General features: G+C 42.0%; 1 protein-coding gene across 7 annotated transcripts; it reads left to right on the forward strand.

Annotated features, from left to right (window-relative positions):
• Positions 1 to 13,925: 13,925 nt before the first annotated feature.
• PTPN3 (protein tyrosine phosphatase non-receptor type 3) lies at positions 13,926 to 105,496 on the forward strand. Of its 7 annotated transcripts, none has more exons than XM_033171278.1 (27): positions 13,926 to 13,947; positions 52,329 to 52,483; positions 56,196 to 56,303; positions 56,391 to 56,433; positions 59,110 to 59,188; positions 60,222 to 60,266; positions 61,185 to 61,237; positions 67,484 to 67,604; positions 68,320 to 68,407; positions 69,388 to 69,476; positions 72,840 to 72,903; positions 75,211 to 75,380; positions 77,053 to 77,187; positions 78,123 to 78,299; positions 80,067 to 80,093; positions 80,906 to 81,080; positions 81,627 to 81,704; positions 85,085 to 85,141; positions 85,902 to 86,058; positions 86,926 to 87,089; positions 91,727 to 91,817; positions 96,775 to 96,836; positions 97,167 to 97,313; positions 97,779 to 97,907; positions 99,915 to 100,060; positions 102,845 to 102,980; positions 103,627 to 105,496. In XM_033171278.1, the coding sequence occupies exons 2-27, from the start codon at positions 52,346 to 52,348 to the stop codon at positions 103,702 to 103,704; spliced, it is 2,757 nt and encodes a 918-aa protein (XP_033027169.1). In that variant the 5' UTR covers positions 13,926 to 13,947; positions 52,329 to 52,345; the 3' UTR covers positions 103,705 to 105,496. The 7 variants fall into 7 exon arrangements, with proteins under 7 accessions (XP_033027169.1, XP_033027170.1, XP_033027174.1 ...); XM_033171279.1 differs by having other exon boundaries at positions 80,070 to 80,093; XM_033171283.1 differs by lacking the exon at positions 13,926 to 13,947 and adding an exon at positions 43,250 to 43,344.
• Positions 105,497 to 120,592: the final 15,096 nt, after the last annotated feature.

Raw genomic sequence — 120,592 nt, forward strand, 5'->3', positions numbered from 1 at the left:
ACCAGCTCTAGCCTGCTGTTCTAACAATAGAATTTCTTTAGTGGTTTGGCCAGATGCACAATATTGCGGACTCTCCACCTGATATTTCCATGAATCTTTGTGATTCTGCCAGGCTACTGTTTCTTACACCTTTTCTTTCATCTCTTTCCCAATTTGAAGCTTGAAGAATCACTGTTCCGGGAACCTACAATATTTTGGGGAGTGGCTTCTCACTGGAAATACCCAAAGTACATGACACAAACATTTCTATTGGTATGATCTGGGTTGCACCAAGGCCTTGGATTGCTCTAGAGGATGTGAGAGAGACAAATATTTCACAGAGGATGACCTGAGAGATAAGAGTGTGGGTTTGACATTTTGAAATATTTAAATGTTAGCCTCTGTGAAGGAAATGTTTTCATTTTTGTGTGTGCCCCCCCCCCCTTATATTCAGGTGCAGCTTATATTTGGGCCAATACGGTAGATATATATATGATAAAGCTCTTGATTTTGAGATGGGATATTTTTTGGTACCAGCTGCTATTGATATCTTGGAATAAAAAAATGCTCCATTTTTTCCAAGCAAAATTGATCCAGAGAAGCAGACTTCTGACACCACATTCTTGGTTTGGTTTAGGGACATTTTTTTAGTTCCAGGTTTATGTAGGATAGGAAAAAACCACCCCTAGAGACACTTCCACCCCTAGGGACAATTTGGTTCATTTTTAAACTAAGTGTGGTTTTAATAAGGTATTATCCTGATTCTTTTTAGATTATGAATTTTTATTCCAAGAGTTAAATGAAGACAAAACATTAAAGTCTCACACTGAATATAATTTATCCGCATAAAGGACTTATATTAATTTTTATTAAGTATTTGTTTGGGTTACGAAGGGACTTTATAATTGGAAAATGGAGACCATGTATTTACTTTGTAATCCAATAAAGTATTTAATAAAAACAATTTTTCCTCATTTTGCCACTAGATGGCAAACTTCTTACTGATCTATCTCCCTGTGTTCAAAAGGAAATGTAATCTCATCTGGCACTGGAAAACAAGCAAACACACCTTTGGATAGGTTAGGCTACTTTAATAATAATAATAATAATAATAATAATAATAATAATAATTTTTTTATTTATACCCCGCCCTTTCCAGCCACAAACCGGGCTCAGGGCGGCTAACACTAATTAAAATCACAGCAAAAACATAAAAACAATCAATTTAAAATACAGATTTAAAATACAAATTCAAAATTAAAACTGCAGTCTCATTTTCAAATAGCCCACCAATAAAATAAGTAACTTAAAGGTGCCCAGCACAAAAAGCCCCTAGTCCTATTGTAATTTGACAAGTTATGGGGCTTTTCTCTTATTATGCCTGCCATTTTCAGACCATGAATTCCCCACAAAACAAATCCTCGGGGCAATAGTATGCAAACTTCATCCGCCTCCGTCAAAAGGAAAGGCGAGTTATGAGGGGTTTGATTTCCTAAGGGCAGTGAAAGACAGGAGGAGGAATCGCCCTCCAAGTCCACTCCGGCTTCTCCCGCCATTTCTGCTCCAAAAAGCTGCTTTTTCCTGCTGAATTATCCGAGCAAATACCAAACTGCAGAAAGCCCAAGTGACGTTGGCTCAGTTCACTGGTAAGCGGGGGGTTTCCGCGGGGGGGAAGCGATCATGGGAACACGAAAAGAACCTCTCGGACCCGTGACCAGAAATCACGGAACAAGCTTGGAACTGAGAGGGGGAGCCCTTTGTTTTTTTGACGAAGCCGACTCGGGACTCGGGGCGACATTCGTTTCTTCCAAAAAGCAGCGTTTTGAATGCGTCATAATAACACCGTGGCACCAGGTGGCGCTGTTTCGGCAACGTGATTTCCCCCACTATGAGGTTTCCCCGATGTGTATTGATCCAGCCTTGGACTTTGCGCAGCCTCCCCTCCAAAGCACTTTGGACCAAAGGAGGCTGTTTTTCCAAAGCACCAAAAAGGGGGTCGAAACCAAATCCTGTGGCCGCCCCTGATGTCTGACACTGTCAGTTCCATTCTCGTGTTATTTTAAGATCTTGTTGTCATTCTGCTAGTTAATTAAAGCTAATTAAAGATACTCATCCATTACATTCATGTTTTGTCGCAAAGGATTAGCATGTTGCATATACCAATAAAATACAGTAAAAACAAATGGAGCCTTTGACAGGCATCCCAGCTGAATCCTGCACAGTGTTTACTTTTGCCAGGGAATTTCCCTATGACCATCTCTCTCCCCGCCCCCCCCCTGACATTTCGGTTTATTGTTGCCAGGTATTTCTCTAATACTAACACAGAAAGGTGGAACTGGGAACTGCTCAAATGGGGAAACCCAGCCAGATCGGTGGGGTATAAATTATAAAACTATTATAATTAATTAATTAATTAATTAACTGTGATGTTGCTTCTACTCTCTCTCAGAAGGGGAACTGTGTGTAACCACACATATGTAGTTTAAGTTGTGAAGGGTGAGGATTGTCGTTAAGGATTAATGAGGTGTTGGTCAGGCACTCCCTATCTACACTAAAGGAATTCAGAATTTCATGACCGGAAGAGTTGCATCATAGGATACTGAAGTAACTTGACAGTATTCTTGGAGACTCTGGTCTATCTATCACCTTTGAGGAATCCTGGAGAGCCAGTGTGGTGCCACTGTGTGGAGATGTCACAAAAACAACATCATGGTGAAGTTGTGGAGGTGCCCATGGCGTCTGGACAGAGGAGGAGCCCATTCACTCCTGCTGACATGGAGCTGAGGCATAGCCAGCCTCATATAACCAACAGGCTTAAATCTATTTAATGCATGAAGGGAAGGAAGGAACTAAGTAATCAAGATTTGTTGTCCCTCAGTCTGCCTCTGGATCTAGATCCAGCCTACAGGTGTATGCCAATAATTTGGTATGTTATTTACCTATATATACCAATAATTTAGGAACTTTCAGCACAGAACTAAGCTTTTTTTTCGCCTGTGCAACACATGAAACCAAACCTTTAGGGAGTTTCTAACTAAACCATTCTTAACTTACCGAACATGTAAGTTTCTATGCTAAGGGAACTGGGGAATTTTGGAAGGAATGTAGAAGGGCAATTTTAAAGAGAACAGCCTATATTTCCATGTTTTGCTGCATATGTGTGATTTTAAATCTCTGCTAAGGTTCTCTCACCAGAGTAATTGCCCCAGGAACTCTCCTTTATACTTGTTTTTTCCTCAGGACTCAGATATAGTAATGCCACAGGACTGCCAAAGTGCGAGCCACGGGGACACAGGCTGGAACAGACCAGCAACCCAGAGGCAAGACCAGGACCCAGGATTCCGGCCCCTGATGCCACATTCTGCTCGTCAGTCTCTACAACGATCAACACAGCTCCCAGGGTGGTGGTGCCTGCTTCGCAACCCTCCAAGTGCTGTGTCGGCTGGCTGAGGCTCCCCCCTGCATAGGTGGCGCAGCATGCTCCTGCTGGGCAGGATTGCTCCCGTGGTGTCACCCTCCGTGCCCTGCCCCCTCCCCCCAGTGCACAAGCCCATGCGCCCCTCAACATGTGTGCACCCCCCCGGGCATCATTTGGTCACTCGACGCTGCTGGACCAGTCCTGCTGGGCAGTTTCTCCACTGTCACTACTCCTCTTCCTCTCCCAGTGGTAGCAGGAGCTGAGCCCCCTGGCAACGGTGGAGAGGCAGTCGGAGTGATGAGGAATGTCTTCTCAGAGATCAAGAAGAGGGTGTAGACCCTGCAGCAGGCACGGCATTGCAGCCAGTGAAATTTTCCGGAAGGGAAACAGGGTCAGAGGTGCCATCACTGAGGGGGGTGACAAAAATGACAAAAAGATTAGGTTTTTTTTTTTTTTTTTTTTTAATTGGGCTCATGAAACTTTTTAGTTCAGTCAACAAACATAAGAAAACACGTGCTGGCACTGGCGGCACACGCGGGGGCTGGCACTTACCCCGCGGGGCCTGCAGTGTGCCCGAGCCATGTGTCCTCTCCTGGGAGTGACATGGTGGCTTTGGCACCTGCAGGCTCCGCGCTGCCTCAAACGGCAGTGTGGGGCTTGCTCTGCCCTCCGCTCTCCCTCGCCGCCCCGCCCCCAGCTGCAGGACGCGCTCGCCACCACCAGGCAACCCGAGCGGCTAGTTACACCACTGATTGCTCCTCCATCCATTAGTCTTGCAAAAGCTTCCCTGGGTCTTTGGGAAGAGGCACCAGGAGAACATTAAGAGGACTAGTGTAGTCCCCTAGTCCACTGACCACCCACCACTGAGCCTGGGCAAGCACCTTTGGGTGGTGGGAAGCTTACACTTTGATGAGGTAACTGGGTGATGGTCTTTCTCTCCCCCCCCCCCCCCGGTGCCGCTTTGCAACTTTAACCAAGGCAAGCTACTCTACTCACTTTAGAAATCTCTTAAGAAGGTCCTGGCAAATATTGTAGGTGGTGGTTTTGAGGTGCCCAGTGGACACTGCTGTGGGGGAAAGATTTTAACTGGCATTTTTGTTAAGCAGGAAAATGTTTCCTGGGGGGGGGGACACTTTCTTGCATTTCTTTGGGGGCACCTGATTTTTTTTTTTTAATAAGATTTTTATTATTTTCCGTTTAAACAAAAGAAAAACAAGACATAAGCACTAACATTAACACTATAGAAACACAATACATAAACACAATCAAACAATAACAATAAAAAGAGAAAAAACACATACAAACCTTAAACTAACACTTATCTTCTTACTTTCCTTGTTACTATCTTCTCTGTTTTGGGGACTTCCCCCGTTCCCTCCACTGTCTTCAAAATCAAATATATCATTCTAGGTAGCTTTAATCTTATTCCATTAACATTTGCCCACATTTTTAAAATGCTTAACTTTACTTAATCAATTACTTAGTCACTTGTAATCTTATCTTAACCTCAAATCTTAGCACATTTCTAACAAATAATCATTTGCACAAAAACTATCATCTTAACAATATTATCTAACTCAAATCTACCAAAGCCGATCATCTATTTAATTCTGCTCAAATATTCAATTTAACTGATTTAACTAATAGTCTTTAAATTTTTTCCAATCCTGTGACGCCTTCTCCTCCCTCTGGTCCCGGACTCTGACGGTCAGTTCTGCGAGTTCCATGTATTCCATCATCTTCATCTGCCATTCTTCCACCGTTGGTATCTCTTCACCTTTCCATGTTCTTTGCCAGTAAGATTCTAGCTGCTGTTGTGGCATACATAAAAAAACACTCTATCCTGACTGGGTATCTCTTCGTTGGTTATGCTCAGAAGAAATGCCTCTGGTTTCTTACAAAGGTAACTTTCATTACCTTCTTAAGTTCATTATAAATCTTGTCCCAGAAGCATTTACCGCTGGACACACCCACCACATATGAAAAAAGGTACCTTTCGCATGTTTGCATTTCCAACATACATCTGACATTTTGGTATTCATCTTAGCTATCTTAACTGGTGTCAAATACCATCTATATACCATTTTCATTATATTTTCTCTTAAACTATGACAAGCAGTAAATTTGATTACCTTTCTGCCACAATCTCTCCCAGTCATCCATCATAATATTGTGTCCTACATCCTTTGCCCAATCTATCATTGACGATTTAACCAGTTCATCTTTCGTATGCCACTCTAGCAGAAGATTATACATTTTGGAAAGGCTCTTAAAGTTCGATTCTATCAATTCTGTTTCCAGTTTGATTTTTCTACTTGAAAACCAACCTTTTTGTCCATTTTAAATGTTTCGTACACTTGATAGTAGTGCAGCCAGTCGGGGACCTGATTTTTTACTTGATCATAGCCTTTAGCTTAAAAGAGTCCCCTTCCTGCTGCAATATGTCCATATATCTTAACCAGTTAGCAGACATGTTCGGTCTCTTATAGGCCTTAGCCTCCACTGGAGATATCCATCTAGGAGTCTTTCTCTCTAACAAGTCTTTATATCTAATCCAAACCTGATACAAGGATTTCTAACTATATGAGTCTTAAAAGTTCTGTGGATCTTAACCTTGTCATACCAAAGGTATGCATGCCAGCCAAACATATTATCATATCCTTCCAAGTCCACACGTCAACATTCTCTAGTTTAAAACCAATCCTTTAGCCAGCAAAAGGCCGCTGCTTCAAAATAAAGTCTTAAATCCGGCAGGGCAAAGCCTCCTCTCTCTTTTGAGTCTGTTAGAATCTTGAACTTAATTCTAGGCTTTTTGCCCTGCCATATAAACTTTGATAAGTCCTTTTGCCATTTCTTAAAGCAGTCCAGTTTGTCCAAAATTGGTATGGCTTGGAATAAAAACAGCATCCTTGGTAGGACATTCATTTTTATCACAGCTATTCTTCCCATTAACGACAGTTTTAATCTTGTCCATATTTCCATGTCTTTCTTTATCTCCATCCACAGTTTTTCGTAATTGTCCTTGTACAGGTTCAAATTCTTGGTTGTGAGATTGATACCTAGATATTTTACTGTTTTAACAAAATTGAGGCCGGTGCCTTCTTGTATCTTTGGATTTGTTCTGCACTCAAATTTTTACCTAAAACTTTGGTTTTCTGCTTATTTAATTTGAAACCAGCTACAAGTCCAAATTGTTCAATTAATTCCAAGGCTCTGGGGACACTGCTTTCCGGTTCCTGCAGGGATAACATCAGATCGTCTGCGAAGGCGCGTAGTTTGTATTCTTTCTCTCCCACTCTAATTCCTTTTATCTGTTTGTCCTTTCGTATCATATTTAGGAGGACTTCCAGGACCGTAATGAAAAGTAAAGGGGAGATAGGGCACCCTTGTCTTGTTCCCTCTCAACTTCAAACTCCTCCGATATCACACTGTTTACTATTACTTTGCTCTTTGTTCTGTGTAAATGGCCTTAATGCCATTCAAGAATTTTTCTCCAACTCCCATCTTTTCCAAATTCTTTTTCATAAATATCCAAGATACTTTATCAAATGCTTTCTCTGCATCCACAATAGTAGTGCTGCATCTGTGTTTATGTCTCTCTCCAGTTTTTCTAAAATATCCACAATAATTCTCGTGTTATTGCTAATTTGTCTTCCTGGCAAGAAACCTGCTTGGTCTCTATGTATATAATCTTTCAACACTCTTTTCAACCTTGTAGCCAAAACATTTGCGAAGATTTTATAATCCACGTTCAAAAGGGATATTGGACGATAATTTTTCATTTGAGTCTTGTCAGTATCTGGTTTTGGAATCAGTGTGATAAAGGCTTCTTTCCACGTCTCTGGTGCCCTATCTCCTTCTAGTATTTTATTACAGATTTCTCTTAACGGCTGCGATAGCCAATCTTTCAGTGTCTTATAATATTTTGCTGTTAATCCATCCGGTCCTGGGGCCTTCCCTAATTGCATATTGTTTATAGCATCTTCTATCTCTTGTGTCGATATTGGGTGGTTGAGAGTAACTAGTTTTTCCTCTGGACTTTTTGCAATCCGTTCTTTTCCAGAAATCGGTCTATCTCTACTTCCTCTATCTTCTCCTCCTTGTACAGCTGCTTGTAGAATCTTTGGAAACACCATCTGATTCCTCCGGTTTCTCCACATTTTTTCCATTACTACCAAATTAGTGATGACATTGCCTTTTGTCTTTTCTTTAATTGCCAAGCTAGTAGTTTTCCACACTTATTAGCAGATTCGAATGTTCTTTGTTTCATCATTTCACTTTCCATTCAATATCATGGTTCATTATATTCGCATATTGGGATTGCAAGTATTTAATTTCTTTTTGGATTTTAACGCATCTAGGGTGTCCTCTTAATTCTTTTTCCTTTCTTTGATTAATTTCAACAGTCTCTCCATTTCTGCATTTTGTTGTTTCTTCTTTTTTGCTTTTTCGCTGATGAGGAATCCTCTCATTACCGCTTTACTTGCATCCCAGGCAATTCTTTTCTCCACTTCGGAACTCCAATTTATTTGAAAATATTCTCTCATCTTTTTCGCCGCTCTTTCTACTAGCTTGGTGTCTCTCATCAAAGCGTCATCCATTCTCCATCTGAAAGAATCCTTGGAAATCATTTTTAAATTTAACTGTACCGGATTGTGGTCTGAAAGTGTTTTAGGACCAATTTCTGCCTTTTGTATTTTTGGGAGCCAATTCATTCGAGATCCAGATGTAGTCTATCCTCGACCATGACTGCTGAGATTCACTAAAATACGTTGCCTCTGTGTCTGTAGGGTTTTTTAACCTCCAAGAATCCACCAAATTCAAATTATCCACCATTTCAAAAAAAGTCTTTGGGAGTTTCCCATCATTCGTTAATTTTGTTCTTTGAGATCTGTCCATTAATGTGGAAACTGCACCATTAAAATCTCCAAGGCAAACTACTTTGAAATCCAAATAGTCCATCAGCAAGTCATGTATTTTTTTGTAGAAAATCGACTTTCCATCATTTGGTGCATAAAGTCCCAGAATTAAAAATTTTTCGCCTTGTACATTAATTTCAATTGCGATGTATCTCCCTTCTTCATCTTTAAAAAGCTGTCTTGGGCTATATTTCTCCTTTGCATATATCACTACTCCTCTCTTCTTGACCTTGTCCGATGATATAAACTCTTGGCCCAATTTTTTGTTCTGTAGTAATCTTCTGTGACGTCGGGCTATGTGGGTTTCCTGTAGACATATTATATCCAAATTCTTCTTTTCTATGCTGTAAAACACTCTGCGTCTCTTTGGTCTCTGATTCAATCCCCGGACATTCCAAGTCATTAGCTTGAGCGCCATTTTCCTTTCTTTATTCTTCTCCTCCAGTTGCTTCTCCTTTCTTATCTTTCTCTGGATCCTGGCTTGGTCCTGGTAGTCCTGGCGGTGGTGGAGGTATTTCTGAAAACCTATAGAGTTGTGCTGGATCAAGTGGAGTACCTTTAAATTGTTCCAGATGTTTATCCAAAACTTTTGCTTTTCCGCCAAGGACCTTATTCTTATCTTTTTCCCTTCGAACGTAAATGCTAGGCCTTCTGGAAATTCCCAACTGAAGGGAATTTTTCTTCTTCTAAGCTCAGTCACCAAATCGTTGTAGGGAACTCTTTTGTCCAGGAAAAATATGGGGATATCCTTATAAAAAATTACTTTGTTCTGCTGTACCACCAGGTTGTTTCTGTAATGCAAGTCCAGAAAGAAATCCCTGTCGTGTCGGTCGTGTAGTACAATCAAACAGTCACTGACTGTTTTATTACTTTCTTTCCTCTGGAGCCTCTTGGTCCGAATCTGAAGGCCTTCACTATGCGCGCTGAGACGTTTACCTCTTCTAACTCCCAGTAAGTTGAAAATTGTTCCACAATATACGCTTTTAGATCTTCCCCTTCCAATTCTGGAAGACCCCTTAGACGGATGTTTCCCTCTCTTTGATGGAGTTGCAGAAATGCGAGAGACTCTTCAACAGTTCTCTGTCGTGTTCCAATATTCTCTATCTGCTCCAAGTCTAAATTGTCCAATTTTTCCTCCACTTTTTTTATTTTTTCTCTAAACACTTTAATTTCCTCAGAGTCCTTTTTCAGAGTGGTCACCTCCTGCCCAATTCTATTAATTTCTTCTCTGTTCTTCCTTACGTTCTCGATTTGCCCAATTGATTTTTCCAGGGTCTGCGTGGAATTTTTAATATCAGCTTTTATATCAACTTGGAGTTTTTCTATTGCAGAGTTCACTGCTGTATTTCCTGATGAAACTTGATCTTGTGTTTGCTTCAACCCTTCAGTAACACTTTTCAATCCTGCTGCAATTTCTGCCACACTAGCAACCAATTTCTCCATTTGTTCCTGAAGAGTTAGGGAGACAGAGCCTCTTTTTTGTGCAGAGCTAGAGCCAGCTGTTTTAGATCTAGTGTCCATCTCCTGTGGGCTCTGCAATTGTAATCTCAAGGTCACTCCAGTTGCTGTGGTAACAATCTCAGACATTCACAGCAGAAGACCAACAGTCCCAAAAGTAAACACCAGGTGGCCAGCAGCTCAGTTCTGAGAACAAAGAGCCTGCTGAGCCAGGAGCCCACACCAGTCCCAAAAGTCCAACTTTTAGGCAAAGAGTTTAAATCTTCTAAAATAGTAAATTCCTTAAAGCCAAGAAGGGTTTGTTTTATATAGCCCAAGTCAGTAGCAGTTTCTAACTTGCAGTGTTACCACCAAATCCGTAAAGTAGCTTGTATCTGGTTACAAAAAAGTCAGAATGTCTCCACTGGTAAACAGTCACTGAAGCACCAACAAAGAAAAAATGGCAACAATGTATTGCAGCCCGCTACTGACCCGGAATCCTAATCCAGAGGGTGGAGGGGCGTCTTCTTTTGCCATATCAACTGTTTTAAGTCTTTAAACATCCTTTAAACAACTTTTAATCAACTTTTAAAAAGTTTGGCAGAGTTCGCAAAACTTTCCCGTTAGTCGCGGCTTTGATCTTTTAGCGCTACCAAGCTCGCGCAAACAGTTCAAAGGGAACAGGCTTCCTTTTAAAATTTCCTCTGCAAGCAGTGTTCTCCAAACTTGTCAAACCATCCAAAACTTTTACTTACAGAGTCTCTTTGGAGATTTCTATGTCGGAAGTGCCGGGTGCTCGAGTCTGGCGGGATCGCTGCTTTGATCCTCCGAAGGCAGTCGCTTCTTCAGTCCCGTGCCGGGGCTTCGCTCACCTGATTTTCCCCCTTACGAGGGTCGATCAGGAGCGGAGACGGCACGTCTGGGACCCACGAAGCCGGCAGTCCACGGGACGCTCTTCCCGTGGCTTTAAGGGACCCCTGGCGCAGGCAGGGTAATCCCTATAGCCTACCGGAGGACGGAGCCGTCAGACCCCCGTCCGCCATTGACCGGCACCAAACCAGAAGTCCTGATTTTGAAAGTGGAGTGGCTTAAGCAGGGTTTATTTCCAGCCAGAACTCACCGGAACTCAGTTCTGGCACCTCTCAGGCAGGTGCCATTAAGTATTTAAGGGCACACCTCAAGTTTCTTGGCTTGAGGGAGAGATTTATAACCTCCCTTTTCAGATGTTTCCAGGAATTGAGGTGTCTTGGGATACAAATTTACCACACTTTCTTCTTTTCTTGCTTTAACCACTTGGGGATCCCCATTTGAGGAGAGAATGGCCAGGTTGTGGGACTCCCCCTCCCCCTTGAGGCATGTCTGACCCCCATCATTGTATGCATTTTGTTGGTGAGCTGCCGAGGCACATCTTTTTGCGCATGGCTTGGGGTGGAATGTGAGTCCAATGTACCACTCCCTCTGCAGGGTTGCCTGTTGGTTTTGCTTGCTGTTTGACACAGTTTAATGGATAGTTTGGTGTTGCTACACACTATGTGATTTGCTTGTTGTTTTAAACTGTATGTAACCTGCCTATGTGGTAAAGAGCAGACTACGAATGCATATAAATAAACATCCTGCTTTTAGACACTTCTAGTAATATGGCTGCCTTGGATTCCATGTGGGCACCAAATTTCAAGATTTCATAGAGAAGAGCACCCTAGCAATTTTGATAGCCCACTGTTGCCATGCTCTGCACACACGTGTGCACCCATCCAGCGTGGCACCCATCCAGGAGGCTTAGTGTGGGCAGCAGGAGGACCCTCCCCTCAATTCTCCGTACTGCTGTTACTGTTATTTACATCACTCTTATTTCAAGGAACTCATGGTGGCATACAGGGGTCTCTTTTCCCCACGTAACATCCTTATGAAATAAACAAGGCTGAGAGAGAGAGAGACCCCTGATTGGGCTTCATGACTGAATGAGGATTTGAGCCTGCGTCTGCCCACTCCTAGCCCTACCATCCAACCCAGTGGTTCTCAGAGGGTGTGATGGTCCACACTGTAGGGCAGGAGAGGGTGGCAAATGAGGAACGAAGATTCATGGACAATCAAAGTAACAAACATTTCAGTGTAGTATAGTATCATATCGTATAAGGGGAGCAGGTGGCGCTGTGGTCTAAACCACTGAGCCTCTTCAGCTAGCTGATCACAAGATTGGCGGTTTGAATCCCCGCGACGGGGTGAGCTCCCTTTGCTCTTTCCCAGCTTCTGCCAACCTAGCATTTCAAAAGCACACCAGTGCAAGTGGATAAATAGGTACCACTGTGGCAGGAAGGTAAACGGCGTTAGTTTCTGTCATGGTGTCCCACTGCAACAGAAGTGGTTTAATCCTGCTGGCCACATGATCCAGAAAGCTGTCTGTGGACAAATGCCTGCTCCCTTGGCCTGAAGCGAGATGAGTGCCACAACCTCATAGTCACCTTTGACTGGATTTAACTGTACAGGGCTCCTTTACTTTTACCCAGTACAGTACAGTATAGTATCAAAATATTTTTTTAAATTTGCAGAATATGGATAAATACATTTTCAAAATGAGACCTAGGGCAGCAAGGGATACTTAGGAATAGGACAATCGTAGCTGTGATCAAGAATCACTGCTCAGAGTGCTGGAGAAGACTCATTTAATTCAACACCAATAGCAGGCCCAAGCAAACCTCCAAAAAGAGAATCATAGAATCCTAGAGTTGGAAGAGACCACAAGGGCCATCCATCCAACCCCCTGCCAAGCAGGAAACACCATCAAAGCATTCCTGACAGATGGCTGTCAAGCCTCTGCTTAAAGACCTCCAAAGAAGGAGACTCCACCACACTCCTTGGCAGCAAATTCCACTGTCAAACAGCTCCTACTGTCAGGAAGTTCTTCCTAATGTTTAGGTGGAATCTTCTTTCTTGTAGTTTGAATCCATTGCTCCGTGTCCGCTTCTCTGGAGCAGCAGAAAACAACCTTTCACCCTCCTCCATATGACATCCTTTTATATATTTGAACATGGCTATCATATCACCCCTTAACCTTCTCTTCTCCAGGCTAAACATACCCAGTTCCCTAAGCCGTTCCTCATAAGGCATTGTTTCCAGGCCTTTGACCATTTTGGTTGCCCTCTTCTGGACACGTTCCAGCTTGTCAGTATCCTTCTTGAACTGTGGTGCCCAGAACTGGAAAGTTTGTTTATATATGGAATGTGGATAGCTATATGAGTCTCAGTTTCACATGGACTGGAAATGAAAATATCCCTCAGCCTATGGGCTTGATCTGTGGTGAGAACCTTTCTAATTCCAATATGGCCCCAAACAATATGAAAAGACACCTGTTGTGAAAACATGGGCATCTGGCAAACAAGAAAGTTCAGTATTTTGAAAGGCTTTTGGTACAGCAGAAATGCCAACAAACATATTTCAAAAAATGTGTAGAAATTTCGGATAAGATGCAGATTATATTTTACCAAGTGGCTGAACTGATTACTCAACAGCAAAAATCAGGCAAAATAACTGAAGAATTGATTGATGATGCTGAGCTGCATTGTTTTATACTTTCTGGTTTGTCCCGTGATCATATTATAAAGTAGTTCTATTCTATGTTATAAATTAAGCACTGCTAGGAGTTCTTTCCTTTTGTTTTCCAATGTATTTGTTATCAATAAAAAGTTCTGTGTGGTGCAAGCAACCGCCCCCCCAAAAAAGCGTGGCCCAGAGAAAAAAGTTTGAGAACCACTATTCTAACCATTTACATCTGGATATGCTGTGGTGAGGAAAGCTTTGCCTCCTCCATTTCTGCCTGCTGTGAAGTTGATAAAGCTGCAGAAATCCCACCAGGAAAAAAAGCCTCTAAAAGATGGCAATGCTGAGGGAGGAATTATCTGCGTCCTCCTTTCCAAGCTGTGCGAAGGGTGGATGTAAGTGGCCACGAATCAATTAAAGCCTCTTCTGACAGATGAAGCGCAAGAGTTGCTGGGCCTGTTTTACAGGTTTGTCTGCAGGGGAAACAATATGAACTTGTAGCTATTGTAACTAGGACAAGGCAGATTCGCAGTCTGTGAGACTCTGGGTTCTTCCATGTACAGAACTGACCGTCTTGGAAGGGAGCACAGGAACGAGCAGCAGGGGGAACAATGGTGGAACAAGATCTATGGCTAGAATGTGCCCCGACTCAAGAAAAATGTAAGTTTGTCTTCATAAAAGTCAGGAGGGCAACAGCCTCATTCAGAAGATGGGGAAGTCCAGGAAGTGGGAACCCGGGAAGTCAGCATTAATTACAAGCTTCTGGGCATCTAATGGGATTGTTGCATTTGAAATGAAAAGGTGAAAGGCACTGATGTGAAACATGGGGAAAAGTTGTTATAAAAAAAAAAAAAAACAGTTGTTGGAGGGGGACAGATAAGGAAAATGAGTTTCTGGTACATTGAAATGAAGGGGAAAGATGTTTGGAAGTGCCTTTTGATACACTAGGTTGTTTGCTACAGAAGTAGGTTCTTTTTCCAGTAATATCAGCTGAGATTCAGAGCTCTGTGTGTGTGTGTGTGTGTGTGTGTGAGAGAGAGAGAGAGAGAGAGAGAGAGAGAGAGAGAGAGAGAGGTTACAGAAAACCTTTCCAAACATTATTTTATTATATACTTTGAATATTTACAGCCTACCTTTCTGCTAAGTTAAATACTTGATTGCGACCTGCATCCTGAATTCTTTGATTTGTACTTTACGTATGTTTGTAAACACACTTTTTGGCACATTTTAAGATGTGTACTTAAAACACCTTGCAATCTATGTATTGGGCCTGAGCTTCCAGAGAGAGCATCAATAGTTCTTAGGCCATTTTCCCCAGCCACTCTGGGCGGCTTACAGAAAAATATTAAAATACAATAATCTGTCAAATACTAAAAGCTTCCCTAAACAGGACTGCCTTCAGGTGTCTTCTAAAAGTCAGATAGTTGTTTATTTCCTTGACATCTGATGGGAGGGCATTCAACAGGGCGGGCACCACTACCAAGAAGGCACTCTACCTGGTTCCCTGTAACCTCACTTCTTGCAGTAAGGGAACCGCCAGAAGGTCCTTGGCTCTGAATGATGGGGGTGGAGACGCTCTTTCAGGTATACTGCGCCAAGGCCATTTAGGCAGTGGCGGGGCTTCATGCTCCAGCACCAGGGGGCAGAGTGCTGGCAGGGGTGGGGCTGGCACATGTCTGTGTGGGCAGGGGGGCAGCCGCGATAGCACCCCACCAGGATCGTGCTGCCAGGGGCAGTGCGTTCCCCCTACACTCCTCTTCCTCTGCCAGTGCATTTAGGGCTTTCAAGGTCAGCACCAACGCTTTGAATTGTGCTTGGAAACGTATTGGGAGCCAATGTAGGTCTTTCAGGACCGGTGCAATATGGTCTCAGTGGCCACATACAATTCTCATTGGTGAGAGCCAGTGTGGTGTAGTGGTTAAGAGTGTTAGACTCGTAATCTGGGGAACCGGGTTCGTGTCTCCGCTCCTCCACATGCATCTGCTGGGTGACCTTGGGCTAGTCACACTTCTCTGAAGTCTCTCAGTCCCACTCACCTCACAGAGTGTTTGTTGTGGGGGAGGAAGGAAAAGGAGAATGTTAGCCGCTTGGAGACTCCTTCGGGTAGTGAAAAGCGGGATATCAAATCCAAACTCTTCTTCTCTTCTTCTTCTCATCAGCCACAGCCAGCAAGGCTGGCTTGTCTAAAAGTTCAGTTACACATTGCATACCCAAGTGTGTAAGAAAACCCTGACTGGCCTCTTCTTCATCACAGAAGAGGAAAGGCCCTTCCACTTGTGGGATTGCATGAGAACCCCATCCCTGGAAGAGGCAACGTTCCACTTTCGATCATATGATGAGAACAGTAAATATGCTTAGCTGTGTATGATCTAGAATTTAAAATAGCATAATAGTTAATGCAGTAGAAACTGCCATATTCTTTCATTTTGTTTCAATTTCTGTTCCACTTCTTTACTCAGCATTGACAATGACAGAGACAATAAAAGCAGAAAATTATTAGTATATAAATGAAATAGGCAAAACAAAAACAAAAACAAAATCCTTCCAGTAGCACCTTAGAGACCAACTAAGTTTGTTCTTGGTATGAGCTTTCGTGTGCATGCACACTTCTTCAGATACCTGCACACGAAAGTTCATACCAAGAACAATCTTAGTTGGTCTCTAAAGTGCTACTGGAAGGAATTTTGTTTTGTTTTGTTTTGACTATGGCAGACCAACACGGCTACCTACCTATAAATGAAATAGGAACTGAAATGAAATTCTGTGCTGTTGTATTACAGGCATACACAGCAGTGACTAAAAACATTGAGCATGAGGTTTGCCTGTCAGGATCAGAGCAGAGGTGTGTCCCCAACAGCAGCCAGGCAGAGGCAGTTGGTGCTCACAAGCACCATCTTGTCCCCAGCATCTGGTATTTAGAAGCATGTACTGCCTCTGGACATGGAGGCTCTACCAAGGTGTCTCATGGCTACTAGCTGCTGATTTTTTTCTTGCCCTCCATGAATTTGTCCAAACTTCTTTTTTTAAAGCTACCTGAAGTCCTGGTCATCACGATGAAGCCTTGCACAGATACCTCACCAGTTCAGAGGGTGGAGGCTCCATAAGGCAGGGATGGAGCGATGCTCCTCCAGATGTTGTTCAACTCCAATCAGCCTCAGCCAGCATGGCCAGAGGTCAGCGATGGTGAGCATTGGAGTCCAACAACATCTGGAAGACCACAGTTCCCCCGCCCCGCCTTAAGGGGTGCATTTCCCGAAATGCTTAGCGAGTTGCACCTATTTATTTATGCATTTTTACAACTGCTGTACATACACCATACATTGTCTGTCAGTTATCCATTTCCTAAGTACTTCCAAGTCTTCCTCTCCGTGGCATTCTATGCAAACCCTGAACAGCTGCATACAGTATCCTGATCTTCCACACATTTTTGTCTGGAGTCTTTATTTGATATTTTCTGGAGATTTGATTGAACATTATACCCTCTAAAATATTCTCCCAAGCACTTCCACTCTTTTAAAAACTGTGTCTCATCTTTATTTCTTATTTATGCGGTCATAGATGCTAATTCTGTACATTCTATCAATTTATTCTGCCAGATATCTTTCATAGGTTACTCCTTTTCTTTCCATTTTTTTCGTAGACAACTCTAGCAGCAGAAGTCATGTATAAATATAGGTTGAGAGCCTTCTTTGGTAAATCATCACTTATTATCCCTAGTAGGAAGGCCTCAGGTCTTTTAGGAAATGTAAGTTATGTATAGATAATTTCCCAGAATTCTCTAGTGTATTTACACAACCACCACATGTGTATGTATCAAGGTTGCAAGTTGCACCTTAGCATTGCATGTTTGCACACCTTGCAGTTGGACAGTGTTCTCGAAGCTACTAACATGAGTTTGGCCGAACTGCGAGAGGCAGTGGAGGATAGGCGTGCCTGGCGTGCTCTGGTCCATGGGGTGACGAAGAGTCGGACACGACTGAACGACTGAACAACAACACCTTGCAGTGAAGAGCATTCACACATCGCCTCTCCAGGTGACAATCTCAACCAACACAAAGGTCAAAAGAGCCTGGGAAGCATTGTTCCACTTTCACCTCTGTACAAAAATTTCCCAGATTAGTCATTTTTCTGTAGTTCAGCATTAGTGGGATCAAATGTTTTCTTCAGATGAGATGACTGTAAAAAGGCTTCTGGGAGGAAATGTTCTGGTCATATCAGATTTTGGCCTTTATCATGGGCATGAATCAGCCCACAAGGCACTTTGAAGACCCAGCCATTTTCCCCATGAGTCTATATAAGAGGCTGGGTCTACATGCATGATGCGTTGTCAGCTGTGAATTTCTTCTATTCAAACACAAAACATAAACAAAACTTCCCTGCAACTAGAAAACTAACATACCAGGTATCAGGTTGAACTTGAACCAGATGATGCCCTAAGCCAGGCTGGAGAACTCTCAGGTCCAGGGGCCCATACACCTGGCCCCTCAACTCTCCTCAGGCCACATACCTCCCTGGCCCTCCAGCACATCCCCAGAGTTTTTGCCTGGATGGACTGTGTCCTTAATTCTCACCATTCCTCTGCTTGCCTGGATGGAGGATAGAGGGGACAGTGAGTGTGCACAGAGACCAGACAATTGTATAAAGGTAAAAATTATAGTTAGGAATGGATTCCTCAGCCCACCTCCTGAATTGGCACAGTCAGCCCAGTGACCCCAGTCTAATACATTTTGCTGCCTGAGGCAAAGAACGAGAAGACAGTGTCCTCCTCTCCTTCTATGTACAAAAGCGAACTGAACTGAGAGCTGTGCCTAAAAGTAGCCCATCAAGTCTGGCAACCTGTTCTCATCATGGCCAACCAGATGCCTGGGAGAAGCCTGCCACTCACTCCAATGCTGTCACTGGACCAGGGCACCTGAGGGCACCTGGCTAAGTGAAGAGATGCAGGGTTGGCACACACACCTCTGTGTGTTCTGCAACACCACTTGACTCCCTACGCCTCAACACCTTGGGCACAGTCTACTCTCCCATCACAGCAGTCTACTGTTGTTGAAAAATACAGTGGTGTTACGAACTTACCGGTAATTTGTTCCGGAGGTCCGTTCTTAACCTGAAACTGTTCTTAACTAGAGGCGTGCTTTCGCTAATGGGGCCTCTTGCTGCCACTGCAGTGCCGGCACACGATTTCCGTTCTCATTCTGGGGCAAAGTTCTCAACTCAAGGTAACTCTTCCAGGTTAGCAGAGTTTGTAACCTGAAGCGTTTGTAACCTGAGGCGTTTGTAACTCGAAGTACTAGGTATTAGGGTCCAATGCCCAATGCACTGTGGGTAAAAGGTACTTAACCATCCAGGGGCCCTTTACCTTTTACCTTTACCTACACTGTGGGTTCAGCCTGGCCCAGGCATAGGCAACCTTCGGCTCTCCAGATGTTTTGGACTACAATTCCCACCATCCCTGACCACTGGTCCTGTTAGCTAGGGATCATGGGAGTTGTAGGCCAAAAAACATCTGGAGAGCCGAAGGTTGCCTATGCCTGGCCCTGGCCAGTAAGATCCAGATTCCAAATTGTCAGTGAAACAGGACATTCATTATTACAGCACTGCAATACGCTCCAACCGCTGAGACACACTTCTATTTCTAGATAGAAGAGATACACATGGCAAGAGAAAGAATTTCCCACTTCACAATAGCAAGGCTGAAAAACAGGGTCTTCTGGTCTTCTTTTTCGCACCTCCCTCCTGCTCACTGTTTGCACAACAGCCTTCCTTAGGAGATAAGCATATCTTGAGATAGCGTGCAGGAGACTAAATCTTGTCAAGGATGATTGTGGTTATAGCTTGTGCAGATCTTATATTCCACCCAGCCCCTGCCTTGCTCACAAACACATATCTAGGTCTTGAATTCATTAATAACTTTGATCTGTCAATTCTTCCTGCAACAACCTCATTATTCTGGAAGAGTGATGGTATGCAGAGAAACCTGCAGCCTCCAGTTCCAATCTCTCTCTCTCTCTCTCTCTCTCTCTCTCTCTCTGTGTGTGTGTGTGTGTGGCATTTTATCAACACAAAGACTCGTGCACCTGCCCATAGGCGCTGCAGCAGGTGAATGCTTGACACCAAGATCGGACTGGAAGCCAGCAACAGATACCGTAATTTTTGGATAATGACATTTATGTGCTTGTGCAGTTTGCAGGAAAAGCAGGTGTGTATCAACTCCTGCCAAGTTCAGTAGAGCCATATTCAGTCATTTCAGATATTGATCTTGGCACCTCTCAGAGTGAGTGAGTCACTTATTTGGATCACTGAGGATAGAAGCAGTCTCGGCATGCATAGCTCCACCTTTGGGCACTTTAGAATGGTCAATTTATTGTCATTTTAAATTGACTGTGATGCTAGAGGCACAGGAACTATTATGCATAAACAAAAGTCCTTTATTAAATATTGTCTATTGAATTGCATTTTCACTGCTTGCCTTATTCTGCATACAGGTTGCAGTACCACTTTGATTAAGCAACACTGAAATCCTTTCATTTGTTGCCTAAATGTTTAGTAGTTGATAAAATCCATTAATTGGACCATTTCTGAAGCCTTGTGTGAGCGCAAGGAAGCCAGCAAGAAATACTATGGGGGGAAATGAATGTCCTTCCAATATTAATAGGTTCTATTTCTAGTAAGCCTGCCTTCCTGTCTTTTTTACAGCCACATAAAGAGGACAAGAGGCTTTATAGGTTGATGTGACGCCTAGTACTCTTCTTTCCTAGGCAGTGACTCATCCCTTTGCATGCACTAATATTGAAAGCAAAGCAACTTTCTGTGGGCTAATCATTGCCATGAGTAAGAGAGGCAGCAGGGGGATCGCCCTGAGCTTGTCCGTAGCAGTGAAGGTTGCAGAATTAAGCATGTACAGCATCTTCAGCCCCAGTAATCTCAATTAGGGAAAAATCAGAACACACTCCCATATTTCAGGTCTGCTGGCTGAGGGGCTCTGGGTTCTAGAAGCTGATGGAGCTTGAGCTTGAGTTATTGCCCCTGCTTTAGTTGAGATCCCTGCATTGCAGCGAGTTGGACTGGATGACCCTCGGGGTCCCTTCCAACTCTACAGTTCTATGATTCTACGTATTCAAAATGGTTCAAATGAGTTTAAAAGCCTGTGTTGAAATAATCATTTTCTACTATCTGTATTTTGCTTCAGATAGTAACTATTTAAAAGCATTTTTTTTCATCATGGTTGTGCTATAAAGCTCTGTTTAGATTCAAACCACACCTGCAAATGTACATTTCCCCTCTGCAGATGGCATCAGTGAGTTCCGCTTGCAAAGGAACAGTTGGGACCTCACACATATGACATCAGCTGTGAAGCAGGTGTGTGGTTTGGGCCAAATTAGGCCCATAGGGTCCACACCCCTGCATTTGGGAGGAGGCAGCGAGTAAATAGTTTACTTTTTTTTTTTTGCATTCTCACAGTCCTTTGCGTGGTAAGTTATATCCTAAATCACTTGCCCAGTGTATCATCACAGATTTTACTGTTCTTCTTTCTCCCATTCTTATAACAATTTGTACATTTGGGGAAATACTTTAACAGTATTTTCTAGTAGGTCTCTTTCAAACTGTGAGATTTGATTTGAGAAACCATTCTTTTTATCCATTTTAAATGTTTTGTTAAGTTGATGATATTGTAGCCAATCAGTTACTTTTTGATCTAACTCTGGTTTCTCTTCAGATCATATCAATCTTTCACCTTTAACTAAACAATAGCTTTTCATTTACTTTCCCAGACAAAACTACAGCCATGTTGGCTGGTGGCTACTATTTACTGCATACATCTGTTACCATATAGCCTTGTGCATATGCATACACTGACGGAACGCATGAGGGAATTTTTAACCTAGAGTCAGCGTGCACAAAACTGGTATTTCCAGAAAAGGGAATGAGCAACAAGACAAGACAAAGTTCAAAGCACTCGTATATGCAGGGTTTTGTGTTTTTTAAAAACAAAAACAGAGTGGGCAGCATTCAGATTGGATTAACTATTATTCGGTTATTATCTTTAGAGGGGAGAGGAGATGGGGAACAGCAAGCAAGATGGAGCAGCATAGGTGTGATATGCGAAGGGAGAAGCGAGGGGGTGACTAATGACTCAAATAAAGAGATAGGAGCATATTAGAAGATAGGAAGACATAGAAGATTAGTGAAAAGGTGACAAAATATAAATAGCACCTTGTTTGTAGGCAACACATCAAAAGTCTTGGAGAATTAGAGTGGCCAGGGAGGAAACAGAATTAGAGAGTGAAGGGTGAACGTTACTTCTTCCAAGACACAGTGGGTATGTAAGGAGTCTTCTTCAAGGGGTCTGCTATTAACCAGGAGACCAACTCTTGCACCAGTGCACTGGGCTCACGGGGTGCTGTTCACTATGATTTGTGATGGCTAGGACACCATGGCCTTAGCAGTTTATTACCTAGGAACATCCAGGAGAAAGGCAGTGATGGAGAAATGCAGGCACAGTTAACCTCTTTGGTTCTTCCTAACCAAATCTAGTTGGGGTTATTCTTAAAGGCTTGGTCCTTCAAGGAAGGGCTTCACTAACAAAGGAAGGGAAGGGCATGAGTGGTGGTGGTGGTTATAAAAGGGTGTGGAAGGTTGCAAATGGGATTCATGTGTACCTTTAGGGTGTGATTTCCTAATCTGAATGGATGCTGATTCATTTGTGGTGTTGTTCTAACAGTGGGTTTTACTCTGTGTTCCTGTGCAGTGCTCTTTACTTCTCTGGGGGTTCTCCAAAGCCCATAAATAGAAGTGGAGCGGGGTTTGATTAGACTGGAGCCAGATTGGTGTTTACTCAAAGTGAAATGGGCCACTTTGGAGAGGTCTCTTGAAGCTTAAGGCCTACGGGTACTTTGAAGATTGAGAGGGACAGAGACGCTTACTGTAGATGGTATCTGAAAGAAAGGTTTTCCCCTGAAGCTCTCCATAAAAGGGAAATTCTATGCAGGGGAGAGGTGGGTGTCTGGTGGTGTGACTGTCAGGCAGCCTGAGCTTCTAACCAGGATTGACTTTACCAGGACTCTCCAGTCATTGATTGGGGGAGGGCAAATAAAGTAATATATCAGAACTTGTTCCAGTGTGTTCTGTGCTCTTTTGCAAGTTCTTTGTCCTAGGATCAGCAACATATAAACCACATGTGTCAATGTTGCTGTTGCTTTCACTTGGGCGCCCTAAACCTTTTATTATTCTAATGCAGTCAAACCCTTTCTATTCTGAAAATCCTCCTGTAAAAAAATATGGATCCCTTATTTGAGTCCATTTCTCCCCCCGCCCCGCACTTCAAGCCCTAGTTGCATCAGTGAGTTTGATAGGTGTGTGCTTGTGGATAATAGTGTATGTTTTAAAGTAAGGTAGTAGTTTTTTCTTGATTTTACTGTTTTAACGGCTTTGAGGGTTTGTTTGTTTTTAAAAAAATCAAGCAGTAGATGTGGCGATGACCACCAATTTGAGTGACTCCAAAAGGGGATTAGACAAGCCCATGGAGGATATCACTGGCTAGTAGCCATGATGGCTATGTTCTGCTTTTACTGTATGAGGAAGGGTGTCAATGAATACCATGGGGGGGGGTGCTGTTGTGCTCATTTCCTGTGTGTGGTCTTCCCATAAGCATCTGGTTTGCCACTGTGAGAACAGGATGCTGGACTAGATTCAGCAGTCTCTCCTTATGTTCTTAAGCATGGTCAAGACCCATTGCTTTTATTCTAGGTTTGTTTATAGGAGCGGGTTTTTCCCTCTTGCTCTTCCTTACTTTCCCAACTCTGTGCTACAAAGATGTCTGCAAGTGTGACATGAAGGCTGGCAACTCTGCTGTGTGGGAATTCCCTTGCAGGCAACTCTAGTGCCTGGAGACAGTCAAGTAATGAGCAGTGAGCAGAGGAGGAATACTCACTGAGTGGAGTGCAGAGAAAAGAGACACCATGGTGCATTTGCATCAGCAACAACCGGATGCCTTCCTCTGCCCCAGCTGCAACAAAACATGTCTTTCCTGCATCAGTCTCTATAGCCACAGCAGGCAATCTTCCAACAGTTGAGATTCACCCACAAAGGAACACTCCTCCATTGTCTCCCGAGTCAGACAGATGCCAACTAAACCAAGCTATGTGTAATTTCTAGTCTGCAGTTGATTTGAACATTAGCAGCTTCACACCAGCTATCTAGGCCAGCATCCTATTCACGGTAGCCAACCAGATCTTTCTTTCTTTCTTTTAATATTATTGCATTTTCTAATTTACGTAAACAAATGAATTAAATACATAACTGTATAATCCCTTCTGACCTCCCTCCCCACCATTGTGGATCTTAATGTAATGATGTCCCCCTCTGCATCTCTATCATAACTCTATTTTTATAAATCCTTTGTCAATCCATAGTTCACATTTTTTACTACAAGTTTTCTGTCAATCCTACCAATGTATGTAGTTGCTTACAATAGCTTTTCAAATAAATTATAAACTTTCCCCATTCTTTATTAAAGACATCCTCTTCCTGGTTTGTAATTCTTCCTGTAAGTTTTGCCATCTTGGCATAGTTCATCAATTTTGTCTGCCACTCTTCTTTGGTCGGAGTTGTACCCTCTTTCGATTTCTGGGCTAAGTGCAGCTGTGGTCACATACATAAATAGTTTTGTCTGGTCCTTTGGGATCAGTAGCCAACCAGATTTCTAAGGAAAGCCTGAGCAGGACCTGAGCACAAGAGTATACTCCTTCCTGCGGTTTCCAGCAACAGATATTCAGAGGCATTACTGCCTCTGCAGAGCTTTGGTCTGTGAACTTCTTCACAGCAATCATAGAGCAAACTTAAAACAATATTTTATTGTTTTGCAGACTTTTTTTTACTGTACACAGTGTTTGAGCACTTGTGTGAAATATGTTTTACAGTATATACCGGTAATCAGCAATGAATTATACCAGCAATGAAGAGAATAAATAAAGAACATGTTGAGTATGTTTGCTACCCCAATTCAGCTAGGACCTGGGATAAGATGCACATCTCACTACTTGTCATTTGTTTGGGTCCATATTCCTTGAAAAGCTGATGGTGTGGATATTCCCTTGGCCACACTTGTGTACCTAGACTGGAACATGTTTTTGCTCCAGTCTCACCAGTCTGCGGGGTGGGGAGTATGAACACTGCTGATCTTTAGACAGGCATATAAAATCCATTTATGTAGACTATGGATTGTAGAACTCAGGCGACTGCCTAAAACTGTCTGTTGCAAATCACCAGAGTCCCAGGGGCATTTGATGGGCAGGAAATGCCTCCTTCTTGCTTCAGTCAGGCTTATAAATCAGTGCAGGCAGAGGCAGAAATGGATTCATTCCTTGCTGTTTGTAGCCGTGGCTACTTTGCTATTCGAAATGAATCAGCTAAATGCTGGGCATCAAGTGCTGGTTGAATAGAAAATATTTTTCTGCACATAACATATGATGGTTGATGGTAGCACTTAAATTGGCTAACTATTTTTTCAGACTCTTTACCCTTACTGGAAATGATGAAATGCTGATGATGCAATGTATCCCAAGTGGACCCAGCAGGCTTGTTCTCCTGCAGTCTTTGGCAGGCCCAGCCCATCTTAAAGGTGAAATACAGGAAGCTCCTAAGGAAATTAAGTGGGAAAGAGTTTCTCATGCTGGCAAATTAAGTGGGAAATTAAGTGGCAAATTAAGTGGGAAATTAAGTTTCTCATGCTGGCAAATTAAGTGGGAAAGAGTTTCTCATGCTGAATGACAAAAGGTTTCTCCACTCCTTAAAGGGACTTGGGGGCTTGAACCTGAAACTCACTGACCATCCAAGTAAGCTACTTGGAAGGTTAACATTTATTTTAATAAAGAATTCTGAAAGCTTGGCAGGAGTACTGTAACTTAGTTGGTCCCTAAGGTGCTACTGGAAGGTTTTTTTTATTTTTTATTTTTTAATTTGTTTTGACTATGGCAGACCAACACGGCTACCTACCTGTAGAGAACTCTGGTTTAGGAGGCAGAGCACAGTGCATCTGGTTGGTGCCTGTTTGCTATAGCAGCCCTTTTGGTATGAAAGAATCCCAACAAATGCTCTTCAAATACTCTGCTTTCTTGCAATTTAAACTGAATGGGTTGTAAGGGTAAACCAGTGCAGCTTGCTGAATTTTATACACACTCAGTTCTGAAATGACACACTTGATTACTATATGCAGAGGGTAGTTAATGCTGGAGCTATACATGGGCCATAGCTGCAATTAAGATGATTTATACCTCTCGTCTGAAGCTGTGAAGCTGCTGACTTGACAGATTACTGGAGTTGGCAGTGTTTTCCTTTTAAATGAAGGCATTTTCAGCTAATACCACCTCTGGTGAGTCAGGCCCTTGGTGAGCAGTTTTATCAATTTCCATTCTGAGCTACAGAGCCCTGTGTTTGCAAGGAAGTGAAGAGTCCAGCAGAAAATGAAACTTGTGTTTGCATGATAGGGGGTGTGGCATTTTGGCAAATTATTATCTACAGAATTGACTTTGGGCAATTTCCTAATTAGAGAAGGCAAGCAGGAAGGTATGGACATGATTATCGTTTGCTACCACAGACTGAGCCCCAGACTACATGGGAAATAAAGCAGCACAAAAGACTCTGCACGTCTGACACATGAAAATAGGGGCACACTTATACCAAGGATTACTGCCCTCTTCCCACTATGACACGTTGCAGAAGGCTCTACTTTACCTATTGCATGCTTAATTTATTTATATTGCAATAGCCTTTTCTTTACTGTTTTAAAAGCAAAATACAATTGGAATTGTTGCTAAAGATATAGTAGAAAAACACAATAGGTATGCAGTATGCAGTAAACAATAGGCAGTATGCAAGCACTTCACCAGCCACAACGTGTGAAATGGCAGGCTGTGCCATGCTGCTCTAAGAGTCCACACACATGTATTGATATGCCACAACACACTCAGTGCCATTCAGACTGCGACCACAACACTATACACACTTAACTGGGAGGAAATCTACAGAACTTAATGGGACTTACCTCTGCTCTGAGTAGACATCATCATCATCATTCTTTATTACGGTCAAAGACCAGCTCTTAAAAAGGAGGTAAAGTAAAATTAAAAATAAATACAACGGATCCCTTTGACGAAACAGTTTCCGGGGATGTTACATATATAAAACTCTTTGAACAAGATTTAAAAGAAAATTATTAATTGCATTACAATGTTAAAGATTTAAAATAGTGGCTGCAGAAGGCTGAGCCCGGCTCGCTCGAGATTCCATTGAGGAGAAACTTAGATGGGCTAAGAAGAAGGTCTATATCTGCAAATTTGGACACAAAATCTGGCAACCGCCCTGGTAATCATCGGGTCTTTACCTAACAAGAGCAGGTTGTATAACTGCTTTTCTGGGAGGCTTGCAAACCTCACCAGTATGGGGTCCATGATCTCCCTTCGAGCTTCTTCATATAGAGGGCATCTGAAGAACGAGTGTTCAGGGCTTCCTATTTCCCCTAGTGGGCATACGCAGAGCCTTTGGGCGTATGGGATTTTTTTATAGAGCCCCTCCAGCACTGGCGTGGGCAATGCCGCGCTTCTGGCAAGAGTAAACGCCCTTCTTGAGTTTTTTGACAGGAGAAAGGAGAGGTAAGGTGCCGGGGCAGCTATGTATCTCTCGATTTCTCCAGTTCTGTATTCAGGGCATCTTGAACAGTCCTGTTGTCTTTCAATGTCACTGAGTCGTTGTCTGACTGTTACTTTAGCTTGCCTTGGATCCATCTTTAAGAGGGCTTGGGGGGAAAGGCCCATATTCTGGAGAGAATTCAGGACCGCTAACTGCCACCCGGACTGAAACTGATCGCAAAGGATCAGTGGTGCAATCCCTTGGGGTTTCAGATTTAGAGCCAGCCATTTATAAATTGATGTTAGGCGTATTGAAGCCTCCACACTCATCATTCCCGTTTCGAGTCTGATCCATGCGTTGGATACGCATTTGGGGACGTGCAGGAGGGCTCTGAGAAATTTAGATTGTACACGTTCCAAGGGAGAGAAAGAGGAGGACGGGCCTAGAAAGGTTCCGTAGAGGAGCTGAGCCAGCGCTTTGGCCTTAAATAACTTAAGGGCCGCTGGAACGAAGAAGCCCCCCTGTGTTCTGTAGAATTTGAGAATAAAGTTTGCGGATTTTTCCGCTGAACTTCCAACAGAATTTATATGCATTTTATTTGCTCCTGTGGCCTGTACTGCCATTCTGAGATATTTGTAGTTGGAAACTTGCTCTAATCTATGTCCTTGTAGTTCCCAGCTTCTGGGCTTTGATTTTTCCCCAAACACTATTACCTTAGTTTTTTGGTAATTGATTTTGAGGCATTCTCTTTCGCAATATATAGCAAGCCTCCTTAATGCCCTTTTGAGACCGACTGGTGTTCTGGATAGGATAACCGCATCGTCGGCATATAGAAGGACGGGAATGTTCCGGTTTGCGAGCTTTGGCGGGTGGAAATCCAAATCAGTTAGTGCAGCTACTAGGTTGTTAAGGTAGAAGTTAAAAAGTAGTGGTGCCAAAAGGCACCCTTGTCTGACGCCCTTGTATGTTTTGATGGGGTCTGTTAGGTGCCCTTGGTGGCTGCACCTAACTCTGAGGGCCGTATTTGCGTGAAGTGCCTGGATTAGTAATAGGAGCCGTTTGTCGATTGATGTGTCCTGCAGTCTATTCCAGAGTCTGGATCTGGACACGGTGTCGAATGCTGCTTTTAAATCTACGAAGGCGGCATACAGAGAGGCCTGCTCCCTTGATTTGTATTTGTCTATGAGATGTTGTAACGTGAGACAGTGGTCCAACGTGGACCGGCCGGGTCTGAATCCCGCTTGTTCGATAGCAAGGATGTCTTCCTTCTCTAACCAGTCTGAAAACTTTGCGAGAAGGTGCTTTGCATAAAGCTTGCTGGTCACGCTTAGTAGGCTAATCGGCCTGTAGTTTGCTGGGTCCCGTCTATTACCCTTTTTGTAAAGTGGCACTATTATGGCTGTTCCCCAATCTCTGGGGATACGGCCAGAGTCATCAATATGTGTGAAGAGGGCAGCTAGAAATGGTGTCTGAGTAGACATGTATATGCTTGCAGAGTCATCTTCTAGAGAACCTGGGCAGGAAGCTGAACCCTGAAGATAACTCTTGCAAACTTTGTTAGCTAAATTTTAATAAGGCACACCCAAAGGTAAAAAGAAGGACAGTTATTTACTAGAGATAGGTACCAGGAAATAGGGGCAGTTGCAGCATATAACTTGCTTGAACTTCTGCAGTGACTGTCTTCAAATGCCTGGTGCAGACTCTATACACAGCTATGCTGCCGGTTTTTACAGGACTGGAAAGACCCCTGTCTGAAACCCTAGAGAGCCACTACCAGTCAAGAGCAGGCAGTACTGAGCTAGAAGGACCAATGGAGTCCCTCTGTATGAGGCAGCTTCCTGTTAGGAGAGAATGAATCTTTATTTGCGTCAGCCATCAGCCATAGCAATAAAACAACCATATGATATACAAAGAATAGAAATAAAAAGTCAATTACATAAAATACATTTTAGGGTTTTAAATCAATAGTCAAATAGTGGATCTTATTCTAATTGCCCCAGCTAAAAACTTTGCAACCTTTGCTGTCACCTGCTCATCTTGATCTGCCAAGAGAAAGGACAGTGTGGCAGTGGTTGGGTGACCCGGAATGGACAATAAAAGGGTGTGTGTGTGATAACCTCATTCCTCAAGTCTTTATAAAGAGTGCAAGCTGGAAGGACAGGTTAGGAGAGAGAAAGTTGAGAAAGGTATGAATGCCAATTCTGCACCCTCTGTGGCTTGATTGGCGTGAAGAACTTATGTGGTCTGAACTACAGCAAGATGTGAAATGGAGAGCTGAGGTCACAGCAAATGCTTATGCAGGCTCTACAGTGTGGTGTGCGCTAAACACAACTGCTGGTGGTGGCTTTTAGTCAGACTTTACAAATAGCAATGACTTGTCAGTAGGCATCCCTGAATCCTGCAGACAATGAATCTAAATCTGCAATGGCCCTTTGGCAACTGAATTTAACCCAGGAAACACATTCATCGGGCTTTTGCAGACCCCCCCCCCAATATTTTCCATTTTATTTTTGAATCCCTAGCATTGTTTTACTACATTTCAAATTATCATTAGCTAGCATTAGTATGATATTAGAACAGCACCAATTGCCCATTAATTGCTGGCCATATAAATCCCATAAAAAAATCAACAGGTCAGCATTCAAATAGCCTGAGAGCATATCCAGACATCTTTTTAAATTTTAAGGAGGCAAAGGAAATAATGTTCCAAGCAAGTAAAGGTAAAGGGACCCCTGACCATTAGGTCCAGTCGTGTCCGACTCTGGGGTTGCGGCACTCATCTCGCGTTACTGGCTGAGGGAGCCGGCGTACAGCTTCTGGGTCATGTGGCCAGCATGACTAAGCCGCTTCTGGCGAACCAGAGCAGCGCACGGAAACACCATTTTCCTTCCCGCTGGAGCGCTACCTATTTATCTACTTGCACTTTGACGTGCTTTCGAACTGCTAGGTTGGCAGGAGCAGGGACCGAGCAACGGGAGCTCACTCCGTCGCGGGGATTTGAACCGCCGACCTTCTGATCAGCAAGCCCTAGGCTCTGTGGTTTAACCCACAGCGCCACCCGCATCCCTATACCTATATAAATCCTATATAAATATAGGATATATACCTATATAAATCCCATACCTTCGGTCAAAAAGCCAGTTTTGCGACAGGGATATTCTGATTACATTGGGTATTCTATATCACAAAGTGATTCCAACTTTCAAAAACAGTTCTAACCCATGTCCAACCCTCTAGAACAAGGGTCCCCAAACTAAGGCCCGGGGGCTGGATGCGGCCCAATCGCCTTCTAAATGGTCCAGGAATCAGCGTGTTTTTAAATGAGTATAATGTGTCCTTTTATTTAAAATGCATCTCTGGGTTATTTGTGGGTAATAGGAATTCATAATTTTTTTCAAAATATAGTCCGGCCCCCTACAAGGTTTGAGGGACAGTGGACCGGCCCCCTGCTGAAAAAGTTTGCTGACCCCTGCTTTAGAAATCTTGGGAAAGACAACTACCGGTACATACTAGCACTCCTAACCAGCCACAACAACAGACAGCAAAAAACAAAAACAAACAAACAAACAAACAAACAAACAAACAAACAAACAAAACCCCCTCAGAAGTGGGGGAGAGGTCTCTACTTATCTCCTTGGCTCTGGAGTCACATAGCTCTAGACCCTCCAACTTTTCTCAGGGCATTCTGGAGTCAAATCAGAAACCAGGATGGCTTCTGTAAAACTAGGACTGTCCCTGGAAAACAGGGACATTGGGAGGGTCTGTTAAATGCCTCTGTTCTTTAGACTCTCTTCCTGAGAAAATAAGTTCAGGCACAGAGTCAAAGGCTAAGAATTCACACAGCATCTCTGCAGTCCCCCTTTACACCCTTCATAACACCCTTGGCCGCTTTGTCATGCTAAGGTCCAACTGCTTCCCAAGGAGGTCTCCTGCTGCTATTAGTGCCTTTAAATTATTTTTTATTGTTGCACTTAAAAGGTTTAGCACACATGCTCCTCAAAGTTGGTTTTTGTTTTTGCATCCTTTATGGTCTGCTTGCATTTCTTTTGGCCAAAGTGTGTGTTCCTTTTCATTCTCTTCATTTGGACAAGACTTCCATTTTCTAAAGGAAGTCTTCTTGCCTTTGAGAGCTATCTCAATTCTGCTTGTTAACCACACTGGAATCCTCTTGGACTTTATGATCCTGTTCCTGTTCTAATGAGCTTCTTATTCTTTGTATCTTTGGAGAAATTTGACCCCCATTACTTTAAATTTCAGCTTCCTTTTTTACTAATCTCAACATTTTGGAGATGTTTTATCTTTTGTAGTCCAATGTGCTGAACTTCCTTGGTTCGGATGTTGAATTTGATAGCATTGTGGTTTCTCTTTCAAAGTGGTTTAATTTTCCTTATCTAGATTCCCCCAGCTGCTAGCAGCTAGGGGGGCTCATTAAAAAACCCTCAATGGGATATTGTGTGGGGGACCCCAAGCGCCCCCAAAATGTGATAATGTGGTCCCCTGAGTGTGACTGTTAAAAGGGAACTTATCACTTTAAGAAACTGCTGAGAAAGCCTTTATCCTTGGCAAACAGCCGTGCCCCCCCCCCCAATGCGGCAGAGAGAAGCTGAAACTCTTATTGTGAGAACACATGCAACAAAATGTATCTGCAGTATGCGGATCTCTGTATGCAAGTATGCTAGAAGCGCAGGCGCACTAAAACGAAATGTATCTAAACGAACTTAAGCCGGCAACAGCTTGTTTTGCTTCTGTGAATGTGATTGGAGGAAATTGTAATGCTTTGTGTGAGGAACCTATAAAGAACGCCCCCCCCCCACAGGCGTTTGGAAGGGGTTCAGCCTTTGTGGAGCAATTCCGCTGAAACACTTTATTGCAGTAAATAATTTTTGTACCCTTTCTTCAACCCTACTCACGAGTAGTTAATGGTACAATGAGAATGACTATGAAAAATACAGAAGCTTTTCTACTAGGGATAACGGACACAGATATAGCAAGAGAAGATCAGAAAATATTCCTCTATGCCACAGGAGCGGCAAGGATCCTAACTGCTAAAAACTGGAAAAAAGAAACTGTGCCAACAAAAATGGAATGGCAAGATAAACTGTTAGAGTACTGTATATTGAAGCAGCTAGACTAACAGAGGCAATTAGAGATCACACTAGGCAAGAATTTCAAAAACCATGGGGGAAATGCAGACAATACTTCACAAAATAGTGCCCTAAAATATATACCTGGACTTGTTTCGATTAATGTCTGCATGAGGCTTTGTGGATATTTAAGTTATAATTAGAAAAATCTTAATAATTACTGTATTCATAAAGGAACCAGTTTATAAGAAGTAAATAAGGAGGCCAGATACAGGATAAAAAAGGTAAAGGTAAAGGGACCCCTGACCATCAGGTCCAGTCGTGTCCGACTCTGGGGTTGCGGCGCTCATCTCGCTTTATAGGCCAAGGGAGCCAGCGTTTGTCCGCAGACAGCTTCCGGGTCATGTGGCCAGCATGACGAAGCCGCTTCTGGCGAACCAGAGCAGCGCACGGAAACGCCGTTTACCTTCCCGCCAGAGCGGTCCCTATTTATCTACTTGCACTTTGATGTGCTTTCGAACTGCTAGGTGGGCAGGAGCTGGGACCGAGCGACGGGAGCTCACCCCGTGGCAGGGATTCGAACCGCCGACCTTTTATTTGGTTGTTTGTATTGTTGTATATTATGTTCACTGTATGTTTTGTTCACATTCAATGAGGGTGGATTTGTGTGCTGGGGGGTGGGGGGTTTGTGTTATGTTGTAAATAAAATTCCAATAAAAATTGAAATGGAAAAAAGAGAGAGAATAGCAGATTTCTCCTGCTTCGGTTATGACCCAACTTGCTGGGATCTACCAGATTCCAGTCAGTAGAAATTTTACAGGGCAGTTTAGGTAAATTTAGTCCCCTGGGAATGGTAAATTTTGTCAGAGAGGAGAGTGTGGGATTAAGGATTAATGTACGGATGTGGGCAGTTGCAGCCCCTCTTGGAAAGCAAGGGTCTGCCTGAATGTGCACTCTAGTTTTGAAATCTGTGGTAGCTTTTAACTAGTTTTAAATTGAACTAAACAATGAACTATCAACTTGGAATGCACTTTTCTTTATATGGTGCACTTAGTGAAAACCAAGGGCTCACCCACACTTCCTTTTGTGCTGCATTTCCATACCCTCCAACATTCCTCAGATGAAAATAGACATTTCTCCCCCTCCCCAACTGACCCTCCTTGACACGCCCCCCCTCAGCATTTCCTATCAGTAGAAGGGTGAATGCCATCACCACTTCACCAATGGGACACAGCAAATGCACACATCCTCCACACTCCTGAGAAAACCCTTTAATCACGCCCCCCCCCTTTGGTACATTTACAGAAAGAAAATCAGAAAGCAATAAGTAAATTTTAGAAAGGGGCTAGATTAGACATGAATGCACAAAGCATTTTTTTAAAAAGTCAATACTCCTTGCACTCCACTCTGCCCTGCTCCCCCTTTCAGGGCGGCTCTACTGCAATGCTATCCTGTCTAATGGTTAGAGCACGGAGCAGGCAAAAGGTTCTTTTGGATCCCAGCGGATGGGGGACTTAGCAGACTGTTAGGTGGAGAAGAAAGTAGTTTATTGATTGACCAATGTTAGCAATAAAGCAGAATAATACTACAAAATAGGATCTCATCACTATTATGAAATATAAAGCTCTACAATAAGCAAATACCTACAATAAGTGAAGACTTAACACTAAGTAACATGTAATCAGCAGAATAACTGTTAAGATAAGCAAAGTAGTTAGAATTTATGGAACGAAACTCAGTAGTTCACCCCTTCAGCTTCTAATGAACAGCTGGCTGACTCAGCTCCCTGATAAGGCTTGACCCATCCCACTGCTGCTGGGATCTCTGAAGCAGCAAGCCAGCAATCCTACTACGAGATGGTTTCCTAATCAGGTCCAGAGTACTGCACTGCCATCTTCTTTGTTATGGTTCCAATATGAGATTCCATTGGTCCACACCAAACACAGTCATTTAATACTCTTTTAAGACTGTAGCCAATGGCGAGATCAGCAGGTGTTCTCATAATTCCATTCCATTCTTTGCTATGGTCTGGGAGTGGGTGCACGTGTGGGCTTTTTCTCTGTGGTGGGCGCACAGGAAGGTTGAGAGAGAGTTCATGATGTCATCTGTCCTTCAGGCTGAGCCAAGTACAGCTCCCTTCCTGGCCACCCTGTTCTTTTCCAGTCGACTTCCTTTCTTATCAGGCCAGCTGGCTAGACCTCTGTCTGGTGCCAAGTTACATATATACCAAAGCTGGTGCCAAGTTCTCATTATACAGTTAGATATACAAGGATTTAAAGCCACAATTACTTCAAGATCAGGAGACACCACTTACTGGCATTGCTCAGGCGATACAGAGGCCCTGCCCTTTGCCAGCCCCTCAGAGCCAGCGGCTGCAGACCCTCTTCCTCACCCTCTCTCCAGCAGCCACCACAAGCTGCGCAAGGGAGGAGGCTGGCAGCAGCGGCCATGCAGAGGCTACGGAAAGGGAAAGGCTCATCATCCTGGCTCATCATCCTTCCTGAGCTCGGCAGCAGCACTGGCAGAGGAAATGGGGACATTCTGGGATCAAATCAGAATTCCGGGACTGTCCCTGGAAAATTGGGACACTTGGAGGGTATGTGCTTCTAGGTAGAGGTCTGTGTCCAACCTTCCACTTTCCCCAGGAAAACTTACATTTTACCACTGAATTGGAGCAAATGGCAATCAGGACTTTGCCTAGAAAGTGTGTCACAAAAGGAAGTGTGGATGAGCCCCAAGTCTATAACTTTTGATTAGCTGACCTTATTTTCTAGGTCTACACTGTGGAAATATACATTACAGTAGTTTTTACCTCTTCTTAAAAAAATGGGTTTGATCTAGGATTTTTCCTGTGCTTTGCTGCTGCAGTTGAGCAGGAAATTTAAGTTTCTACAAGATTATTGTCCCCTAGGATGCACAGAGTTACGCTCCCAGTATTTAGCTCCTGGCACACAATGCTTTTATAATGCCTTTGTTTTAGTTTTAGCAGATGCATTAATTATCGCTTACCTTCTCTTTCTACAGCTGCGTAACTTGTTCTGTTCTTTGATGCATTGTGGGGTCATGGCACTTTGTCAGTTGGGTTACTCTTGTGCTCATAGAATAGGCTCCTTAGCAAACTTGCAGCAGATTATGCTCAGTCAAAATCACACAGAGAGCCTGCAGGAGGTTCCCTGCTATAGATTGTTGCCCTGTACAAATGGGAAGCTGGAAGGATCCATACAACCATGAGGTGGGGTTAAAGGCATGGCCCTTTTAGGGAAACAGTGGCTGAATAGTATATTGCTATGTTGGAAATTTCGGCTGACCTTTCTCATTTTGTGTATGTGATGTTGCTAAGAAAAGCCAGAAGCTGAGGCTTAAAACTCTGGTGACCACAGGGAATGCTCTTGTGCACATCTAATACAATTAATTCAACCTGTATGGGAAGGGGAAGCAGCTTTCTTAATGAAATTGTTAGACTGAATTGTTACTGGGGCTCTTAAATTATACCGTAGAAAGCAGAAGTGTGACCATAAATATTCATGAAAGCATCCTGTATCCCTGAATTTCAGAAAAGCTGTAGCAACATGCTTTGCAATGCATATTAATAGCAAAAAGAAACCCATTGACAACCAGTCATGTATGTACAATTACAAATACAAAATCTCAGTAGAAATAACCACTGAAGATGGATATTTTTTGGATTCCAGTGTCATACTGGTTTCCAGGGAATGCTTTAACCCCTTCAATTCCCTTTTCCTCTGTCTGTGCCTCTCTCCTCTGCCATCAGGCAGACTGGAACCAGAAACCCATGTCTATGACAGCTTTTAGGCATACCATGTGTGTCCACGGGGGTGGGGGTGGGGGTGGGACAGGAGAGAGGGGCTGTGGTGGTAAAGCTTAATTTTTTAATTTAGTGTATGCTTGGGGGTTTTCTGTCAGCGTCACTTGCGGAAGTTCTCTTTCTATTCGCTTGTTATGTTTCCTTGGTGGTGAGAGAGGTTGGGGTGGCGTAGGGTATGGTTGATGGTCTTTGGCTGGCTGCAGTGGGATTTGTTTGTGGGTGAAGGGGTTTGTCGGGTTAAGTTAGCCATATTGAATCGTATGCTGTCGGTGGGTTATGAGCTCTTTCTAGTGTGAGTGGGCATTGTTATCTTGGAAGGTGTTCAGTAGCCAGTTCTGGGGTGACTTCTAGTACCTGTTTAGTTATTTTGCTTATTTCTGGTGTGACTGCACACACTCCTTTTCTGACTGGGTCCTTGATTACTTGGTTTGGTGGGATCTGCTGGTTCAGACACAGCATATGTCTGAGAAGGCCCCACGTGGGATCATGGGGAGGAGGTGCGAGGAAAAAACTGTTGTGACATTGATTTCTTTGGCAACTTGGAAGGGCTGTGCTGGGATCCAGAAACGGCGACCTGCAGCCCCACTGACCACTTAACTGCTCTCTTCTCCATCAGCTTGGGAGCTTTTTCTGAGGCTTGTGGGGTATGATAGCATCCTTTGTCATTTGAGCATCTTTATCAAGATGTTAACAGATTTGCCTGCCTTTGATCAGTTGTGCTTCAAGGAAAGCTCACCAGTCCTCTGATTCTTTAACATTTTCCAGCCCAGATAGATGTTAACCAAAGGATCTCACAATAGTCATCTCCTTGAAGGAGCAAGGAAGCATAGGAGAATCAGATGCACCACAAGAGCATCTTGGATGGGATGGCTTTCAAAGAGGGCGAGACAATTGCATGGAGGAGAGGCCTATCAAAGGCAACTAGCCATGATGGCTATGCTCAGCCTCCCCTGTTGGAGAGAGCAATGCTTCTGAAAAGCACTTGCTGGAAGCTGTTTCACAAGGACCCCTTCCTTCCCTCTGCCCCAGTACCTGGGGGTTGTCACGTCTCTCCAGGGATTTGGCCAGAACGAAGTATATGTTTGGGGAATGGCTCCCTCCCTGCAAAGAAAACGGAGCAATCAGCAAGTGCCTGGCTCCCAGCCATGCTAGCAGCAGTCTGGCGCATGAGGGTGGAGGACACAGGAAGGAAGCATTCCTATAGTATAGGGCACTCAATTGGCATTTCCACCTACCTGAACTCTGAGCCTTCCCCCCCTTGTTCTGGCCTGGCTCTCTCCTAAGGAAGATGCACGCTCTGTCTTCTGGAAGCCACTGGTGGGAAGAGCGTTCCGATGATTCCCAAATGTGTCAGAAGCATCTTTTCGTTCCTTTAGCTGCTTGATATAATCATACCATGGAAGGGATCCCAAGGGTCATCTAGTCAAACTCCCAGCAATGCAAGGATCCTGCCCATAGCCAGCCCTGGCTGGGCTCCAGACTCCAGCCTCCTGGTTACCATTGCAATTCTGCATGGTGTGGAGAAAGGGGAGAGAGAAATGTGTGCCTTACACTCTCATAACACTGAAATGAGATCCACACCATGCATCCCTTTCAATAACTAAAGTCTAAAGGGCTGGAGCAAGCTTGTTTTCTCCTGCTCCAGAGGCCCTTAGGGCCTGAAGCAGTGACTCTCCTTCCTTGGAGGTTTTTAAGCAGCGCTTGGATGGCCATTGGCCATGGATCATCTAGTTGAGATTCCTTCATTGCAGGGAGTTGGACTAGATGACCCTCAGAGTCCCTTCCAACTCTACAATTCTATGGTGCTATGTTTTAAAGAGCATCCAATGCGCCTTTAAAGCACATGGCTTCCCCCGAAATGATTCGTGCCACTGTGGCTTCCCTCTCACAGACCTACAATCCCCAGAACCCCTAACAAACTACAATTCCCAGGATCATTTGGGGGAAGACACCTGGTTTTTAGAAGAGGGATGCAGAACCTGCAGTTTGCTCACCCCCATTTGCTAGGAACCAGGAATGGGAAGCTCAAGTGCTTCTAACAGTATGGTTACAGGGAGCAGCATGTATAAAATATTGAATGTAATAGGGTTATTAAGGTAATTGTATCAGAATTATTATGGGAATGTTAAGGAAGGAGGGAGGGAGGGGGAAAGAGAGATTGTGGAATTCTGGTGGTGAGTGATGATTGGATGAGGATTTGAAAGGGAGTTTGAATGCGAGGCAGTTGAGAATCAGTTGAGAGCAGTGGGTTCTGGAGGGGTTGGTTGGGCAACCCCTATTCAGTTTAGGATCAGTAGTCTAGTCATCATTTTTGTAATAAAGCAGCATATAAGATAAAGAGAATTTGAGGCCATAAGCTCAGGTACACACATCATCCTACAATCATTTAGTGAATCATCCATTCAGTCTCCTTTAGTGAGGGTGCAGTACCTAGGATCTGGACCAAACATTGATATTTTTTGCTCTTTTCTAGTTTCATAGGTATTTGTTCTGGTTCTAATGATGTAATGGGGTGGGGGCTCTTTAAATACTGGGGGCTGCCACACAGTCTGTTTCTTTTTTTAAAAATAGTAATTTCCCTCATTTTCAAAAGCATATGCATTGTCTCTTTCTTCAGTTACATTTGTTGTGAGTCATTGGTGTTACATGCAGTATAGGGTTGGGAAGAAAAGAGGGGACCACAGGCCACAAAATGTTTAGGGCCCTCTGGTTATAGCAGGAGTGGAGAACCTGTGACCCTCCAGATATTTCTGAACTGAACTCCAACTCCCATCATCTCCAGCCAACATGGTGTATGGTGGCAACAACAACTAGAAGATCACCCCTGCTGGGTTATAGTGAGGAATCTTGCTCCACTCAGACTCACTCTCCCTTCCTCCCCTGTTACCTTCTGTGTGAGAGCTGTCCTGTTCCATGCTTCCCCACAGCAGTTGCCATTCTTCAGCTTCAGGGACATTTCTTGTACCAAGGATTAACTATTGGTTTTCTGAAATGCAAGATAGGTAGGAAATAGATTGAGCATGCACAAAGTAGCTTTCCTGCACCATTGCATAACCACTGGCAGTTCTTGCACATATGAGATTGGGGAGCAAGGCTTCTAGGTCAGAAAGGTGTGGCAGCTTCCAAAAGACACTTCTAATTTTACCCATTAAGCTGTTGTAGCACCTATCATTCTTAGCAGCGTGAGATGGAACAGGGTAGCAATATACATGGCAAATCTTATTCTAAGACTCAAATATAGAAATACATTCTTGTGCCTTGGTACACATTTTTGAAACACGTCAATCTGAAAATCAATTAGTCTAATTCAGTTGCTGCTTTTCTGATCCCGACTCCTGATCTAATTATTTATTCATCTTCCTCTGTAGATATTTTATAAATGGAGAGATGCCACTAGGGCATAACCGCTGTACACTAAATGAGAACACGCCATAAGGCTAGGATATTCCAGGAAGAGCCACTTAAATGAACAGAGCACAGATTTTATTCTTTACATTAATTGTGACCTTCAAATTAAAATGGCTCTGTTCACCCCCTTTTCCTTTTAAAAAGCATGATGACAAATTGCTTGCTTTGAGTGCAGTGCATAGACTGCACAACTGGTGGGGTCCATTGTTTTCCCCCCATGTATATATAGCTTTCCAACATTTTGCAGATAAAAGCATTCTTGTAACACCCCTTTTCTCACACAAAATATCGCTGTTTGAGTGCTGCTCCCTCTCTCCCCCTTGAACACTTGCCAAAGGCACCACATCTCCCGTGTGCTATGTTCATTTACTTTGCAATAGAGGATCTGGCACATAGAGGACTTTGTTCTAGGAGCTAAACAATATTAGGGGGAAACATGTCAGGATTTTTACATGTAGGTCACACAAGCCTGCTGAAAGGTACTAAGATGGTCAGCTGAGGTCTTACTTTGGGTATCCCAGGTTGGTTTGGTGGCTACCCTCCCCAAACATGTTTACCCGGAAACCACTTCTTTTAATACACCTTAGGTACAAGTTGCTTTGCTGCTCAGGGTCTTATCATAATGCTGCTTATAATCTAGATGCTGCTCCACTGATTTCAGTTGCTCTTAATTGCTTTGCATATTTTTCTTGTATTGATTTACTCTCTTGGAAGTTGCCTTGCACACTTCTTCTTCTTAATATATAAAAGTATTTTTATATATTGCCAGTTCATACAATATAACCCAGTGGCATACAACACAGTATACAATAAAATATAAAAGACCATAAAAACAGTAAAAAAAATGATCCTTAAAATGAGTGGCTGCTCCGTTTTTAACAATTACATGTGCCTATGTACATAAAACAGGGACGCGGGTGGCACTGTGGGTTAAACCACAGAGCCTAGGGATTGCTGATCAGAAGGTTGGTGGTTTGAATCCCCGCGACGGGGTGAGCTCCTGTTGCTCAGTCCCAGCTCCTGCCTACCTAGCAGTTTAAAAGCACATCAAAGTGCAAGTAGATAAATAGGTACCTCTCCGGCAGGAAGGTAAACGGCGTTTCCGTGTGCTGCTCTGGTTCGCCAGAAGCAGTTTTGTCATGCTGGCAACATGACCTGGAAGCTGTACGCCGGCTCCCTCGGCCAATAACACTAGATGAGCGCCGCAACCCCAGAGTCGGACACGACTGGACCTAATGGTCAGGGGTCCCTTTACCTTTACCTTTATGTACATAAAAAGGGCCTTTTAAGAGATGCCTGAAAATAAAAAGTGAGGGTGCTTGCTGACTTTCTGCTGGAAGGGTGTTTCATGGGCAGCACTAAATGTCTTGACTTTTGGTGGAAGCCAGTCAGGCATGTAACATGAAGGACAGCTAGCAATATTCTTGTAGGTGATCTCAGGGTGATCAAACTGAGAGATTAAGGCTCAGGCCATCCCTAAGGTGTCTGGACTCAGGTTGTTCAGCTCTTTATATATGAACACAAGGGCCTTGAATCTAACTCTGTTCAGGTATTTTAGCAAAGGTGTTAACATGCTGTCAGCATTCTGCACCACACCTATCCTCCAATATTTCTCCGATGAAAATAGGGAGAAATGATAATTTTGCTATTTATAATCCACACATCTTACTGGGTTGCCCCAGCAACTCTGGGCAGCTTTCAACATATATAAAAACGTAATAAAACATTTAACATTAAAAAACTTCCCTATACAGGTTTGCCTTCAGCCAGCTTGGAGGGTCGGATAACTCCACACCCTCCAACATTTCTCCAATGAAAATAGTGGCATCCTAAATAAAAGTGGGACATTCCAGGATCAAATTAGAAACCAGAACGGCTTCTCTAAACCAGGGATGTCCCTGGAAAATAGGGACACTTGGAGGGTCTGGACCCAGAGGCAGCCCCAAACGGAAAGCACATTGCAGTAGTCCAGCTGCAAGGTTGCCAATGCATGGGTTGTAGTGGCCAGGTTATGCCTGTCCAGATGAGCATATCAGGAGTTAAAGCTTTTTTGGATCTAAGATGGCACCCGCTCTTTCCTGTGACATGTGAAGCTTGACAGCTGTTCTGTCAACCGTGATGCAACTGACTTTTAGCCGAGCTGCCTTCTGTGATATCAGACAGCCTTATCCCATGCTAGTTTACCAATAAGTAAACTCGAGTCTTGTTTGTGGTCTTCCCAAGTAGTCTGCTGCTGTGAAAGCAGGGCCTGTGGGCTGATCCAGAAGGGCTGTTCCTAAATTCTCCAGAAAGCCATATTGCAATCAGTGGAGCTTGTTCCTGAGCAGTAGTGCATTGGAATAATAGAATCATAGAACTTTAGAGTTGGAAGGAACTTTGAGGGCCATCTAGTCCATCCCCCTGCAATGCAGGAATCTCAACGACAGATGCTATCCAACCTCTGCTTAAAAACCTCCAAGGAAGCCGAGTTCACAGCCTCCTGATGGAGCCCATTCCATAGGTTAGGTAGTATGACCAAATAATGGAGTAAGCTTCTTTGAACTAAGTGGGCTTTATTTTTATTATTTATTACATTAATTCCACCTTTTCCCTCCAAGGAGCTCAAGGTGGTGTAAATTGTTCCCCCTCCCGTTTTATATTTACACCGACAACAACCAGCTAAAAATCTTTCTGACGGCAAGAGCCATTAGATAGTGGAACGGTCTCCCTCAGAATGTGGAAGACTCTCCTTCACTGGGGGTTTTTAAGCAGAGGTTGGATAGCATCTGTCCTTGATAGTTTAGTTGAGATTCCTGCATTGCAGGGGGTTGGACTAGAAAACTCTGGAGGTCCCTTCCAACTCTACAATTCTATGATTAATCCTATGAAGTAGGTTAGGGCTGAGAGATTGTGACTGGCCCAAGGCTTCATGGCTGAGCAGGGATTTGAACCCTAGTCTCCCAGGCGCTAATCCAACACTCTGATCATTCTATAGTGGTACCTCGGGTTACAGACGCTTCAGGTTACAGACTCCGCTAACCCAGAAATAGTACCTCGGGTTAAGAACTTTGCTTCAGGATGAGAACAGAAATCATGCTCTGGCAGCGCAGTGGGAGGCCCCATTAGCTAAAGTGGTACCTCAGGTTAAGAACAGTTTCAGGTTAAGAACGGACCACCAGAACAAATTAAGTTCTTAACCCAAGGTACCGCTGTACTACACTGGCTCTCAGAGTAAACAAGCATTAGGATTGGGGTTATACTGTAACATGATGAAGAAACGTTGCAGTGTTTGGGGGTTCTTTAGTTTGGAGAATAGGCAAGGAAGAGGAAACATGATTGAAGTTTATAAAAGTATGCATGGCCCAGAGAAAGTGGATAGACAAAGGTCCCCCCCCTTTCAATAATCTTTCAATAACACTAGACCTTGTGGGGATCCGATGAAGCTGAATGTGGTAAGATTTGGGAGGGATAAAAGGGCTTCTTGCAGTGCATAAATAAACTATGGAACTCCCTCCCACAGGAGGCAGTGATGACCACCAGCTTGGATACCTTTAAAAGAGGACTAGACAAATTCATGGAGGAGGAGGAGGAGGGGGCTCTCCATGGCTACTAGCCAGGATGGCTATGCTCAGCCTCCACAGTCGGAGGCGCGAATGCAAGTTCTGAATACCAGTTGCTGGAAACTAACCACATGAAGGGAGAGTTGCTCTTGTGCTCAGGTTCTGCTTGCAGGTTTCTGGCAGGCATCTGGTTGGCCACTGTGAGAACAGGATACTGGACTAGACGGGCCAGTAGCCCAGTCCTGCAGGTGCTCTTCTTATCTCTTCTTATAGGACAAGAGCGGGGGGGGGGTGTGATGGGGGGAAATCCGGCAGCTCCACTGCGCAGGCGCAAAACAGCTCACAGTCCTTGGACTTGGTTCGCTCCCCTCTCAGCCCCCGGAAGGAGCCGAGAGGTTCCGATGAGAGCCGAGCAGCTCCGGAGGTTCCCCCGACGAAACGCAGCTCCCTCGGCTCCGCTCGGGGCGGGCTGCTGCTGCTGCTGCTCGAGGGGCCGGCGCCCCAGCGGCGATGGCGGTGGGCGGTGCTGGGAGAGGGGCGGTCTAGCGGCCTGCTCCTCCGCCTCCTCCGGCAGGTAGGAGCGCTTCTTCCTGGTGTTGGCGGGCGGCCCCCGGGCGGCCGGAGCGAGGCCCCCACACCCGCCCGCGGCGGCGGCGGCACCTGCCGACAAGGGCGGAGCCGGCAGGTAGGCGCCGCGACGCGGAGGAGTGCGTGAGGGGAGCGTTGCCCTGAGGAGAAGCAGCGCCGGGGCGCGAGGGGGAGGCGCGTCCCCCCGGGGTGTGTGTGTGAGGGGCGAGTTCCCCTCAGGAGAAGCGGCGGGGGGGGGGGGAGGAGAGAAAGAGGCGACGGCAGCCGAGCGGGACGTTTCAGGGGGAAAGGTGGCGGCGGCGCAGCCGAGGGGATGATCGTTTCCTTGTTCGGCCGCCCCGCCACCGCCGCCGGGCCACTTTCAGGGGCGGTGCCGCCGCCGCCGCCCTCCTCCCGCCTCCTGTCAGAGAGCGACGGAATCGGATTCGGGGCTGCCGCGCCCCGCCATGTCAGCGGAGGAGGAGGAGGAGGCGGCGGCAGCGGCTTCCACGCGGGCTCCGTGAGGTGACTGGAAGGCAGCAGCAGCAGCAGCGCTTCTTTAAAAGCGCTGTTGGTTTAGTTATTCCCCGCCTTTTCCCCTGACAAGGACTCAGCTGACCGCTTACCCACCACCTCCAAGCAGCTGCTTTTAAATTTGATTGTTGTTGCTGTTTTTATTTCATTAATTTATACACTGCCTTTGCCCCCCGACCACATGCCCTCCCGACCTGTCGCAAGTGGGGTGTGGGTGTGTGTGGTTGGAGATGCTTGGAAAAGGGCTATGAGTTTCCTTAGTAGTCTTGTTTCCTGAGCAGCAGCAGCCGTCACTGCAAAGGAGCACAGCCCACTTCTCTGGTGGCTGCTCTTTGCCGCTTGAACATTCACCAGAGAAGCAATCCGTTCAACCTGCCACCCAAGGCAGGGCTCCTCCTAACCACCACTCCCCTGCCTGGTGAGGGAGGAGTGCTGCTGCCTGCATAGGTGCACAACTCCCAGTAACTCTTCTGTTGGTAGTGGTGGCTACCCTGCCCTCAGGGGCCACTGCTTGTGGACCCCTTGAGTTGCTGACCCTCAGCAGCTACCTGCCAGTTCAGACCTCTGGCACTAGCACTGCCTGAGTGAGTGAGTTAATTAATTAGTGCAGGGTGTACTCACCCAGTCTTTGAAGGGGAGGAATGCTTGTGTCTCTGCCATGCTCTGTGTTGGTAGTGGTTTTGAGGTGTAGCCTGCAGGTGGGAGGAGCCATTTTGAATAATTTCTCATGTTAGAAAACCACTACAAGTAAGCGAACCTAGAACATCAGGGATAAAGATCCAAGGCCAAACCACTCAAAATGTTTGCTTAGGTTTATTCTATGGAGTATTTTGGGTAAGGGAGGTCTAACTATCTTTAGAAAGATTTTTCCTCCAAAAGCATTTTATTTTAAAAATCCGATTTAAATGCTTTTTAAAAATCAGTTTTTTATTTAAATTGGATTTTTTAAAATTCAAATTGGATTTTTTTTAAAAAAAATTAATCAGATTTTCTTTTTAAAAAAAGCATTGATTTTACAAAAGCATTAATTTTTATCCACCCTGGGTTCAGCCCCTTTAGGGTTTTTTCCTAAATATTTTCTGTACTTCTGTAAGCCTAGGGATTTCTTCAGAGTAGCTGATAACTCCTTCATGTGCAAGGGTGGTGCTGTTTGGCTACATGAACATTACATGCCTCTTCTTGAAGAGGAGTTAGTGTAAACAAGCCCTATAACAAAATGTTGCAGTGTAGCCCTGATGTTCATATATTCCTCAAGCCTGTGGCTTGGTGTGTGTGTGTGTGTGTGTATGTTTTACTTAATTATCATTTTAAAAAGTTTTGGAACATTTAAAAATGCAGCAAATCAACAGGGCACAAGACTTCTGCATGCAATTGAGTGCTTGGTTTGAACATAACTACTCCAGGTTTTATTTTACTGAGGGCTGGGACACTCATTATCTCCAAATTCAGTCCTTTATTCTCCTTTCTATAAGCATTAACTTTTATATGCAAAAAGTGGGAGGAGGGGTGCATTTGGGGGCACAAGCTGTTTTTTGGGGGGGGTGCTAAATCTGGCCCTGGTGATTGCACCAGTTGACAATGAATTTTGCTTCTGTTTGATCACACTCATATGTGACAGAAAGTTAGAAACTGGGTGTTATGGATTGTAATTTTCATACAATACCTTTAGGAGCACAACAACCATGTAAGCAAAAATACAGGTTTGTGCCCATACAATCTAAATTTAGATCATGGGCGGGGTGAGAGAAAAATAAAGTAGGAGGTGAGAGAGAGAGGCAAGAAGGGTGCATGTAAGCTATAGGTCATGTCATTTACTGAATATGGTGCAAAGGCATAATGAGGTATATGCGTAACACATAGGCAAGGCTGCTGTGGTGCTAGGAGCCATAAGCAGTGATATATTTCTATAATGTTTTGCTTCCATTCCTGTATTATTTTTCACATACATTTTAGTATTAGATTGGTGATCAGGCCAAATGAGGAGAACTGGTGGGCCAGATTAGGCCCATAGGCTGCAGTCTGTCCACCATTGGTTTGGGCACTGCGACTGAAAAGACCTTGTCTCACGTTGCACTTCTGATGGTGGCAGGATATGAAGCAAAGCCTCTTGCTGAAGATCTGAACATCAGTTTCTCAGGCAGCCCAGATCCAAATGGATTCCAGGGCTGCAACAGTTCTTTTTTTAATCATCTCTTCTAATCTTAGATGGTGTGTTGATGTACTCTAGGTAGACATACTGGTAGTCTGATTTAAGCCACCTTGTAATAACCCATTTGGTTACTGAACCACTGATATATTACAAGTGAACTCTTTATTTACTGTGTTTGCTATTGTTTAAGATAAAACCTTTTTGGGAAAGAAACTATTTTTGCCATTTTTATGGACGTTTAGTGTTTGTTTACAAATAGCTGCCTTGGTGATATTATCTTGTGTAAATTAGCAGATCAACAGTTTTTGAGCGAACAGATAAATAAACGTCATATTTAAGCACTTGCCTGGTTGCAGTAGGTGATGTGCCATCCCTCTTCTGTGCACAAAATAGTAACCAAATGGGCCATGAGAGGAAGGAAGCACCATCCCCAGTGCCCAGTACTGAAATGCAATGGGCAAGAAGGGTAGAGCTCTCAGCCCCTCCTCTGCCATCTCACAGCATCCATGTAATTTTTGTGGGTGTGTTGGCAAGAGTGAGGTAAACTTACCTTTGTATGATATAATTAAAAATAATCACAGTCAATTCACTTTGTTCATTAGAATGCAGTGGTTTTTATATTGACTTTCTGTTTACCAGACAAGGGTGGGTGGATTAAATTTTGAAGGCGTGAAATGTGAATTGCTGGTTCAACCATAAAACAGCTCTAGGATGATCAAAGCCAGTGTATACCTTGACAGCAGATAATAACAGCCTGCATGAAGAAAGTCTAGCCACTCAGCTTTTTGATTCTCATATTTCCTAGTTGAACTAATGCTTGTTCTAGAGTGCTATGTTTACAAGTGTTTTTAACAAAAGGGTAAGCCCTCTCATGGAACTGCTCATAAGAGAGCCTGCCTTGCTACTGAATCTGTATAGTCATTCTAACACTCCTGGCATAATGGTATTGTCTGAATATTTTATATAGGTTTTGTTCACTATTGTACTTGAAAACAAGTTTTGCACCACATTCTTTTATTTATTTCTGAGTACAGTGGTACCTCCGGTTACGAACGTAATTCGTTCCGGAGGTCCGTTCTTAACCCGAAACTGTTCTTAACATGATGCGTGTTTTCACTAATGGGGCCTTCCGTTGTTGTGCGACTTCTGTTAGCATCCCGGGGCAAAGTTCGCCACTAGGAGCATCTACTTCCGGGTTAGCGGAGCTCGTTACCCGAAGCATGCGTAAGGAGGATGGTTCGTAACTGGAAGTACCATTGTACAGATATTTACTTTCAGAATTACATGTATTGAATTATCATGTATTGTTAATACCTGCAAAATTATATGTTCCTATTTGCTCAACTTTTCATTTCTTCTCACCTGTATTATCTGTCTATAAGATATGTAAACATTTACCACCTGCTGGGGCTGCCATTTCGAAACCAGAAGTTAGCTATCAGAAAAGGTATTTTTTATTATTTAAGGCCTATCATTCTTGAGATTTCTGAAAAAGTGTGCCACAGAGATATTTTTCATTTCTCAGGTAATTCACCAGGCACCAATTTTTTGGAATTCAGCAATTTCTGAATTTGACTCAAATTCAGTGTTCAAATCCAGCACACTGGAACTAGCAATTGCAGAACCCAGAAAGGGTGATGAAGGAGAGTCCCCAAACTACCTTGGACTTGGTATTGAGCTGTTGAGGAGGGGGTGCCAGCCTCTTGCTGCCTCCTGGACCATGCATTCAGGTCAGATGAAGCAACTATTCAAACTCCCCCTTACCTAGTGCTAAATAACATTATCCATTGGATTATAACCTGGCTGCTCCTTCACCAGTGGTCTACCAGTTACAGGAAAGGGACAGCTTCATTTGGCCCTTAGAGTAGCCTTTAGTGCTAGTTGAGTCACCAGGGTGCATGTACATCTGATATGCCCCAGAATGCCAGCTGTCATTGCATCCTCTTGCTGCATGTCCAACTTTGCAGCCATAGCAGCAACCCCAATTCAGAAAGAACGAGAGGCAAAGCTCCCAAGAAGTAGCCCAATGCAGAGATATTCTGCAGAAAACTCCAGTGAATTCAAACTGTTCGAGATGAAACCGCGCAGAGTGCTTACATAAAGGACTCTCCTCCAGATACTTCTTCATGACCATTCAGGTCAAGGCAATCCCTGCAGACCTCAGCAAAGATCTGCAAATGGGATGCTGCCCCCTTGTCAAACTAATGTGAACAGTAAGCTCTGTGAATAGCATCTGAATATTTTATCAAAGGGGCCCCCTTCACAACTGTGCCTGCAACCCCCCCCCCAAAATAATACATCATAACAATTATCCTAGTTCCTCTTTGCCATGAATATTGCACCTCTTAGCATTCCTCAGTTTAGTGGTAAGCACCCTATATGTAAGAGTGAATTCATTTACTTATTCCCTCTGATTTGGTCACTTGAAGCAAATGACAATCCGCAACTAGGAGGACCTTTAACTCTCAGTGTCCCCAGAACCCAGGCCTGTCCTTCCACCTGCAAAGGAACCGTGGTCTGTCCAGATCTGTCCAGAATGCTGTGCTTCACCCCTATACCAGCTCTAAAAACTCCCAAGTAGCATATCTGGTAAAAACACTAGAGAGAAGACAGAGCAAGGCCCTCAGAGTTGCTTGCAGATAATGCACCACTGTTACTTTCTGTCCAGGTAACAGAACCTCCCATACTCCAGGGTGCCCTTGTCACTATAAATGAACCTTCTACTGCCATTGGAGCCCAAGAGAACAAAATAGGCAATGACATGTGAATTCCAGCTGGCTGCAGATCTGCTTGGGGTGCCCCCTTATCAGCCCAAAAAGTCTTAGGACTGTTGGGGCCACCTGCACTACTACTACTGCCACAGCCACTCACTGTGCCTGCTCAAGAACATTCAAAAGTAACCACATCAATCAAAAAGCAAAGCAGAACATCCCTGTCTTGACAGATTCAGATTATGTCATGTGTCTCCATTGCTGAGACTGGTTGCTCTTTTTCCAGAGGTGGTATACATGGTTCTCTCCCTCATTTAATTAGCACAGCAACCCTGTACGTAGGTTAGGCTGAGAGGCAATGTTTGGCCCTTCATGAGTGGGGATTTGAACCCTGGTCTCCCAGGTCCTAGTCTCACACCCTAACCACTACACTCACTGGCTGTCATTTTTATGCACTTGTTTCTCTAATATACTTTGTACACATTCAAGTTGGGGAACTTCAAAGGATTTCCATTTTGAAGGATACCTAGGTTTTGGTTCACATATTGTTTCAGGAAGTGTGTAGGTTTTTATTTAGCTGTGAACCAAACAAAAAAATTCCCATTGCTATCCTAGGTAGCATTTTCGCACTGAGTATCTATCCTTCTTGAACAAGATATCAGTGTTTACCAGTTCAGTGAGATTAAAGAAATAAAATTAATAGCAGTAGCTGTAAAATGAGTATCAGTAGTTTTGCTCTCTATAATGGAAGGTGCAGAAAATTATATTGTTCCTAATTTCCCTTCCCTTCCCCCTCTTCCCATGAGCAAGTAGTTGTACTAAATGTTCAGTGCAGCAGTTACCTCTTGAAACATAACACTTGGACCATGAGGAATAATCCATGTGCCTTGCCATTGTGTAAGATTAATCTACAATTCTTTTAGTACACAGCTTGTCAACTTGGCATGGTGCCCACATTCTTCAGGAATCACTAACTTCAGCATGCAAAAATTAATTGTGAAGAAGTAAATATTTTAGCTGCCAGTAAAAACACACATTGCAAGAAGTAAAACAATAAAATACTGAGAGTTGATTGCTTTTGACTGTCTCTAATCATTCCCATTAGTGTCCAGGTTAAAAGCTTCACATAGGCTTTATTTTGAAGCAAATAAAAATGAATGATAGTGAAAACATGCTATAAGGTAATTAATTCACAATGGAACATTTAAGTATAACATGTTCAGTTTTCTGACTATGGATGCTTATATATCCAAACAACCACCTTCTATGTAAAGAGAGGTGCATAAGTGAGCTTGGCCTGGAGCCCCAGGAAAGTGAACTCAATGGTGGATAATAGTAGGGCAGTTGTGGTCATGAGGTATTGGACACAAATTTATGAATGTAACTTTTCATGTGGTATGTATTTTTAGCATCTGCTTTTAATAGGCTGATCCTTAAGACTGATTCAAAATGTTCCACTTAAAGCATTTCTTAGTCAGCATCTCCTCTTGGGCTTGCCGATCAGAAGGTTGGCAGTTCGAATCACTGCGGCAGGGTGAGCTCCCATGGCTCTTTCCCAGCTTCTGCCAACCTAGCATTTCAAAAGCATACCAGTGCAAGTAGATAAATAGGTACCACTGCGGTGGGAAAGTAAATGGCGTTTCTGTGCACTCTGGCTTCTGTCATGATGTTCCCCTGCGCCAAAAGCGGTTTAGTCATGCTGCCCACATGACCCAGAAGGCTGTCTGTGGACAAACGTCTGCTCCCTCGGCCTGAAGCAAGATGAGCGCCGCACCCCATAGTCACCTTTGACTGGACCTAACCGTCCATGGGTCCTTTACCTTTACCTCTTCTAAAATGGGTGCTAATATTAAGATGTGGCTCATAGCAGAGACTTTTGCAAGAACTGTGGAAACTGCAGAAGTTACAGACAATCAAGAAAATAGTACTGCAGAGAGTGTTTCACAAGTTTGAAAAATCCCTACATTGCATGCATACAATTCATGAATAAATAAAGCCCTTCTTTGCACCAGAGTGTAAAGCACCACTCATACATGAACTATAAACAGCATAGTCAACACTGTTTAAAGTTTTACTATAGATACAGAGCATTAATCAGGCTGTAGTATTGCCTGGGAGAAAATATATATACTTAGTTAAGTCTGTACATCTCAGGGAAGCAGCATAAAATGGACCATCTTGTTCTATTAGGCAAACTGCATGTAACAATGACTGTATTGAGGTGCATCATTGCTTTATTGAAAAATAGTGGAAGTTATACACAAGCTCCGTTCATGCTGGATGCATTCTACTTGCCCTATTCATGGACAAGAACTTTCACTGAAACGGCTGATCTGTAGTGAAACACCTTGGCAATAGAGATGTTGCAGTCCTTTATATGAACCTGTCTTATTCCTTAGTTTATTTATACATGTACTATGGCTTTGCTATTCATGGATTTGCTATTCAAGTGACAACACTCTCTCAAGGAAGCAATAGAATTCCTGAAGGCTTCAGTTAAGGAAATGAGTGAATTGGCAGTCATTGTATGAAAGTGCAATGTGATTTAAGGGTTACAAGCATGGCCTTATAGCAAAATGTGGCAGTTGTGTTTAGGTTGCCAGCCACTCCATTCTGTTCTTCCTCCCCATTTCCCATTTTTGTCCTATTTTGTCCTATTTTGTGCCCTTTGAAGTTTGCATTATGTAATGACAATATAGAATCAAAAATGAATTTTGTGCCCTTTGAAGTTTGCATTATGTAATGACAATATAGAATCCAAAATGATACACCTCACTTGTGTTGATAAACCTGACTTTTTATGCAAATCACCATCTGCAAATGATCAGGACCAACAATATTCTCTCTTGATATCTGAAAAAATATTATTATTTCCAGGTCAGAATTGCAAGGGCTGGCCATTTGGGGAGTGTTAGTGGAAAAGGAGCATGTTTGGTTCCTTTCCTGGTCATGCAGCAAAAGTGAACCCTTTTGTTGCTGCTTATAAGTGGATGATAGTCATTTGCTGTTAAGAAAAAAACACAACTATGGCCCTGGGAACATCGTCCCTATAGTTATAATGACTGTTAGCTTGCTAAGTGAGTGAACAATAATTGTTGTATTTCTTAAGCATTCTTGTATTTTGAAAATGCCCCCCTCATGACTTTACAAATGCTTTACAAAAACTTTACAAAAACAAAACACAATCACAATTTAACTATGTAATAGATTTGTTAGTCACTTAACACACGGTATTCTGGTAACTTAATTTAAATTATAAAAATGTAATAGCCATCTAAATTATCAAATCAGTACATTAAAAAATCATCTTCCACTGTGTGTCCTTGTTTTCCTAAGCAGTTTGGAAACTCCAACAACATTATGACATTCTTTTTTGAATTTCTTTAACTGCAGCACTATTGTCCCACTATTGTACATCTTGATGTGGCATGTGTGGTGAATTTAGAGGAAGAGTTTTATTTACTTACTTACATGCACAGAAATTATATACTGTATATATAATGTAAAACTTCAAAGCAGTTTAAAGGAAAGCTTATGTATAACCAAAAACATATGTCTGTTACATGAAAAACTATACTTTGACATCTTTCTTTGCAGGTTGTTCAGCAACAGTTATGAACTCTCGGTTACGAGCACTAGGTGGGAGAATAAATAACATTCGAGCATCAGAACTACCAAAGGAACGGACCCGATCTGAGATCATTTGCAGTGTCCGCTTTCTGGATGGCTCAGTGCAAAGCTTCAAAGTTAGTGTAAGTCTTGGAATTTTGAAATGAATGTATGATATCTGTAAAGCATGCCCCCCCTGTGTTTTGGGGCTTCTGGTCCAATTTGGAAACTTGAGAAACTGTTGCATATCAGATATTTGATCCTTCACTGCACAACATCAACTTCATAAAAGCAAATTGGTTCTGAAAAACTGCTGCTAAAACTCTTTGTTTTCCTTCCTTTTCCAATTTTGGCATGGTAGCATCCTTAATACAGTGGTACCTTGGGTTACAGATGCTTCAGGTTACAGACTCTGCTAATGCAGAAATAGTACCTTGGGTTAAGAACTTTGCTTCAGGATGAGAACAGAAATCACGCGGCAGCAGTGGGAGGCCCTATTAGCTAAAGTGGTACCTCAGGTTAAGAACAGTTTCAGGTTAAGAACGGACCTCCAGAACGTATTAAGTTCTTAACCCGAGGTACCACTGATGGTTTCTTGAAGCAGTCAAACACAACATCTGTTGTGGTGCAACATTCATTGAAACTGGACAAGATATTCACTTTAAACAAGTCTGCTTAGTCTTCAAAGGTCACTACACTTGGGTTTCCCATGGTCTCAATTACTGCCATCCCATCCCATTACAGAACATGTTAGAAACCAGATTTCTTTCAAACTTACTGGTAGCTGTGAAATATTCTCTTGTAGCCAGTGATAGTGGCACAGTCCACATCTCTTGCTTCAAGAGGTTAATGACATCACTAGACCTGTCAGCATCTATGGATGAAAGGTCACAATCAGTTCAGATAGCTGAGGTATGGTGTGTTTTTTTTTTAAAAAAATGCTAACTGCACTGCATATATGGTAGAAATATTTTGATAACTTTTTCTTTGGATTTGGTGCATGTAGGTTGACAGTTTATCAGCGACAAATGTCTGCAGTTTTTTTATTTGTGCATTCAGCTCTCGGGGAATGTCTGGTGATTGAATCATGCAGCGTCTATAGCTTTTACCATTGAGAGTATTGTGTTATACTGGACAACTTGGAAAGGTCCTTGAAATGAAGCTTCTGTCTTATTTGTGGGTTGGAAAATGGTATGTAGGCCAGGAACATCAACATGTCAGCTAGTCTGATAGTTCAGTTCTGATATCTCTTTCCCATAGACACTTCTGTGGAAAGGAACTGTTTGAGATGCGTGGAAGGCCCCCTTCCCACCTGTTATCTCCTCAAAATTAGAAGATCCACTTCCCAGCAGTTATCTTCTGCATGATGCCTCTGTTGTCATTAACATGTCCCATGTAGCTTGAAAGCAAATAATGTCTGAAATTCATTGGGGCGATTGTATTTCTGTGTGCTAAGAATCTTTGGGTTATTGCTGCTGTTGTGGTACTTTTCTGGGGTTATTGCTGCTGAGACAGTACTTTGAACACACTCAGTATTGAATGTGGACCAAGATACCTGCCAAGTGACAAATTTATAATGCAATGTGCAGATTTGTTTAAAATTGAGAAAATTGTTGAGTAGTAAGGAGCTCATCATCATGTCATGGCATATTCTGTTCCTTAGATGTCTCTTCTGGTTCATTTGCTAATCAGAGAGAAAGCTCAGAATGTGAAACCAATATATCCTTAGAGTCATAGAATTGTAGATTTGGAAGGGACCCTGAGGATCACTGAGCCCAGCCCCCTGCAATGCAGGAAATTGCAGTTGTCCCATATGGGGATCAAACCTGCAAGCTTTGTGTTATCAGCACCACGCCCCAGCCAACTAAGCTATCTGGACTCCTTGATAAGGATGGGTGCTCAAACCCAACTTCCAGGTACTGCTTTTGCCCTTACCATCACTTTGAAGTCAATGCATAGTCAAAGCGCTTGTCCTAGCTCAAAGCCTCAGTCATGAAACTCGGACTTTCAGCTCAAGGAAACCTGAAAGCTTTGTTCAAAAAATCAGTGCATGGTCTCAGCATTAGTACACAGTTCTTAAGTCTGTAAGCAGAGAGTGGGACAGAAACCTGACTCAAGTGAGAAGACTGTGCATGCAAGTGCACTCCTGCTGGAGGACCAGTACTGTTGTGCTGATGCAGCTGGCAGCGTATCCTTAGCAACGGGACCTGAGTCACAATGGGACCCATGATAGCACTTACTGTGGAACTGTTAGGACATCAGATGAGTTGTTGAGTGCCAGAATTGCTTCAGAAACGGAGGCTGAGCAGTGTGGAAAGTTATTTCTTTTGATATAAAATATTTGGTTGGTACTTGGGTGGCGCTGTGGGTTAAACCACAGAGCCTAGGGCTTGCTGATCAGAAGGTCGGTGGTTTGAATCCCCGCGACGGGGTGAGCTCCCATTGCTTGATTCCCTGCTCCTGCCCACCTAGCGGTTCGAAAGCACGTCAAAGTGCAAGTAGATAAATAGGTACTGCTCCAGCGGGAAGGTAAACAGCGTTTCCGTGTGCTGCTCTGGTTCGCCAGAAGCAACTTACCAGTAGTCATGCTGGTCACATGACCCGGAAGCTGTAAGCTGGCTCCCTCGGGCAGTAACGCGAGATGAGCGCTGCAACCCCAGAGTCGGACACGACTGGACCTAATGGTCAGGGGTCCCTTTACCTTTACTTGCTTGGAACATTATTTCCTTTGCCTCCTTAAAATTTAAAAAGATGTCTGGATATGCTCTCAGGCTATTTGAATGCTGACCTGTTGATTTTTTTTTTTTTTAAGAAACACATTCTTTAGACATAGTATTCATGTAGGAGATGGTTGCTAACTAATGAGCGCCGGATTGTATAGGTCTGCTTACAGGAGGTGTGTTTGTATACAGCATTTTTTCTCCAAAACAATTCTGTTTATATGTAATACAGGTACATATGGATTCAGGAAAACCTGAATCTTTCCATTTTGAACTGTGTCTAGCTCTATGCAGGTTTCTTGTTTACATAATCAGGCGCTGGAAGGCTACTTAGGAGAGGTTTGTGACCTCCCCTCTTCCCCCAAACCCCATTATTTAGGAGGAATGTTATGGAATATTAGGAGGAATATTATGACATTTTTAAGACAGCACTTTTGAGCCCACTTTGTCAGTCTGCTGAATGCACCTCATGAAGGCAGCTGTAGCCTACAAATATTTGTTTTGTTTATGCCACAAACATAAACATAAGTCTGACATCTCCTTGTTGTCTTATTCTGATGAATCCCCAATATTGGAGTCCCATTATATGCATTTACACAAGAAAACACTCTTGAGAGGACATGGCACCCATCAAGGGATAGAGCGTGGATGGTGCTGACATTAATCTTTTAAAGTTTTAAGGAGTTCTGAAATTCTGGATATTAAAAGGATTTCTCCAATGAAACTAGGGCTGTCCTAAGGAAATTTACATAGCCTGTCATAGTAAACATGGCATCCCAGGTGCTCAGAACCTTTCATGTAACAGGGTTTTGAAGGCTCAGCTGTACAGGCAGTCCTGCAAAAAAATATTATGTTGTGAATGGAGTGTTCATAAGCACGCTGCTGGAGAGGTAAAAAAAAATGTTTGAGAATTAGTTAATCTGGTGTAGGAAAGTGAGCAGGCTCTGGCTTGCAGCTGAGTTATAAACTGTTTATGAAGAGAGCTTGACATTCAACTTAATAATGATAGTAGTTCTTCAATTTATTCCTAGTAGTAATTTCCATTTTATATGTAAATGTTAGTGAAACTACATTTTTAAAGCACTTTCTGTGTGGCAAAATTAGTTTTCTAAATACCTTTACTTTTATTTTGCAGAAACAAGATACTGGTCAGGTGTTGTTGGATTTGGCCTTTAATCACTTGGGTGTGACAGAGAAGGAATATTTTGGTTTACAGCACTGTGAAGACTCAGCAGATTCAACAGTAAGGAAACATTCATATTCAAGTTTTTTTGTTTTTTTTAAACGCAGTCAGAAAGCTTCCTAACTTTTTTTAAATATATATTTGCAGAGATGGCTTGAATCTGGTAAACTTGTTCGGAAACAGCTAAAAGGTAATGCTTTAAAATCTCATATGACTCTGTATTCTAGTATTATGAGAGAGGGAGAAAAACTTATCTCTATCTACTTGATGCATGCCCCACTTTGCCTTTTCTTTAAAATAAAGCCCCTTTCCTCCAGAGGGTAGTTGCTTCAGACCCATAATAATTCTGGTCTATTATTTCTGAACTTGAGTTCTATATTATCCTTGCTGAGGTGTGGTGACCAGAACTGTGCACATTATTCAAAGTGTTCATAGAATCATAGAATTGAAGAGTTGAAGGAACCTAGTTCAACCCCTGGGAGACTGAAGTGTTCTCCTACTGGTTTCTCTGTCTTGTGATTCCTGATGTCAGATTTATGTCCATTTATCCTTTGGCGTAGGGTTTGGCCTGTTTGTCCAATATAGAGAGCTGAAGGGAACTCCCCACCACATGCCATCAAATGCCAACCAGTAGGAGAACACTTCAGTCTCCCAGGACATTCTATACAAGATCTCAAAGCAGGTGTGTTATTACAAAGGATTTTCAGAAATAGACTGGAAAGAGAAGTTGCTGAATTGCAACTTATTACCAAACTTAAAACCATGGAGAGACCTGGTCTGAATAGAAACATTGGATTCTTATCTCATTATACATGATAAAGCTATTTTTAGCCATCTCACCCCTTGCTTTTTCCTGTAAGACCAATTGCAGTCATTAATAGTCGTCAACAGGTTTACCATACCTATCAGCCGATCACCCATTCCCACCACCCTTCTGAGTAATACCCCTCCCCACCCTCTCACTATATATAAGGGTCTGGTGACTTCTGTTTCAGTGTATCTGAAGAAGTGTGTATGCACTCGAAAGCTCATACCAAGAACAAACTTAGTTGGTCTCTAAGGTGCTGCTGGAAGGAATTTTTTTTATTTTTTATTTTGTTTCGACTACGGCAGACCAACATGGCTGCCTACCTGTAACTTGAATCCATTGGTTTGTGTCCCAACTTCTGGAGTAGGAGAAAACAAGCCAGCTTGCGCCATGTGACAGCTCTTAAGATATTAGAAGGTGGCTATCATTTCTCCTCTCAGTCTCCTCTTTTCCAGGCTAAACACACCCAACTCAAACATTTGTCTTAAGGCTTGGCCTCCAGACCCTTGATCATTTTGGTTGACCTCCTCTGCACATGCTCCAGCTTGTCAATATCCTTCTTAAATTGTGGTGCCCAGAACTATATTCCAGGTGTGGTCTGACTAGGGCAGAATAGAGTGGTATTATTGCTTCCCTTGATCTGGATACTATACTTCTGTTGCTGCAGCTTTCTTGGTTGTTGCTTCAGACTGTTGACTCATGGGTCATTCCATGCCAAATCACCTGATTTAAATGCTAGACCTTGCTCTCATGACTCAGATTTTCTTTTAAAAAAATTATGTGTAGATACCTATGAGATAATCTCAAATTAATTTTTTGGTCCAAAATTGGGCGCAGGAGAAATTTTTTAAAATTTCAATTTTTGAGTGATTTAGGCTAATGCAATTTCTGCGTCAGTTTAGTAAAAACCTCCTGTTTCGCTTATTTTTCCACCGATTGGGCTTATTTTGGTATCAAAATAAAGCTAATGTGGTCTCTTTCAAAATAAGGTATAAAAATGGTATTAGGTGCCACAGAAAAGGGTTACCGACCATTCAAAGTGAATTTTTGTCATTTAATTCCCAGTAGGTGTGATAAGCCATAGTGCGCAAACCACAACTAACACGTGTATCGTAATTTTGTTGTAGAATGGACTAACCGTGTACTTGCTATGTTTTAAAAATAAGGAGGATTTTTTTGTGATTATAAAATAAATTGATTTTGAAGTAATTTTTTTTACAAAATAATAATAATTGTATAGGTTTAAGGTCTCTTTGAGCCTGAAATAACTCACACATTCGTGAGAATAGTTAAAATTGTACCCTCTTATGTCACAATGTCATCTGTTATATTTTTAAAAATTAAGTTTTATTGATTATTTAATAAAAACAAAATACGTCTCAGCGCCCTTGCTATAAAATTAATTGGATTTTGCAATTTAATATTCAACCAAATAACACAATGTAACATTTGTCATATAAACAAAAAAGAAAAAAAACCTCCCCGTGACTTCCATCAGCTTCCCTTTCTGGTTCTTTAAATATTTATTATTTCTGCTTAATTTTTGTCTTATTTTATGATCTTATACCTCAGTATACTTAAATACTTATCATTTTATACCAAATTTTCTTTCGTAATTACATCTTGCACTTAATTACAGTCCATATTATTATTTCTTGACCTTTAAACTTCAAAATCAATTTATACTCTATTCCAGAAAAAACAATTATTTGAATTATTCCAGAAAAATGTACTTTTTGTGTAGTTAGAGTATGCAGATTGAAGCTATTGGCACTTACGACTATCTTAGATCCCATTGATTTCAGTGGGTCTGCTCTTAAGTATGACTAAATCTGGAGCTAATGCTTCGGGGGGGGGGTTAAAAATCAAATTGCATTAACATTTTTATTGAAGTGTTCCTGTGAATTGAGGTTTTACATAAATGACATAATGACTTTCTGTTTAAGTTTGTTTTAGAGGGCAATTTAATTTGTCATTGTATATGGTATTTTTGTTCATCTGAATAAATATAGATGAAGAAATCATGTACACTGATTTTAATTTTGTAAAATATTCTAGGTGGTTTCCCTTGTAGCCTGCATTTTCGAGTAAGGTTTTTTATACCTGATCCAAACACACTGCAGCAGGAGCAAACCAGGTAAACTTTGTTTCTTTACTAAAGTTCTGTGGTTATGTTTTAAGAACTGCTGACATCTCATATATCCTAGTATTTGCAGTAATACGCAAGGTTTACAGTCTTTTATCTATGGTTGGCACATAAACACCTATATGATATAATTGTAAATTTAAAGTTGGTTGTTAAAGAGCCTCAGAATATGCACAGGTAGATAAATACTACAATAGCAAAATGCTGTGTGTATTGGTCATCAGGTGTCAATTTAGACAAGATCTGTTGATATGCAGCATGCCTTTTCTTAGTTTATAAATGTTGCAGGAGTTAGGTTTTCAATTTAGGTAATAATTAATCTTTCTCACAAATGTAGGAAAATGCTGCTTCTGCTCCAACCACAAAATGGTTTTAGCAGAACCTGGAAGATTAAATGGCTCAGGGATGCTGGAATAATACTCCCCCTTAGCAATATCCATATACCGGTAACTGAAATGGCACCATGAAGTGCAGAGCGCTCCAAAAATATATAAGAATATATTGTTTATTATTATCAATAGGGGGTATAAATTGGGAGCATTGCTCTAGTGGAGCATTAATAATATTTGTTGGAGATAAATAGATCCACACAGAATTATGGATTTGTGAAGTATAAGCTTAGTTATTTTTAGTGTTTTAAGATCAGGGAACTTTTTTTTTAGCTTAAGGGCCACATTTCGTCATGGGCAACCTTCCCAGGGCCATATACCAAGGATGGGAAGTGCCAGAGGCAAAAGTGGGTGAAAAATTCCTGTTTTTTGTACTGTAGACTACATTCTAGACACAAAAAGCAAGGTACTGTATCTACATACACTTATCTTTCCACCCCCAATCCATGCCACCAGGAGTCATTGTCACAGTTCACGGACACGTTCAGATGTTGAACTTCTAGTTTATGTATATAATCATCTTCATTGTCTCTATAGGATATCAAAGTAAATTAGGAAATATTAGTTTAGATTACACAGATTCACAAGAGGCTTGATTAGTCAGATGTAACAACTATTTTCAATTTGTTTTTTAGACATTTATTCTTTTTGCAATTGAAGGCTGACATTTTGGAAGGAAGGTAAGAAATCTTTATTAAAGTAGTTTGACTGGTTAGCTGTTGAAACACTCCAGGTAAAAAGAAAAAAAAAAACACTTCTCCATAGTGTTAAGAGGAAGAATGTAAAAATAAATAAATAGTGCCTTTAAGCTTCTGTAGGAATTGAGTTTCATAAGGTATACAAGGCATAACTGAGTTGCTAAAGGGGGCACTATATAAACTTCATTTACCCATTGCTAATTTTCTCCTAAGTAAGCGTTCTTCAAAGGGCACTGTACCTTGTGTGATAGGCACAGCATGTGGGAGAGTTGTCTTCTGTGCACGTACGAAGCTACAACATAAGTTAACTTTTATTCAATATTTCTAGTATGTTGACAGTAAAACAATAGCAGATCTGTTTCACTGGTACACCTGACTGTTCATAATTTTCATTTTCAATATGTTGGATAGCTTTATCCAATTTTCAAGAAGTGTAAATTAGTTCTCGATTTCCAAAACAAATGTGAAACATAATTACCTGTTTTTAAGGTTGTTGTGAAATGTGTCACTACAATGTGCTGGTGTTCCAAGTAGGTATGCTGTAAAGATTGTGGACGCATTCACACAGTATTGTCTCTCTCAGCTGCCTGAAAGGTGCTTTAGGTGTGAAATATGGGATAAAAACAAAATGAATAAAATTGCTTTTGTATATGAAAACAACAGACGTCTTTACACCTTCATCTGATGGAGGGGTAATAGTTTTAAAGTTTCTAACTTTAATAAGTTTTAATAACTTTAATAAGTTTTAATAACAAATGACAATAATTGTCATAGATATTTTGTGATGTTTGGTGGATGCGTAAATGCATTCTAAATATACTGGCATATAATGTTTGAGCTGTGACATTTACCTATAGTTCAGACAGAATGTTATCAACATATTTCAATTTTTCCTTTCAGGTTGTTATGCCCTGTTAATTCAGTTGTGGTACTTGCATCATATGCAGTTCAGTGTAAGTTGTGATGTATATTAGTAAAATATTTGGTCCTGTTTCACTATTTCTTTGGTCCCTATTGGTCTGTACTCCAGCCAGATTTATATATATATATTGGCTAGTTTCCTAACTTGTTCTTGAGTAACAGGCTTATCACTGTTTTGGAATCTAGCTCTTATTCTTGGGAAATATTACAAAGCTTGTTTGAGAACAGAGTTCTCGCTGAACAGATCAGGTTTGGTGGTAAAGCATTTCTGCTGTCTAAATAAGATTGTGTTTATACAAATGAATAATGAGAAAATATCTCACAAAAAGGAGGGGGGAGTGAGGAGATGCTGCTGCTGATCTGAAAGTTACAGTTCTTCAATAATTAAAATTAAAATTATTTATACAAGACAGTGGGATGCATCCAGTGGTGGCAGCTTTGCATTAATGGAAAATGATCAGTTTATGCAATGTGGGACATCCAGTTTTTGTCTTTCCTTGTACTACAGCAGTGGTGGCGAACCTTTTAGAGGCAGAGTGCCCAAACTGCAACACAAAACCCAATGATTTATCATAAAGTGCCAATCCGGGGGATAATGGGGGAGAGTTATTGAGCTTTTTTGGGAGGAGTACCCCAGAGTTGTTGAACTTATATCTGCACTTTATGTATAATATTTTCAAAATAAATAGTTGCCTTTCTTAAATTACTGATTTACTAAAGTTCAAGAAAACACAAATTGTCTCCTGAAAATGTAAGAGGCAATTCAAAGGCTTGAATAACTTTCAGAATCTTGGGAGAGGTATTAAAAAGTGGTCTTTGCTCTCTGCCCTGGTGCTGAAAGGAAGGATCCTATATTTGCATTATTGGGTGGTTGCGGGGGAGTGAGAAATATGGTCTTGTGGAACCACTGCTGTTTCTTGTGTGTTACCAAGAAAGGAGGGATTAAATGAAGGTTTACACAGTCACAACAGCAACCTGGTCAGGCGCTTGGCTGAGCAGCAGAAAAAGGGGAGTTCAAACCCTACCAAGCCTGGAGGGGGAAAGCGCCACTGCTCACCACCTGCAGGGAGTTTCGCAACAGGAACCAAAGGAAAGTGACTGCTGGGACTCAAGCCACCACCTGGCTTGTCGTTGTTGCTTTAGAGTACTTTCCGGGTGGAAAGACAGGAGAGCTTATCATCTTCCTGAAGCATAGGCTGCTTAGTGCTGCCCCAGGAAAGGTTTGCTCGGGAGGAGGTGAGCTGCGCGGAATTGAAGCGTGTGTGCACTTCCATGCCTCGCGCAGCGCAACCCCGTGAAACTTTGTGCAGAAACATCCCCAGAGAAACGAGTGAAAGCACCGCCGGGCACTTCAAAGGCGCCTTTTCCACTCTCCCCGCCCTGTTGGCTGCTTCGTTTTCCTCTGTGGGCGAGAGAGGGGCGCAGCCACCCCACACACTCTCCCCTCAGGCTCCACCTTCTCGGGAAAGGAGCAACTGCCCCCTTTTCTCTCGCTCTTCCCTACACAAAACTTTGTCTCCCGGCAACTGTGCGGGCAGCGTCACTTCCTCTCCCTGCAGGCCAGCCCACAGTGGGCGGGAAAAGAAGAGGGCTCGTTCTGTGTCTTTGCAGGCTGCTCCGCGCGGGGACCAGCCACAAAACGAGCGTCCTATTGCAGCAGCAGCAGCCAACCAGCTGGTTGGCAGGCACGAAACTCTGGGCAGCGTTTCCAGCTCATAGCGGTGGGGGACACACACCCAACTCCCCCCCCCCCCCGCTGCCAGCGGCGGCACGCACTATAGGGAGCGTTTCCCGCCCGCTGCGGCATTTGGGGGGGGGGGAAGAGGCTGTCACCTTTGCAAACCACAAAAAATGAACCTGATGGGGGCGATGGCGCACGTGCCCACAGAGAGGGCTCTGCGTGCCCACTTGGGCACGCGTGCCATAGGTTTGCCACCACTGTACTACAGCCTTCTGCCATGTCCATGCAGCTTTCTAGGGTCCTTTAACTCTCAGGAGCAGATTTTTGAAGGATGTTGGAATTTGCACTGGGAGTGGGGGTCAGTAATACTTAGGGGCCCAGTTTTGTGGACATAGGCTTGCTTTCTGTTAGTCAGAGTTGTGGTTGGATATAATGCAGTGGTTTCCTCTACATAAATAGGGAAATTGTGTTACCACCTATTACTACTGTTGTGAATGGTCATTCTGCTTATCTTGTATATCTTTAAACTTACATAGATGTGTCAGAAACTGCACCTCTTACATTTCATTCCTATTTGGCTCATTGATTTTCACATTCACTTGAAGTGGGTCTCTGGTCCATGAGTTTTCACCACAACAGTTCTTTCCGTCTCTGAAGTGCCATAAGACTTCTCTTTGAGCAGTATTTAGCTTAATATAGCACATTTGAAGGATTTTAAACATGTTTCTTGTGTAGAAAGATATCATGAAAGCTTTAATGGACATGGGCTATAGTTGATTTCAGGTCCTGTTGTATTCAGGAAATGCCTGATGCCTATCATCTCTGGTTATATGTTGGTAATATAACTTTAAAATTATGGAAACAAAGTTTTGTCTGATTTGCAATGCAACCTCTCTTGTATCATATTTCTTCACCAACATCTTGCTATAAGGTAGATAAAATATACAGCCTGCATGAGGTCCCTTGTAGTTCACCCAAGGAAGTTCCTTGGTTCATTGTTTCTAACACTTGCTTCACTTACTGTGCAGGGTGACAGAAAAAGGTGCTATTAATAAAATAACCAAAAAAATGCTGCCGCCACAATATTTGAGCTGTGAAGGAAGAATAGGGAGCATACTTTCCTGCAACTGTTGTCATATACAGTGTCAGTATTGGGAAAGGTGAGCATGCTTAGTCCAAAAAGGCTTGTCTGGCCCATCTCAGAGGCCTGTTGCGTTTAATTAGACCCATAGGTCAGGGGTTCCCCACTACCTGCATAGTCAATGTCATTCAAATTTGCTTATCAGTAATAAAAGTTTGATGGTTTTAGCATAGAGGCTGAGAGAGAGTGGTTTGCTTAAGGTTACCTAGGGTGCAGTCCTCTGCACAAGATTCATAGAATTGTAGGGCTGGAAGGGACCCTGCATTGCAGGAATATGCAACTGCCCCATATGGGGATCGAACCTGCAACCTTTGTGTTGCAGCACCACACTCTAACCAACTGAGCTATACAGCTGGTTCCAGTGTTGACTCCAAAATAATAATAAAAAGGAATGTGAGAGATTTTCCACTTACCTTGCTTGGAATGTGTTAATGTTAAGCAAACTTTATTCAAGTTAATGTTTAACTATTCCACATTGTGTCTAAACTTGTTAGCATGATCCATTTGACCTACTATCAAATATCATCAGTTTCTGCACTAACAGCATATACAAAGAACATTATTAGCCAAGTAAATGTTTTTACTGTACAGCCTTGGTTCTGTTTTTAAAGTTACAGTAGTTGCCATTGATTCAGAAAGCTAGCTATGTACTTTATCAAGAGTTAACAGTTCCTATTTCAGAGAGGTTATGAATGCCTATTCACATAGTGTTGTGGACATTTAGTTGTTTGGAACAGTTGCAGTTGCTGCTCAGGACAATTTCTGTGTTGTCTGGATTGACAAATCATAGTAGTTGCCACCTCTATCATTGTTGTGCTGCCTCTAAGAACTTCTGCAGGGTGGAGATGGGAGTGCAGAGAGATGGAAAATGACTGACAGGATGGAAAACAGAAAATAGTTCAGTTTAGTTTCAGTTGCAACTGAGGTTATTCCAGTTTGGTTCCAGTTAAGGCCTCTAAAGGTTCACTAACCAGTTCAGAGCATAGTTCAGTTCATTTGAGAATATTTAACTATAAGAGAAGATTAAGACATTATTACTTAAATAATATTTAATATTTAAATATAAGGCCACATTGGAAGTACAGTAAGCCCTCAGCTTACACACATTTAACTTAATTTAATTTATCCACTTGACAGGCAAGAAAAATACAACTCAAGATCCTTCCAGGCACTTTGCAGCCTGATCCTTGGGGGAATTTGTAATACAGGAGTTCCACCCCCACTTTGCACAGCTGAATCAAGCCTTGCAGGTGGCAGCCAGGAATGTGTACCCCTGCTTGCAGAAGGGGAGCTAGTTCTCTTGCAGTAGATTTAAGGGGCTTTCTTGAGAGAAGACCACTGGCCCATCTATCCCAGTGTCAACTGCTCCAACAGGCAGCAAGGAAGCTGCTGTATACTATTTGCACATCTGCCTCAGTATTGGCTGCTGCAGAGATGGCTAATGTGGCCTCATCTCAGAAGTTGGACTTCAACTCCCATCAGCCCCAGCCAGCATGGTCAAAGGACAGGGATGGCTGGAGCCCAATGACATCTGGAGGGAACCACATTAGCTAACTCCCTAATGTGACAGGCAGGTGTTCTCCAGGGCCTAAAGGTCTTTCCCCACTACCTTCCACCAGATCAGTTCTTGAAGTAGAGGCAGCAGAGACTGAGCTTGGGGCTTTCTCCACACTGAGCTATGGCTCCCCTCTTTTCAGGAAGATACCTGAGATCCTTTAATAAGAGTTCAATAGATGAAGTGGTAAAAACTGCGAGATGAGAATGGACTAGAAAACCTGCTGACAAGAGGGAGGGGAGTCGTAGCTCAGCAGAGCATTGATTTGTGTAATTTGTGTGTAGATGTTAAATTGGCTGTAATTTGATATATTTGAAAAATAAAAAAATATTAAAAAAAACTAATTAGGATAATACTCAATAAACTGGAAATTATCTACATTAAAAAAAATAAAACAAAATAAAAAAAATAAAAAGGGGGCAGGTAAGTCCAGGAAAAAAGACTTTGGAGCCAATGTGTTTTAACTATATGTGATTATGGCTTAAGGCAGGGGTCAGCAAACTTTTTCAGCAGGGGGCTGGTCCACTGTCCCTCAGACCTTGTGGGGGGCCGGACTATATTTTGGAAGAAGAAAAAGAATGAATTCCTATGCCCCACAAATAACCCAGAGACACATTTTAAATAAAAGCACACATTCTACTCATGTAAAAACACCAGGCAGGCCCACAAATAACCCAGAGATGCATTTTAAATAAAAGGACACATTCTACTCATGTAAAAACATGCTGATTCCCGGACCGTCCATGGACCGCATTTAGAAGGCGATTGGGCCGCATCCAGCCCCCGGGCCTTAGTTTGGGGACCCCTGGCTTAAGGCATCATCCCTGGAACATAACCCCCAAATATGTTGTGGGCTTACTGTACCTTCCTTTTCAAAGGGCAGGGGGAATACAGTATGTCCCCTTCTCAGTTTCACATGTTTTGGCCCCATAATTTTCTCACTGCTTGCTCCAGTTGTCTTAAAACAGGCAACCTCAAACTGCGGCCCTCCAGATGTTTTGGCCTACAACTCCCATGATCCCTAGCTAACAGGACCAGTGGTCAGAGATGATGGGAATTGTAGTCCAAAACATCCGGAGGGCCGAAGTTTGGGGATTCCTGTCTTAAAACATGATACTACTTCCTGTATTTAACAATCAAAGCAGAATAATTCTCAACTGGTTTTAAAGCCAGGAGGAACCTCCAATCCTAAATATGACTGGGATCTCAACTGGTTTGATCGTTTCATGGTGGGAACTTTACAGATCTGTGGCATACAGGATTACTATAAACAACTGGATATTCCGTGGAAATCTAGGACCAGTAGCAGATTAAACTAGGTTTTTAATTCCTAATGATAGGGCTCTTTTGAGTTCAATTTTAAATGCAACTTTTAAATTCAGTTAATTCAATTTAACATAATTTGTATGCTGCTTTATCATCAAAGGTATTAAGCATTTTATATAAAATATACATTGAAAATGCTGATTTTATGAAATAGTGAAAATTAACATTTTATTAAATTAGGTAAAATAATAGAGGTCCTAAACTCTTAATTCTATTACTCTTATTTAGAAATGTGTGTCTGCCAATCCATAAAATCACTGCTCTTTGTGTACATTTAGGACTGTTACATTTCCTTTGATTTTAGGTATGCTTCCTGTCTTGACCCTTATTCATGTTGAACCAAGTATTGTGTTGGCATGCTATTGCTAGCTGTATTTTCTCACAGATCTCAATGGAAGAAAGTTGAGCAATATTAGGAACTTCTGTAGAAGTTACCTGACATTATTCATTGTGCCATTTGTGTAGAGTAAGATTTTGTTAAGCACCTTTGTACCGGTATTTGCATTAAGAAAACAATTATCGTGTGTGTTCTTTTACTTCTCATCCCCGCCACCCACCCACCTACCCCAAAAAAGCTCAGCTTGGAGACCACAATGGTTCCACCCATCTTCCAGGATACCTTTCAGACTATTGCTTTATACCAGAGCAAAATCAAGATTTCACAACCAAAGTTGAATCACTGCATGAACAGCACAGGTATTGTTTTCTGAAATAGTAATATGTGATATATACATAAATGGATAATTTGCATGAAGTATAGAATTTAAATGTGACTCAAATTATTAATTCACAGCATATTGTATATTCAGACTTCATATTGTAGGCTCCCAGTAATTGGCAAAGATATGTTAGTTCTTGGAGTATAATACACATCAATAAAAATGGTTCCAAATGTGGGATTTTTTGTATTTTTTAGGAATTTGGCAGCCCCAAACCTGTATGCATGAGATACCCAGATGTGCTGGGTGAACTGATCACTATTAAGTGATATTGGTTCTACTTATACACTGGAGGGAATAGGTACCAAAATTCTGAAAATTTGGAGTTTTCCTAAAAGTTTTGGCTGCTAATTTACTGCTCTATTTCTGCTTCAAAATGGGAGTGCATCTCATTGTAGGACAATACTAACACTCAGTTTCATTATATGGGAAAAAGACCTTTGATTTTTGGAGGGACATAGGTCTGCCCCCAGTAACAGAAACTTAAACTGTAGATGTATTTCTACATAATGACTGTAGGTGAATCCATCATGAGATTACCCCATGATTGAAATGTGGAAAAAGAGTTCAGATTTTTCTTTGAATGTGTACCTTGAATTTATTTTCATAATGGTACTTAAAGTTTCTGTTATAGATAAATTACTTTCTAATTAGGATTTTATTGCCTTTAATACTTTATTATTCCCCCCCAGGGGCCTCACTCAGTCAGAAGCAGAGTCCTGCTACATTAATATAGCAAGAACGCTTGAATTCTATGGAGTAGAATTACACAGTGGTAGAGTATGTTTACAGTTCTTTTTTATATTTATAGCAACTTGTACTTAAACTTTTTTTAAAAAAAAATACATACTTTAATATTAAACTAGCTAAGTAAAACTCTCTTTTTTGCACCTAAAACAGCTAATCATAAAAAAACTTCTATTTCTTATACACCTATGGGGACATTACCATTAAATAACTTGCATCTTTATAACTTATTTTCTTAAGCAGGAGTTGTTGTTGTCCTTTCCTTTTAACCATGTTAAAATATGGATTTGAGAAAAACTAGCAATATTGTCAATTCTCAACTGAGTTTTTAATATATTATTCTGCCTTTTTTATTTATAATTGACATTGCAAAAAGCATTCTCGGTGGCACAAGTTAGTTGCTTCTATAGAAAGTTTCAGTTAAGGTATAGTTTTAGACTGAAATGTTTACTTGCATTGTATGGGCTGCCTTGGAATTGGGTGCTCAGCAGGATTTTTGTGATGTGTGTGTATGTATGCTTGTTTCTGGGGAAACACATCCTCCCAGTCCTCACCATATTGCCAACGGTTTTTGAAAGTCCTTTCAGTTTTAAATGGGGGTTTGCTATGTGGTGAAGAATTGCTGTTTGAGGAAACACCAACTTAAACTTTCCTTCCATATGCAGACATAGTCATCCATTTCTTTGGATTTCAACTCCAGTAACATCATAACATCATAACCAGCACCCACTGACAACTAAGCTACAATGCATACTCACAGTAATGATGTGGCATGCAAAAACTGGCATATCTGATATTATTATTTTATGTGTATGTGTGTTTTTAATTAAGCATGTCTAGATTGTTTCTCCCAAATACAGAAATTGATCAGCTCCTTTTTATGTGGAGACATCCAGTTCTTTATCCCCCATCACACAGAGAGAAATTCAAAGTCACACTTCCATGTATCCATTTGTAGAATAGGATTCTTAGTGCTTTAATTTACCAGTTTTTTCTGTGGTTCTTATTTTTAGGATCTTCATAATCTCGACCTTATGATTGGAATTGCTTCAGGAGGTATTGCTGTATATAGGAAACTCATTTGCACAAGCTTCTATCCTTGGTAAAATACTTGGGGTGTAGGTGGGCGTATAAAGTTTTAAGATTGAACATGAAAATAACAAATCTCTCATTTTTAAACAATACCCATAAGACCACTACTGAAGATGGAAAGTGTTGAGATTGAAATCTATTTAGAAATCCAGCCCTATAATGCTTGGTGTGTGGAACTGAGCCATGGTTACATGTGAAGTTGCTTCTTACTGAGTCAGATCACTGTTCTATCTAGTCTCATTTATTTTCTACTGTGACATCTTTATCAGCCTCACTATCTGAAATCATTTTTAGTTGGATATGCTACTGTCTGTGTTTAGGATCTTGTGTATGCAAAGGTTGTTGTTTACCACTGAGCTATATTCCTATTGCTTATTTCTGAGCTGAGGTGCTCTGCTCTGCACATGCTCAGGCATTCTCTTTAATATCATTATTACTTAATACTTTTGTTCAGGTTATATATTTTCCCCTATTATACCTAGAGAGAAATCAGGAGTTGGGTTTTTGAGCTCAGGTGCTTCTCCATCATTCTCCTCCCCACAAATCAATTTGGAGAAGATACATCCACATGGATACCTCTGGAGCAAATAGTTATTGCGTCAGATCTATTGGTATTGACTTGAAACTCTTGTATAATTCAAGTGAACAATGTGTGTGTGTGTGTGTGTGTGTGTGTGTGTGTGTGTGTGTATATATATATCGCAATATTCAAACCAGATTAAGGGACATTAAAAAACAAAACATCAAGTGAGCTGTAAATAAAATTTGCTCCCCCACGTTCTGTGGTTTAAATACAATAGATAACAGAGTCAGAGTCAATTGTATATCAGAATTAATAATTTCAGTCCAACGCAGGGCCTTTATGTTAGCCCGATTGAACGTTTCCCCTCAGCTTTTGTCAAGGGCAGATATTTAAACATTCCCAGAAATGATAGACATTGTGGATGTTCTTTGAATGTGCCAGACATTGTAGAACATATTCTTTTCTACTGTCCACTGTACAATCAGCTATGGAAACGTGTGCTATCCCCCTTTTTACGTAGTCTAACATCATGGCACAATGAAAATAACAGATTCTGTCTGCAAGGTGGCTGAGTTTTTGTCAATAGTATCTCTTAGAGTGGTGAATGGCACTATTCAGCCAGAAGAAATCCCAATGGAAATCCTTGTTATTATATATTTTACATGGCTGCTTATTTTAATTTTTATATATGGATGTTTCATGATGCCTATCCTTGTAATGCCCTAATAAAGGCTTGGCGAAGTAAGTAAGTAAGTAAGTAAGTAAATAGTTCTTGTATTACAAACTTGCTGATTTTCTTACTGACATTCAGTATCTATATTGAGATGTTGGATTCAGTACTAAAGAGGGTACAAAATACCAAAATAGTGTCTTGTACAGTAGAATTATTAAATTTTGGAAAGTAGGGGAAATGGCAGGAAACATATATAATAAATGAATGAGGGGAGAAATGGCTACATTATTCCCAGGTAATCTTTTTATTATGCCATGCATAAGTACTCAGATGTATGTATATTTAATGACAAAAAACTTCTTTGTATATAGGAATATCTTCTATATTTTATTTTTTATTGCAGATAATTAAATCCATGCTGTATAATGTTAGGTTGCAAGGGGTTTATGGGGGGCATCCTTCATCTATTAAAATGCTACCTGTTATTTCAGAGAGATACTGTTTTGTTATAGAAGAGAAGAGAGTAGTAGGTACAAGGGAGGGATGCTTCATGGGATGGGGACAGATGGAAGAGCAAAGTAATTAGAAGAAATCCAAGCAGTATAGTAAAAATTGTGGGCTGTACAATTATTGAAAACATAGAGGTCCCTGGAATATGAATTATATTTAAATCCAGGTCGAATTAAATTAACTGTGCATTGTTTTCCTTGTAAATTTTAAAACTTTTTTCATCAGTTGGAATCTTACATTTTCTTTCTACATCAATAGCTAAGCTAGGCATCATGATTTTCATTTAAATAATGTAGGAGTTTTAATTTGTTTTAATCTATTGTGGGTTAAAGGTTTTAACCTTTATGTTTTAAATTATGGTTGTATTTTTTTAGTGATAATTTATTGTTAAATCCTTTTTGTAAACTGCTCTGAGGTTTTCCCCAGAATCAAGTGGTATATAAATTTTATGAAATAAAATAAAATAATAACATAAAATAAAGAGCCTTACCAGTTGCAAGAACAGAAAAAAATTGTGATTGCTGGGGTACATAATCATGTTTATTTTCCATGTCAGTTTTCTGTGTGTTCATTCATAAGTCAATTCTTTCCTGTTAATCTGTGATTTTAAAAATATTTTTATCACAAAATATAATTGTGCCACAAAATTCAGAGAAGTGTAAAATCCAAAGTATATTTACGTTTTAATCTGCATGTCACCTACAGCGTCCAATTCAGGTCAGTTTGCATTGGAATTCACAAATACCAAATTCCTCAGGCATCCATACTGATTGCAATAGGAAGCTGTTAGTACTTCTGTGGACAGCCCATTATAATGGAATGTGCCACACCTGTAACCCATGGATGTGCACAGCAGCCTTTTAGATTGAGGAATGCAAAGAATGGGTGTTCCTAGACTCAGGTCTGTCTCTTGATGGGCATGTAGTCCAAGCTTGCTTGACAGTGTTGTCAGCTGGTTTTGATGGATGAGGCTTACTAGAGCAGAGCGTAGGAGTCTTGTCAGGAATTGTGCAATCCGATCCAATCCTGTTTCCTAGAAACAATTGTTTTTGTTGTGAAATTGCGGACTGCACCCAATTACCTTTAGTGTGTTATTACCTCTATTTTATTTCCATGCAAAATCTGAAAGTAACTATTTTAACATTTTTATTGCTTACCTTACCTACAAATTGTAAGGATATTGGTTGAGTGGATTGCACAGGAAAGCACTTTTGAATGTAGGCCCTCCCTTTCATTTCAAATTTTGCTTCAAGCTTATGGTAGTGATAATGATTTTCTGAGAAAAGAGAATGTTTTAGTTAATTATAGCTAGTTACTTAGATTTTAGTTCCTGTTTCAGATATAATGGGGTCCTTCTGAATAGTGTGACAAGGTGTGGGGCTGCTGGCTGGGATGGAGGTAATTTCCCCTTCCCCAGCAACATCACACATTGTTCAGGAGGGGCTCTTGGATTGTAAATTAAGTTAATTTAGAAGGTTTGCATAAGGGAAGTTTGCTTTCTCCCCTTCCCTCCCAAGCCTTTCTGGAGAATCAAGAGCCCCTCCTGAACAATGTGCGATGTTGAATTGAGTCTGATGTGCATTATTGTACCCATATTTTCTATCAATGTTTGTTTTAATTGTGTTACGTTTTTAGAGTATGATATAGTATAACTTGTTCTTTTTCAGGGTGAACATAATAAAAATTTCATTTAAACGAAAGAAGTTCTTTATCCAGCAGCGACAGAAACATGTGAGTAGACTAGTTTGTTTCCCCCAGCCACCCCACCCCTAGTCTTTTTTTTTACAATTAACCTCCAATCTTGCCACAAGATGAAGCAATGAATTAAAGGCCGTGTCTATGAGTTGGAAAACAAGGTGTACAGAGATAGTGTATATTTCATAATACATTGATGATATGTGAAGCTAATTGCTGTAGAGACGATTGACATTTGGACTGAATACTTGATCAGAGATTTTCTTCCTACCCTGTGCCCTGCACCTGCTTTTTAATTCAAAGAAAAGATGTAATGAGATCTGATCATTAATTTGATCAAGTCAGCATGGTGGTCTGCTTAATTAACAGCAACTGTGCCTCTGTGGGAACACATGTATTCAAGGCTCTAGCTAGCAGAGCTTCTAATTAGCTGGGAATCTCTGGGTCAGTTGCTGGGCCAGTTTCTTGGATTATTCTTTTATTCTATGCTTCACACTGTGCTGACTGTTCCTGTTGTGTGGGGCCATGTACCTTGAAGGCTAGATCAGCTAGATTTGTTGTTTTATTCTGACTTGTATTTTTATGCACTGTAAATAAACTGCCTTGCTTAAATTTGGTGTGCTCTTTTCTGGAAGTCCTGGGTCCCTAATTGCAATGTTTTGGGCTTCTTGGTTAACTGCTACTGTATAGTGTAACTGCCTGAAGCTTAGAGGGCAGAGAGGACTTGCTCTGGTTTTATTTTTGTACCGGCTTAGGCCAAATAAGTTTCCCGACTCCCTAAGCTTGGTGGTCAGACAGTGTTAACATTAATAGTTAATTAATAGCTGATTTATTCTGCTTTAATAGTTGTTGTCCAATGCTTCCCTTATGCTACCTCGGGCTATAGGGGCCTATAGCATTAAAAAAGCCGGCCAGTATCCCTCACTCCTCCATTTATTTGTGGCATGAAAAGATACGGTATTTCAGCAGGCTGCTACAGGATATGCATTGATTGGAAATGAAGCAGTATGAAACACAGCCCCCCAACACATACCTGTATTTATATAAAGATGAATTACATATGGCTGCCCCCATAGCATCAGGAGCACAAATTGTTAAGAATGTGCAATGAAAAGAATATCCGGAGAAGCCCTTAGAGTGAAAGCATGTGGAATAAAGCAGTAAACACTTGGTTATTTCTAAATCTGATTCATACAAATTCTCTGCTGATGTCCCTAGATATTTGTAGCTAAATACACATTTTCTTTTTCAAATACAGTGTTTGGTGTCTACTGGTGATCATGCTGCAAATTTCTGTTTTGTAGAAAAGCGTTACAAAAGCAGCTTTAAATTAAAGCCACTCCTACAAAGTGGCAGAGGGATCAGATTTCTTCATAGTGGAGAATGTTAACGTTATTGTTTGCTGTCTCATTGACTGATGGGTTCAATAACTCTTCCTTTGCTCCTTACAAAAAAATAAATACCATTTTTCTCTGTCCAATTTTTCCGGCCCTCTTCCTCAAAATCATTGTAAAGAGCTCAGGGCAATCCATGGAAAGGGAAAGGGGAGAGCTAGGAGAATATTTGGAACCTATTGAAATATTTACATTTTGTATATGTATATACAAAAGCTTGTACAAATCTGACAATATTGACACTGTTACCACAGATATAAGTTGGCAGAATTGTTTTTCTGATGCAAACAAACAGTATTATGAGGCCATCTTACAGCAAAAAATAGTTGTACAGCTTATTTGGAACTACCCCTACATTCTGTACATGTGGAAAGCTGCTATTACCCAGTACTGCTAAGCACTGGGAAGATGCAATCATACATTTGTATTTGCATCTGTAAATTCTACTTTTAAGTCAAAATTGAAAATACATCATATATTTCTGTTTCAGTGTTAACATTTACAGATTGGTCTTGACTTGTATAGATTGGTCTTGCCTTGTAGTCCCCAGGAACGCCCAAACTTTATGTAACTTCATCAGTAAGTTCCAGTAAGCTCACAAGGCCAAGGGATGAGAGCCAACAAACTGAAGCTCATTCCAGATAAGATAGTGTGTGCTTCTCTAGACTGAGTGGATGGGAGGGTGCCTGCTCTTGATGGAGGTATACTCCCTTTGAAGGAGTAGGTATGTAGCTTGGGGGTATTTCTGAATTCTTCGCTGTCACTTGAGGCTCAGGTGCCCTCAGTGGCACGGGTGACTTCTATCTGTGCCCCTATCTGGACAGGGATACCCTAACATCTGTTGTCTGTCCTGTGGTAATCTCTTACTGTGGAAACCTCTTACCGCAATACTTTATATATATTCTAATTACTGATTAGAATAATTCTGATACATATTTTATTGTTACAGAATGAATCCAGGGAACACATAGTTGCCTTCAATATGCTAAACTACCGAGCATGCAAAAACCTGTGGAAATCTTGTGTGGAGCTTCACACATTTTTCCAGGCAAAGAAGATGCTACCTCATGAGAAGTTACTTTCCCATTACTGGACCACGAGTTCCAGAACACCAACCAAGTGAGTATGAGCTCCTAAACAGAATACTTCTGAATGTAATTCTGAAACCCGTTTACATATGTAATACTTAAACAGTTTTGTGAATAATTTAAGGCTGATTTTGTAAATTTCTGGTTGACTTCCCAGCACATCATTAGAAGCCTGGCAATTGTCCCACAGGGAAGCCAGGGGAGTCTGTTACAATTGGAAGGGGTCAATTCTAAGGAAACAAAGAAATGAACTTAACAACAACAACAACTACAACAACAACAACAACAACAACAACAACAATTTAATAATAATTTATTATTTGTACCCCGCCCATCTGGCTGGGTCTCCCCAGCCACTCTGGGCAGCTTCCAACAAATATTAAAATACATTAAAATATCACAGATTAAAAACTTCCCTAAACAGGGCTGCCTTCAGGTATTTTTTGAATGTCAGGTAGTTGTTTATCTCCTTGACCTCTGATGGGAGGGTATTCCACAGGGCGGGCGCCACACTAAACTTTTGTTTAATGCGTTGCTCTTCAGAGTGTGAACTAGATTTTTCTTCTTTTCTCTCTTTACTCAGTTGCCCAGAAGCTGTTGAGTTCGTAGTTTTCCTTGTTATAAACCTCAGTTTGGCCAATACAGTAGTGATTCCTAGTTCTGGTGCTGGTGAGAATTCTCTTTAGTATAAATAATATTTTTTCCCAGCTACCACAAGCCCAGCTCACAAGCCTCTCTGGAGTCTGATCACAGAGAGGAGGATTAGCTTTTGAAGGAAGAGTTGGCAGACATTGACAGGTTACTTTCCATCCAGGCTATTTCCAGTCATTCTATCCAAGACATGTTGCATGCTGCCGCTCATGGAGAACAAGCTGGAAGGAAAATTTCAAAGTCTGTCAACATCCAAAAGCACTAAAAGGGTGTTTCTGCAGGGCACCTCTTAACAAAGTACCTTTTCCTGAGTCCTTCATCAGGATTTGAAAGGCCAGTTGGGACAATCTAGATAAAGCAGGGGTCGGCAAGGCTTACTGGACATGGACCGGATCACTCCCGCAGAGATCCTCTGTGGGCCAGACCAGCACAGTGCAATGCCAGAAATTGCATCTGTGCATGCCCATCATGCCTGGGCAGAAGCGTTTTTCAGCATTTGGGCATGCGCAGAAGCGATATCCAGAGCCGCGGAAGAGAGTCCCCTTGTTGCGCTGCACCGGTTTAGCGCAGCAGGTGGGGACTCACCAAGCAGGCGACTCAGTTCGGGGGCGGATCGTGGGCTGCTTCCGGCCCAAGGGCCTTAGGTTGCCGACCCCTGAGCTAGAGGCAATCTGCTTAATTGTTTGGTTAAACACTGCTCTACATGCTTCCACAAAGCATCATCAAAGTTCTGCTGCTGGATGTTTCTGTGGCACTGCTGATTTCTAATGAAACCATTACATTTTTATAGAGATATAGTTTTAAGTTGAAGGGATATTTATGTTTTTCCAGTCTGATATGGGAGGGCAGAGGTATCCTTCTCTGTGGAGGAGGCAGTACAAGTCATTGGCTCTGCTCAGTGAGCTAAGGGCAGAGAGCTTCCTGAAGAATTAAAATGTCCTCTGGGAGTTTAGAGAACATGAATTTCCAGTAAGAATTTCCTCTTTCTGTACCTAAAACAAAGATTTATTATGCACAAAGTACACTTTCTAAAGTATGTTGTTTTATTTCAGATCTTCTAACAATCATTACTGCAGGAAAGTAATAGGTGGTATGATTTGGAATGCAGCTATGAGGCGATCTTTGTCAGCTGAACACCTAGAGACCAAAAGTCTTCCTTCTCGGTCTCCTCCAGTTACCCCAAACTGGTAAGAACTATCTTTTTTATCTTCCATAAAATGGGAAGGGACAGGAGCACAAGGCAAAGTTTTATTTGTGTCAAAATTTAATTGTGATGCGATTAAGATCTCTCTTAAAGATGAATAATAAAGATTCAAAATAGCCATACAGGCATACCTCTGATTGCGTTCGCTGTGGGTTGTGTTCGTCACAGGATACAAACACACCAAATCCAGAAGTACCAGAACGGGTTACTTCCGGGTTTGGCGCTTTGCACTATCCCAGAAGCGCAAAATCATGCATGCGCAGAAGCGCCAAATCGCGCCGCACACATGTGCAGATTCGGCGCTTCAGGTTGTGCTCTGTTCATGTTGCGAATGGGCCTCTGGAATGGATCCCGTTCGCAACCAGAGGTACCACTGTATTTCAAAATGTTACTGCAATTATTTCCAACAGACAGTGCTTGGTTATTGGATATGGCTTTTGATTCCAACAGCTTCAATATGTGAAGAAGTAGTGGAGGGGCTCTTTCTCCCACAATTCTAAAATTTAAAGACTGACTTCCTGACTGTAGAGGGGCCTATCCCAAGTAGTTGTGATACTTGCTTGAAGTTAAACAGAATTCCACATTCTTTTTTTCTACTTAAACGTAGAAAATTGTGCTTAGATTACAATTATGTGTATGCTAATCTGAGTGTAAGCCTCAATGAACACAATAGCATTTATTAATGAGTAAACATGCATAGGCTTTTGATGTAAACACATTTCTTCTATATAGGTTTTGTCTGTGGTCTGTTCTGCATGTTATAGCTCATGTCTATTTGGAATAAATGGGCGTTTAATTTAAAAATATTATTAAACAAGTGATAAAATAGTTGTAGCCTCTGAGTGTGTGTATAATATATTAAAAAACGTTTAAGAAAGATACTATCGCAACTAACTTCTGAATCTTACCTCTTTTAAGGCGAAGTCCTAGATTACGTCATGAGATTCGTAAACCACGACACTCATCTGTAGATAACCTTGCAAATGAGATTTCCTATATAACTGAAACAGAAGATGTGTTTTACACCTATAAAGTTTCCCCAACTTCCAAGGATAGTGATTCAGAGTTGTCCCAGAGTCGCAGCCCATGGAGAAGGTAAATAACCTCTACAAACAGTGATTTCAATGCTACTCTGCACTGATAATTGGTAAACAACAAAATTAAGAAGATAGTTCATGTTAAATATTTCAGTAGTAAAAGAATATTGCTAGTAAAGAAGACTGATACCATAACCCTGAGTATTTAGTCAGAAGTACCAAATTCCTAATTAAAGACATCACTAATGTATTTGTTTTATTTATTAAATCTGTATACTGCCCTTCATCTGAAGGAGTCAGGATAGTTCACAGCATAAAAATAAAAGATAAAAACATAAAATACAAAAAACAAGAACAAGCACAAAACAAACCAGTATCCCCCAAACACATTTAAAAGGATATAGGATGTCAATCAGCCAAAGGCCTGGTTGAAGAGGAACATTGGCGCCAGGCGAGCCTCCCTACAGAGAGCATTCCACAAATGGAGCCACCACACAAAAGGCCCATTTCAGACATCTCGTGGAGGAGGCACACAAAGAAAGGGCCTCAGATGATGATCACAGGATCTGGCTTGATTCATATGGGGAGAGGCAGTCCTTGATATATTGTTGTCCTGAGCCATTTAAGGCTTTATAGGTCAAAACTAGTGCTTTGAATTGGGCATGGAAACCGATTGGCAATCAGTGCAGTCATTCCAGAATCAGTCTAATATGTTCAAACCATCTTGCCACAGTGAGCAACCTGGTCTTTGATTTCTGCACCAGCTGAAGTTTCTGAACCATCTCCATTGGCTTCCTTATGTGTAACACTTTTCAGTAATCAAACCTGGAGGATACCACAGCATAAACAGAAGTTAGGCTATCCTTGTCCAGATAAGGGTGCAGCTGGGCCACCAGCCGAAGTTGATGGAAGGAACTCCACGCCACTGAGACCACCTGAGCCTCAAGTGACAGTGAAAGATCCAGAAGTACCCCCAAGAAGTACCTGCTCCTTCAGATGGAGTGTAACTCCTTCAAGAGCAAGCAGCCGCCCATTCATCTGCTCTAGGGAACCACCCACTAACAGTGCCTTAGTCTTAAGTGGAGTGAGCTAGTTTGTTGGCTCCCATCCAGTCCCTTACTCATCCAGGCAAGACAGTGGTCCAGCACATCCACTGCCTCACCTGCAGACGTAAAGGAGACTTAGAGCTATGTGTCATCAGTGTGACAATGTACACCAAACCTCCGGATAACCCCACTCAGCGATTTCATGTACAGTGGTACCTCCGGTTGCGCACGGGATCCGTTCCGGAGCTCTGGTCGAATCCTGAGGAATTCGCAAACTGAGGTGCCTCTTCTGCACATGCAAGTGGCACAGTAGAGTGCTTCTGCGCACGCGCGTTCAGCGAAACCTGAAAAAACACTTCTGGGTTTGCTGCATTCGCATCTTGAAGGATACACAACCAGAGGTGTGCGTATCCAGAGGTACCACTGTAGATGTTAAACAGCACAGGGGTTAAAATTGAACCCTGAGGAACCGCACACTGAAGATTCCATGGGACCAAAGAGCACTCCCCAAGCACCACCCTCAGGAAATGTCCATCTAAATAGTACCGGAAACACCGCAAAGCAGTTCCACCCTACTGTACTGTTGGTTTCTTTGCTTTTTTTCATTCACATATATGCTATGCATGCTCAGTGACTTAAGCAGCATATAAGCTGCATGTTCTTAGTTTAAAAATGCAATACAGTTGATACAGTTTTTGAATACACCATTTCTGTACTGCTTAAAATATTTGTTATAAAACATTTCATATTAATTATCCACTGCTTGTGTGCTTTTTCAGCAGATCATCAGAACAGGAATCACCAAAGTGAGTTTTCCAACAGTGTCACAAATTCCTCTTGTAACTGAATTTTTAAGATATTCTAATCAAGTTAAATCCCAGAAAACATAATTAATATGTATTATTTATTCATTTTTGACATTTATCAACTATCCAGTGGCCACATCCTTTGAGTATGTTTACTTGCAATTAAAATATTACTATTTTTCTCTCTCTTTGTTCTGATACAGTAAATCAGAGTTAAACAAATGAGCAAGCTCCCTAACATAAGTTGTTCAAATCATACCTTTTCCCCCTCCTCGCTTTGCCCCATCAGGAACAAACAAATCAGTGTGTTAGGTTAGGATTATGTGTAAACTAGTGATGGAGATTTGTTTCTCTCAAAATAAGCCATGGTTTATTCTTGGCTTCTTATTGTGGTCTGTTTGATGCTCACACCTCCAAGACAGGAAAGGGAGGACGGGGTGGGTGCAATTTCAGCTGGTCCCTGATAAACCATAGTTTAAGTCTAACTTGGTGTTACATGTGAGCATGTGTGGGTATAAAATATTTTATTAACAACATATTAATTTTTGCTGCACCAGAAAACTTGAGCTGATATTGCTAGTGAAAATGTGAATATTTATTATGTTCTTCTTGTATCTTAAAGTGTGGGGCTGGAATATAGTGAGCTAAAGCAAATGAAAAATTTGAAATTCTGAAAAAAATCCCACAACTGGCTTGTCAAAAAGAAATCCTTGACATTCAGAAGAAGAAATCATTTTGCATAAAAATTGTTGGCTTACACTAAATAGTGAGGTCTGGCTATTAATGTTTAACTTGTTGTTTTTTTAATGAAGGAACATATTGGAAAATAATTCAACACAGAATGTTTTGTCTCAGACTCTCAATGGAGTTGGCAACCTTTCAGGGTCTCATCCTTTGAATGGAACAGATAAACAGTCTTTAGAAACAAATGAAAATGTTTCAAAAGGACTTTTAATGGATGACTCCAATCAGTACTACTTTGATAAGGTATGATAAACAAGATGAAACTGGCACTTCCTGATAAGCTTAAACAGCAGTGTAGGTGCAGTATGGGTGAGACAGAACAGGATACCTTTTCAGTTGATTAACAGACATTTCTTTCATACATCAGTTCCAGTCCTAAGGAACCCAGCCCCCATCCTGGTCATTTTATAGAAGAGGTCTGTATCTGTACACTAAGCTTTAAAAAATACTTTGTAAATATGTATTGAGAAGTTGGAGGGTTTCTGGATGTGAATTGTGTGTTCCGTTACACTGATGGTTGTATTTATACTCTGTTTTTACATTTGAGTTGACTTGTCAATTGCCTTGTTTGCTTGTGGATTATTTTTTTTAATGAGAGAGGGGCAAAATTAGCCTTATCATAGAGTTTCAGCCTTTGGCTAGACAGCTCCTTTGAAATGGACAAATCTATGTGGTGGTGGTGGGGACGCCCAGTTTGCAAAATTTTCTCATGATATTATCCAAGTCATTCCTCCGGGATAGTACTTAACATGTTTCACAGATAAAAAGCCCCTTTTCCTTGTCTTCCAGAATGAAGTTATTGATGGAGACTTGCTTTTGATACGCATTTTGCCAGATGAAGATGGAAAATTTGGATTTAACCTGAAGGTAAACACTAGTAAAGCAATATTGATAATCAGATATAACTTGGGAGTGAGCATTGCAAGGGAACCATTGTGAAATGTTGCTTGTATCTTTTTTAATATGCTTTCCCCAGTTTGTGATAAAGTATGCTGCTGTGCTGTCAAAACACTGATTGGTTTAATGGAGCATCAATAGTTCTTCCTCACTATCTTCTCCCTGAAGAAACCAAATTTTATTGCCCTCAGTTAGTTATTAGTGTTGTCATGTGGATGCTAATTATGAATGAACTTTGTGTACTAGATATAAATAGGAATGCAAGGGTTCAAGTTACAAGTGAATATTGGGGGTGAGCATATCCTGACAAATTGTGCTGTTCTCACTTTTTGGGTAAAATTCTATGCATGTTTTGTTTTAAACAGAAACTTTGAAATTTGCCTCAGGTTTTGCTTTGAGTGCAAGTCATTATTGACCCTGATTAAGATATTGATTCTCTTTTAGGCAAAGATTTTGCATTATTTTAACAGTACATTTGCCCCTACACAGTGATTTGGAATAATGTTATGTGCATATCATTTGTCATCTGCCCAAGCTATGCTAGTAAATTTCCTGGAGTAAAACTATCTTTGCACAGATAAAGAAATTAGATCAAATGTAAACATTTGGTCATGAGACCTAGTTCATTTCTAAGTATTTTCTAGTAAACCTGTTAGAGGATTTTCATTATGTGTTTTTAACAGGTAAACATGCTGAAACCCCCCCCCCCATCCAGAATGCTGTTTTAAAGATTAAATCTTACAGCTATGTGCGATTTATCGCTATATCATTCATTACCGACATGAAGTCTGCATCACGATAACTGGTTCATTAAATTTGACCTGACAATATATAATTCAAAACACCAGAGGGCAGTATAATTGTGAGCAATTTGAGCAGTGCTGTCCCTGTGCGTGGTTTGTCTCAGCCAAAGGCAGAACAGTTTCAGCCTCGGTACCTTGCAATAAGTCTCAGCTGAGGGCAGAACAGATTCAGCCCCAGCAACTTGCAATAACTATGTTCAGCCTTGCGATAACAGCGGTGTTCCCTCTCCCTACTCTGGCTGCTTCGCCGTGGTTTGTTTCAACTGAAACCAGAACAGTTTTGGCCTCAGCATCTTGTGATAGCTTCGGAGTTCCCTTTCTCTGTCAGCCGATGCAACATCCAAGCTGTCAGCCTGCTCCTTCTCTCCCAAGTCCCATCTCCAATCCCCCGCCTGCAGATCTCCATGGCTGCTCCTTCAGTCATCCACATGCTGGACCTTCATGCCCACCCTATATAGTTCTGTGTTTCAGATATCGTAATATATTGCTATATTACATTTTTTAGCTGGTGATATATCACAATGTTGAAAATCAGATATCACCCAGCCCTAGTCTAGAGACTACCTCTTAGTACAGGAACTGTTAATATCTATCTATCTAGCAATATATAGCTCTTGCCAGTGCTTTTTCTAGGAAAAAAGGTTCCAGTACTGCCCCCTCACCACCACGATGCTACTGCTGCTAGCTGCTCCTGTCTCAAGGTGCCCAGGAGCTTTTTCCTCTGCTGCTGCTGCCACCTCCTTCCTTCTCATCAGGTCTTGCCTCCTTCTCTTGCTTCTGCAGTTCTGGGTTTTGAAAAGGCTGCACAGAAATTATGATTTGTTTGCTGCTTTTTCCTCCTTGGGTGGTTTCTTATAATCATGGCAAGAAGCCAGAAAAAGGGGGGGGGGGAAGTGGCAGTACGACATACCAGCATGTACCACCAGAAAAGAATCATTGACTCTTGCTATATGTCTTTTTCCAACAAACTTTAGTGAAATGTAGTGTAAAAATAAGTTCTTTTTCTAATGTGAACACATGACTCTGTGTAGAAATTATATAACCTTTCATTTCATTGTAGAATAAAATATTTCTTTTTTCATACTGATAAGATTGACATAGCCAGTAGCATAGGGAGCCGCTGTGCCGCCTGGAACGGCAAATGCGGGGGCACCCCCCCCGGGGGGGCGGGACGCTGCTCCCTAGCACGCGCGCATGTGCGCATGCCCTGATGTCACGACACACGTGCAGCACCCAGGGGGGAGTGCGCATGTGTGGACATGCGCACTCCACCCAAGATGCCAGGCGCGAGTGGCCGCCACCCCTTCTGTGCGGCGACGGCAACTTTTAAGACTGCAGCGCGCAAGCAGCAGCACAGACAGGGGTGCCGGGCGGCGGCTTGGGAATGGGGGGGGTGGCGCCAAGTGTTATCCTCCCCCCAGGCTGGCACCCGGGGCATTCTGCCCCCATCGCCTCCCCTTGGTACGCCACTGAGTAGGGCACTTATTTGTTTTTATTTATTTTATTCCATTTACATCCCACCCCCTTCTCCAAGGGAGCTCAAGGTGGTATACATGGTTCTTCCCCTCTTCATTGAATTCCTACAACAACCCTGTAAGATAGCTTAGGCTAAGATGAGCCTTATGTCCATGTGGAGATTTGAACCCTGGACTCCCAGGTCCTAGTCCAGCACTCTAATCATTATGCCACAGAATGTAAAAGGATCAGGGAGGAGAAATGAAGAAAACTGCAGGAAGGAAATAGGGTACAAGTCGAGTGTTGGAAGGAGGAGACGAAAGGAGTTGAGAAAATACATGTGGGGATGGGGGCAAGAAATAATACAAAATATTTTCTCCACTTAGTCTATTGATCATAAAATTCTGCCTGAAATGGGTAGGCTGAGGTACAGTACCTGCCACAAGGAAATTGCCGCAATTTCCAAAGAAGAGAAAACTATCAAGAGAAAATGATAGTACCGGTAATTGTCTACCGAACTCTTCCTCCATCAGCTACCATTTTGTTGACTGATGGATATCTGTAATTTCCAGCTTTCTCAACTAAGCTCTGGTGATAGAAAGATTGCGGACTTCTGTTGTATAGGATACTTGCAGCTTGCTTGGAATTCTGGTGAAGCTGGTTGGATCTCATGATCCCCTAATATTAACAATTAGGAAGATGTGCTAGATCATACCTTTGGCAGCTTTGGATCACAGGGGGAAGATTTTGGACAAGCTTTGTTTTAAGTTAAGCATATCTGAAACATAAACTTCTGGAATGCCCCATTACAGTTTGAAAATTGTTATAGATAAATCATATATTGCACCATTACAATGCCAGCTTATTACATGTCTAGTCAATAGAAAACCACATTGCATTTAATGGAAGTTTTCCCCATAGTGTAGGATTTCAGCCTGTGTATTAATACTTTAACTATTCAGATGTATTTTAAATGTTTTAAAGATTGTATTGTTTTGACACTGTTGCTTGCTATCCTGGGGTCCTTTGAGAGGACTAGCTGGATATAAATGTAATAAAATATAATAAAAATACTTTGGCACCATGTTTTAGGGGGGCATTGATCAGAAGATACCTCTAGTTGTGTCCAGAATCATTCCAGGTTCCCCTGTAAGTATAAACTTTTGAACTTCCTTCATTTTTGTATTGTATTTTATCTATAAGCCTCCTTGAGTCCCTGTCAGGGAAAAAGGCAGAGTATAGAAATCTACTACTGCTGCTACGACTATAACTGCTACTGCCAATTGTTAGTAGAATAAGAGAGTGGTAAGAAAACTTGGACATTATCTCGATAGAAATGCATAAAATTAGAACGTGGGCCCCTAGAGTATTTGAACAGCTTCATTCTCTCTCTTTTTTTATAAATATTTTTTCTTCATTTTTAGTGAAAGAAAAAAAAGAAAAGAGAAAAAAATCTTTCGATCATACACTTCTTCACAGATAAATTACATAACAATAACAATAGAAGAAGAAATGCAAATAACACATATATCCAATTCATTTTAACAATTCCATTAACCACAAAATATTCCATTAATCACAAAGAGAAGAACTTAATTATATATAAACACTGACTTCCCTTATCCAACTCTCCATTGATTCAATAAAGAAGAAAAGAAAAAATTGAACAGCCTCATTCTCAATCTGAACTGAATAGTGTCAGACATTGCTGATGGAAAATTGTTCAAAATATATGAAACAAATAAATTTTCCATGGTTTCCTAATGCAGGTAATACTTCATCAAGATAAAGAATAGCACTGCTAATCAGAGATTCAGTCAAATCCTTCACACTGAAGTTAATATCCAGTTTGTTTCTTAGACTGATAAGTTTGAAAATACTGGCTTCGTTTTCTTTTGTCTTATGGCAGTCTGATAAATGCATTCCAAAATTGCTTGAAGGTGATCAGATAGTATTAATCAATGGCCGGGACATCTCTGAGCACACACATGACCAAGTGGTGATGTTTATAAAAGCCAGCAGAGAGTCACATACACGTGAGCTTGTACTTCTGATCAGGCGGAAAGGTAAGTATTTAAGAGATGTATTGGTATTGAAGAGTGGGATTGTGGTGGGATCATGCTGCTTGGAGCATAACATATCTGATCAGGATTATTGTCTGTATACTGGAAGCAATTTTATTTCAAGCTTTTCTTTAAATTTCTACAAGGAGTCACTTGAAACATTGGAATCCCACAGCTAACTAAAGCTGGTCTTCCTGGGAGGAAGAGGGTATAGCCTCCCTTCAGCTCTCCAGTCCTCCGGCAGCTAGCAGTTTGACGCTCCTTCTGGCATGGAATGGAAGGAAGTGTTTTGATCCCCCCCCCTTCCATCTTTGAATTTCAGAACTCTACTGGTCTGGATCCAGGCACCAGAGACTTGGAGATTCCAAGCTACCCTCCCTCATGCCATTATATCAAGATTTTTCTGTAATCATGGTTTGTTGTGACATCCATATTGGCATTGTCTGTAGACCCAATCTTTGCAAAAAGAACTCAGCATGGTTTCAAATCAAGGTTTTGAGATAAGGCACTGGAGTTAAAATTATTTTCCCCCTCATGAGAGCAATATTTCCGCAATTTTCCAAAGAAAAAATAGTTGCTGCGGCACAGAAAGAGATTGAATTGCATCTCCCTCCCTGCTAATATTCACCTGCCTTAGGATATTTGCTTTGGAACTGTCAAAGAGCAACAATTAGCAAAGCAGCTTTTACAAATCTGTCCTTTTTCATGTACATTTTCTTTAAAATACCTAGACATTACTGTTTGAAGAATAAAACAAAATAAAAAATTCTTTCCAGCAGCACCTTAGAGACCAACTAAGTTTGTTCTTGGTATGAGCTTTCGTGTGCATTGAAGAATGTTAAAGACCTGGATTTGCCTGTGTCTTTTTAGTTCTTAGACCATTTGTTGAAAACAAGTTGGAAGATGAAGCTGATGGATCTGGTTTTCTGGAAACAATTATTCCCAACTGTTCTGAGTATGGTGAGACTTTAGAAGAATCAATGGAGCAACTAAAGAAAGGACTGGAAAGTGGAACTGTCCTAATTCAGTTTGAAGTAAGCAACCATCACAGTGTCAGACCCTTGGTTTGAATGTGCCCCTTCCTAAACAGATTAGTCCGGGCAAACTACAGAAAAAAACGCTGGAACCTGGGCAAAATTGCAACATAAACACTATTAATGGCATTTTTATGAGAATTGGGTGTAGAATAACATATAAAAAATTAGACAAAATTAAATGACAGGAACACTGTGAAATCGTGATTTCAAAATGGCCGACCTGCTGTATCAATTGTATTGTATTTCGATTAGTTTTCTAAACTTAATTGTGTGTATCCTATGTTTTTTAATTGTTGATATATCAGAAAATGTTGAAAACAGTCACGTTCTTCTAGCTGCGGACAATATTGATCACAATATTCTTACACTGAATGGTGAGAACACATTCCATGGTATGGGGATGATAGCAGCAATAACCCCAGCAAAAACCTTTTCTCGTTGTATTCCAAGAAAGAATATATTGAGCTGTGACTTAAAAGCTGCTGCATCTATCAACATTCATGAATATCGATTTGCATCCAGTACTCTCAAAGGCATTAAGTTTAAAATATTGCCTGATATCTATCCCACAAATGTCAAAGTAGATCTGCTGTGGAAACTGTCAAGGAACTTTGAACAACCAATGCCTGGCTGGTCTGGAATGATGCACTTAATACATAATAACCAAAACAACCAGAAAGTTGAGAAATCATCAGTACTTTTCCTACCTATCATTGATATGAAGCCCACTGAAATGACTTGCGTCCTGTCTACCTTAACATACCTACGAGATTTAGCTCTTAAGCACAATATACCAACTATCAACATTTGATCAGCCACTCTTTTGGAAAGCATCACAAATAGTTCAATCATCATGTGATGGTAGTGCTCTCAAGGACATCATTCTATTGTTTGGTTCCTTTCATACTTTCATGAATCTTCTTGGGGCCATTGGTACACTCATGGCAGGATCGGGCCTTAAAGAAATCCTAGAAGAGATTTATGGGGAAAATACAGTAGTGCATATGTTAAATGGGATATCAGTATCAAGAGCTTTTCGTGGACATTTGATTCTCGATTCATGCTTAAGTGCTGAAATAATGTCGCAGATAATTGAAGATCTTTCAGAATTCCCCCAGGTCTTAAAAGAAGCTTCTGCACTGTATGATTCACTAGTGTCCTGTAACGAAACTATAGAAGAAGTGGATTCTTCACAGACTATGATACACATAAGCTGTGCATTGAATGCAAAGAAGAGCGAACTGAAAGCAAACTCAGCAACAAGTAAACTATGGCTTGAGTATCAAAATATGGTTGATCTTGCTAGAAAACTCATCACAGCAGATAGAACTGGTTCATGGAAAATGCATATTGATGCCATACATCAGTGTCTACCCATTTTCGCAGCTGCGGGTCACCATAATTACTTGAAATCAGCATACCTATATTTGCAGAATATAATTCTGTTGCCAACAACAAATGCGACTGTTTCTGCAATGTTTGAAAAAGGATTTCATGTGATACGCAGAAGTGAATGGTACTGGGCAGGATTGGGTTCTGACTTAGTAATTGAACAATGTCTGATGCGCTCTCTTAAAACTACAGGGGATTTGACCAGAGGAAGTGGATTGACTGGCGTTCAGAGAGCAGTTTGGTCTTTATCATTGCCTGTATCGTCAGGGTATAATCTAGCTATGCAGGAGTTTACCACTGTGTCATATTCATCAAGTGAACAACACAAGGAACTATCTAGTGCAAGGCTGATTAGAGACAAAATGATTCACAACTGGTATTGAACAAGTTGCAAGCATTCTCGCCATTTACACCCGAGTCAAGACTGCATAATATTGTAACAGGTGTAACTGCAGATTTGGCAAATGTTAATGTGCATGAATTGCAAGAAGTTGGTAAGGTCATTGTAGCTAAACTTATTGACCAAGAAGTTTTTGCATATAAATGTAAGCGTTCTGACAAAGTTAAAACATTAGCGTTCTCTGCTGCACTGAAAATTCCTGGAGATGATGAAAGAACGATTGACCCAGCATTGCTATTGGACATTGTTAACACAGGCGAACTAAATTTGGAAGAAGTGCTGCAGTATGAATTGTGCTCATACCCACATTCATTGTTCAAATCATGCTCTATACCCAGGAAGGCTGACAAGCCACAGATAGTACATGTTATCAAAAAATATGTGATGCAGAAACAGAATAGTTGTAGTAACGAATACGTTCCAAGAAGTGATCAATTCGTGTTAGATGGTGGTCCGCTGCTGCATTGCCTTAAATGGAAGAAGCATGAAATGTATGATGACATTTGTTGTTGTTCAGTCGTTCAGTCATGTCCGACTCTTCGTGACCCCATGGACCGGAGCACGCCAGGCACCCCTATCCTCCACGGCCTCCCGCAGTATGGTCAGACTCATGTTGGTAGCTGTGAGAACACTGTCCAACCATCTCATCCTCTGTCGTCCCCTTCTCCTTGTGCCCTCCATCTTTCCCAACATCAGGGTCTTTTCCAGGGAGTCTTCTCTTCTCATGAGGTGGCCAAAGTACTGGAGCCTCAACTTCAGGATCTGTCCTTCCAGTGAGCACTCAGGGCTGATTTCTTTAAGGATGGATAGGTTTGATCTTCTTGCAGTCCATGGGACTCTCAAGAGTCTCCTCCAGCACCAAAAGCATCAATTCTTCGGCAATCAGCCTTCTTTATGGTCCAGCTCTCACTTCCATACATTACTACTGGGAAAACCATAGCTTTAACTATATGGACCTTTGTTGGCAAGGTGATGTCTCTTCTTTTTAAGATGCTGTCTATGCTCCATGGACAAATACAACATGTATTATGACATAGCATGTTCTTATGCGAATTTTACAACTCGTCATTATGGGAAAGCTATTATTGTCTTTGACAGCTATGAAAACATCCCATCCATTAAAGATATGACTCACAAATGTCGGAAATCTATGTTCTCTAGCCCTGAAGTACACTTCTCTCCGCAAACTAAATTCATATTAAAACAAGACAACTTTCTTTCCAATGAAAGTAACAAACAGCGAATCATTCTTCTCATAGCTGAACATTTGAAGAGACAAGGATGCACTGTTGTACTAGGTGAAGGAGATGCTGATGTTGAAATTGTGAAGGCAGCTGGGGCATCACCTCAGTTCCAAACTACTACTGTGATTGGAGAAGATTCCGATTTATTGATTCTACTCCTGTACCATGCTAACCATCAAACGGAATTTAATTTGTATTTTTGTAGTGATAAACAAGTAAAAAATCCAAACCACACATTTGACATTATTGCTTGTAGAATGATATTGGGCGCAGAGACCTGCAGCTATCTTCTTTTCCTCCACGCCTTTACAGGCTGTGACAGCACATCCAGACCTTGTTTCAATGTACCATTGCTTTCACTTTGTTGTATTTAGCAAACATTTAAATACAGAAATTATGTAGCCTAATAACTAGATCAATGACAACTTTGTATTATTTCCCCTGACGTTTGGTAACAACAATTAAAAAACATAGGATACGCACAATTAAGTTTAGAAAACTAATCGAAATACAATACAATTGATACAGCAGGTTGGCCATTTTGAAATCACGATTTCACAGTGTTCCTGTCATTTAATTTTGTCTAATTTTTTATATGTTATTCTACACCCAATTCTCATAAAAATGCCATTAATAGCGTTTATGTTGCAATTTTGCCCAGGTCATTTTGTATATTGACCGGACTAGATGCAAATAAAGCCGCTATTCTCTTGGCTACTCTCCTTCTTCTAACTTTCTCTTCTCTGTGACCATGTGCTATATTTGTTGACAGCATTGCCCAGAAATGGAGCACTTGGTGTTCCAGAAGCTAAGGGTTCATTCAGGTGCTTGCCAAAGCAGCATTGTAAGTCATGACTTTAAAAACATAAAAGAGCCCTGCTGGATCAGGCCAAAGGCCCACTTAGTCCAGCATTCTATTCTCACAGTGATCATGTTTTAGCTATACTGAAGTGCAAGTTTCTAAAAATATAAAAGCAGAAAAAATTAATGTTTTGTTAATAATTGCTGCTTGGATAGGCCTACAAAACCCTTGTGTTTCACCACAAAATTAAAACCTACATGCAGTCTTTTAATTGGCAGTTTTAGAAGTGCAATGTAGATATCATAATGCCCTAATTAGATTTTATTTAACAGTGTATTTAAATGACACGCAGGTGTCAAAATAGTAAATTTATCTTCTTACAATTTCTGTTAATCTGTAATCCTGTTAAGAACTAGCATCAAAATTTGAGGAGTATTTAGTCAGCTTTCCACTGACTTGATAGGCAAGCTAAGGATTAAGAACGCCTTCCTGCCCTGTAACTCTCTTCTGTAAATGCCTAATCCTGCATTGTCATTAACTTGTTAACACTTTGGAACAAGACCCCAAAATAAAATAAGCCCCCAAGTCACTTGTCATATGATCTGGCCAGAGATATGGAGTCTGTAATTACAAGACCACCCCAAATTCCAGTGCCAGTCAAGCTGCCATCCACAGAAATTGGAAACTGCCAGTTGTTCATTTGTGGGAAATTATTTTATATTTGTTATAATTCAAGCAATAGATTCAACTTGATCCTTATTTAATTATTCATTGAAGAGCTTTTATTTTCTTTCAGCAACTTTATAGAAAAAAGCCTGGATTAGCTATTACTTGTGCAAAGCTACCTCAAAACATGGACAAAAATCGGTACAAAGATGTTCTGCCATGTGAGTATTAAATTATATTTTGCCTTTTATTTCCTTTAATATATAACTTGTAATATTTAACAGTAATTCCATGCCTATCAGTCTAAAAGTGAATCAGGACTGCCCCGAAATAAGGTGATTTCTACATATTCAGGGTAAGCAAAAGTACATTTGCTGTACATAAATGGGGCAACTAATCCTGAACTTACCTTATGCCATATCTAAAGATCCATGGCAGCTCCACTAGTAGATCATATATCTCCCTACACAGGGAGCCTGCACAGAGCATACACAGTGCTCGTGGAACAGTGGTTCAGGACCCATTCACAGAGAGAAATAACCTTTTACCACACAGAAACTGCAACAAAAGCAGTCACAGGCATACACTGACACCAGTACCCTCCAGTTGCTCATAGGATATGGGATTTGAAAGCAGAAATTGGAGGCTGAGCCCCACCAGACAGAAGGCTGGAAACCCCCACTGATCTCTGGACATCTAGAAAACTCAAACCAATTTGCAGCCTCTACAGAGCAGTTCCCAAACTGCTCAACCACAGCAGCAGACAGGTGTCTTGACATATTGTGGAGCATTGGCCTTTTCCTCATAGCAATCAGTGTTGATGTTAGGAGCACAGGGGCTGAAGGCGAAACCCTGGTCTCATAAAACTTAAGTCTTGTGTGCTAGAGGACCCTGGTTCAAATCCAGAGTACAAACCTGGTCTTGAAAAGTATCCTAATAGGCACACCTAAGATAATCAGCCCTCTTTGACCCACCACTCCTTTTGACAACCCATATGACTATTCCATCTCCTAATTAATTTAGCTCACAGGCTAGCCCTACCCTGTAGCATCCCAGCAGGATTCATTGTCCCTACCTGCCAAGCACTCCCTAGCAACAAAGAAACAACAGGGTGCAGGAAGAGACTACTAGAGCAAATGGATGACCAATCCTGCTGTTCATAGAGGAACAGCTGGCAGCATGTTGGTCTGCGCCTGATCTTTTGGTGGGCCTCTTTTCATTTGCACGCAGTGTAGTTGAGTGTGTTGAGATCAAATGGGAAGGCAGAAGAATTGGGAGTATGCCACTGAGGCACAGTGCATAACACTACAAAGCTCCAGCAAACAGTTAATCATCAGGTCATGCAAAGTACCGTAATAGTCCCTGAATCTGTGCTATAGGTATGTGGAGTAAAGAGAGATTGGTTTCACCTGAGTGCTTGTTGACCATATCCCATCTGCTTCAAACTGCTCCTATGCTCTACTCAAAGTTTAACAAGAGAGGACTGTAGTTTGAGTCATCTGAAGTCCTAAGCTAACCGGTATGACTTACCAGAATACTGTTTATGTTCTCAGGCTGTTGGTTGCATGAAACGTATCTTACTACACGTGGGCTGTATAAACAAGCCAAAAACCATTTAATTAAGCCCTTATTGGTAAATTTACCTGGAAACTCTGATACCTTTTATCTCAAGTATCTCTTTGAAGATGAGGAATTTTGGTCATGGCAAAATTTCTCTCAGAGGTAGTTAGAATTAGAAATCAACATGTCTTGGATAAAACACAGTGACTGTCTAGTAATGTCTTTTCCATAAGTCTGCTGTACTTTGCTTTTGAAATTGCTCTTGAAATTGTTTTTGCGGGTCTTTGGACCATAATAGAGAATGTGTGTGTGGTACCGTGTTTCTCATAAAATAAGACGTGCCTATAAAATAAGCCATGGGAGGATTTTCAAGCGTTCATAAAATATAAGACATACCCCGAAAATAAGCCATAGTGCTGGGCAGTTCTGGAGGGCGCCAAGGAATAGGAAGAGGTCTGTCGTGTTGGCGCCCAGAACCGGATGTTGCTGCTGCTTCAGCCCCGAGCCAGCGGGATCCAGCCGCAGCTGCAGCGCGCGCTGTGTGAAGCCCCGTGCCAGCGGGATCCAACAGAAGCTGCAGCGCGCGCATCGTGGAGTCCCGAGCCAGCGGGATCCAGCTGCAGCGCACGCATCGTGGAGTCCCGAGCCAACGGGATCCAGCCGCAGCGCGCGCTCTGTGAAGCCCCGTGCCAGCGGGATACAGCAGAAGCTGTAGCGCGCACAGCGTGGAGTCCCGAGCCAGCGGGATCCAGCTGCAGCACGCGCATCGTGGAGTCCCGAGCCAGCGGGATCCAGCTGCAGCGCACGCATCGTGGAGTCCCGAGCCAGCGGGATCCAGCTGCAGCGCGCGCAGCGTGGAGTCCCGAGCCAGCGGGATCCAGCTGCAGCGCGCGCTGTGTGAAGCCCCGTGCCAGCGGGATACAGCAGAAGCTGCAGCGCGCGCATCGTGGAGTCCCGAGCCAGCGGGATCCAGCTGCAGCGCACGCATCGTGGAGTCCCGAGCCAGCGGGATCCAGCTGCAGCGCGCGCAGCGTGGAGTCCCGAGCCAACGGGATCCAGCCGCAGCGCGCGCTGTGTGAAGCCCCGTGCCAGCGGGATACAGCAGAAGCTGCAGCGCGCGCATCGTGGAGTCCCGAGCCAGCGGGATCCAGCTGCAGCGTGCGCATCGTGGAGTCTCGAGCCAGCGGGATCCAGCCGCAGCGCGCGCATCGTGGAGTCCCGAGCCAGCGGGATCCAGCCGCAGCGCGCGCTCTGTGAAGCCCCGTGCCAGCGGGATACAGCAGAAGCTGCAGCGCGCGCAGCGTGGAGTCCCGAGCCAGCGGGATCCAGCTGCAGCGCGCGCATCGTGGAGTCCCGAGCCAGCGGGATCCAGCCGCAGCGCGCGCTCTGTGAAGCCCCGTGCCAGCGGGATACAGCAGAAGCTGCAGCGCGCGCATCGTGGAGTCCCGAGCCAGCGGGATCCAGCCGCAGCGCGCGCATCGTGGAGTCCCGAGCCACCGGGATCCAGCCGCAGCGCGCGCTGTGTGAAGCTCAGTGCCAGCGGGATACAGCAGAAGCTGCAGCGCGCGCAGCGTGGAGTCCCGAGCCAGCGGGATCCAGCAGTGCTCTGTACGGTAGCAATTTGAATCCTCCTCCTCCTGCCGCGGTTCAGGGCGATCCGCGCGGCGCTGCTGGGCACTTTGTCAGCACTTCAGCAACAGCCAGTTCCGGGGGCCGAGCCACGGCAGGAAGAGGAGGAGGCTTGCCAGGTCAGCGCCCAGCTGCGCCGCGCCCCGAGCATCCGGGAGCCAGCAGGAGGAGGAGGCGGTGGCCTGCCGGGTCGGCGCCCAGCAGGGCCACGTGCCCTGAGCCAGCTGAACCCAGCAGCAACAGTACTTAATAAAAAAAAAGACACCCCCGAAAATAAGCCATAGGCTTATTTTCTTGAGTAAAATAAATATAAGACGGTGTCTTATTTTATGAGAAACACGGTAAGCCTATCTTGAACCAGGGCTTTTTAGCACCATATAGCACAGCAGGGGATGGAAATCAGAAGGGTTTCAAAAGGAGGAAAGTGTTGTTTCCCCTCATTCCTCTTTGACTTGGACCAGATGTTGTTAGGCTACAACTCTCATCATTAACCAGGAGGGATAGCAGTCAAGGACCAAGGAGTGGTTGTCCCAACAACATCTAGCAACTTGATGTTGAGAAAGCCTCCCCTAGACAGTGCTGTGTTTTGTAGTATTGCTTCAGAAAACAACCTGATTTGGTTCAGACAAATTTGGAGGTTGCCTAATTTTGGGGGAACGAAACTTCATGTCTTTCCATTCATGCTGGCTATAATTCTTTCTACCCATTTTTGACAGAATTAGATGGAATTTGCAGGCATAATAGGCCCTCGGGCAGACCCTCCTTTATTCTGCTAAATTCCAGTAGGATAGGTTCAGGAGGGGTTGTGCTGGGCACATTAAACTTTATTATTTTTTAACAGCATATGTTTTTGTTTTTTTTAATTTTTGACTGAATTGAATGAAATTTGTATGTTTGAGGGGATGAACACTGCCAAACATTTGCAGTTTTGGTGGTGTTAATCTCCCGTATTCTGTTGCCATCAATCAATTTTATGAACATTGTAAAAATCATAGAAGTGCTTCTAAGTAAGAAACCTGTCAGAAGTATAGATGCAGGAACTAAGGTGTTAAGATGAAGGCTTGGGGGACTCACCTTCAGACTTGGCTCTGCTGAGTTAGCACTAAAAGTCACAGAAATGAAGTGTAAACTGACTGGACAGGACTGTTTCAAGTAAGCAGCAGTAGCAGAACTAGCACAGAACAGAGCAGAAGGTGATTCCTGATAAAATAATTGCCTCTGTTTAGAAGCTACAGAACACTCAGCCAAAAAAAAGAGGTTCCCCCTCTCCCCATTCTGACATTTGCTTATATGGCATTCACTTGAGGATAATTTTTCACTTTTGGCAGATCCACTGCCTGCACTGTTGTTTTTTTCACTTTGGAGATTCCTGTTTTTACCTGGGAACCTTTGGAGTGACCCCACTTTGGTTTGAAAGCCCCAAATCTCTCTGAAGCAACTACTTCTGCTAGAGATTCAGGATTCAGGATTCATGCACATTCCATTCTTTCCTGTCCTATTTGGTCATTGTTCATTTACTTAAGTTTTCAAAATACCGTGTTTGCAGACCATAAAGGTAAAGGTAAAGGGACAGGGACCCCTGACCATTAGGTCCAGTCGTGTCCGACTCTGGTGTTGCGGTGCTCATCTCATGTTACTGGCCAAGGGAGCCGGCGTACAGCTTCCGGGTCATGTAGCTAGCATGACTAAGCCACTTCTGGCGAACCAGAGCAGCACATGGAAACGCCGTTTAGCTTCCCGCCGGAGCGGTACCTATTTATCTACTTGCACTTTGATGTGCTTTCGAACTGCTAGGTGGGCAGGAGCAGGGACTGAGCAACGGTAGCTCACCCCATCGTGGGGATTTGAACCGCTGACCTTCTGATCAGCAAGCCCTAGGCTCTGTGGTTACCTGCGACCCAGACCATATTGTGCAGCTAATTGATTCCCATCTCTGTGAAAAGTGATACTAATTTATACAACCTAATTACTATTTTTTTCTCTTGCTAGATGATATCACTCGAGTAATATTACAAGGAAATGATGATTACATAAATGCAAATTATGTTAACGTAAGTAACACAGAAAAGTCTTGAAATAATTACGACAAGTTGTTTCCATACTAGTGGACCTATTAAAATTAATGAACAGGACTAACTTAGATCCATTAATTTCAATGGGTCTACAGAACTAAAATTATCAGAATTATCAATTTATTGTACAATTTCTTGTTCAATTTTGATTTAGTGACCTAGTCGTGTGGGTTGATGTTGTATTTGAGGATGACTAGAAATACTAATGTTGTTGTTGTTGTTGTTGTTTATCTACTTGCCTTTGCTAATACTTCAATAAAATTTCTAGTAAGAATCAACAATTATTTACAGCTTGCTTTCTTCTCGTAGCTGGAAATTCCTCCTGTAGGCATTGTGAACAAATACATAGCCACTCAAGGGCCTCTTCCACACACCTGTGTTCATTTCTGGCAAGCAGTTTGGGATCACAGATTATCACTGATTATCATGTTGACAACCCTTACAGAACGAGGGCGGGTAGGTACAATTTACCTGATTATCAAGCCATTCCTGGGTGTGGAGGTTTGTATGTGAATTGAGATGTGGTTTGCTGGTCGGCTTGGAACATTGGAACTAGGCCTCTTTCTTCATTCTTCAGTGTAACTTAGCAGGTGGACAATAAGTTGTGGCTTGTGAAATTTTTTAGCATATCAAGGAGGAAAGACCAGGTTCAGGAACCAAGGAGCTATTTTGTTTCCAGCAACTGAAAGGCTAAAGATGAAAGCCTTATATACTCTGGCCTGCTAGAACATAAGCTAACTCCAGCTGCTGTGGCAGCAGCGGCTGCTGAAGATATTTTGGGGATTGCTTCTGCTAACTCTTTGGCCTGGGCCTGGGCCTCCTGCCATGTCAATTAGTACATGGTATGTACTATGTCAATTATAAGCATTGCTTGAGCAGCCCTCTATAAATGTGACTGGATGAGTTTTTCTTTTGTGTTAGACCAAATGTCATCCTTATTGGCCTGATCCTCCAGACGTTCTGGATTATGGCAACTTTCGTGTCAAGTGTCGATCTGAAGATTGTACCATTGCTTACGTGTTTAGAGAAATGGTTATTACAAATATTGAAGTAAGTGATTTTACTTTCTTAGTTTGCTACAAGAAAAAATACATATTAAAACTTCACACGTGGTTATGTACATGTCGTGCTTGTTGCCTGACCTAAATGCTGCTGCGCTTGGTCCATTGTTCAGCCTAACTGGAATATGTATCTACAAAGATTATTCGAGTCAAAGCTAACCTTCTGGTTGTTTATTATTGTTGTTGTTATTATTATTATTATTATTAAGAAGCAACTCAAGTATAAGTTCTTGTGTTGTTACTTATTTTGTCTTTATTCATTAGTAAGGGCCCTTTCAAACAGCTCTTAGCTGTATATGGTATGAGATTCACTATAGAGCTTGGGTCCTTTCTTCGTCACCAATGCATGTGTGAGAATACATAGACAAGTTTGCATGTACATGCCTAAACTTAGAGCTCCCATTTCTATATGAATAAGTGATTGGTGATTCAAACACTAAATCTATGTGCAGTATAGTAGTACAGCACTCAATTCTTTATTTTGCTGCGCAGAAAAATGAGGAGAGAGAATCCTACAAACATGAATGGTAATGCAGTGTAATGTAAGCAATTGCAAAGTGATAAGCATTGGACCAAAAATCCTAGTTTCACAACTATCACAAACAGACCCTAGTGATGACTGAGAAGGAATGAAACCTTGCAGTTGTGGTGGTTAGCTCAAATGACCCAAGTGTGAAGAAGCTGTGAAAAACCGTCATTTCTGTTTTAGGGGTAATTTGGAAAATAACAAAAAAACTGCTAATAGAATAATATTACTGTGCAAATCTATGGTGCAACCACATTTGGAATAATGTATCTGGATGACAGTTGTGAGAACAGAATGTTGGAGTAGATGGGTCCTTGGCCTGATCCAGCCGGGCTCTTCTTGTTACACTTCAAATGCAGCATCGCATCCTATGATGAATGAACAGTAAATGCAGAAGAACAAAGCATAGGAAGCTGCATGGAAACCACTGGGACCCTTTCTTGTCCCTGTCCATATTGTTTGATGCAGCTTTACCTATCCTGCTATTTTTGTTTCAGTTTGGCTAGGGCCACTGACTTCTACTGAGCTTTGAGTATTCATGCAGACTTTGGCAAAATATAGCCACATGTAGACTTGGCTATGGCAGCATAACTGGTATAAGGCAAATTTGGTTTGGAGTTGATTGCTTGTTGTTACATCTTTTGTTCATTAAACAGACCCTGCCTACATTTTGTGTCTGGTATACTGTGACAGAGTTGGCAGAGTTTTTTGCAAAATGGAGGCACCCGCTTTGGACCAAACTATACATTACATTATATGTGTTACTATGTTGAACTCACCTGTTTTTTTAAAACTGCTGCAGAGAGGTTAGGTGCATAGAGAGGTGGGTTTAATGTTTCCCTTCTGCTGCAGTTTGCTTAAAACTGCTGACATCCAAGCTCTTCCCAACACCTAAGCTGTTATTTAGCTGAAGCAGCTTTCTTCCCACCAGGTGGCAGTCCCAGCCATAAAGAGACAAAGTGCCTTAAGAGGGAGTCCCCAGGGAACCAAGTGTGTTACAGGTGGCTTTGAGTTAGGATTCTCTTTATGTGACAGTATTTTGCCTTCGTAAAAATGGAAATATACCGGTACACAATTTGCTATGTTGAATGTATGATGGGGCTTTTATGAGAAATGGCTATAGCACAGTATCACATATTTGATTGGTCTGTGGAGTACAGAAAACATTCAGATGAGAATGTAACTAGATTTCTAGTAGGCTTACTGTACATTGCCAGGGTCTACTGAAAGAGACAACAGAAAACACTATTCTGGAGGTGGGGGGGGCGGGGAAAAAGATTCAGCTAATAAATAAATGATCTACTGGTTTTGACCACAAATCAACAATATTTATTGTTGAGCTATCTAAATGCAAGACTCTGAACTGACAAATGGTTTGTTTGATATTTTCCCATAACATAATTTTCAGTTACGGCTGTTTTTACAGTAATGTCTGTAGTCCTTTATAGTGAAAATGTTGATTTATTTCAGACAGAGGAAGAACACACAGTCACTCATCTCCAGTATGTGGCTTGGCCTGATCATGGTGTCCCTGACGATTCCACAGACTTTTTGGAATTTGTGTCCTACATGAGATCAAAGAGAGTGGGAAATGTGCCAGTTCTTGTTCACTGCAGGTGCAGTAAATAATTGTGCATATAACCATTTGGCATAATAGTTTGTGATAGTTCTTGAGTCTGCTTCATGAATATTGAATGTGTTATAGCTAGTAGTGAATCAAAACTGCTCTTACTGCTTCAGGCTGCTTAGGGACTGTTCAAATGTATTTGAAATTCTTACTCCTTTCAGTGGACTTTCCCAAAAGACAGAAAACAAAGCTTAAATGTGACTGGTTGTAAATGCAACTTGGTTGTGTGATTTTATGCGGGGTGGGGTTTATTGTTCTTTTCTTTTTTTAAAATAGAACTCATAGGAATCCCACCCACTGCATCAGATAAAGGGTCCTTCTAGTTCAGCATCTGTTTCCTAGTGGTGGCCCACAAACAAGGCATGAAGACGTAACTCAGTAGCTTTCACTCAATGGCATATTATCTCTGAACCTGAAGATTCCATATAATCACCAGGACTAGTAGTCATTCTAAGACATATTAATTTATTCCTCTCTCATATTACAACTTGGGGTCATGCAATGAAACAGATTGGCAGAATATTCAGGACAGACAACAGGAGGTACTTCTTCACTTGGCAATTAGTTGGTTCATAGAATTCTGTGCCATAAGATGTGAGCATGGCCACTAGCTTAACTAGCTTTAAGAGTAGAGTAGAAAAATTCAAAGAAGATACGTACTAGTAGTATAGCTATATTATGAAGTTAAAAGTGGTGGGAACCTAGAAGGAAAAGTGATAGTTCCACTCTATTCTGTGCTGGTTACAGGGGCGTAGCAAGGGGGGCGTAGGGGGCGAGACGCTCCAGGTTCCATATTGGGGGTGACAAATTATCAAGGAACAATTACTGCCCTATTAGGGCGGTTCATAATTTTTTTTTTGAAAATGCTTGCTCCAAAGGTCTTATCTTACTATACTAGGGATTATATGGCTGTATATGAAATTTCATGCATATTCGTGCATCTTGACCCTCCTCCACCAAAATAGCTGTTTACGTGGCTGTTTTCCTATGTCATGAAGGCTGAAATTTCAGTTCAGTGGAGCACTTACTGTTCCCAACCCTAACCCTGTGGAAAGCCATCTAATTAGACTTTAATTTGATTTTGAGATGTTTTTAGGAGGTAATTTAATTATTCTATAATTATTTTATACCAATTTATGTATCTGATGTTAGCCACCCTGAGCCCGACTTTAGCCGGGGAGAGCGGGCTGCGGGATATAAATAAAAGTTATTATTATTACTATTACTTGTTATTATTCCTTTGTAAGAAAATATGAATAACGTAAAACCATTTGGGGGGATCAATGGGGGGTGACAAGAAATTTTCCACACCGGGTACCACCTGACCTTCCTACGCCTCGGGGGGGGGGGTGACAATTTTTTTTTTGCCCCCGGGTACCAATTTACCTTGCTATGCCCCTGGCTGGTTAGACCACATCTGGAGTACTGTGACCAACTTGGGGCGCCACATTTTAAGATGGGCATCAACAGACTATAGTGTGTCTGGAGGAAGGTGACCGAGATGGCAAGAAGTCTGGAAACTAAGTCCTGTAATTAATAGTTGAAAGATCTGGATATGTTTAGCCTGGATAAGAGAAGATGGAGGAGGGACATGATATCTAAGGGGATATTATGCAGAAGATAGAGCAAACTGTTCCAGAAAACAGGCCTAGAACCTATGAATGGAAAGTGCTGGGAAGCATATTTGGCTGAATGTTAGGAGAAACTTACTAACTATAAGAGCTATCTAACAGTGGAATCGTCTGCTTGCCTAAGAGGTGGCTTTTGCTTTGCTTGGAGATGTTTTAGCAGAGGTTGGACTGCCACCTGTCTTCCTCCATTGCAGGAGACTGGACTAGATTACCTCCATGGTTCCTGGCAACTCTGATTCTATGGAACCTCCAGTTTCAGAGGCCACTGAATACCAAGTACATTATTGCCTTGATGTCCCTCATGTGGGCGGCTCAGAGGTATCTGGTGGGCCTCTGTGAGAAACAGTATGCTGGACTGTATTGACCCTTGCTCTGATCCAGCAGGGCTGCTCTTCTGTGTGGGAGCACACAATTCCTTATTGTGCACTCATAGACATCTCATTTGCAAGATGCACAATCTCTTCTGTGGTTGCATAGTATGGCACACTCCATAGAACACATTCTTGCTTTTCTCAACCGTGCTTAAATATATATATGCCAATATGATTTTAACCATGGTTGTCTAAGTTTGCTGTTTATAATTATTTGAAACCAGGATTTGAAGCTGGCTGAAATTTCTGATTAAGCAGTATACCTGATTATTATTAACTGTCATTGATTTTGATGCTGGTGTATACTTTAAGCACTGTTATGGTGGGTGGAGGAAGTTTGCCTTGGGTAAGGGAGGAGCATATAATCTTCTGGCCTGCTCTCAGTCTCTTAACTGTGAGGAGATAACCCCTTCTGCCCCTCTCCCCCAATAGGGCAGCTATGACCATTGAATTTTTCTTTGTGATATCCTGTTACTTGGGGGGGGGGGCAAAACTCCAAGCTTGAATTAAATAAAATTACATATTTAATCATTGATTACTAAAACCTACTTGTTTTCTCCATTTTTCTGTGAAATGTTTTTCTTACAAATTTGCAAACATGTTGCTGAAGTGATTTTTAACTGTTCTGTTGTATTCAGCATTCCTAATGTTTTTAAGACATTTCCAGTATTTTTTTAAAAAGCCATAATTTTAATATGAATTCAGGACAAAACATATGCTTTGGTTGTTGTTGTTTTTTAAAAACGCAGTCTTGTTGCTTACCTCTTGCAGTGCTGGAATAGGCCGGACTGGAGTATTGGTTGCTATGGAAACAGCTCTATGTTTAATTGAAAAAAGCCAACCTGTTTATCCACTGGATATTGTACGAAAGATGCGAGACCATCGTGCTATGATGGTGCAAACATCGGTAAGTAAAAAGTACAGGAGCCTATTTTCAATGTGTTTGGCCCAGTTTCAATATATTGAAATCATATAATTGTAATGTTTGAAGGGTCCTCAATGGTCATCTAGTCCTGCCCCCAAGCTGATGCAGGAAGTTCATTGCTGCAGCATGTGACACATAGTGATTCTGTCTCTACTGAAGAACACTTAATTGCCTCTAAAGTTGTCATGCTTCAACAAAATACTTTTAGAGGGAGATTCCAGCATGAATTAGAACTATTCAAGAAATCCTGTTGTATTCGCTGAGGCCTGAATTGAAACAGTGGTTTCCTGTGCACTATAGATTTTGTTTGGCCTAGATAAACCCATTTTAATTTGTGCCTCCTTCTCTATTCTGCTGGTTTATCTGTTTCCTGTCTCTGCTACCTATCTCAGCTCTTCAGAGATGGATTTAAATCACCTGAAGAACCTATTGCTGATTCTCTCCCCTCCCCCTGCTGAACTACGGCAACTGTGCATGCTATCCACCTTGGTCTTAAAGGCAATGCTGGTGTTAACTTTAGTGTATGATGGCATTGTAGCTGAACATTGTACTGATATTTTATAAGTGAAATATAACTTAGGTTATTTTTAACCTTTTCCTTTTTTGTGTGTGTGCGTGTGTTATGCAGAGCCAGTACAAATTTGTCTGTGAAGCTATTCTTCATGTTTATAAAGAAGGACTAGTTCACCCGCTGGATTCCAGTTAGCATAAATGTGAAGAAATGGAGTTCATTTTTCTAAAGACACATGCCAAGCCCAAGTGGTTTGTGGTGATAGATTATGGCAGAGCTCTCCAAGGCTTTGGGGAAGAGAAAGCAAGTTCGTACCGTGGCACTTTAAAATTCTGTAGGAAATTACTGAACCATGTAATCTACATATGAATCAGGTAAGTTTGTAAAGGCATGTGATGTGGAATGTACGCACACAGAAAACAAGAAAAAAATATCTTGATGTACTCGCTGTATGCACCTTTTATTGCCTTAAAACATTTTTCATTACAAGATTCCAGTGCTCTCTATTGTGAACTGAGAAAGACCAACCAGCAATATCAATGGAAAAGCAACTCTATTATTTGAAGAGCCAAGTGCCTTCATCGCCTAAAGAGTTGAGTATTCCACAACTCCCACAAAATTGGGCTGAATCATCCCAATACCAGTTAACATTGGCAATATTACTTTGCTCAGGCATATTTATGAAATGAAATACCAAGGGCTGGAGCAATGGCACTGTAACCTCTGTAAATCGTATCTGCGTTACTGAAATTTAAAGCAGGCAGAGATCATGTGATATGCAGAAAAGGCAGTGGGGCAACTGTATGTGAAAGAGGATACAATCTGTCTTCCACTGGTTATTTGTATGTGCTCTTTGTGTCTGTATTGCTCTTTGATCTGTTCTTCTGTTTCAGAATCTGTTGTTCTTCAGATACAGATAGAAAGCATCTTTTACTGTTAGTGTAAACATTTTAATCAGGTGCTGGAAGACTATTTACTGCTGACATAAATATACTGTTGCTGCTAAAATGTAAAGGGCATAAATGTTCAGATGCTAAAACACTCAGTTCATTGTCCTTCAGACAATGTTCATCCACTTAGTTCTACCCTGATTGTGGGCCAATTCTTCCATTGCTTTAGCAACATCATTGCCATTGCTAAGCCATCCCATTGTGTTCAGCTTTCAAGTTGCACATGGATGCTTATATCGTATGGCTTGGTCAGATCAGATCTATAAGTACCCCTCCTCAGTTGCGGGATCACTTCTGCTTGCATTTTGAAGTATCTATGAAATTTGGCCTACATGTGGATATACAAGGAAAAACAGGCTGTTGTGCAGCAGCAAGAATACTACAAAAAACAAACAAACAAAATCTATTTATCTAGAACGGTGAAGAATCTATAGACTTGTCCACAAAGAAGAGCCATGGCTTGAAAAGTGTAAGAAGCTTATAATGCAACCCTGTGCTAGCATGCTAGCTCAGAAGTTCTGCTGTCTTGAAAGGCACTTACTCCCTAGTGAGTGTGTTTAGGGCTGCAGCCTTAATTAATTTATTACACATAGAGCATTTGAGGTTTCTGTGTGTGGATACGAACATTTGTATGATGACAGCATGAGTCAGCAATGGTGTGAGTGGCTTAGGAGCAGCCATTGCTCTACAAAGGTATTATATGAATTGATTTTGTTATGTGATGTGAGTGGAATGTTGAAAAAACCTGGATGTATCACAATGTATGTAAAGTATGAATGAGTTGTATTTCGGTAATTTGCTTTAAGGTACACTGGTCTCAGTTTCATTTCAAGGGAGAGAATTGGAATAAACCATCACTGTGTGGTATTTAAGAATTTGTCTTTGTCAATAAGTGTATAAATTAAATTAAAAGAACATGTGGAATATATAATCATGGACTAAAATTATGTATACAATGGCTGGTTCTGAGAAAAATCATCTAGAAATTTGAGAAATATTGTGTATATGTTTATATTAAAACCTATTTTTTTCTTTAATTACAAATGTAGCAGTGCAGAATTGAATTCCAGATTTATTGTAGTTTTCCCAAGAGGTTCTTTTCTCCTCCCCTTTTTTTCAGTCTAGAATCAAAAGGTTTCACAAGGAATGTGATGTGGTGACCCTCATTGCTCTGAAATGATTGTTTCCTGAGGATCAGGTTTTAAATATTTTTGTTTCCCTTTCATCTTCCATTTCACTCCACAGCTTCTGAGGTGATCATCTTCATCATACATGCAAATTCATCCCTCAAAATGAGTTGACTAACAGGTTTAAATTCATTCTGATTATCTCACATGGTCATTTCAAGTGGAATATGAATGATCAGTTAATAGCATTGAAAATCATACAAATATTCTAGAAGCCAAAAAGCTTTGACTTCTCCATCTGGAGTATTCCTTGTTTTCAAGGTACATTTTTTTATTGGTGAATTATACCTTAGGGTACTGCAAACCCCCTGCTTGCTCATTCATAAAAATATTTCTGTTGTGTGTCTTGCACTTGGATTAGTTCCTCAGAGCAGTTTATAGCAAAGTGTCATAAAGCCGTATTAAAAAGCAATTAAACAGCAAATCACAACAATTGGAATTAAGAACAAATGAGCATCTGCCCTCTGAGAACGCTCAAAGAGGTAGCTAGACAAATCTCCCAGGTCAGCAAATGCCATAATTTGGACACTCCTATTGAGTAGGCCCAATCCTGTGCCTGTGGAAAGCAGACAGCTATTTAGACACACAGGTCCCAATCCATTTAGGGCTTTAAATTGAAGAACCAGCAACTTGCACAGAGCCTGGAAGTAAACTGGGAGCCAACTAACAACTGTGGACTTGCAAGGTTGCAATAGTTTATCCAAGATTTGTATGTTTAAAACTGCTTGCTAATTGGTGAAATCGGCAGCATCTGGGGGGGGGGGGTTCTTTAACAGGGACCTTGTCACAATCACCTGCAATACAGACAGAATTAAACCTTCCAGCAACAAGGAACTAATTACCTCTTCTACCTGGTCAAGCCTGGGACGCGGGTGGTGCTGTGGTCTAAACCACAGAGCCTAGGGCTTTCCGATCAGAAGGTCAGCGGTTCGAATCCCCGCAACAGGGTGAGCTCCCGTTGTTTGGTCCCAGCTGCTGCCCACCTAGCAGTTTGAAAGCACGTCAAAGTGCAAGTAGATAAATAGGTACTGCTCTGGCGGAAAGGTAAACGGTGTTTCCGTGCCCTGCTCTGGTTTGCCAGAAACGGCTTAGTCATGCTGGCCACATGATCCAGAAGCTGTACGCTGGCTCCCTTGGCCAATAAAGCAAGATTTATCCAGAGTCGTCCGTGACTGGACCTAACGGTCAGGGGTACCTTTACTTTTATCTTACCCGGTCAAGCCACATGGCAGGTTCTTTTGTTGGTTTTTATTTAAAGAAAACCCAACCTAAGAAACTATGAGAACTTACAAGGCCAAGTTAAATATCAGATTTAATCAGCTAGTATAAGTATGGGTCAAGCACATGTGTTTATATCCCCAAAGATACTCTCTCCTCAGGCTGTTCAAACTGAAAACTATATGTCAAAAACTTGCCAAGATGAGCTATGGAAAACCAGAAGCGACCCTGTATTTAATGTGAAATCCAGGTCAGAATGAATGCAAGCAACCTTCCTTCTACATATTTGCAAAAGCTCATACAGCATTACATGTTTGGCTATTTATCTCCATGGCGAACATATGGAAAACTGGGTTACAGCAGTGTATTACTTATGATTACATGTGTTTGCACTACTTTTTTGGAAATCTTTGCTTCCTGTGCTAACATTAACCCTAATCCTATCCCTAACTCCAACCCTAACCCTGACATTTGAAGAAGTGTGCATGCACACAAAAGCTCATACCAAGAACAAACTTAGTTGGTCTCGTAAGGTGCTACTGGAAGGATTTTTTAATATATATTTTTAGTTTTGACCCTGACATAAAACTAACCTTAACCCTGACATTAACCTAACACTAACCCCTAACCCTAACCCTAACTGTATACCAACCCTAACCCTAGCCTAACCCCTAACCCTAACCCTAACCCTAACCTTCCAAAGCTCAGCTGTGGGTGGCAAGACTCAGTCATGGATTAAACTTCTAACTTGTTATTTCTAAGTTCCTCCAGCAACTAAATTAGTATAGATGTTTAAAGGAAAAGGAACATGTGATTTACAAAATGGAAAGTTTGATTTCTATCAGTCCTATTTTTAGGAATTTAAAACCAAATTTTTAATCAATCTACCCTATTAAGTACTTGGAGGACATTATTTCCAAGAAAACATTAATTATGAAGTGTACTTATTCATCTTCCTTAAATGGTCGCACCTCTAAAGAAAACTCACTGAATACAAAATGGTTTCAATAGGTATTTCTAGAATGGATAGAAATATTGGAAGCATTCAATTTGCTGTTGCTAATATAGTACTCATCCTTTATTTAGGTTGAATTGTTTTAGAACAAATGCTAATTATGGTGTGTATTTGGAACATATAAACTGAAAATGGAAGGGCTCCCATTCATATTTATGAATAAATATGAATTACCGAGTAAATGAAAGCTGAAGTAATCCTGAAGGATCCCCATTTAAGGTTTCTCCCCCCACCCCACCCCCGCTGCCAACTTTAATATTTATTTAGCTTTGCACATGTAGGCAGGCAGCTGTATCTTTTGGCAACCATGTTGCCAAACGTCAGCAGAAAGAGAGATATGAAGGTACAGAGTGGGCAGAAAAACCAGAAAACTTGGAGAAGATGCTGGCAGCTTCCAGGCTACTTCTGTTTTGCAGCTGTTTTGCATAGCATACTGGAAAATCCAGGTTGTGAAATGACAGTGGATTTGCCATTCTTGCACAACAAACCTACCTATCTCCACCCCATCAGCCTTTTTACAGTAAGGAAAGTTATGTGCAAACACGTGTGGCTGGGGGGGTAACAATTGTATGGTACAACATTGTATAACCTCTGCACAAACAAATAAAAATGAATGCTCAATGAACAACTGAGGCCATATAACCCTGCCAGCTCCAGATGGATGTTCAATAAAGCAGGTTGCCTGGAAGAGATCTAAGTCTCCGTGGGAATTCATTGGGGTAAAAATAGACTGAAGGCCAGAGGTGGGGGGTGTCCAGCGGGGTGGAAGGCAAGGAGGCCAATAGCAGGGAGAGCAAGAGCCAATGATGGGCAGAGTTAGCCCCTGATTGGTTTTAAGTGTTTGTACACACTTCTGATTGCCTGGCTGCTGCTTGCTGCTGAATTGAAGCAAACCTCAACCAGGGGTGGATCTGCACACAGGAAAAAAGCACTATAAGTCATAAATCGTTTTAACAAAAGAAAAAAACCTGTATTTAAAATCACGTGGAAAAGTTTTGTGCTCTACAGCGCCATATGGTGTTGCATGTTTATAATGCATTAACCCCCCCCTTTTTTTTTTTTACTAATGTAGCTGGGTCCCAGGTTTTCCGTGGATTGGCGTTTGTTCTTATTCAGTGGTAAAGAGTGGCTTTTCTGGGGAAAGTGGTGGGACAAATGGAAACCTGCTCAGACCCTTGCCTAGAAAGCACAGGAGAAGTAGAATGCCACTCAGAACCATGCTTTTAGGTGCGGGAAAGACAAAGTGTAGACAAGCCCTGAGAAGGCTGGCTGAGGTTGATGGCTGTTAAGTCTCAGCCTCTGCTATTGTAGCCCCTTAACTAGCTGGTGGGTAGAAAAAGCCCACTCCCTTCAATGACCTTTGGCTCAACATTCCTGGAGCTGTAGTCTTGTTTTATTTAAAACAAACAAAAACCCTATTTATTGGTGAGCAATGTCATGGCCCACATTGGTGAATGAAAGGCTACAGCCCCTAAATTGGCCAAGAGGGCAGGTCCTCTTCCACCAAAGAGCAATAGGTTATTGCTGGCATATGATCTTCTCCCTCAAAGGAATAGCTTTCTTCCCTCAAAGCAAATTGCTATGCAAACTACAAAGGGGTCGGGGAGAGAGAGATGTAAATCCAAAAACTGAAAGAAGAATTCATTTGCACAGGGCTTCAGTCCAGGAGTCCATACATGCAAAGCCTTTCCCTGCATGGTCAGGGGCAAGTGGTTGGCTTTGCTGCCTTGCAGAAGACTGTCATGCTGCAGTGGAGTGCTGCTCTGAGTGCATCCAACCTTCAGAGAGGCTGCTGCTGAAAACGGGGAGCCAAAAAGCTCCCCATTGTGTTAAACCAGGCTTCCTCAACCTCGGCCCTCCAAATGTTTTTGGCCTTCAACTCCCATGATCCCTAGCTAGCAGGACCTGTGGTCAGGGATGATGGGAATTGTAGTCTCAAAACATCTGGAGGGCTGAGGTTGAGGAATCCTGTTTTAAACAGAAGCAGCCTCACATTCCTCTGGACACAAGCCCATCAAAGTCCTGTATTATGAGTGCATTACTTATTTTCCCCTGTACTGGTATCCTAATCTGAGAGATGTGATTATCCAGCATAATGTATCTTCCTTGAAAATATAAGCCTATGTAATCTATTTTATGAAACTGTACAGTCACCTATCAAATGTATCTCTGAAAGCAGGGAAAATAGTACAGACACACATCTGCAGTCAATGTGGAATTCTTAAAAGATGGAGTATGGATTGGCAGAGATGAGCATTGAAGTCAATACCAAGGAAGAAAAACTGACACTGTTCTAAGGACCTAAGTATAAGCATGTTTGAATATGTTTCCTGCTCTGCAATGCATCTTTTGTTTGCTTGAAAGTTAGGATTTAGCTTCAGCCCTGTTCAACAAAGAAAACTAAACAGTATCAAACAACAGCAACCAGAAAATAAGATGGCATACTTCTAAAACTATGGTGCACAATCTTATATGTAGGGCACTTTGACAGACCCCTTCAACAGTTGTGCTTCAATCCTAATTTGTTTACGGGATGTTTGTGTCTTCCCATTTATCATTCATTCATACCCTACTTTTCAATGCATTTCCCCATCACTTTCTAAACTGCAAAAAGACTGATTCTTTTTTAAAGTGAGATTTGTTGTAGTAGGGCAACAGTCAACTTTTTAAAATTCTGCAACCTAAATTTACAATGTGCACATGAACACCTGCAGAATAGTTACTGTCTAGAGGCACTCTGAGGGACGTGGGGGCGCTGTGGGTTAAATCACTGAGCCTAGGGCTTGCCGATCAGAAGGTTGGCGGTTTGAATCCCCACGACAGGGTGAGCTCCCGTTGCTCAGTCCCAGCTCCTGCCCACCTAGCAGTGTGATTCTAGAGCAAGATAGCTGTAACTGTGACCTCATCATTAACGGTGGCTATGGCAATTCTACCAGTGACATCATGAAAGTAGACTTACAACACCTAGTTTTCTCCTTTGCTTGGTTATGGAAAAGTGTCTGACTACTCATTTATTTTTATCATTTATCATTTTATACTTTTAATGACTACTGCATCTTTCAGTGGGACACGGGTGGCGCTGTGTTCTAAACCACAGAGCCTAGGGCTTGTCGATCAGAAGGTTGGTGGTTCGAATCCCCGTGATTGGGTGAGCTCCCGTTGCTCGGTCCCTGCTCCTGCCCACCTAGCAGTTTGAAAGCATGTCAAAGTGCAAGTAGATAAATAGGTACGGCTCTGGCGGGAAGGTAAACGGCGTTTCCGTGCGCTGCTCTGGTTCGCCAGAAGCGGCTTAGTCATGCTGACCACATGACCCGGAAGCTGTACGCCAGCTCCCTCGGCCAGTAAAGCAAGATGAGCACCGCAACCCCAGTGTCGTCTGCGATTGGACCTAATGGTCAGGGGTCCCTGTACCTTTACCTTCAAAGGCACTCTGAATTAACACATTTGTATTTTACTGATGGTTCTGAGTAATACCCCTCCTCACTCTCTCACTATATATAAGGGTCTGGTGACTTCTGTTTCAGTGTATCTGAAGAAGTGTGCATGCACACAAAAGCTCGTACCAAGAACAAACTTAGTTGGTCTCTAAGGTGCTACTGGAAGAATTTTATTATTAATTAAACAGGGGCAGCCTTGCAGTCAGTTAAACACTTGCAATTTGATTAACCAAGCATATCGCTAATAAGAATAATGTATCCAAACCTCAACTGCAGCTATACAGTAGGTGAGAGTACTATTTTTCTAACTACACTAATTTCCAACCTACAATGGAAGAGAAGCCTACAGCCCCCTTTTAGACTGAAGTGAATAGAATCAATTTTGCTTGAACTGTCTAGTCCACCAGTTCCATGACGGAGTCTTCTTGTGATGCCCCTTCATCAGTTGACTTTGAGGTCAGCAGCAGAGTGTCGCCGGGGACTGCAATGTTTTCCTGCTGACGTCTGTATGTCAGATTCCAGCAGCGAGGGTGGACAGGTGGTGCTCGCAGTGGTCATAATGTGGAGTTCTCTCCCCCTACAGACCTTTTGGGAGAGTTCTGAAAACATACCCAGATGGCCTTTGGTTGATAAATAGCGGAAAGCTTTCAGTGAATTTTATGAAATTTGATTCTGCTTCACTTGTCTTGGTTTACCCTGAACAACGCCTATAAATCCAGGTGCATCACACAAGTCTTTTAAGAGTCTGAGTTTCCCTAACTTTTCTGCACAAGTTTATGTACCTGAGTTATGTGTGTTCCTTTGTTGTTGATGTTATTGTATGTGGGGTTTTTAAAAAAAGAGATGCCATGTTTCAAGCATGGCCAAATTCTTGTCTTTTATCTTTTCCTATTGGCCCAAGCAAGTATCTGAATTGGGACCTCAGATTTAATTTTAGTACCTTAAATATACTTAATTCACACCACAGCTTCAGTTAAAATTCCATTCACCTAGCAAATCCTACCATGTTATATAAATAGGTTACATAACCTGAATACTGAATCATGAATACACAGGCAACCCACTGATAAATACATTGTAAATTTGAAATGATGCAAAAGGTCACAAGCACCAAATTTCAGATCCTGGAGAAAGCAGTTCATTTGTAAAGGTTTGTGGTTGAAATTTAACTCAGCTGCAGTTTGTGCCCTGCTTTACATCATTGATCACTGCTGCCACCAAACTATAGTTCTGTGGTGGGGTTGGAAATCTATACTGTAACTGTGTAAATTCAATATCTTCACAACCTATATTTTCCAGGACTTGATTTGGGGTGACATGATGAAAGCTTGCCTCTTATACAGGTGTAAACATGGTTGACAAATACATATTAGTCTTTAAATTTGTTTGTAATATAAAAACTCTGCCCCCATGACAGTGAATCCTCGGTACCTTCACAAAGTCACACTCTGGACATTTATGAGGGGGTAGGTAAAGGTAAAGGGACCCCTGGCAGTTAAGTCCAGTCATGAACGACTCTGGGGTTGCGGCGCTCATCTCATTTTACAGGCCAAAGGAGCCGGTGTACAGCTTCCGGGTCATGTGGCAAGCATGACTAAGTTGCTTCTGGCGAAACAGAGCAGTGCATGGAAACGCTGTTTACCTTCCCGCCGAGTGGTACCTATTTATCTACTTGCACTTTGGGGTGTGCTTTTGAACTGCTAGGTTGGCAGGAGCTGGGACCGATCAATGGGAGCTCACCCTGTCGTGGGGATTTGAACCGCCGACCTTCTGATCGGCAAGCCCAAGCTCAGTGGTTTAGACCACAGCGCCACCCGCGTCCCTTATTGGGGGTAAACACTAGGAATTAATCTGGTCTCAAACCAGTCTGAAGTTGTAGAGTAGTGATACCCTAAGAAATGGTAGACTAGGTTCAAGAAGGCTTGAAGCACAGTGAGAAGGAAGGCTCACACAATGAAAGTCTTAAAGCAAATTAAGAAGAAGAGGAGGAGGAGGAGTTTGGATTTGGTATCCCGCTTTATCACTACCTGAAGGAGTCTCAAAGCGGCTCACATTCTCCTTTCCCTTCCTCCCCCACAACAAACACTCTGTGAGGTGAGTGGGGCTGAGAGACTTCAAAGAAGCGTGACTAGCCCAAGGTCACCCAGCAGCTGCATGTGGAGGAGCGGAAACCATAACATGCTCTTCTGCCTCCTTCCTGTCCTCTCCCCTACCTGCCTGCCTCCTCCAGCCGGGAGCACAGGGTAATGGCGCGCTGCCTGCCCATGACTCCCAACCCAGGGGGCAGGGCGATCGCGCCCAGCCAGGGGGCGTGATCCGGCATAGAGGCCAGGCCAGGGGTGCGATCTGGTGCGGCCGCGATCGGGCCCGGCTGGGAATTTGTCACCCTCCTCAGGGATGACACCCTTGCGGACCACCCCCACCTTGCTCCATCTCTGGGTGTATGTGTGGTTATAGCCACTGCCACTACTGCTTGCTCACTTGCCCTCAACAGGAAAGTGACAGATAGTGAGGAAGAGTAGAAGTCCCAAATAACCAAGGGCTTTGCCCTCTGTTACCCAAGGTCTTACATGGACCCCAACGTGTGCCCAGCGATGCCAACTGCTGGTGCCAAGCGTGGGGTTTGTGACCCTCTTGAACATACGTAGTGGATATTTTGGGATCAGAGGGGGAAAAGAGTCTCTGGCTAGTATAAATTCCTTTCGAAAACATAGGGTTAGACCCAGACTCAAACTCAATTAGATTGCATTGAAAGAAATGTGAAAAGTGAAAATGAATGCGACCCACGTGTGACTGCCTTTGTCTGGATCCAACCCATAATATTTGTTTCACAATGCGTTTCCCAAATCCTCGTTGTTGTTTTTTACAAAGGGACCAGGATCAGAGCAAAGTAAAAGAGGAGGTTTAATTGAAGATCCATGACAATTAAGAGCTATGTTTAAAACCTTATCGGATTTTTGATAAATGTGACTGCTGTAATAAATGCAGAATGGAAAAGGTTGCTATTTTAAACGCTTCCATTCTTACAAAAGAAATCTCTCAAGAGCAGAAAGCAGTGTGTGTTGTCCTTTGAATAAAGCAATTAATTTCAGGCTTTATTAACAATACAAATAACACTGTGTGATTTCTTTGCTTCCTAAAGCCTGACTCAGCCTCATAAACCAGGAGTTAAAACATGATTTGGAATTCAATAGCCTCTGAATGACAGGAGTATACATTTCCTCTCTTGGCTTGATAGGAGACCAAATGATGCTCTCACTTGCCTGATTAGAAAGTGTGATGTAGGGGGAAAAGATAGGTGCTGTTTAAAAATAGTATGTTACATATTTTGTGTTAAAGCCTTATAACAGGTTCCCTTGTCAACAAATAAGATCTGCCCACATACCAAAACAAAAAAAAGTGGGGGGGGGGGATTTAGTTTCATATAAAGAAACTAAATTAACATTGCACTTTGGGTTTAACATGTGCCCATATTCCCTGATACTCCAAAATACTGAGAAACTGCAGCTGTTGAAGCCCATACAAGGGATGGATAGATCTTTCAATTTCATCTGCCTCAGTTTATCATTTTTCAAATTCAGTTCTACACATATCTGCAGTAATTTGCATTAAAGAACCCCATGAAAATTCATCAGCATATTAGTGAAAATTTATCCGAATAAAAACATTTTTGTATGTTATTTTTGCATGTTATTTTCACCAATATATTCATTTTTATACAGTCTCCCAATATTTGTGTAAACGTTGCTTGGTTTGAGAACCACAATGCAAAAATAAGAGACATGCAAACTTGAAAGTGCAGATTAGGTAGATTTGCTGTCAAAAGCAAATGGAATCCAATTTCTGCTCGAGTCCCACCTTCACCAGCAATGTTATTTTGGCAATCTGGATGTGGCACGCTATCCTATTTTGTGGTGTGTGTGTTTTTTTAACCAAGGCCAAGATTATCCAGGGTGCAATTGGAGCAACTGCATCAGGGCCCTTGACTCACGGGGCCAAAGAGTTGGAGCATACTTAAAAGAAAAGTATGTATTTAGCCACTTTGGAAGGAAAGTTATAAATCAAAATGTGTAGGGTACTAAATGACTAGAGATAAGATTTTCCTGTATTGGGGACACAGCTTTCAGTTTGCTCTGCAGAGCATCTCCAGGAGCCAGAAAGGTCCCCCCTTCCACTCTGATTATTATTGTTGTTGTTGTCATTATATATTTCTTTAAACTCCACCATTTGCGCTGACAGGACTCAAGGTGGCTTCAAAACAAAGACTGTTAAGAATGTAGAAAAAACAATCATTAAAAACAATTAAACACATACACACACATATATGAATGATTATACATACTCTATTAAAACCAATTACAGTAAAACAGCATGGAACCAATCCTTTCATTAAAAGCAGTCAGTTCCCAAAAGCCTGTTGGAAAAAGAAAGTATTCACCTGCTGGCAGAAGGACAACAAGGAAAGAGCCCGTCTTAACTTCTCCACAGAGTGCCAGAGTCTGGAGAAAGCCACCCAGAAGGTCCTCTCCCACGTCCCCACCACGCATGCCTGTGAGGATGGCAGGACTGAGAGAAGGGTCTCGCCAGAAGATCTCATAACCTGAGCAGGTTTGTATGAGGGAATATGGTTTTTCAGATAGCTTAGACCTAAGGTTATAGCCAGCACTTTGAATTGTGCCCAGAAACAGACCAGTAGCCAGTGGGGGCAGTTCTAGCAAGGGAGTCATCTGTTCCCCTTAACCAGCTTGGTCAACAGTCTGGCTGCAGCCCCTTGAGACAGAGTTTCTAAACAGCCCCACACAGAGCACGCTACAGTAATCCAAACAGGATGTAACTAAGACCCATGACCATTCATTGTGACCAAATGAGACGTTTCAAGAAATGGTCTGTGATTTAATCCTCTCCCCTTCCTTTTCGTGGAAACTCAAGTTTTCCACTCTTGAGAGTTGGAAGGTGCAGGGTCTGCCTTGGGGGGGGGGGGTTGGAGAGTGGGGGCAATAATTTTCCTCATCCTTGTGATCAATCACCCAGCAACAGTGCAGTGCCATGAACAAGCTAGACTTCATAATGACAAGTGGTGAGAATTGAAATAAGTGTGACTTGAAAAGGTACCTGTTGTATATTTAAACCCCATGTTTGAGAGCTTTGCACCTCTCACCTCTGCAGCTTGGTCTAAATGAAGAGAAAGGCAGGTCATAAAACTGGTTCTTGTGATAACTAAGTTGGGAATAAGTGACCCCTTTATAGCCTTTTATTAGGAGTTGTATCTTACCCATGGCCCATTAGGTTCAGTGTGAAGGACAGGGATGATGGGCGCCAGGCAGGAATTGGTCTCTCATACCCTCCAACTTATTATAATCACAATTTTGGACACACATGCCCCCCCATCATACCCCCTGCCTCCCGCGCTGGCAGGCCTCCTTGCTTCCTCACTTTGCCGCCATTGCTCCACTGCCAGCCCATCACATCTGTGTTTTTCTGCTCCCCGCCACATGCTGTGACATCTCCCAACAGCCACTGCAGCCACCTTCTTTCCCTGCTGAAGTTATTAAGACACTGAGAAGAGGGGGAAGTCGCACTTCTCTGTGGTGGCTGCCCAAGAGAGGACACATGTCCCAGGATCTAATCAGAAGCTTGGGTGACTTATTTAAATTTGAGATGTCTCAGTAAAAATGGGACAGTTGGGCTGTATGGACTCTTTGAGGGTAGCATTATGAGCTACACACAGTTGGCTGTAGCCAGGGGTGGAGTGGGAAGGCAGGACAACAAATTTGGACTTTGCTTCAGGCAGCAAGCTCAGTTCAGTCCTAAAGTCATGGGGCAAATACTGATTGCATCCTAAAGCAAAAAACCTGAGTTCAGTCAGTCAGCAAATTACTTTGCAGACTCATTTTTCATCTAATTAAGAAATGTGTCTCTGAAGAACACAAGAGAAGCTGGGCATCATCTATTATAATCACAGGATAATTTTGTTCTAAATATAGGGTGAGATTAGAAGGGCTAGCCTTCTGAAGCCCTAGCAGAGCAACCCAATTCTCGTCCTCAGCAGCATATGTGGCTAATTTCTTTTCTCAACTCCTTTTCACCTTGATTTCCAACCTCCAGTTTCCCTGTGGCTCTCTTGGCATACAAGAGATACTCTTCAGCTTCTGTTCTAAGCTGGATGCATCTCAACATTCCCAGCTCTGTCCTAAGCGTATCCTCAACTCACCATGCAGACAGTCCAGGCTCCAAACCTGTTAGGCCAGAGTGCATAGATCCCAAACTAGCCTGCCCTGCTAACACAAACTTCAAGTACTGAAAGCACAAGTGTTTTGAGACTGCTTCACACAATGCACATCTCAGATGAGGCAATAACTACTAGCTATGACCACATAGCTATGACCATGACAGCTAGAAATTACCTTTATGACCAAGGCAATATACATTCAAAAACCAGATGCCTTCACCACAGAGCATTGCCCAGCACTCCACAGGACTGAATCCTTGGCTGACCAGCTGTTGTTGGAGGTTCTGATCCTGTGGGGTGCTGCTTCAGGGGGCAAGGTGTTGAGTGGGAAGAAGGAGAGGCTAGGCAGGAAGGAGAGGTTGGGTGGGAAAGCCTGCACCCCGCATCTATAGGCACCCATCCCTACCTTTTTCCAGGAAGACACAGTTAGTGGAATTTGTTTGTCTCTTGTAGTGCGCCTCCATCTGCATTCAACCTATGTGTTTGTAAGAAGCACACATCTATCCTTCCAAATATTTCACATCATATTGATTACTCTCTGTATCCAGCAACAACATCAATTTATGACAGATGGAGCTTGTCATGCCAAGGTGTCAGGGTCTGGGCAGAGGAGGAGGAGTGGTGGAGGAGGAAGAGGAAGACAGTATAGATTTACAGCAGGGGTTTGAGGGAGGTCGCAGCTCAGATACAGATGAGGGGAAAAGTTGGGAAATCATGGGAGAGCCAGAGCAACACCTGGCGGACAGGTTGTCATTAGAAAGCATCCCAGACCCTCCATCTCCCAGAACCCGGTGAGCCTTAAAAATAGGAGAGCAAAGAGCTCAAAGACAGAGGGCATGTAGCAGCACCCGTAGAGGAGGTGATGATGATGACGAATGAGGAAGTAGGAGAGACAGGGGGTGGAGATTCACTCGGGACAACGCCATTATCCAAGAGGCTGGGTTCTATAGCCTCTCTCTGTGAAGATTGAAATGAAAAAGAACTGTAACAAACTTTTCCTTGTCTTTATAATTTCCTGGGCAACCAGCCGGGAGTCGCTAGCAGCATCCTGACGCATGGTGAGAAAAGCACCTTCATCCTAAAATTCCTTCTTGTTTTAGCCCCAACTGCATCTATGTATGTGCTTGCAGCCACAACTGAGTCTTTAAGTCCCGCCACCAAATCTCATTAGAGCTTTCTAACTTAGAGCAAACACAAACACACACCCTATCCAACCTATGCTTGGAGGGTTGTAGTTGTGGTGGGGTTACATTGTACTGGTGTGTTGGAATACACTACCTGTTTAGGCAACTTGTAGCCAGTCTGATGTAATGACACAACATCATGTCATTATACTGACTAGGATCACACAACAAGGCAAAATATAGGATGGGCCCAGAATAGGAGCAGTGAGTGGTGGAACACTAGGGCTGGAGCAGACATGGGAAATGCTAAGTTTCCAAGGAGCATTTTGTACTTTAAAAAACAACCCTTTTGCCCTGAAATATTAATTTGGTAATTTGGCTACAGGTAGGTAACCGTGTTGGTTTGTCATAGTCAAAACAAAACAACAACAACAAAAATTCCTTCCAGTAGCACCTTAGAGACCAACTAAGTTTGTTCTTGGTATGAGCTTTTGTGTATCTGAAGAAATGTGCATGCACACGAAAGCTCATACCAAGAACAAACTTAGTTGGTCTCTAAGGTGCTACTGGAAGGAATTTTTTTATTTTTTTATTTGGTTCTGATAATATAAGGCTGTAATCCCGCTACATTTCCAAGGGAGTAAATACCATGGAGGTCAGTAAACATGCTTAGACTTGTCCCACATTATGTTCAATAAGTGAATCACTGGTGGAAATCCAGAGGTGTCCACTGTGACCCCAACCCCCCAAATCCCATGCCAGTTAAGACACCAGTCTGTGTCAAGAGTTAGCTAATGCTCTGGTTGCCATAGAGACTTTTTTGCGGCAGATAAAGCTGAGAGATACCAAGCTGATTAAAACACTAGGATAATGTACCTTCTGCTGCTTAATTAAGGACTAGCAACATCTGAATACACTAAAACCCCTGGATTCTGAACATCATCCATATTTAAGTGCATCTTTACATATAGAGCCGTAGCCGACTGACAAGGGAACGCAGCATATGCTTGTAGGATTATGCTAAGGATAAGATAAATTACCCTGCGTTTGGATGTGCTACTGCCTCACTCTTGCCATTTATTTCCTATTCAGTGAGTTCTGTCAGATTAGAATTCATAAGAAATCTCCCTCTAAGGGACTGGGCATCTGGGATTTGAATGTTGTAAAGGAATTATTTAAAATTATGCTCAGAGCTGGATTTAAAATTATGCTCAGACAAACCAAAGGCTTCTCAGGCACCAGGCTAGCAACAGGGGCTTGATCTAGACACATCAAATAAGCATTGTAAACTTTGTATGAGAAATCGAGTTGGCAAAAACAGAACTCCACAGTGCCTTCTGGTGCCACAGTGTTACAATGCATATACAACGCATATAAAACATCTTTTCTTTACCAATCTAGCAGGTCCAGTGTTTACTTGAAGGCAGTGCTTTTTTTCCTTAAAAAATGTTTAGGGGTACTCTCATTTTGACTCAAGAAAATCACCATTTTATAATTCAAATTGAGAAAAATAAATACAGTAAATGGACAAAAGTAAAAAGAACATGCATTGCTCATACAGTGGTACATCGGGTTAAGAACTTAGTTCATTCTGGAGGTCCGTTCTTAACCTGAAACTGTTCTTAACCTGAGGTACCACTTTAGCTAATGGGGCCTCCCGCTGCCGCTGCGCCGCCAGAGCACGATTTATGTTCTCATCCTGAAGCAAAGTTCTTAACCCGAGGTACTATTTCTGGGTTTGCGGAGTCTGTGACCTGAAGCGTCTGTAACCCGAGGTACCACTGTATTGAAATACTGCCCCTCAATGAGGCCAAACCTTCATCAGTAAAACACCACACATCCACATTCCACACTGCTTCACACATTAAACGCTCGCTTCCATCTGAGACTCGGGAAACACCGTGACAAGAAATGAGGCCGCCA

Source organism: Lacerta agilis, chromosome 14 (genome assembly GCF_009819535.1).
Source record: "Lacerta agilis isolate rLacAgi1 chromosome 14, rLacAgi1.pri, whole genome shotgun sequence".
NCBI classification, from domain to species: Eukaryota; Metazoa; Chordata; class Lepidosauria; order Squamata; family Lacertidae; genus Lacerta; species Lacerta agilis.

Bases quoted from the DNA above. Each gene is read 5' to 3' on its own strand.
- PTPN3 (XM_033171281.1), top strand. From the start codon at position 52,295: ATGAAAAACTATACTTTGACATCTTTCTTTGCAGGTTGTTCAGCAACA. The intron at 96,837-97,166 runs GTAAGTAACACA...TTCTTCTCGTAG, and splicing joins TAAATGCAAATTATGTTAAC to CTGGAAATTCCTCCTGTAGG. The intron at 100,061-102,844 runs GTGCAGTAAATA...TACCTCTTGCAG, and splicing joins CCAGTTCTTGTTCACTGCAG to TGCTGGAATAGGCCGGACTG.